At 51.4% G+C, this 110,571-nt stretch overlaps 5 protein-coding genes and 1 long non-coding RNA gene across 24 annotated transcripts; 5 read left to right on the plus strand and 1 right to left on the minus strand.

Moving 5' to 3' along the window:
- Positions 1 to 5,418: 5,418 nt before the first annotated feature.
- NDUFB11 (NADH:ubiquinone oxidoreductase subunit B11) lies at positions 5,419 to 7,888 on the minus strand. The gene is made up of 3 exons (XM_032329878.1): positions 7,460 to 7,888; positions 5,811 to 5,941; positions 5,419 to 5,646 (listed from the first exon to the last, which is right to left on the minus strand). Exons 1-3 carry the CDS (start codon positions 7,664 to 7,666, stop codon positions 5,520 to 5,522), a joined length of 465 nt encoding a protein of 154 aa, XP_032185769.1. The 5' UTR covers positions 7,667 to 7,888; the 3' UTR covers positions 5,419 to 5,519.
- A 210-nt stretch (positions 7,889 to 8,098) lies between these two features.
- On the plus strand, positions 8,099 to 37,457 carry RBM10 (RNA binding motif protein 10). 6 transcript variants are annotated; one of them, XM_032329871.1, is made up of 24 exons: positions 8,099 to 8,489; positions 10,475 to 10,616; positions 22,462 to 22,645; positions 24,092 to 24,322; positions 26,168 to 26,237; positions 28,059 to 28,132; positions 29,524 to 29,610; positions 31,727 to 31,787; positions 31,906 to 32,082; positions 32,461 to 32,621; positions 32,801 to 32,898; positions 32,984 to 33,071; positions 33,767 to 33,881; positions 33,996 to 34,138; positions 34,239 to 34,356; positions 34,462 to 34,553; positions 34,641 to 34,805; positions 35,710 to 35,859; positions 35,965 to 36,030; positions 36,124 to 36,312; positions 36,413 to 36,487; positions 36,709 to 36,815; positions 36,892 to 37,021; positions 37,115 to 37,457. In XM_032329871.1, the coding sequence occupies exons 1-24, from the start codon at positions 8,225 to 8,227 to the stop codon at positions 37,238 to 37,240; spliced, it is 3,114 nt and encodes a 1,037-aa protein (XP_032185762.1). In that variant the 5' UTR covers positions 8,099 to 8,224; the 3' UTR covers positions 37,241 to 37,457. The 6 variants fall into 6 exon arrangements, with proteins under 6 accessions (XP_032185762.1, XP_032185760.1, XP_032185761.1 ...); XM_032329869.1 differs by having other exon boundaries at positions 8,100 to 8,489; positions 33,695 to 33,881; XM_032329870.1 differs by having other exon boundaries at positions 8,100 to 8,489; positions 32,461 to 32,618; positions 33,695 to 33,881.
- A 5,857-nt stretch (positions 37,458 to 43,314) lies between these two features.
- UBA1 (ubiquitin like modifier activating enzyme 1) lies at positions 43,315 to 65,355 on the plus strand. 5 transcript variants are annotated; one of them, XM_032331563.1, is made up of 27 exons: positions 46,575 to 46,802; positions 50,990 to 51,112; positions 51,268 to 51,384; positions 51,517 to 51,575; positions 51,675 to 51,843; positions 51,932 to 52,066; positions 53,011 to 53,117; positions 53,374 to 53,464; positions 53,575 to 53,707; positions 54,231 to 54,328; positions 54,402 to 54,548; positions 54,697 to 54,873; positions 54,998 to 55,102; positions 55,188 to 55,268; positions 55,588 to 55,743; positions 57,376 to 57,541; positions 57,694 to 57,890; positions 59,727 to 59,791; positions 60,037 to 60,232; positions 60,948 to 61,022; positions 61,142 to 61,331; positions 62,829 to 62,917; positions 63,210 to 63,302; positions 63,457 to 63,648; positions 64,587 to 64,688; positions 64,798 to 64,898; positions 65,028 to 65,163. In XM_032331563.1, the coding sequence occupies exons 3-27, from the start codon at positions 51,268 to 51,270 to the stop codon at positions 65,161 to 65,163; spliced, it is 3,177 nt and encodes a 1,058-aa protein (XP_032187454.1). In that variant the 5' UTR covers positions 46,575 to 46,802; positions 50,990 to 51,112. The 5 variants fall into 5 exon arrangements, with proteins under 5 accessions (XP_032187455.1, XP_032187456.1, XP_032187454.1 ...); XM_032331564.1 differs by lacking the exons at positions 46,575 to 46,802; positions 50,990 to 51,112 and adding an exon at positions 43,315 to 43,429; XM_032331565.1 differs by lacking the exons at positions 46,575 to 46,802; positions 50,990 to 51,112 and adding an exon at positions 44,156 to 44,277.
- Positions 65,356 to 68,364: 3,009 nt separating this feature from the next.
- CDK16 (cyclin dependent kinase 16) lies at positions 68,365 to 81,003 on the plus strand. Of its 10 annotated transcripts, none has more exons than XM_032331574.1 (17): positions 68,365 to 68,785; positions 72,336 to 72,419; positions 73,620 to 73,827; positions 74,374 to 74,507; positions 74,603 to 74,728; positions 74,829 to 74,885; positions 74,983 to 75,097; positions 75,796 to 75,890; positions 75,980 to 76,042; positions 76,295 to 76,418; positions 76,612 to 76,732; positions 76,841 to 76,938; positions 77,019 to 77,124; positions 77,189 to 77,252; positions 77,421 to 77,511; positions 79,545 to 79,622; positions 79,683 to 81,003. In XM_032331574.1, the coding sequence occupies exons 2-17, from the start codon at positions 72,414 to 72,416 to the stop codon at positions 79,748 to 79,750; spliced, it is 1,554 nt and encodes a 517-aa protein (XP_032187465.1). In that variant the 5' UTR covers positions 68,365 to 68,785; positions 72,336 to 72,413; the 3' UTR covers positions 79,751 to 81,003. The 10 variants fall into 10 exon arrangements, with proteins under 10 accessions (XP_032187465.1, XP_032187463.1, XP_032187466.1 ...); XM_032331573.1 differs by lacking the exon at positions 68,365 to 68,785 and adding an exon at positions 69,157 to 69,227; XM_032331572.1 differs by lacking the exon at positions 72,336 to 72,419.
- A 2,706-nt stretch (positions 81,004 to 83,709) lies between these two features.
- Positions 83,710 to 99,726, plus strand: USP11 (ubiquitin specific peptidase 11). Its single transcript, XM_032331567.1, is given in 22 exon segments — positions 83,710 to 83,841; positions 83,843 to 83,997; positions 91,253 to 91,362; positions 91,526 to 91,656; positions 91,917 to 92,034; positions 92,409 to 92,554; positions 92,673 to 92,734; positions 92,860 to 92,959; positions 93,321 to 93,494; positions 93,607 to 93,765; positions 94,089 to 94,313; positions 94,450 to 94,533; positions 94,621 to 94,715; positions 95,702 to 95,908; positions 96,593 to 96,645; positions 96,817 to 97,059; positions 97,148 to 97,218; positions 97,427 to 97,539; positions 98,483 to 98,632; positions 98,722 to 98,837; positions 99,011 to 99,099; positions 99,186 to 99,726. Coding segments are annotated over 22 exon segments (2,856 nt in total). The 5' UTR covers positions 83,710 to 83,724; the 3' UTR covers positions 99,324 to 99,726.
- Positions 84,004 to 89,805, plus strand: LOC116583500. The gene is made up of 4 exons (XR_004282752.1): positions 84,004 to 84,695; positions 85,316 to 85,404; positions 88,813 to 89,607; positions 89,647 to 89,805. It is a non-coding gene; the product is annotated as an uncharacterized LOC116583500 (long non-coding RNA).
- Positions 99,727 to 110,571: the final 10,845 nt, after the last annotated feature.

Genomic DNA, 110,571 nt, shown 5'->3' on the forward strand with positions numbered 1-110,571 from the left:
TGAGCGGGGAAAGAGGCAGAGGGAGAGGGAGGGAGAGAATCTCAAGCAGACTCCATGCTGAGCCCAGAGCCCAATGTGGGGCTCGATCCCCTGACCCTGAGATCATGACCTGAGCCCAAATCAGGTGACTACCCTATTTAAATACAGGCTTCTGTCTCTACACTCCTGATCCCCCTTGCATTTATTTGTTTGTTTGTTTGTTTATTTTTAAGTAATCTCCACACTCGATGTGCAGCTCAAACTCACAACCTGGAGATCAGGAGTCAGATGCTCCATGGACCAAGCCAGCCTGGCATCCCCTGGTCACCCTGAAATTTAATGCATACTTACCATCTCCCAATATACAGATAATGTCATTGGTTGCCTTGTTTATTTTCTGTCTCCCTCTGCTGGAACATAAGCCCTAGGGAGGCAGGAAGTTTTGAATCTTTTGTTCCCCGCTATCTCCCCACTGCTTGTAACAGTGCCCGGTATCCAGTAGGCACTCAATAAATATTCGTTGGATGAATAGCTCCTGTCATGTGAGCTTTTCTTTGTTTGTGGCCAGTTTTCACTGAGTCTAATATTTCAGGATCAAAATGTACAGGTTCTCGTTTTTTGGAGAACGTTGGATCCTTCCACCAGTTTTAAAGCTCAGAGCTTTGCCTGCCGTCAGTTTACTCCATGGTGCTTATGTCTATCAGTAACAGTCGTGAATCAGGTTAAGATATTTTGGTTTTTATTTCCTAGGTAATCCATGACAAAAACTGTAAGCAGTGCCCCTTATGCAGTCCAGAATCATCTGAGACGAGCTTTGCTAAAGCTTCTGGTTAACTTTGTGTAGGGTATAAAGTCAAAACTTCCAACCATCACTCCTGGGACCTTGTGGATCTCATCTGTAGCCACTCTTTTCCTGGAAGAGCCCAGGGTTTCCAGCGAGCACAATATTCCAGGCACACTGGCCTTCTGGTGGAACTTATCTGTGGATTTCTGTGTCTTTTAACTCCGGTCTTACCCACTACCTTGAGGGAAACTCCTTGAGGACCCAGACTGTTCTGGTGGGGGTGCCTCCAGAAGCCAACCCTGACCCAGGAATCAAAGTCAAGTCGTTTATTTGGGGGTAGGGGAGTGGGCCAGCAAGACAAAGAAGAGATAAGGCAGCCGATGGAGACTTTTAGTAAGCAACTTAGCATTGGGGGTTAACCTGAGCGTGTTCCCACTGAGGGGGTCTGGGGACCAGCAGAGAACATACACCTTAGAGATGTCCCATCTGAGGGCCGAGGGGGCAAGGGTACTTACCTACGGGCTCTCATCTGTCATTGGTTAAGGGCTGCTGCCAAGGCGTGTTCATTTCCTGGCCCTTCCAGCCTGCTAAGTCCACAAACGGAACAGAGCAGCCTTCTGCAGCTCGAGAGGAAGCCCTCCAGTGAAGACATACAGACACTGGTGGTTGGCAGTTGGCCAGCACACACTGGAGCTGCAGGGACACGAGTATACAGGCTGGGAACTAACAGTGTCTGTTACACGGCCTGTGACTATCTTGTTCGCAGGCCCTTGCTCATAATGAATGCCCTGTGAGACTGAAGGCTGAAGGAGGATGGTATCCGTTATGTTGCTAGAGCAGAGCTGGGTCCAACAGATCAAGGTTCAAACATCCCTGGAGTCAAATGGTAGGGTGAAAGCCCTCTCTGTGTTTAGGCCCTCTGGTCACTCACGCTGGCCTCCGCCAACACCCCCATCCTGGGAAATTCTCAGGGCAGGCATCCTGGTATGTGTCTGGGACACTGTCAGGACTTGACCCAGGGTAGGCAACAAACTTCCACCTCTTCATCTCAGTGTGGTCCTTAAAAGCGCAGTGGCTTGCCGGAATGGCTACAGTGAGAATGATGGAGGGTGCCGAGCAATGGTGGGGATGTGGCGCTCACCACCATGGGATGTGGAGATTGGAAACCTGGCGTCATTTACTAAAGCTCATCCCATTTTGCCTGTGACTTAGGCCCTAGGTTTATGCCCAAGAGAAATGAGTGCATCTATCCATCAAAAGATGTATACAATAAGGGATGCCTGGGTGGCTCATTCGGTTAAGCATCTGCCTTCAGCTCAGGTCATGATCCCAGGGTCCTGGATCAAGTCCCACATAAGGAATCTCTGCTCAGTGGGGACCCTGCTTCTCCCTCTGCCCCTCCCCCTGCTTATGTGCTCTCCCTCTGATGAATAGATAAATAAAATCTTTTTTAAAATGTATATAACAACAAAAAAATGTGCATAATAATGTTCAGAGAATTGGGGCACCTAGGTGGCTCAGTCATTTAAGCATCTGCCTTCAGCTCAGGTCATGATTCCGGGGTCCTGGGATTGAGCCCTACATCAGGCTCCCTGCTCTGTGGGGAGTCTGCTTCTCCCTCTCTCTGTGCCCACCACTCCCCCTGCTTGTGTGTGCTGTCAAATAAATAAATAAAATTTTTTAAAAATTTCACAGAGCGCCTGGGTGGCTCCGTAGGTTAAGCCTCTGCCTTCGGCTCAGGTCATGGTCTCAGGGTCCTGGGATCAAGCCCTGCATCGGGCTCTCTGCTCAGCAGGGAGCCTGCTTCCCCCCCCCACCCCGCCTGCCTCTCTGCCTACTTGTGATCTCTGTCTGTCAAATAAATCTTTTTAAAAAATGTTCATAGAATCACTTTTTTTAAAAAAGATTTTATTTATTTATTTACTTGTCAGAAGAGAGAGTATGCACAAGCAGGCAGACTGTCAGGCAGAGGCAGAGAGAGAAGCAGATTCCCTGCTGAGCAAGGAGCCTGATGAGGGACTCCATCCCAGGATCTCGGGATCATCATGACCTGAGCCAAAGGCAGCGGCTTAACCTTCTGAGCCACCCAGGCGTCCTGACAGAATCATTCTTAATAGCCCCAACAGAAAACTCCCCAAAGGCCCATCAACACTGGAACCAATGAGTGTGATCTAGTCACACAATGGAAGGGATTACAGCAATGAGAACAGACAAACTACCGGTTATATAACGTGGTTCCATCTCACAAACCTCACACTGAATGAAGGAAGCTGGACGGGAAAACGTATGATTGCATTTATATGGACGTCCCAAGGCAGGGGGTCAGGGGTTGGACCTGAAGGGAGCTTTTTTTTTTTTTAGTGTTTTAAACATTTACCCATTTGACAGACAAGTAGGCAGAGAGGCACACAGAGACAGAGAGAGAGGAGGAAGCAGGCTCCCCACCGAGCAGAGAGCCCAACGCGGGGCTCGATCCCAGGACCCCGGGACCACGACCGGAGCCGAAGGCAGAGGCTTTAACCCACTGAGCCACCCAGGTGCCCCCTGAAGGGAGCTTTTAGTGTTCATTCATGTTCTCTTTCTCGACCTGGGTCCTGGTTACATGGGAGTGTCTGGTTTGTAAAAAGTAAATGACCTTTGAAGCCTGTATGTACATTTTGTTTATTTTTTAAAGATTTTATTTATTTATTTGGGGGAGAGAGAGCATGAGTGGTGGGGGCAGGGGGAGAGGGAGAGGCACACTCCCCACTGAGCAGGGAGCCTGACTTGGGGCTCAATCCTAGGACCCCAGGATCGTGACCTGAGTTGAAGGCAGACACTTAACCCATTGAGCCGCCCAGGGGCCCCTGCCTGTACATTTTAATTCAGTGTTCAGTACAATGAAGTTTTGAGGTGGCTGGTGTGGCTGGGAGGGAAGGAAGGTGGTATTGTTGCCATCGGGAAGAGAGCAAAAGCGGGGATTTTTAGGATTTAGTCTAAGTGCCAGCTCTTGTTTGGCCAGAACGGAGGTTTCTTGAGATCCTGGGAGCTTGAGAAGGAGGCATATCTGGGGGGGATTGGAAGCGTGCAGCCTCAGAGGCCATAAGCCTGAAGGCCACTAATGGTAGGCCATGGCGCCTACACCACAGGCAGCAAAAGTATCACGTTTCTCAAGCACATACTGAACCAGTCCCTGCTCTGAGCGCACAGGCGTGCCCGAACGCCTGCGCTCGTGCAGCTTACCTCCCGAATGCGGTCAGTGGGGGTAGAGATTCTCGGGTAGATGGTAGGGTATGGTGGCGAGAAGCTGAGGTTTATTATAGGGAATATACTCAGGTACTTGGTGGCCGGGCTAGCACATCCCCTTCACTTCCCGTCCCGGTACCTACGGGCTGGAAGGTGGAGTGCTCTCTTCACACACTGGGATTCTCTGCTTTGGGGCCTAGCCTCAGGCTGGGAGACAGGCCCCACAGGGAAGCACTCCGGAAGTGAAATCACTCACTTCCAGAAAGGCTCTCGCATGGACGTTGCTCCCACCTTAGCCATGCACCGGTGGGCTGGGGCTCTTTCTGAGACTGAGCAGCTGGGGGTAGAGACATCACCTCTAGCGGTGGGTCCATCGGGACACATTTTCTTCTGGTAGCCAGGGACTGGGGGCTCCTGCACTCTCCAAAGTCCCAAGCAGGGACACACAGAGAGATGGCAGCAATGAGCATGGGATCTCGAGTTGTGAAGTATGAGCTTTAGAACAGGGCCACTGTGCAGAGGGCAGAGATGCCAGGGACATGAAGGGGCGCCCACATGTCCAGAATTAACAGGAATTTAGGGGAGATTCCCTGGAAAGATAAAGAGAGCCGGAACAAGTCTCCTGAGCTCCATCTTCCAGAATACAGAGAGACAGAGACAAAGACAGAGGAAGGCTGAAAGAATGAGCCCGATGTGGGCAGACAGCCTATTCCCAGAGAAAGAACATGCAGGGGGAGAATTCCTGCAAGTGAGCGGGCGGGGAGAGAAGGGGAACAGGCAGAGACATGCATGCATACACAGAGATGTGTGTCTTGAGTGCAAGACCACCCAGACTGGGACAGAAGGGGAGAGAGAGGCATCCAGACTCACCAAGACACAAGACGGGCAGAAACATCAAAACGTAGCAAGAAACAGAGAAGGTGGTGAGGGAGACAAAGGCTTGTGCTTAGCAACAGAAAAGCCCTGTTCGGACACACCACCCTCAATTCCCAGTCGTCCTGGCCCTTCTTCTATGATTGGTTGCCACTGATTTCTTCCCATATGCCACACCCCATGCAGAGGAGCCCTGAGCCACCCTTAAGGAGCCCAGACTATTCTGCCAGAGAGAGATGCCACACGGAAGAAGACTGAAATGCCAGATATGCGAGTGAAGAAGCTACCTGGGACATCTGTCCCAGTTAAAGGTGCCTTCAGCCCGCCGCCACCATCTGACTGCAACCACCTGAGGCCCCAAGAGGAGCCACCTAGCTAAGCCCAGTCCACCACAGGACCATGAAAGAGAATGCTAAATGGTCATCTCAAGCCACTAAGTCTTACGGTGTTTGTTATCCAGCAACAGATAACCAGAACAGGCTGCAGTGGCCTTTTAGAATCTGACACGCCCATTTCTGCACCCCACTCCCACACAACACAAAACCGACACCAGCCAGTCAAACTTTTAGTCCCTTTAATTAGGTGCTCTGAAGAAAGGGGAGAATGACAGGCAGGCGGAGGAGAAGGTGATGGTTCTTGAGCCCCACTTGGCAACAGGTCAGTCCTCATCCTCTGGTAGCTGGATCTTGCTGGGGTCAAAGCAGTTGGATTCCATGATGGGGAGGCCATTGGCCTCTCGGTATTTAACAAGCCTCTCAGCTTCTCGGCGGGCCCACTCCTGCATTCTGGAGGCAGCAGCATGGGGGTGGATGTGAGGGAGCCTCACTGGACACCAATCCCCATTTTAGCTCCCCAATCCCCACTGGCACAAAGAACAGGAGTCTTGGCTCAGCCCCCTTCAATCTCCACCCCCCCCCCCCATTTTACTCTCTCCGACACACCCATGCACCTGTAATCAGGCAGATAAGCTATAAAGGTGCTGCCAAGGACCAAGACGATGGAGAAGCCAAAGAAAAAGACGACCCGCATGTTCCAGAGGTCCACAACAGGGTCCTTGTCATAACCGTGGGAGTCTGGGTTCTGTGGCAAGAAGAGGAAAAGGTCAGTGAGGGCTTCCTGTGGCTCCACAAAACCTTATGCTGGCTCTGCATAAGGTGGTCTCCAATTTCACCTCAGACCCATCTCCCCTCTCTCCTTTAATTCCTCTTTCTAGTCTTAGGAGTTATCAAACTCCTTTCTACCACAGGGCCTTTGCACTTACTGTTCCCTCTGCCTGGAAAGTCTTTCCCCCTGATAGCATCATGGCTAGGTCTGTCTCCTGGCTCAAAATATTGGCTTCATAATCACTTCCCTTAGGAGGCAGTCCCTAGTCACCTTATCCATTACTTGTCTTAAACTATAGGAAATTGCCACTTTTATAGGTTAAAGATGGTTGCATATTGCTAATTTCCTATGGTTTCACCTAAAATTACCCCCTACTCCCCAAGTCACTCCCCATCCACTTATCTAGCTTAACTTTCTTTCTAGCAGTTACCAGTTTACCAAGGTAGCAGCATCTCCCCAGATCCTATCACATTATCTTATTACATACTCAATAGCACTGTTTCCGAATATTTTACATGACTATCGTCTGTGCTCTCCATTACCATACAAGCTCTAGGAGGGCAAGGGCTTTGTCTGATTTCCACACTGCTGAACTCCTAAGGGTCCTGAACCACACCTGGCATACAGCAGGCCCTGGGTCCTTATTTACAGAACGAATGAATAAATGAGTAAGATCCTATATATCCAAGCCAGAGGATAGTACTGATGAAGAACCTACAGTGTGCCATACACAAACTTCACAATGTATCAGGGAGGCAGAAAGTAGCAATAATGATTAACACTTTCTAATGCTGAATACTAGGTTGCAGCTGCTCTTCTGAACATTTTGACTCATTTAATTACATGAGGCAGACGTAGCATTTTACTTTCTATAAGGCGTACTCATACTTTCCCCATTTTACAAAGAGGCACCAAGGAGTTAAGCTACTTGACCAAGGTCACAAAGATGAACAACTATCAGTGCTTGTATTCCAACCCTGGCATTCTGGTTTCAGAGTCTCTGCTATCCCCACAGCAGAGCGGACCCGGTTCCCCCACACGTTCATCTCGGCGAGTTTGGGCAAGTCACCTAACATCTTTATGCTTCAGCGTCCTCATCGGTAGACTAGATATGCTCAGAGTACCAACTTCGAAATGGGGTTGTTTTGAGGATTAGATAACGTACCTAAAATGTTTAGAGCTCTGGCACCGAGCAAGCCCCATAGGGGTGTTTAGTATTACTGTCGTTATGTTATACTGCTTCTAACGTGTTTTGAGCATCGCCCACTTCAGGTTTGATACCCGTCTTCAAAACAAAGCCAATCTTGCTCCCGGCCCTGAACTGAAGATTAGCAGGGGACAAAGAAGGAAATCAAGCTAAGCAAAGTTCCCAAGTCTTCGAGGATCTCACCAGCAGCGCAATTCTCAGCCGCTTAAGAACGTCCTCTACGGCGTCCCGTCCGCCGGTCCCTCCCTGACTGACCCTTCTTGTGTCCCGTTTCCCCTCCCTCTCACCTTCTCGTAGAGGTTTTCGTCCTCCGGATCTGGGTCCTCCTGCCAGCGTACGGTCGGTTCCGGCGTCCGCTTTCCAGCCACAGCCGACGGGGCGATCACGGCCCTGGCCGAGCTGGACTCCCAGCGAACGCGGGCGGCTGGGAGCCCTCGCGTCGCCGCTACTGCCAAAACGCGGCGAGCGCTCCAACCCAACAGTCCGGCCGCCATGACAGGTTGTGCTGCAGGCTCTCAGGGGCGGGGACGGAAATGCCACTGTGCGCAGCTGCAGTTGGCCTGGGCGCGACAATTGTCGCTCCGCCCCCGCCGCACTAAATAGGTCCCGAGCCCGGATTTGGTTTTCAAGTGAGGTGAGGCGCTGAGTAGCCCCTTTTTCCTTCCCTCTGTCATGGCCTCACGGGGGCGACCATTTTCCCAACCTCAGTCAGGCCAAGGAATTTCTGGCTGATAGGTCGGCCCAGTCCCTTGATAAGAAAGCGTTGACATTTGGACGGCCGCAGGTCCCAGCCAATGGCACGGAGATTTCCCTCGTCCTCTGGGGAAAGGGGCGGAGCTTCCGTTTGTCTTTCATCTTCGAAGGAAGCCAAGCTTCTAAAAAGCGGGCCTCGCCGGATTGGCCAATAGCTACTCCTTTTCGCGACTTGCGAGCGTTCGCAGGGAGAGTGGGGAGGTGGCATACGCTTGCCAATCAGAGCCGGCCAGGGCTGGCCGTCGGCGGCCGGCGACCAATAGACGAGGCCGGCCAGAGCGCGCTCCCTTAGTAGGTGGATGGTGGTCGAAGCGCCGGCTCCCTTCTCGTCGTCGCCATTTTGTGCTGGTGACTGCGGCCGGCCGGGAGTAGGCGGCAGTGGGTTTCCTGGGGAGGGTAGCGCGCTTGGCGCTTCTCCCCTCCCCGCTCCTCCGCCCTTCTGCCTCCGGCCTCGGACTGGGCGGTGGTGCGGGCCGGCTCCGGCTGAGCTGGGAGAGTTGGAGGAGGTGGCGGCGCGCCGAGGTGATGTCCGGGAGCCCTCCCTTGACAGCCCGGGCCGAGAAGGTGAGCGTCGTCGCTGGTCGTGGGGGCGGAGGTAAGGGACCGGGGGCGGGCGGGTGCGGAGAGGAGGCGCGAGGGCGAACTATGGGACGTGGGCCTGGGCTACGCGCGGAACCGAGGCGTGCGTGCATGGCCTGAGCCTGGGAGGGGGGTGTCTCCCCCCCCACACACACACACACTGCTTTTGAGAGCCGAGGCGCGTGCGCGATTGGGGCACAGAATGGGTGCACGCGGGTTGGGGGAAGGGAGGGACCGATGGGAGTGGGTTTCCGTGGTATCTGCGACACCGAACTTTATCTGTGGAGGGGCCGAGGTCTTTATCCATAGGGGAGGGGGTGTGCTGTCTGTTCCGTGTGACTTGGGTACTTACCGGTCCGTGGGGAAGCATTCTGTGGCTCCGGTCCTTATTCTTGGGTGGGGGAGGAGGGAAAAAAGTCTATGACTCTGGTCTTTATCCTTGCAGTCTGTGCTGTAACTCAGGTCCTTATCCATGGGGAGGGGTCCTTATCCTTGGGGAGTTCTTCTTGGGACTGGCCCTAATCAACCCACTTGCTAGGCGGGGAGGGAGCGCAAGGAATGTGTGCATGACTTACTGCCCCTTCTTTGGGGAGGAGTTCGAATCCGTGACTCTGGCGCTCATCCTTTGATGGGCCTCAGTGTGTGATTATGGCCTGTATTTATTGTGGGTTCCTGTCTTGTGATTTGGGCCCATAGTTATTCGGGGCGCGTGTCTGTGACTTTGGTCCCTATCTGTTGTGGATACCGGTGTGTGACTCCGACCTCTTTGCCAGAGTCTGCTGAGGGTTTTGTATCTGGCTCTCATCCACTGGGGCCCCTGGTTGTGATTCTAACTCTTATCCATCTGGGAGCAGGCAGCCCTGGTTCCCTGTGGCTTAAGGAGGAAGAGAAAATTGGTTGTGTGTATACATGGGCAAAAGGTGTGGTGGCTAGCTACTGTTGGGCAGGTGTTGTTGCTGCCTAGCTTTGCCCGATTCCTGCTGAGAGGGTGGGCCTGAAGATTCTGGGTTACTTCTTGGTGACCCCTGGCCAGGTCACGTGGCTCTGGGGACTCACTTAGTTCTCATGGCAGCCCTGAAGGCTGGATGAAGTGACTAACCCTTCCATCCCAGCAGAACAGCACAGTGGTTGGGAACAGCCTCAAAAGGGCTCGTTTTGCCTTTGAATGAGTTGGACCCAGAGCCCTGGGGAGAGAACCACCTTGGGACCTGGCTGTGCAGAAGAGAGAGGGCTCGAGGCTGAGCCAGTTGCGGAGTGAGGGCCAAAGCTGTGTTGGCCCGGAGCCCAGGGAGGCGTCAACTGTCTCACTGCCAAGTTAGCCCCTTTACCCTCTAGGCCTTTTGTGGTCTCCTGCTGTCTTGTAGGGGGCAGCCAGTGTCTTTGTTACAAGGATGAAATGGCACCTGGGGCCCTGTGGAAGGAGCCTGGTGGATGCCTACAACTCCTGTTGTGAAGTCTTACCTCGGTGCCTAATGTGCCTGATCTTGACAAATCGTCCAACGCCGAGAGCCCTCTGGGCAGGTAGCTCCAGGCTCAGACTTGTCTACCAGTCTCAGGTGGCAGAGCCCTGATCACAGAGTAGGTGGCACCACCAGGGCTCTCTGCAGGATGCTCCCTCTCTGCTAAAGGCCTTGCTGTTTCTGTTTTATTTAAGTGAGCTCTGCGCCCAGTGTGGGGCTTGAACCTATGACCTGAGATCCAGAGTTGCACGTTCTACTGACTGAGCCATCCAGGTGCCCCTGGCCTTGCTATTTTAGGGCTGTGGGCTATAGCCTCATGTTTGGGGGGAAAGGAAGGAGCAGACCAGGTAGGGGCTGCTTTCCCACTCTGGTCCACAGGAGTACCAGGAAGTTGGGAAATAATGTCCCAACTGTCTGCTGGGCTAAGCGACAGCAGAGAGCCTTGACAACAAGGGTTTCTCAAGGAGGCCCCAACTGCCTTGACCCCTTTCTTCCTTCTACTCTCCCCAGAGTCCCTGCAGGAGGCATCACCCAGGCTGGCAGATCATGGTGGCAGCAGCGGGGGTGGCTGGGAAGTGAAACGGAGCCAGCGGCTGAGGAGGGGCCCCAGCAGCCCCCGCAGGCCCTATCAGGACATGGAGTATGAAAGACGGTGAGTTACCCACTCCCACCCCTGTCAAGCATCCTTGGCTTATCCCCGTGTAAGAGTTGGTCCAGGAAGGTGCTAGGAGGGGACTTCCGGGCTGGGGAAACAGTGCAGCAGATGACTGGTTTCTTTTCAGACATTTATTTGGCACCTGTTGTGAGCCAGGACCTGTGCTAGGCTCTGGCAGTGCAGTGGCGAGTGAGACAGATAAGACTGCAGCCTTCTTCCTCAGGGTCTCACAAGGGAGACCACACAGTTTACAGGTGATTAAGAAACAGCTTGATAGGTGCCATGGTGGATTGTGGAGTTGGGAAAGGATCAAGAGAAAGGGAGGAATAGAAGCCGAGGCCCAGGTTCCCAGTTGGGGTGACTAAGATATTCGCCAAGGTGTGGACAGCCACTGTGGGAGGAGAGGCAGAGGTGGGTGGCGGGTGGGTGGTGGGTTGTAAGTGCCTGTGGATTCTCAGGGGAGAGGTGTGGGCTGTAGCTTTGGGTTGGAGGGATGGATGGGAGTGGTGCCTTAAGAGTCAGGCATTTGTGCAGACAAATATGGGGCAAGCCAGGTCAGATAATGGGAGACTTCAGGGACAGGGTGGGCTGAAGCTGGCGGGATACTCGTCTTGGAATGGGATACTCTCATATGGTTATTTTTATTTTATTTTTTTTCCCGTGTGGTTATTTTTAAACTGGTACGAACAGGAAACAGTCGGGACACTTGGTAAAATACAGAGATCCTGGGCCAATCCTCAGCATGCTGGTGGATCACTCCAGTTGATTTCTCATGCAGATCATCTATTCCTGACATATTAAGAGTACATAGGAAAGTAGACCTAATCCTCCCAGAAAGCCTCTCTTAAGAGTCAGTAGATTTATAAAAAGTCATAGAGGAAATACTTTTTTAAAAAATGTCTTTAAAAGGGTTTCTTCTTCCACCACCGCCTTTAAAAATTTTTTCTGAAAAGCGAGCCCAAGTTTTGAGATGTGGTCATCATCTAGTGTTATTCAGTCTTCTTATTAAAAAAAAAAGTCTTTTGAAAGCATTCAGGTTTTGGGTGGTATTCTCTGGAAATGCTTCATGGCAGTTTCTGAGTTTGAGTAGGTGACATACTTCTTTCAGACTTTATAACCAAATAAAGCCACGGTCTTTCTTTTGGCTTTCAAGTGCAGAGGTTGGAGTTAAATCCATACCTTTTCACTTCAGAGTGGGTTTCTATCATAGGTCACTACAGGGCCTTCTCTTGCCATATTTGTTTTTTTCCTTCTCATTTCCAATTCTAGTAGCTGTAGGCAGCTGCTCTGTCCTGTTTGAAATGTAGCCTTCTAAAATATGTAGCATTGTTTTGAGTGTCTGTGTTCTTAGTTTATACAATTGGCAGAGTGCTACAGTTTACTTTTTCTTTCCTGAACTTTGTGTGACTCAGCACTGCATTTTTAAGATCTGTACCCCTTTGCCAGGTGTATATTAACGCTTTGCTTCTAATTGGTCCCAAGGATGCTATGGTATGTGCCTGTTGCCTTTTCCTTAATGATTCCCTCAAGGATGGGTACCTGTAAAATTCATCACTTTTTTGTCTGGTAGTCTCTCCTTTCAGAAACTTCTCTGCTCCTGCATCTGGATCACAAAAGTTGTTTTCACTCCATAGTTTTCCCTTTCATATTCAGATCTTTAATAACATCTAACAGTTTTTTTGAATATGGTATAAGGTAGGTTTTTCGTATATGGTATAAGGTAGGTTCTGGTTTTGTGTTCCTCCATATAGTGGGCAGTTTTCCCAGTACATTTTAAATAGTCCATTCTTTCTTTATTGATTGTAGTACGTCATCTCATTTCAAGTTCCTTCATGTATGAGGATCTGTCTTGAGTAATCTGATTTGTTTCATTGGTCTGTTTGCTTAATTCTTATGCCAGAACCTTACTGGGTTTGTTATTATGGCTTTATAGAATTCTTAGCTCCCACTTTACTCTCTTATTAATCAAAGTTGATTTTAGCCGTTTGTGGGACTTATATAAAAAAATGTATCAAGTTGGGACACCTGGGTGGCTCAGTTGGTAAAGCCACTGCTTTCAGCTCAGGTCATGATCCCAGAGTCCTGGGATCAAGTCTGGCATCGGGCTCCTTGCTCGGCAGGAGCCTGCTTGCTTCTCTCTCCGCCTCTGCCTGCCGCTCTGCCTGTTTGTGCACGTGTGCGCGTGCGCGCGCTCTCTCTCTCTCTCTCTCTCTGAAAAATAAATAAATAAAATCTTTTTTTTTTAAAGATTTTATTTATTTATTTGACAGAGAGAAATCACAAGTAGACGGAGAGGCAGGCAGAGAGAGAGAGAGGGAAGCAGGCTCCCTGCTGAGCAGAGAGCCCGATGCGGGACTCGATCCCAGGACCCTGAGATCATGACCTGAGCCGAAGGCAGCGGCTTAACCCACTGAGCCACCCAGGCGCCCTAAATAAAATCTTTTTTAAAAATGTATCAAGTCCCTCAAAAACATTCAAGAATTTTGATTAAGATTGCATCAAATTTATATACTAATTTGGGGAGAATTGTTATCTTTGTTAAGTAGTGATCTCATCCAGGACCTGTATAGAGAATATTTTAAAATTCGTTTAAAGGACATACAAGGGGTGCCTGGGTGGCTCAGTCAGTTAAGCATCTGCCTTCGGCTCAGGTAATGATCTTGGGGTCCTGGGATCAAGCCCCACGTCAGGCTCCCTGCTCACCGGGGAGTCTGCTTTTCCCTCTCCCTCTGCCTCTCCCTGCCCAGGCTCATGCTTTCTCTCAGTCTCTCAGATAGATAAATAATCTTTTAAAAAATTAATTAATTAATTAAAATAAGGAACCTACAAATCTATGGGGCATCTGGGCAGCTCAGTCAGTTAAGTGTCTGACTCTTTTTTTTTTTTTAATTTATTTAACAGACAGAGATCACAAGTAGGCGGAGAGGCAGGCAGAGAGAGAGGGGGAAGCAGGCTCCCTGCTCAGCAGAGAGCCTGATGCGGGGCTCGATCCCAGGACTCTGGGACCATGACCCGAGCCGAAGGCAGAGGCTCAACCCACTGAGCTACCCAGGCGCCCCAGTGTCTGACTCTTGATCTCAGCTCACATCTTGATCTCTGGGTGGTAAGTTCAAAGCCCCACATTAGGCTCAGCGCTGGGCATGGAGCTTACTTAAAAATGAGTGAATGACATTCAGATCTGAATAAATGAAAATACAAGTCTTGTGTAATTCCTAGGTGCTTCAATAGTTTTCATTGACATCTTTGTATCTTTTATATTTTCCAAGCTTATGTTTCCTGGGGTAGAGGAAAGCTATTGATTTTTTTTTCTAAGTTATCTTACCCCTGCTGTACTCTCTTATTATTTCTGATTATTCATTGTTGATTCTGATGGTCTTTCTGAGTAATTGGTCATGCTAGGTGCAAATCAGTTCTGTCACTTACTTCTTTTTCCTCGCTTAAAATGTTGTCTAGGACTTTAGTACCATATAGTGTCAGTGATGCCGAGTGCACAAAATAAGACTCATTTTGGCAGGTTGTAACAGAAAATCTGAAGAATAATGGCTTAAACAGTGTATTTTATTTTTTTTTCTCATAAAGGACATCTGCAGATAGATGAGACATTTCTGTCTCATAAAAGGCACCTGCAAGACATCAACAGTCAGTCCCAGCCTGATAGGCAGCCCCATCTGCTTAGCCATCAAATTGGATGTGTGCTGTTAGGCTGTTAGAATGTAGCCTTTCATAAACCAAGAAAATTCTCTCATCTTAAGTTTGTCAAGATTGATCAGAAATGAGAATCGGGGCACCTAGGTGGCTCAGTCAGTTAAGCATCTGACTCTTGATTTTGGCTGAGGTCATGATCTCAGGGTCCTGGGATCAAGTCCCACTGCACTGAGTGTAGAGTCTGATTGAGATTCTCTCTCTCCCTCTCCCCCCTTATGCTCTTTCGATCTCTCAAATAAATAAATTAATAAATCTTTAAAAACATAATTAGGGGTGCCTGGGTGGCTCAGTCAGTTAAACATCTGCCTTCGGCTCAGGTCATGATCCCAGAGTCCTGGGATCGAGCCTTGCATTGGGCTCCCTGCTCAGCAGAGAGGCTGGTTCTCCCTCCCCCTTTGCCTGCGACTCCCCCTGCTTATGCTCACTCTCTGTCTGTCACATAAATAAGTAAAATCTTAAAAAAAGTAATCAGTGTTGGGTTTGAAGAACATTAAAAAAAAGAAATGAGACTCAAACTTCATAATTACATGCTTTTTTTCTCCTTTTGTCCATCAGTTTCACAAATCACATTAAATCATATCCTTGCCTTCCTTGATCATGGTATGTATGTGTATGTTTATAACTTCTTATTTTGAAAAACATTTCCAGTTTTCAAAAAAGTTGCAAGTGTGTAAACTCCTGTGTATCTTCTCTCCAGAACCACTAATTGTAAACATTTTGCCACATTTATTTTACCTACCTACATGCCTCAGCATCCCCTCCCTCCCATTCTCTCTCTTTCTCTGTAAAGATACAGGTGTATATATCTATGCATCTATATATAGGCAAGTTTTTTTCTTCTGTATCATTTAAGCTAGTGACTGGCATGACCCTTAAGCATGACAGAATGTATGTCCTAAGAACAAGGACTTTCTCTTTTGTAACCACAGTACAGTTTTGACTATCAGGAAGTTGAACATTGTTACAGTACTTTTATCTTCTAAAAAGTCTGTTCGGATGTCATCCCTTGTCGTTTATGGCACTGGTTCCCTAATCTAGGATTCTGTCCAAGATCACACACTACACTGCATGGAGCTACTTTGTATTCTTGGTTCCATTTACTCAGGAACAGTTACTAAATCTTTCTTTTTCTTCCATGGCCTTGATATATTTTAAGAGCACAGGTCCTTGGCTTTGTAGATGCTTCTGAATTTGAGCTTTTCTGACATTTATTCATGAATTGTTGGCAGAAAAATTATTTAGTATGTACGTTTTTAAGCTACTGTTAGGTTTGATTAGGTACTGTATTATTTAGGATATTTGCGTCTGTGTCTATCAGTAAAGTGGTCTTAACGGTTTTCCTCTTCTAGTATCCATCTGACACTGAGTCACCATAGCCTCATAGAATGATTTGGGCAGCTTTTGCCATTCCTCTCTTTATCGGAGAAACTTGAATAAAAATTATCTGTCCCTTGAAAGCTTGTTAAAACTGAGCTTTAAAGGGCCCTGGGTTTTTAATGATCATTTTGTGTAGTTCTGCCAATTTTGGCAATTTATGTTTTCCAGAAATACATTATTTTGCGGAGGCCCTCACATATTAGGATTCAGCCCAGCTTTGTGGAAATGTATTATGAACAGGGTCTGTCTTTGGAAGGTGTTTTGTCAAAGTGCTCTGTGGCCAATGAAAAGTATCCTTTACTGTCCAAATCTGTTCTCTTCCCAAGTTTAGATAGCAAGAGTTCAGTATGCAGATTTACTTGGTTTAGGGGCACCTGGGCGGCTTGGTTATGTGGCCAACTCTTGGTTTCTGCTCAGGTCATGATCTTAGGGTCCTGGGATTGAGCTCTTCCTCAGGCTCCATGCCCAGTGGGAAGTCTGCTTGAGGATTCTCTCTCTCCCTCTCCCTCTGCTCCTTCCCCCTGCTCACATGTGCGCTTGCTCACTCGCTCTATCCCTCTAAAGTAAATAAATCTTAAAAAGTTACTTGGTTTAGATGGTGAGTATCAGAGTTCAGGGTTTCATCTGAACATTTATTCAACTCTATTTGGTTCTTAAATTCTGGGGACTAGAGTTCAACTATTGAGGAGTAACTGTGGTAAGCAAACACACATTTCTCATATCAGAAACCTTAAGGGGTGCCTGAGTGGCTCAGTCGGTTAAGCATCTGACTATTTCAGCTCAGATTGTGATCTCAGGATCGTGAGATCGAGGTCTATGTCAGGTTCTGCATCACTCATGGAGCCCACTTGAGTTTCTTTCTCTTCCTCCCCACTCCACACCTCCCCTTCTCTAACAAACAAACAAACAAACAAAACCCTTAAAATACATCACTCATACCAGCCTCTTCTTGTCTAGGCATTTATCATAAAGAAATAATTTGGATTCCAAGCTAAGCTCACAAGGACAGGGACCTCATTTTATTGATAGCAGTATCCCCAGCACCTAGAATAGTGCTTGATACATGGCAAATGTTACATTAATATTTGTTGAGTGAAAGAAATAAGTGAACAATTATGAAAATTTGGAAACCAACCAGATGCCTGGGAACATTTTATTTTCCCCATTTGTTAATTATCTTGGAGCTTTATAGTGTTTTTCCAATATTTTATTATGAAATTTCAAACATACAGCAAAGTTTAAAGAATTTTATAGTGAATACCTCTATACTCATCTGCTGGATTCTACAGTAACATTTTACCATGCTTGCGTTATGACACGTTTATTTGTTTATGGTATTTTTAACCCATTTTCAAGTTTTTACAAAGCTAGATTTATCAATTTTTTTTAATGACTTCAGAGTTCATCTTGTTTAGAAAGGCCTTTCCCCATTCTTGGGGTGATTCATTTTTTTTTCTTGTTTTCTTTCTATTGTCTTTATGGTTTCTATTCAGGGATTTAAATTTTTGATTCATCTAGAATTTACTTGGTATAAGAAGTGAAGTAGATAAAAAACTTCTATTTTCTTAAACTTTTTCTGTGAAGGACCAGATAGTAAATATTTTTGGCATTGCAGACCATGCCATCTCTATCACAACTACTCGGCTAAAAGCAGCCCCAAACAATATATAAATGAATGGGTATAGCTGTGTTGAAGAAAACTTCATTTAGGTAATTGGATTGGGTCCACTGGCTGTAGTTTGCTGATGTCTGGGCCAGACCATTATTGCAACTGGTGTTTATTGACTAATCCATTTTCCCCCTGTTCATTTTGAGTTGCAGCCTCTGGGTTACTCTATATTTCCATGTGTGTTACTGTGTAGCATGGACTCTGTTCAGTTTCACTGATCTGTGCATTTATGTTTCAGTTGTTCCACCTTTAACACCTTTAATATTTGGTGAAGCTCTTCTCCCCCTTCTTAGTGTTTTTTTTTTAAACAGAATTTTCCTGACTCTTCTAAATTGTTTCTTATCATTTGCTATTATAAACAGTGCTGTTGAATGATGTTTTTGTATGTGTGCAAGTATATTAAGTTTCCAGGGAAATTGGGGGTCAGGGTAGATATTTAATTTTACTGGCTATTGCCAAATTCCCCTCCACAAGAGACTGTTCCAATTTCCTACCAAGAGTACGAGAGTGCCTGTTTCCTATACGGCCTTACCAACAGTGTCTTGTGAAACATTTGGACTTTTATGGATCTGTTGCATTAGAAATGTTCTATCACAAATCTTCCCTACAGAAGAATTCTAAATAATATATGTAGATACTCCACATTATAGGAGGTTAGAGCTTAATTCTCCTCTTGAGTATGGGCTAATCTAGTGACTTGTTTCTAAAGAACAGAGTATAGAAAGGGGGAAAGAGAAACTATAGTGGAGGAACGTGGCAGACCCCACCACAACCACAAGGTCAAGTCAGCATTGGCAGTGATAACTCACATTGATATCATGGTCCCCCTTATATGATGCAATCAGTAGGTCAGGTCACCTCTCTTGTATCCCCCCCCCCAAAAAAACCCCATAACCTCTGTAACCTCAAGTCTAATCACAAAAACACAATGGACAAACCCAAGTTGAGGTAAGTTCTGCAGAATGGCTGACCAATACTCTTGAAAACTGTGAAAGTCATTAAAAAAAAAAAAGAAAGACAAGACTAAGAAATCTTCACTGGCCAGAGGAGACTAAGGGTGCATGATGACTAAAAGCAATGTGGCATCCTGAGTTCAGTCCTGGAACAGAAAATGTTGGTTGTTAGTAGTACTGGGAAGACAGGTGAAATCTTAATAAAGTCTAGTTTTGACAAATGTACCATGGTTACATTTGTCCCCTGTTAACATTAGGGGAATCTGGGTGAAGGATATACAAGGATTATGTTATCCTTGAACTTTTCTATAAATCTAAAATTATTTCAAGGGACACCTGGGTGGCTCAGTGGTTAAACCTCTGCCTTGGGCTCAGGTCATGATCCCAGGGTCCTGGGATTGAGCCCCACATCAGGTTCTCTGCTGAACAGAGAGCCTGCTTCCCCCTTTCTCTCTCTCTGCCTACTTGTGACCACTTTATTTATTTAATAAATACATTAAATTTAAAAAAATAAAAATAAAATTATTTCAAAACAAGTTTGACTTCATCAAGATTAGGAACTTAAGTCCATCAAAGGACATGGTCCAAGAGAGTGAAAAGACAACCCACAGAATGGGAAAAGATATTTGCATATCCTGTATCTAATAAGGGATTAACACCAGAATGGAAAAAGAACTATAGCCCCACAGGAGAACCCAATTCAGAAATGGGCAAAAGGAGGTGCCTGGATGGCTCAGTGGGTTAAGCCTCTGCCTTTGGCTCTGGTCATGATCTCAGGGTCCTGGGATCGAGCCCCACATTGGGATCTCTGCTCAGTGGGGAGCCTGCTTCCCCCCTCTCTCTCCCTGCCTCCCTGCCTACTTGTGATCTTTCTCTCTCTCTCTCTGTCAAATAAATAAATCAAATTTAATTTTAAAATCTTAAAAAAAAGAGAAAGAAATGGGCAAAAGGCTTGAATAGACATTCCTCCGGAAAAGACACACAAGTGGCCAGTAAGCCCAGGAAGAGATGCGGGATGACGGGTGTCGGTGAGGATGTGGGGACACTGGAACCTTGGCGCATTGCCAGGGGATGTAAGTGGTACAGCTGCTGTGGGACACCGGCCAGAGACTGCAAAATGTTATGTCTACACCTGCCATGGGGTCCAGCAGTTTCATTCCTGGGTACCTACCCGAAGGAACTGAAAGCAGCGAGTCAAACACATATTTGTACACCAGTGTTCACAGCAGCATTAGTCCCAGCCCCTGAAACAACCAGCAAGTGGAAGCAGCGCAAGTGTCCATCAGCAGGCACGTGGCCAAACAGCGTGGTGTGTGCGTGGTGTGTGCCATACCTACATATGTGTGCGGCCACAGAACAGGATGTTCTGATGCACACTGCAATGAGGAGGGACCTTGACAACGTGATGCTAAGTGAAAGAAGCCAGACACAAAGGAACAAACATGTAATTCCCCTTAAACGAGGTACCTAGAACAGGCATCTTCATAGGGTCTGAAAGTAGAGTGGGTGGGGTGGGTAGGAAGTTAATGTTCAGCGGGTAGAGAGCTTGTCTTTGGGGTGATAAACGTTTCCGGAAATAGACGGTGATGGTTGCTCAACATCGTGAGTATATTTTGTGGTAAATTTTGTGAGGTCTGTATTTTACCACAATGAAAATGACTAAAAATACACAAAAAATAAATTTTAGACTTTTATTTTAAAATGGCCTGTCCAGGGTAGTTTTAATTTTCATCCTTCATTATGAAACAGCATCTTCTTAAATATAAACCGTTTGTATGTCTTTGGTGTGACTTCTCTTCCTCTTCCCATACTTTTTCCTATTTAGTTTGTCCTGATGGGGCTCATGATGGTTTTCTATTTTCCAGGCAGAAGTGTTTTATTTTTATATAGTTAACTTCAATAATCTCTCCTTCTCTAGCTCCTGGATTTGGGTCACAGTTTTTCCCTATTGCAAGATTATCAAGAAATCATCTTGTGTTTTCTTTGGCTTCTGTGGTTTCATTTCTTCTATTGAAACCTTTGGCCCTTTTTATTTTTATTATTATTTTTTACTATCGGACCACGCATTTTATTATTGTTTTATTAATTTTTTATAGAGTTATTTATTTACAGAGAGAGAGCACACACCAGTGGGGGGAGGGGCAGAGGGAGAGAATCTCAGACAGCCTCCCTGCTGAGTGTGGAACCTATGGTGGCTCTATCCCAGGACCCTGAGATCATGGCGAGCTAAAATCCAGACTTGGCCACTTGAGCTGCTGAGCCACCCAGGTGCCCCTATTGTTGTATTTTTAAAAATTCTTCTTTAAAAATTTTTTTCCATCATGAGAAGTGTACTGTTCAAACCCCACCCCTTATTCCTCCCACCCTCCCCACCCACCTCCCCTCTGGTGACCATCAGTTTGTTCTCTGTAGGTAAGAGTCTGTCTTGTTTTGCCTCCCTCTCCTTTTTTTTTTTTTTTTCGTTCCCCTTTGCTCATTTGTTCTGTTTCTTAAATTCCGCAAGGAGTGAAATCGTCTGGTATTTTGTCTTTCCCTGACTGATATATTTCGCTTAGCATCATACTGTCTAGCTCCATCCCTGTTGTCTTAAATCTTTGACCCATTTTGAACGAATCCTGGTTTATATGTGTAAAGTATAGTCATAAGATCTTGGCACTTGTCTAGTGGTTCAGTTATACTTGGGATCTTCCCATTTCTAAACGATGCCTCTCCGAATTGAGGCAACATCCTTATTTCTGCATGTTACTTTTGTCCCTAGCATCCTTCCTGATTTATTGGTTGTAATCATTTTTCATTTGATTCTCTTGGGCTTTGTAGGCATATCTTCATGTCCTTTCAGACAATGGTAATTTCATCTTCTCCTTGCCAGCTCTTAACCTCTTATCTTCATTCCCTTGGTTCAGCTAGTGGCTTAGAACAACATTCATAGTGGTGTTGATACTAGACATTCTGTCCTTCCTGACCAGGATTGGGACCCTGCTAGCCATAGTCTACTATGGTGTCTGTTTTTTCTTGTTTTAAGTAAACATGTGTTGGTTGCTTTTAGATTACTTTTTAAGTCATTATTTCATCAAACAAAAATTACTGGGCACCTACCAAGTACCAGATACTAAGCTAAGTTTTGGAGAGTAGGGCAGTAGGCCCTCTGGTTGTGGTGCCCTCTTTCCCAAAACTCATAGGTTAGTGCTTTCTTAAATCATCAAAGAGATGGATGTGAGGGGCGCCTGGATGTCAGAGGAGCACGCAGTCCTTGATCTCAGGGTTATAATTTCAGGCCCTACATTGGGTATAAAGGTAACTTAAAAATAAAATCTTTAAAAAAAAAGAAACAGGGGTGCCTGGGTGGCTCAGTGGGTTAAAGCCTCTGCCTTTGGCTCAGGTTGTGATCGTGGAGTCCCGAGATCGAGCCCCGCATCGGGTTCTCTGCTCAGCAGGGAGCCTGCTTCCCCACCTCTCTCTGCCTGCCTCTTTGCCTACTTGTGATCTCTGTCTGTCAAATAAATAAATAAAATCCTTTAAAAAAAGAAAAACATACATGAAATCAACTGTGTGATCATTATTTTACAGTAATTGCAATGGGAGAGATTTTAACAAAACAGCCGCCAGGGCTGGCAGGGTGACAGTGAAGGAGAAGGGCAGGGTAGCACAGGGCACAGTGAGGCGGAGGGAGGGAGGAGGGCCGTGGGGACCTCACCCCACGTCCCCCACATACCCCGCCGACTTGGCAGGACCGTGGTGAGCATTTTGGTGCTTTATCTTGAGAATAAGAGGTAGCCATTGGAGGGAGTGCAATGGTTGGGCTTGGTTAGCTTTGCATTATAGAACACTCACTCACATTCGGGGCATAGAGAATGAGCTGGGACAGGTCTGGTGGAGGTGAGATGGGCCTTGACACCACCCATGAAGGCCCTGTGAAGGAAGACAGGCATGGACCGGGGAGGTGGCAGAGGGAAGGAGAAGTGGATTGGATTTTTGAGCGATGGGGACCGGCTCACCTCATGGAGTCAGGATTTAGGGACCCCCCATCAAGAGCCGGATCTAGTGTCTAGAGGGCATAAGTGGGTGGGAACCCCCCCCTTGCCACTTGCACCTTCCAGAAAGAACTGCCTCTGATCCTTCCCCATTCTTCTTCCCTCAGAGGTGGCCGTGGGGACAGGACTGGCCGCTATGGAGCCACTGACCGTTCGCAAGATGATGGCGGGGAGAACCGCAGCCGAGACCATGACTACCGGGACATGGACTACCGCTCGTATCCCCGCGAGTACGGTAGCCAGGAGGGCAAGCATGACTACGACGACTCGTCCGAGGAGCAGAGTGCAGAGGTGAGGGCCGAGGAGGACAGAGTCCTTCAGGGCCTCAGCTTGTAGCGCCATGTGCGGGTAGCTCTCGGTTCCCATGCCTTCAGACTGTGCTCGGTGGCTTTGCCTCACCCGGAGGGTCTGTCCCTGCTTCCCTCTGTGAGGGCTCCTCTCCCAAGCTGGGTCTCCCTGACTTCCACATGCTTGGCTCTATACTTCTGAGGGCCCTGGCCATCACCTTTCTCCCTCCTTCCCTGATTTTTAATTGGGGTCTGCGGTTCACTGCAAGCCCTTCACCGCCTGCTCCCAGCCAGTTTGGGGCCCTTGAAGAGCCTCTTGCCTGGGACCCGGCATGTGGGGTTGAGAGGGCGGTGGGGGATCTGGATGCCACCCAGCAGAGTAGCCCTGGGAAGCCCGCCCCGTGAGTATTCGCAGGGGTGACATGGCCCCTCCACAGAGGGGACGGACTCCCTAGGGCCTCTCCTTTGAGCTCAGGGTAGCCAGTTCCACACTGGGTAGCTCGCCCGAGCCTGAGGAGGGGCAGCATGATGTTCACTGTCTGAGGAGAAGCAGACTTGCCTTAAGGGAACCCCAGTTTGAGAGGATAGTCAGGGCCCAGGGCCAAGTAAGCAGGCAGGTCTGCTGTCCAGCAGGGTGGGAAGGGGACTTTTGCAACCCAACCCCCTGCGAACAGAGTGTGGGCGTTCAGGCTTCCCCATTGGCCATTGTGATCTGTGCCTGGATGTCTCTGGGGCACCAGGGGGTGCTGGGTGGACCTGTTGGAAAGAGTGGGAGTGGAGCACTGAGTTATCTGGTCCCCCTGAGGGCAGAAGGGGTGTGGACCCTGGCCTGGCCTGCTCAGTCCTGGCAGGATGGCTTGGGCAGCCTCCAAGAACTCAGCCACCACGCCCTGTTAGGAGGGAGCCTAGTGGTGATAGAGGACTGGCCAGGCGGAGGAGGATTGGAGCCCGGGGGGCAGCGCTGTGGCCCTCACACCTTTGCAGGTCCCTGCTGACGGGCTCTGGATGAGATATTAAGCTATTCCTAGAACCTGGCCCTAGCTGGAAATCATAAGGCGTAGGGAAGAGTTTTGCACATACTAGCTGAGCTGGTAAGGGAGGAGGAGGGAGCAGCGGAGGGCAGGACTTCATGAGCTCACCCCAGACCTGAGGAGGTGTAGTCAGCATCCAGTCACCTGTCTATGCGAGATCCTCCCCCACAGTAATTCTGCCACCGGCCTCATCCCGCTCCCACCAGGGCAGCCCCCAGAAGGCATCCCGGGGACAGTCTCCCACTCCAAAAGGGTTGCAGTCCAGGCCTGACCCGTTTTGCCTGCCCTGAGCCTTTAGCCGGAGCCCGCCCACTCCTGGCTTTCAGAGCCTGCCTGCCTCAGAGAGCCAGCGGCCAGCCCCTAGGCCCACCCCAGACTGACTGCCCGTCTGGTGTCTCTCGTCTCATTCTGTCGGCCAGGATTCCTACGAGGCCTCCCCGGGCTCCGAGACTCAGCGTAGGCGGCGGCGGCGGCACAGGCACAGCCCCACCGGCCCGCCAGGCTTCCCCCGAGACGGCGACTATCGGGACCAGGACTATCGGACCGAGCAAGGGGAGGAGGAGGAGGAGGATGAGGAGGAGGAGGAGGAGGAGAAGGCCAGTAACATCGTCATGCTGAGGATGCTGCCACAGGCAGCCACTGAGGATGACGTACGTGCCCCCCTCGTGGCCCTGGGCAGGCGGCAGAGCAGGAGGCCAGGCTGGGTCTCCCCCAGGGCCCTCAGCTTCTCCCTCACCCCGACCTCAGCACCTTTTATCCCTTCTCTCCCCCAACACCGATCCATCCTCTGGGCAGGCCCTTGTGCTCTCCTGGTCTGAAAGGGAGGAGTGTCTGATAGGCTGGCTTGGCCAAGGGGCTGTGGTGGGAGGGAACAGAGCATTCCTCCAGAACATTCTGCTGGTCATCCATCCATTCTGCTTATGTTGATTGAGGGCCAGATGCTTACCAGCCCCAGAGCCGGCTATGCCTGGTGGCAGAGATGGTGCAGGGCCTGGCAGCCTGGGGTGGGGGTGGGGGTGGGAAATAGGGAGGGTCCCCATGGGATTTTCTGAGGTTTTATTCACATTCTCTCCCCATACGCTCACCCCCGCCCTCTTTTGTCAGCAGTGTCAAACCTCAGTGGCCTGGCCACAGAGTCCTGCATTCTTTCTTTGACTTTGTTCACTGCTGCTGACAGGCTTCCCACCCCATGCTCTGTGACATTTCCTTCCACATTCCTCCCTTTTCTTCTGTTTCCTTCTCACAGAGGCTTCCCCTGATGAGCCCTAGTAACACCCCAGAGGGCCACTAGAACAGCATCCTCCCTAGCCTCCCTCAGTCTCCTCTCTGTCCCCTCCCCAGAATTCTCTGCCCAGCTCTTCACTGAAACCTACCGGCTGCCCATTTTGTCGCAGAGAAAACCCCACCTATGTATTTGAGAATTTCTCAAGTCTGGCCCAGCTGCCATGTTCAGGGTCAGATGGTAGCTCTGTGCTGACATGTGTTAAGGATTGATCACAGGGTGGGCCGCAGGCCAGGTTGCATTTAATCCTCACAGCCACCCTGTGGGGAAGTACTCTGTGTGTTTCCATCCTACGGATGAGGAAGCCAGGCCCCCAGCAATGAAGCAACTTGCCCCAGGTCCCACAGCCAGTGTGTGGCAGGCCAGTGAGTGGCAGAATGGAGCTGGGGTCTGGCCCCGGGCGTCTGGATTCCAGAGCCCACATTCTTGCTGTTTCCTGAGCCCTCCCTGAGTATTGTCAGGCCTAACGAGCTCCTCTGTGTTTCAGTTCACCCTCGTGTGCACGTGTGTGTGTGTTTGTGTGTATGAGAGAGAGAGAGATCTTTTCTTTTTCACCTAATGAGGAAACTGAGGCCCAGAGGCAGTGAGATTGCCCGAGAATGCCCAGCACAAGCTCCCAGGCTTCTGCAAGAAACACCACTGGCCCAGAGACTCTGCCTCACCTGGTCCAAACCCCACACTGCCTCTGCAGCTTCCCCCTGGTTTCACCCAGGAAGCTTTCCAAATCCTATGACCACATCTCTTGGTCTCCACCCCAGGATACTACCCCTCGCACAGCCTGAGGCACACAGCTGGCCTCTGCTCAGACTCCGCACCTTCCCATTTTGGTATTTGCGTCACAGGTCTCCTGGGGCAAGCCCCAGCTCTCCTCACCAAGGCTGCACCAAGCCTATCATCAGAACCCCCTCCTACCCCACTGCAGGCCCTTCTTGAGCTGCTGGCTTGGCTCGCTCTCCTGCCTCTGAGGGTCACCATGCTGCCACGCACCCCCCCCCCCCCCCGGGCACCACGGCCCTTTCATTTCACTCACTCTCTGCCTGTCTGGGGCCGAGTGCAGAGGCCCGGTGCTGGTGTGGGCCCAGGGCCATGGCCGCTCCCAAGAGAGCGAGAGGAGGCAGTGCATGCACATCACTGGCAGCCCCTCGGGGTCCTGGAGGCCTCTGGAGGCCCCACTGTGTGCTGAGCCTGCCTCCATCCGTATCTCCCCGTACAGATCCGGGGCCAGCTGCAGTCCCATGGAGTGCAAGCACGAGAGGTCCGGCTGATGCGGAACAAATCCTCAGGTGAGCTTTTGTTCCCAGTGCCTCCCCTTCTGGCCAGCCTCAGCCTCCAGTCTCCCTCCTGCTTCTGCCTTCTCCCTCACCCTCCCTGCCCTGCCTTCCTGCCACAGCTGGGAATGGGCAGCTTGGGGTGCCCTCTCTTCTTCTCTTCCCCTCAGCCCGTCCTCCTCGCAGCTCTGGGGCTGTCGGGGAGGGGGTGCAACACTGAGCTGAGTGCTCCCCGGGGGCAGGGCCAGGGCCAGGCTCCGGGGAACCTCCTCTTTGGGACTCTGAGTATCTGAGGTGGTAATCCCCTCCCCATATACTCCCTTCCCTCTCCGTTCTTCTCCTCCTCCTGCCCCTCGGTCTCCCCCACGTTTTTCCAGTAACAGCCTGTGACCAGAAAGTCGGTCTGACACGGTCCCACCCACGTGTCCCAAGAGGGGAGGCAGGGGATGGCTCTTACTCAAGGGTGCATCCCGAGGAGCAGCCAGGATTTCTGGCCTTGCTTGTTCCCTCCCTCCCTCTTGCAGGCTGCCTGGAGCTGGCCTGAGGTTAGCAGGGCGGTGGGGGGAGTTGTCTCTGCAGGACCTCTGGCCCAGGCTCCCCAAGGCAGGCACAGTGGGGCTTCACTGCCTGGGCTTCTCTCTCCATCTCTCAGTCTCTCTCCTCCCCTCACCTCCATATTTCTCTCTCTCTCTTTCTCTTGCTCTCTCCCCCTCCTCCTTTCCCTCTCCCTTTCCTTCTCTGCTCCCTTCCTCCTCTCTCTCTCTCTTCTTTCCTCCCTCTGTCCCCGCCCCCACCCCAGATCATACCATTTCATCCTCCTGTGCATCCTAACGGTTATTCTTACGGAGAGCAAGCATGCTCCCCCCCCGCCCAGCCCTGCTATGCCTGAGCCCTCCCTGTGTGTGTCCCTCCAGAAGAGGAGCTGCTTTCCTGCAGCCCTTTCCCAGCCCTGGCCAGGCCTGGAATCTCTCTTGGTAGCATGTAGGTCTTGCTCTGCTTCACCCCAGGCAAACCACAGGCTGACAGGGTTCTGGTCTCTCTCCATAAAGTGGTGTCCTAGGTGTGGCGTGGCCCCTTTTGGCACTTCTCTCAGGCACCCACTGATTCTTTAAGGTCTACCTGTCCAGCCCTGGCCCCAATTCTCCTACTGTATAGGAGGACTTGCCCTGTGGGTTGCTATAAGCTTCCTAGCTTGGCCCTGAGGCGGCTCCCTGGGAAGGCCCATCTTCCCTGCACTGCGCTAAGGCTGAAGTGACCTTGTGTCCCTGCCTCCCCCTGCTTCCTGATGGGCCTGGAGCCTTCCCGGCCTCACCAAGCAGCCTGGCCCAAGTTCTCTTTTGCTTCTTGGGTAAAACATGTCATGGAGCCCCTCCTGGGCACCAGCCTCGTGCTGGGCCCCACCCTTCAGTTACTGACTCTGGCCCATGTGGGGTCAGCAGCCTGCCCATCTGCCCTCCTTCCTTCTCTGAGACACGTCTCTGCTTGTACCCTTTCCCTCCTAGCTCCTTCTCTCCGTCTCTGTCACCACAGGCAGGTCTGCCTGAGCCCCTCTCTCTGTCTTTCTTCCCAGCTGGCGTGTGTTCCCCCCCGCACCTCTCCTGCTCAGTTATCCTCCTTCCCCTCCCTCTTTCCTGCCCTTCCCCACCATCTACCTTGCCCTCCCACCCCCTGGTCTTTATCTCTCTGATTACTTCTCTCTCTCCCTTTCTTCTTTTCTCCTCTCCCCCCTTCCCTCTCTGCCCCCGGTCCTCTCCCCTCGGGTCCCACCCCCGGGAACGCCGTGTGTCCAAAGCTGTTGACTAACCCACTGCGTCTGTATCTGAATGCTGTCTCCAGGTCAGAGCCGGGGCTTCGCCTTCGTCGAGTTTAGTCACTTGCAGGACGCTACACGATGGATGGAAGCCAATCAGGTTGCTTTGCCGCACTTGAACCCCCCCCCAAACAAATACTACTTTGTAATCGAGCGCTCCCCATCGCCTGATTCTTATGGACACAGTTCCCTGCCCTGTGGCCCTGTGTCCTATCCCCCCCGCCCCCCTCTCTCTCCCCCTTCCTGACCCTCACTATCTCCTCTTCCCATCTCTTGCTACCCACTGGGCTTCCCATCAAGAACCCACACTTACCACCGGCCCCTTCCCACCACCAGGCACTAGCTCTGCCCCCCCCGCCCCCGCACCTCCCAGCTGAGCTTTTGGAGAAAGGGCTGCCGGGGGGAGGTTTTCTTCCATGGAGGCTCTCACTCCTCGGGGACTGCCCTGCTCCAGGGTCAGGCAGAGCCGGGCTTTTGTTCCACACTCAGGCATCACTGGAAGTCTAGTCACTGGGGAGCTTAGCTGTTGGCACACTAACTAGCCAGTCCCGTTTGGTCAGCTCTCTCCCTGCATGGGAGTTCGGCCTTTTGATTTCCGTGGAAGAGGCCGGCACCGCTCTGTTGATCTCAAGTACTGGTCAGATGCACTAGAACTCACTTCAGATGCCCCAGCCCTCCCCCTGCACTTACCCCCCACAGGAGTGTCTGCTTGCCCACTCCACTGGGGCAGGCCTGCCTTCTCAGCAAGGTGTCGTGCTATAAGGAAGGGAAGGGAGCCAGCTCCCCTGCCTCCCACGGTCCCCACCCAGCAGCTTTGGGACCTCCAGAGACCCCAAGACCTGCTCTGCTCACCTGCCCAGAGCCTGGCTCACTGGTGTGGGGCATGGAAGGAAAGCCTCAGGGAAGGAAGGGTCAGATGTGGTGGAAGCGGGGCTCAGCAGGGCGGCTCTGGGGCCATCTCTGCCCTAATGCCGCGGGCCCAGGACCCAGCCAGCCCCAGGAAGACAGCCTCACAGCAGGAACTGCCATCTTTTAAATTCTGGCTCTTTCTTTTTCCCCTTCTCCAGCACTAGCGCGCGTGCGCTCTCTCTCTCTTTCTTTTCCCTCCTCTCCCTCCCCTCCCTGTCCCCCTCCTCCCAAGTGTAGCCTGTGTAGTGCTGGCCCTGGATGTGGCCTGGCAGTGTCAGGGCCTAGTGGGGGGTTCACCCCACTGTCCGGCAGGTGTCAGTCAGCCGAGCACTGTGTGCCTGGTGGCGTGTGTTCACGTGTGCGTGCGCGGGCCCGGAAAGGCAGCAAACAGCTGCGCCCAAGGGCTCTGGCGCTTTCCCTCCCTCCTTCCCTTCCTTCTTCCCTCGTCCGTTCTCCGACCTCCCTCCGTTCCCTGTCCCTCATCCATCCAGCTGAAGGGCTCGCTCACTCTCTTCTCCTGTGCTGAAACGGTGCGTGGGGCACTGCTGCCTGGGCCTCACTGCGCTCTGCTTTTTCCCGCAGCACTCCCTCAACATCCTGGGCCAGAAGGTGTCCATGCACTACAGCGACCCCAAGCCCAAGATCAATGAGGACTGGCTGTGTAATAAGGTACAGGGGCGGTGGGCAGCGGTAGCCATGGATAGAGACGGCGGCGGCGGCGGCGGCCTCTGTCCCCCTGGGGCCTCTGAGGTGGCATAGGTGTTGAGGACCGGCTCAGCTCAAGTAGCCACCGTCCCTGCCCACCTGCCCACCTGCCCACGTGCACTGAGCTTTCACTCGGCGCCAGGCTCTGCCCTCAGGAGGTGCAGTCCTGCCTGAAGTCCCAGTAGGCTTTCCCCAAGTACTTACGTAAGCGACTGGCTAGTGACCGTGGAGGCGTGCTGTGCTGTGGACTTCTGAGCCAGGCTGGCTGGAGTTAGAGCCTCCCGCATCTTCCCCGGTCTCCACCTCACTTTCCTCAGCTCCACAGTATAAATAGCAATGACCCCTCCCCCCAAGGTGGTTGGGAGGATTCCAGTGTGGCACTGAGAGGGTAACTGTTGGAACAACATCGGCCCACGGTTAACTCCCTTTAATGTCCACCTCTCCTCCCAGCGGAAAGCACTGGCTGCTCTGGAGACCTGCGTCAGGTGGCCCCATTGAGGCTGAGGCTGCAAGCTATAGGGTCTTGCAGTCGTATTCCCTATGAGGAAGCTGGGGCTCAAAGGAGTGCCCCCATGGGTCAGCATTGAGCCATGACTTGCTCCCAATCACAGGGGCCATGGCTGGTACCCAGGGTTCAGGTCTCCCCTGGGGCTATTCCCCCCAACAGCCTGGAGGCAGCCTTGCAACTCCACAGCCATGCCTCCCGCAGCCAGCTGGTGGTCCTGAGACCTAAGAGGAGGACTGAGGGCAGGCCGAGCCCCCAACCCTGCCCCCAGGAACAGTTGTGCCTACTAAGGGGAGTGGCATCTGTTTGTTTTAAAAGAGAAAGTGTTCTCAGAAGGCGGGTGTCCAGTGTCTCTGCAGGGGCAGGGACGAAGTGACAGTGGCTCTCTGTCCCTCCTGTGTTCTTGGATACTCATCAAAACCAGGGAATTCTCTCCTTTCTCCTCCTTTAATTCCCCCGCATCCTGTTGGTCACCAGGTCCTGTTGCTTCCATCACAAAAATGCTCTCCCTTGTGATTCCCACTTCCCAGACAGCCATCCCCCTCTCCCTCAGTCGCCGTGGACCTCTCTTCTGCTGTGCTGGCGCCTTGCCTCTTTGTCTCGCCCTCTCACCTGTAACATTCCTTGAAACCATCTCTAACCACATCCCGCCTTCTCTGCTTAGAACCCACCCCTGCAGCGCTGAGCTTGAGCGTGACCACCCTCCATAATCTAGTGTCACCTGCCCTCTCCAGCTTCCACTTTGCAGACTCTTTCCTCACCCCCCTACACCAGCTGCAGAAAATCTCTTGTTCCCTTCGCTCGCAGTAGCTTCCCAGCAAAACCAGAGCAAAACTTCTGGGCCTCCCAGATCAAATATCCCACCAGCCGTCCTGCGCTGAGTGAGCCATGCCCCTCTTGGACCGTCCCCCTCCCCGAGTCCCCACAGACAAACCTGCCCCTCCCCGTGCTACATCTGCTCCCTGCTGTTAGGCTGTGAGGGTGGCCAAGACCACATCTGGGCATGCAGAGCAGAGCCTGGCCCAGGAGCAGTGCGCAGTGCCCGACCGTGGAACAGAGATAGAAGTGTAGAACCTCCAGAGATAGAAAAGCGGGGGGTTCCTGGAGGCTGCCGTGGCCAAGGCTGGTTCTCAAGAGCACCAACCCAGTCCTCAAGACAAAGGAGGTGTGGGAGTCTGGCCAGAGAGGGGCTACCGGCTTTTAGAGGTGAAAACATTGAAGGTTCCTTAAGAGGGAAGCAGGTTTTAGGAAGAGGACTTGTCCTACTAAAGGGACAAGAAGGGGGCCAGTCCTGGCAGTTGGTACCTCAGAGGAGGTGGCCTTTGTAGCAGGGGTTGGGGAGGGGTTGTTGATTCCTGAGTTGAGGAGGAGGCACTAAGGACAAACTTGAGACCATGTGAAGGGAAGAGTCACAGACTGGGAATGACAGCCAGAGCTCTCTGCCATCCCTGACCCTGGGACCTTCCTTCCTGGGGCATGGCAGGGTTCCCTTGGTGGGGGGGGTCTTGGGATCCAGGTTTAGAGGGCGCAGTGGAAAGCCCCACCCCCTCTGACAGCCTGGCCTGTGCCTCGCAGTGTGGTGTTCAGAACTTCAAACGCCGTGAGAAGTGCTTCAAATGTGGTGTGCCTAAGTCAGGTGAGGTCCTCCTACCTCCCCATCTCCCTGGGACATTGGTGGAAGTGGGGAGGAGGGTGACCAGCCAGGGAGCCGCCTCCCCCTTTGACACTGGCCTGTCATCTGCTGCCCCTGACAGAGGCAGAGCAGAAGCTGCCCCTGGGCGCAAGGCTGGATCAGCAGACGCTGCCACTGGGTGGACGGGAGCTAAGCCAGGGCCTGCTCCCCCTGCCACAGCCCTACCAAGCCCAGGGAGTGCTGGCCTCCCAAGCCTTGGCACAGGGCTCGGAGCCAAGCTCAGAGAACGCCAATGACAGTGAGTCAGTTGTTCCTTCCTTTCTCCCTGGCCTAGGGTGTCTAGGCTGGGCTCTCCTGAGGTCAGAGAGCTGGCGGTGACTAGGACTTAGTCCTCCCAGCGTCTCTGCCTAGTGGGGGGACAGACATGATGTAGCGAGAGCAGGGGAGGAGCATTGCCCAGCTTGACTTTGGGGGTGTGTTGGGAAAGTTCTCAGCAGGTGAGCAACTGAGCTGGGACTTGGACTGACAAGCAAAGTTTATCCAGGAGGAACAGGTGAGAGGAAGCAGCAGGTGCACAAGACACGGAGGCCAAAGGACAGGGGTAGTAGAGAGCCACCAGAGGGTAGGGCTGGAGAAGAGCATCGGGTGCCCCCTAACACTGGGCCCCTTCCTGCAGCCATCATTTTGCGCAACCTGAACCCACACAGCACCATGGACTCCATCCTGGGGGCCCTGGCACCCTACGCGGTGCTCTCCTCCTCCAACGTTCGTGTCATCAAGGACAAGCAGACCCAACTGAACCGTGGCTTCGCCTTCATCCAGCTCTCCACCATCGTGGTGAGGGCGGCACAGGGGGGGGCCGGGCAGCCAGGGTCCCGGCCCCCGGGGCGGGGAGGAGGGTCCCTGAGCCCATCGCCCCCACCGCGGCTCCAAGCCTGGCAACGGGGCAATGGAGCCGGGGGCCTCCCCGGGCCTGACCCTTCTGCCCCCACTTCCCCTCCTCCCCCATCCCCCAGGAGGCAGCCCAGCTGCTGCAGATCCTGCAGGCCCTGCACCCGCCACTCACCATCGACGGCAAGACCATCAACGTTGAGTTTGCCAAGGGTTCTAAGAGGTCAGGACCCCACCTGTGTCCCTTCCCAGCTGGCCCCCCAGCCTGGGGCTTCCATCTGACTCCTAGTCTCTGACATCCTCCCCAGGGACATGGCCTCCAACGAAGGCAGTCGCATCAATGCTGCCTCTGTGGCCAGCACTGCTATTGCCGCGGCCCAGTGGGCCATCTCACAGGTACTCAAAGACTCCCCTCTGCCCCAGCATCCCCACACCGGGGCCGCAGTCTCGACCCTCCCGCGCCCTCTCTGCAACCAGGAGGGCTGGCTTGCTGTCTGGCTTTCTGTGGACCCCAAACCCTCACAGTGGCTGCCGTGGGCTTTGGGGGCCTCGCCGCAGCTCCCTTCCCAGTCACCTCCTCCCAGGCTTTCAACTTCAACACCATCGTGGCTGCTTTTCGCTTCTGTTTGGTGGTTATTTTATCGTCCTGAATTGTCACAACTTCTTTAATAAAACGGAATTTATAAGTGGCTGAAAGAAAATTGGGAGATGGAAATAAAGAAGGGGAGGACGGTGTCTTCCTTGACCTGACACCCAGCGCTTGAACTACGCCACACACGTACCAGTGTCAGCCCTGGGAGCATATGGGCACAACTCTACTTCAGCCGATCCTTGTTTTTGCTGCTGCCCTGCCCTGCCCTGCTGCTGCTGGGCGGCCCTCACACTTCACTTGTCTGAGGCCTGCATGCTTTCTGTCAGCAGACAGACACTAGCCTCACCTGTGGGCAGATGCTTCTTAGCAGGTTCCCCTCCCCCTGCGCCCCTTCCTCTGCTAATAAGCCCCTCCCACTGCCCCTCAGGCCTCCCAGGGTGGGGAGGGTGCCTGGGCCACCCCCGAGGAGCCAGCGGTCGACTACAGCTACTACCAACAGGATGAGGGCTATGGCGGCAGCCAGGGCACAGAGTCTTCCCTCTATGCCCATGGCTACCTCAAGGGCACCAAGGGCCCCAGCATCACTGGAACCAAGGGGGACCCATCTGGAGCAGGTGAGCCCCAGCACCTCTCCCTGAGCCCATGGTGGTGGGGGGGGGTAGCAGGCATGGGTTCCTGGGCCCCATCATTCACAGGCCTTCTCCTTCCCTCCCTGTCCCTCATTACAGGTGCAGAGGCCTCTCTGGATCCTGGGGCCGACCCTGTGTCACTGCAGGCTTTCTCCCGTGCCCAGCCTGGTGCTGCCCCTGGCATCTACCAGCAGTCAGCAGCCGAAGCGAGCGGCAGCCAAGGCGCCGCTGCCAACAGCCAGGTGAGGGAGCTCTGGGGCGTCCTGGGGGCGGGGCGTGCGGGGGTGGGTAGGGGGCATCGGCAGACACTGAGCCCTGTTCCCCGTCTGGCCCTACGACCAGCCATACACCATCATGTCACCCGCTGTGCTCAAATCCGAGCTCCAGAGCCCCACCCATCCCAGCTCTGCCCTGCCACCGGCCACCAGCCCCACTGCCCAGGAGTCCTACAGCCAGTACCGTGAGTAGCCATGGCCTGCGGGGGGCGAGGGAGGAGAGGGAGACACGACAGGGAGTTCTTTAACAAAGCACAGAGGAAGAGTGTGACCTCCCCCATCCCCCACAGCTGTTCCTGACGTCTCCACCTACCAGTACGATGAGACATCTGGCTACTACTATGACCCCCAGACTGGCCTCTACTATGACCCCAACTCCCAGGTAATGGGGGGCCCAGGGAACGGGTGGGGCCTACAGTTCCCCTTCTGGAGGTCTCCCCTCACGCCCCCCTCCTTTGCCCCCTCCCAGTATTACTACAACGCTCAGAGCCAGCAGTACCTGTACTGGGACGGGGAAAGGCGGACCTACGTCCCTGCCCTGGAACAGTCGGCCGACGGGCATAAGGAGACCGGGGCCCCTTCGAAGGAGGGTAAAGAGAAGAAGGAGAAGCACAAGACCAAGACAGCCCAACAGGTGAGCAGTGGGGCTCACTGGCTGGCTCTTTGGCGTCTTCCAATGAGTGCATTTCTTTCTTCTTGAAGTCTCCGCTGTGGGGGTTGGGCGGGGTGGGGAGGCAGATGTGTGTATGGCAAGTGACTGTGCTCAGGAGACCAGGCTTCCAGCCCAGCTCCACTCTTTGATGCGTGACGTTGAGCCAGGGCAGTCTCCTCAGTACGTGTTCGGGCAGCCTACCTCCCTGAGTGGCCAGTGCCACCTGTCCCAAGTGAACCCAGCCAGCTTTCCTGTCCCCCAGTGGGAATCCTCCCATTGTTTGAGTGCCTGAAGCTGGGCTAGCCCTGCCTGTGGAAACGAATGGGCACGCAGAGCTCCTGTGGGCCAGCCCTGCTCATGGGGATGTATCCAGGTCTATCTACCCCAGAGAACTTCTTATGGGCCCATCAGGGTGTGGAAAATGGCCCTTGCAGTCTGGTAGGAGCAGGTAGTTGGCACTTCAGTGTCTCTCTGCGGAGAAAGAGTATCACAGTCTGGGTGCAGCACTTGGAAGCAAGAACTAAGTGTTTCCTTGACAACCTGGTAAATTCTAAAAGTGGTGGTGTGCCTGGGAGGGTGGACAGAATATGGAATGTGGCATAGTATTGCGTGTAGAAGTCAGACGGAGCCACTGTCTGCACCATAAAACAATAAGACAAAAGCATACAGAGAGCAGAGTCCCGTGGGTGCCTGTGAGGAGGACAAAGCACAGCCCAAGAGGGCTTGGCGAGGGGCACTGATGGCAGAATGACAAGAAATGGGGACTTTCATCACCACATCTTTACCCACTGCTTGAGGCTGCAGGGCAGCAAGGGGCAGTGGATGGAGTTGGCAGTCCCAGCCACTGGAGGGTCCCTGAGAGCCTCACCCACACCCTTACCCCTAGATTGCCAAGGACATGGAACGCTGGGCCCGCAGCCTCAACAAGCAAAAAGAAAACTTCAAAAACAGCTTCCAGCCCATCAGCTCCCTGCGAGACGACGAGAGGCGGGAGTCAGCCACCGCAGATGCCGGCTACGCCATCCTTGAGAAGAAGGTGTGTTGGGGTCACCTCTCCATACCTACTCCCTCATCTTGTCATCTCAGCATCCCCTCTGTGGAGTCCCTGAATTTGTGTGTCCATCCTCCCCCCCGCCCCCAGGGAGCACTAGCCGAGAGACAACACACCAGCATGGACCTCCCGAAACTGGCCAGCGACGACCGCCCAGTGAGTGGCCGGAGCAGGAGGAGCAGCGGAGGGGGGGGGGGCGCTCCAATCTAGCCAGGCCTGACCTCGCTTTCCTACCCTCACATTCTCTAGAGCCCACCTCGGGGCCTGGTGGCAGCCTATAGCGGGGAGAGCGACAGTGAGGAGGAGCAGGAGCGCGGGGGTCCCGAACGAGAGGAGAAGCTCACTGACTGGCAGAAGCTGGCCTGTCTGCTCTGCCGGCGCCAGTTCCCCAGCAAGGAGGCGCTCATCCGCCACCAGCAGCTCTCCGGGCTCCACAAGGTGACTCTCCGAGGGAGGACTGGCGGGGACCCTTGGCTCAGCCCAGCCCAGCATGGCCTAGCCGGCCGCTTCACCCCTCGTCTTGTCTGTCCCCTTGTAGCAAAACCTTGAGATTCACCGGCGAGCCCACCTGTCAGAAAACGAGCTTGAAGCACTGGAGAAGAACGACATGGAGGTGAGGTGTGACCCATTCCTGGACTCCATCCCCTCTGTCCCCAGCCCAGTGCCTGTCCCCTCAGGCAGCCGGTGCTCAAGTCCCTCGGCTGGGTGTAGCTTGGCTGCTCGCACCCATAGTATCCGGCTCACAGGACCTCACACCTGTTAGCCAGATCCAGCTCCCCCAGTGCCACACACACACACACACACACACACACACACACACACACGTGTTTTCAGCAAATGAAGTACCGGGACCGTGCGGCTGAACGCAGAGAGAAGTACGGCATCCCTGAGCCCCCAGAGCCCAAGAGGAGGAAGTACGGTGGCATGTCTGCAGCTTCTGTGTAAGTGCGCGGGGCCAAGGGGAGGGGCCAGAGGCCAGCTGGCTGGTCACTCACCCTACCCCACCGGCCCCTGCAGGGACTTCGAGCAGCCCACGCGGGATGGGCTGGGCAGTGACAACATTGGCAGTCGCATGCTCCAGGCCATGGGCTGGAAAGAGGGTAGTGGCCTGGGCCGCAAGAAGCAGGGCATTGTGACGCCCATCGAGGTGAGTCTCCTGCAGTCCCATCCCCGGCCTCCAGCATTCTGTCTGCCGCACCCCCATCCTGCAGCCGACCTGATAGCCTGCCTCTCTCAATAGGCCCAGACACGGGTGCGGGGTTCCGGCTTGGGTGCCCGAGGCAGCTCCTATGGGGTCACTTCAACCGAGTCCTACAAGGAGACACTGCACAAGACAATGGTGACCCGCTTCAACGAGGCCCAGTGAGCAGCTGCAAGAGCTGCTTCTACATATGTCGGGTCCAGCCCGGGGGACAGGGAGGGTGAAGTGGTGGGTGGTCTGAGTGGGGCCCTGCACCTGTCTACCAGCCCACTCCCCAACCAGAGAGGCCCTGACCAAGTCAGACTTTGAGTTGGTGACTTTTGTTGGAAAACTGGGCTGGGATCATGCTCTTCTTTTTGTAATAAAAGCCGAAAAGTCCATACCTTGCATGTCTCTTTCTCACACACCAGCACAATCTATGCCCACACACAGGGACATAAACACAGGTGGACAAGGGGCCTCATCAGGCCAAGGAGGGTGGCAGCATTCATGGCATCTGGTGCATGGGGGCTCCCAGCTTGGGATGAAGGTGGGGGGTACAACAGGAAGTTCTGGCCTGTGCCCCAACCCACAATATCTGGGTCACAGCCCCCTCACCATTGTCAAGTCCAGTAGGTCTCCGTACACCAGGAAGTCCCACATCAGCAGGGCACCATCGGGCTTGAAGTCCCCCCTCGGGTGAGAGTCAGCACTGGGAACCTCCCACCCCCTGGCCTTGGCACCCAGCAGCTGCAACTGCTGTCCAATCGCAGGGCTAAACCTGAATCACACTTGGCCCTCGCTGGAGCTGGGGACTGCCCAAGGGCATCTCCAGGTGGACAACAGTGGGCACTCTGGCACCAGTCACCCCTGTGCCCTCAATGGGCAGATGACCCCAGAGGGATGGAGCTAGAGAAGCTCAGCCTGCCAGCTCCAGGTTGGAGATGCCTCATCAGGACTGGTTGGGCCCACTTACTCCCGTCCTCTCTGCGACTGCCAGCACAGGACCCATCCCTCTCCTCACTGCCAGCACAGGACCCACCCCTCTCGTCGCTGCGGACCAGTCTGCACCCCGTGAGTCCCAAGTATGTGTGTGCTCTCAGCACAGGTCTGGGTGCAGTGGAACATGAAGCTGAGGCTGCCCTCTCCCGGCCTGGCCTTGAAGGGCTGGGCGGGAAATGGGGCCAAGAACCACCCTGCCCCCAAACATGCTTGTGAGGTGAGAAGGGGAAGGGGAGGTGCTAAGGGAAAAGGGATCGGTGCAGAGCCCCTCCCCCACTAACTGGCCTGCTTTGTGACATCTCCCTGCACCAGCTAAAGGAGGCAAGTTAGAAAGAAGGGGCCCCCTAGAGGTGATAGGGTGGTGATTTGGGGTGGGTGTTGCCCAGGGACAGAGGAAGGGGGCTGTAGGAGAGGGGAGGGAGACAGGAAATAGGAATAGAACAACGTGAATAAATCTCATAAACGAGTGAAAAAAGACACAGAAGAGCACACACTATATAATTCTGTTTATGTAAAGTTCTTAATCAAAACGTGCTGTTGGGGTACCTGGCTGGCTCAGTCAGTAGAGCATCTGACTCTTGTATATACAAGTTTGGGCCCGAGCTGGCTGTAGAGATTACTTAAAGTCTTAAAAAAAAATTGGTGAGGGGGCACCTGGGTGGCTCAGTGGGTTAAAGCCTCTGTCTTTGGCTCAGGTCATGATCTCAGGGTCCTGGGATCTGGTTCTCTGCTGAGCGGGTAGCCTGCTTCCCTTCCTCTCTCTCTGCCTGTCTCTCTGCCTACTTGTGATCTTTGTATGAAATAAATAAATAAAATCTTTTTAAAAATTGGTGATAGAGCAGAGTGGAGGTGGGGAGGGTGTCTTTCAGTAGAGGGGGTTGCAAGGTAGCATTTTTGGGATAACGAAAAGATTCTAGATCTTGACTGGAGTACTGGCTACATGGGTGTATAATAGGTAAAAATTCAAGCTCTACAATTAAAATCTGAACATTTCATCATATGTAAGTTAGAAAAAGACTACCAGAGCAAACCTCAATAAGAAGCAAGGAAGTAAGACAAAACAGAAATAGATGAAATAGGGGAAACAAACAACAGATTAGTAAAATCAAAGGCAGAATCTTTAAAACAAAAATTAAGAGCAAAGATAGACCTGGCAAGACTGATCAATTAAAGAAACTCGAAAATGCAAACACCCCAAATACAAAATTAAAAAGGGGAACTTACTACAGATGTAACAGAACTTTTAAAAATAACGAACATATATCTGAAAATCTAGCTGAAATGAATACATTCCTAGAATAATATAAAATGCCAAAACCATGCCATGAAGAAACAGATTAGTCGAATAGAGCAAAAAGTAATAAATTGAAACAGTAGTCAAAAGCTTTCCTCTCCCCACCAAAAAAAGGGCAGGGCCTAAATGGTTTTTGTTAAGTGTGGTTTACCCAACTCCCAAGGAATAGTTAATTGCTCTCTTATAGAAGTTGTTCCAGGTACTGGAAGAAGACTAAAAGAAGTCTGTTTTATGAAGCTAGTGTAATCTCTATCCTTGAAGCAGGTGAGATAATACAAGAAAATTTCAAACCCATTTCACTTATATCTGTAGTTGTAAAAATCCTTAACAAAATCTTAGCTAAATGAATCGAGCAATATATTTAACAAACATGTTTGAATCAAACAGGGTTTATCCCAGGAGCGTAAAGTTGGGTCAACATCAGAAAAGGCTACAAATGTAGTTCACTACGTTAATAGACCCAAAGTAAGCGAAACATAATCTGAAACACAGAAAAAGCAGTTGATAAGCTCTAGACACCATGAATCCATACCTATAAATGGGTGAAAGAGTAAATAATTGGAGAAGAAGGGAAATATTTTCTTTACAGTAGAATGTTAACAAATAATACTAACAATGGTCAACAGTGATGGAGTTAGAAAATTTATGAATGCTAAAACTAGTTGTTACACTAGCAGTCAGTCACACTTTGTTGAGGAACAGGATATTCACATAGATTCAAAGTATCTCCCTATGAAATCCATGTTAGTTAATTCCAAAGGGAGGGAAAGTATCTTTACAGTAGAAAAACCTGCAGATATCAGCTTAATGAAGGGAACACAGCGAACATGATCAATATTAAAATCATGAGCCATCGGATAGAATGAAATGAGGAGTCAGCGACACTTCTGTGATAGTCCCATCCCAAATACAGAACCTGAATCTAACCACAAGGAAGCATCAGACAGGACCAAACCAAGGGACATGCTACAAAATTCCTGGCTTCTCATCTTCAAAAGCGCCAAGGTCATGAAGGTCAAGGGAAGACTGAAGAACTGTTCCAGACTGAAGGAGACAGGCCATTTGAAAGTTCAAATGTCACCTACTTAATGAGGCCTGCCCTGCCTACCCTACTTAAAATTCCAAACCCTCCCCCACCATACTCCCTATGCCCCACTCCTTGCATTTCTTTTCTCCATAACACTTCTCAGATTCTAACATCCTCTCTCTCTATTTTTCCCTTTTCTATATTTTCTTCTTCACCAGAACCAAAGCTCCATAAGGGAAGAGACTTTCGTCTTGCCTTGCTCACCACTATGTCCCTCAATGCCTAAACCAGGGCTTCGCATATACCAGTTCTTGGAAGTATAAATAAAAACACATTCCACAAAAAAAAAAGGCTAGAAAGAAAAGACAAAAACAAAACCAAAAAAGGCTAATATATAAAGAGTTCCTAAAAATCCATGAGAAGTACAGCAACCCGATAGAAATGAACAAAGGACCCAAACAGAAAATTCCCCCCAAAAACAAGAACCATAAATACCTTTAAAGCTATGAAAAGATGCCCAAGCTCACTCCCACAGAGTTCACAGGACACTCTCATCCGTGGCTGGGGGCAAAGCTAAATGGTACAATTCTCTCTCACCCCCACCTCCCCCTCCCTCTCTTTTTCCTGCTTTCTAACCTCCACGGGCTTCTGCCCAAGCTGTTCCCTCCAACTGCAATGCTCTCCTTCTCACTTAGGAAAGTCCAAATCCTGACTCAATGACTCCCTCTGATCCATTTGAGGGTAATCGATTCTTCAGAGAACTCGGCCACACCCATGGCTTCAGCTGTCCCCTCTGATGGTCCCCAAATCCATATCTCCAGCCGCAGACCTCCCTCCATCCCCTGAATTTCACACCTACTCCCCAACTCTTCACTCAACCAACACAAACCACAACCTGGATGTCCAGCGTGCATCTCAAATATAACACATCTGAAAACAAACACCTGACCTTGCCCCACACCTGGTTCCTAATGGAGTATTTCCCCTGTCCGTTGATGACAACTCCATCCTTCCAGCTGCTCAGGCTAATAACCTGGGGGTCAGCCAGAACTCCTCCTTACTTTTCATGTCCTCTATCATGACCCCTTGGCAAATCCTGGCATCTCTACCTTCAAAATCAACCAGAAATCGAATCTCTCCTTGCCTCTTCCACTTTTACCATCTCAGTCTGATCCTCTCTCGTCACTCCTGGCCTCTTGCAGTGGCCCTTCTGCTGGTTTCTTGGCTCCCATCTTTCCCCTTACAGTTTGTTCTCTCTCCACACAGAGCAGCCAGCTTGTTTACGCTAGAATGGAATTTCTATCAAGGTGGCACCTCTGCTTAAAATCCTTTCACGTCTCCCCACGGATCTTAGAACAAAACCCAAACATCTCAGCCTGGCTTATAACACCCTCCTTGACATGGCCTCAGATGTCATCACCAGTGTTCTCCCATCCTCACTCCTCTCTTGACTACACAGACTTCTGCCCTCTTCCTCAGACTGGGACTCACACTCCCAAACTCCCAAGGCTGTGCACCTGATGATGCCTCTGTTCGGAATTCCTTCCCCCATGTGATACATGGCCTGCTTCCTCACTTTTCACATGCTGCTTCCTCAGAGAGGCGGTCCCTGACTACCTCACAGGGAGTACCTGGGGAGGTCTCTCTGAGGTGAGGCAAAAGATGAGTAAGAAGGAAAAGACCTGATGGAAGAGTGTTCTTGACTATTGCAAGGGCAGTCTCCTTCATAGGTTCTCTGCTGTGTTCCCAGTGCTCTGCACTTAGTAGGCACTCAAGAAATCCTTTTCTGTTTTTCTTTTATTTATTTATTTTTTTAAAAAGATTTTATTTATTTATTTGACAGACAGAGATCACAGGGAGGCAGAGAGGCAGGCAGAGAGAGAGGAGGAAGCAGGCTCCCCGCTGAGCAGAGAGCCTGATGTGGGGCTCCATCCCAGGACCCTGGGATCATGACCTGAGCCGAAGGCAGAGGCTTTAACCCACTGAGCCACCCAGGTGCCCCAAGAAATCCTTTTCAAATGAATAAATCTGGAGGTGGTTGACAGGATATGAGGTACAGAATTTGGGATAAGGTGATAAAGATATTTTCTGTGAGACGCATTTGCTCGAACATCACCTTCTCAGCAAGGCCTTCTTTGATCAATCAAAAAATGCAATCTGACCCCACAGATTTCCCCTTACCTCGTTCTGTTTCTCTCCATAGCACTGACAATTGTTACATACATATATACTACACGTATTTACATATATCTTTAATTATATATTCACCTACGAATATAGAATACACACAATGTATTTAAGACATTTATTATATACAGATGTAAATTAGTTACATATGGATACTAGCTATCATGTTCTGTCAACTACGTATTTATATGTATATTTTATTACATATAATTTATATTATACAGTCACATGTATCTATCATAATAAGTATTTATATGCAAAACTATGATTTTTACTCATTTGCTGTATTTATGGTCTATCTCTCTCGCTGGAATGTCTGCTCCGTGAGGACAAGGAAAGAGTCCCTAGCGCGCCTGGCCCACAGCTTGAACTTCATAAATGTCAAACGAATGAACTCCTTTGGCCATCTGAGCCTCAGCCTTCCCATCTGTAGGATGGGTGTGCCTTTACATCTGGAGGTACCCCACGTTCCACTCTCTTTTCCCATCCCCCAGAGCACAGCTCCAGGAATTCCACAGCACAGGTTTACATTTTCCCATACTCTGGGCGCTGTAGCCCACCACGTGCACCAGGCACTGGCCAGACAGGACTACTACCCCCAGCATGCCTTGCGCGCTCGGGACGTACCACAACCTGTAGGGGTGTTTGGGTCTGACACGGGCGCCGACGGCGCGGCAGCAGGGGAGGGCGCCCCTCTAGCTAAGCGTCTGTGGTACATCCCCAACCGGGGGCCCTCTAAGGCCCCGCGCTTCCGAGCTCCGCGCAAACTCTGGCTCTGGTACGACGGAGGTGGTGTGCTCTTCCGTTGCCCCGTGGCTTCGGCTCATCTCCAGCAGGAAGGCGAGGCTTCCGCCCGGCGCAGGGGGTGAGCTGGAGCACGGTGCCCCCAAACCCTAGACAGCGTTTGGGGGAGGGGGCTCAATTTGGGGGATCCCCTAATGGGCACATTTGGAGCTCTGGGCCCGGGGTGGCTGCTTTTGATGGGTCCCTTAGGAAGTGGCATTTGGGGACACCGGGACGGGATTTGGAGTCTGTTTTAGGGAGTATCACTGGGAGGCAGGATTTATATACCCTTCGGAGGCAGGCTTTACACCCCTCGGAGACAGGGTTTTGGGGGGTGTTTGAGGAGACCCTTAAGGTCCGTGTATGAGTTCTCTGTCCATGAGGCAGGATTTGGGGGTACTCCCCAAAGGGAGAGGCGAAGTTTGAGGTTCCTGAAGTCAAGGTGAAATTTTGGGAGAGCTTGTTTCAGGACAGGTCCTGTGACAGTGGTAACGTTCGGGACCGACGTGGCATTGTGGACGTATCCATGGCCTTTGTGACCTCTGGTTCTATGATGCGGTCCCCCCCTCCCCGTCCTTGGGTAGTCGGGGCGAGGCGACTGGACAGGTCGGAGCCCACACGTTTTTAGGGAGAGGGGGCCCCCCACCCCCTCCAGGCCAGGCTGTGGAAGGCACGCTGGAACCCAGTGTGCTAGGCTCTTCCCGAGGGGACAGCGTGCTACCGGGCCTTCGTTGCCCGCGGCTTTTTTCATTATTCATGAGGAGGTGTGGCTGTTGAGGAAGCCCATTTTTGCCTCTTTCGCACCTGGTCCGGGGAAGTATCCGCTTGTGAATTATTCACGAGGGGGCGGGTCAGCGTGCTGGAGGGATGTGCTGAAGGGGCGTTCTGCAGTCCGCCGGGCAAACTAGATCTCATTGATTAATCGGAAAGGTGAGTAGAGCCCCGAGTTTTCTGTGGCTTTTCTAGGGGCGTAATTTGCATAATTCATGAGGGGCGTAGCTTTTACGGTTTCATCTGCATGACCTGCTGTTAGCTTTCCCCTACAGGTTCCAGGATTTAAGTAACCCTTAACTCTAGAGACGGGAGGAGGCCTTCTACACCGTTCATTCCTTATGGCCTGGTAATTCCAGGTTATCAACACAGGCTCTAGATTCAAATCCCATCGATCCTTGCCAGCTGTGTAATCTTTGGCAAATCTTTCTGTGAGCCTGAAAATGGGTATGGGCATAATGATAATCAGATGAGTTTACATTCATTTCACACTTTATTAGCCCATTTAATCCCCACAACAATCCTAGGAGGTAGGTTATTATTATCCCATTTTATAGGTGAGGAAACTGGGACACCGGGAGGCTAAGTAATTTGCCTAAAGTTAGTCACAGTCAGTGAGTGGCTGAGCCAGGATTCATACCCAGTCAATCTAGTTCCAGAGTCTGTAGTCTTAATCAAATGCCACAGTGTCTCCCTCCGCCGCCACCACTTTAATGGCATGTACTACTACTAATGTTAGTCATATAGTACTTGTGTCTGGCACTGTTCTAAGCCCTTTCTGCCCATTTACTCATTTAAACTCTGATCACAAGGTAGGTTACTATTGTTCTCATTTTATGGTTGGGGAAACAGTGGTCCCGAGAAGTGAAGTGTCTGGCCCTAGGTCACACAGCTAGTCATTGGTGGGTGGAAATGATTTTTGTGAGGGTTCAGGAACTCTCTAAGGAGGTCACCTCTGAGCTAAGACCTGAAGGCCGGGAAGGAACAGATTTTCTGCTCTGCATTCCTGAGATCAGTGGCACAATGCCTGGAAAGGACACATCACCATCATATGCGATGTGTTAATATGATCTGTTGTTATTTGAGAGAAGTGTGTTGAGTGCTTATTGTGTACCTGAGGCTTTGGCCTCAGAGATACAGTTGTATCTCTGGTGGCCTGGTCCTTTTGTCCTATCTATTCAGTGGACATTGGTGACCTTAGCATTCTGTTTTCCATTGTCCTTCTGGGCGGTTGGTTGTCTCAAGACATTGTTTTTTTCTTTCTTTTTTTTTTTTCTCTCTTTAGTGCTGTGTAAGATTTCATTGCCTGGTCAAGACATTGTTTTTTAAATAATGCCCCAAGCTGGGAGTTTCTGTAGTGACCTGAGTATACCCTCAGCCATAACTAATTTTATATTAATATAAATATATATCTACATAGTTCTTTTATATTAATATAGAATACTTAAATTTAACAGCGCCCTGTGTCAGCACTGCTAGCTCACATCACGATCCATATTCTCTGATTTTCATAATAGCACACTTTGCTTTTATGAGGTAAATGGCTTGTATTACTATCCCCATTTTACAGTTGTGGAAACTGAAGCACCTGCCAAAGGCATGTTAGTCTAAATTCAGTTGGGCCAAGGCTGCCCTGATGTTAGTCAGGGGTGGGGAGAAGGCGGCTACACTTCCCCTGGGTTTCCCCTGTGGCCCTGCAGCATCGTCTTTCATTATTCATGAACAGGAAGGCGTGGCTGTGTTCCTTGGCTGGAGTACTATAATCCCTGCTAGCTGGGCAGGGTTGTCTTGAGTGTTTCTGTCCATCCAGCTTCATACATAATTCATAAGTAACTAGGTGGGACCTTTCTTGGCCTCTCTGAGTTTCCAGGTTGAGCTGCCGCAGCATCATTATTCATTATTTATGAGCCGGGGGAGTGTGTTTTCCCTACCCTTTTTCCCTGCTTATAGGGTAATAGATGCGGCAGTAGGCGGGCCTCTACCTTTTGTTCCAGCCCACCGGGCTTCATGCATTATTCATGACAAGATGTGGCCTTGGTCTCTTTGGCTTCCGGGCTGCTGTGAGATTTATTAATTATTCATGAAAGGGGCGTGGCTCCATGTTTTAACATGGGCTTTTTGGTTGCAGGGAGTTAGTCCACCAACCACCCGGCCTCATGCATAATTCATGGTTAGGAAATGTGGGCTTTTGAGGTCCTTTCTTAGTTATCTTGACAACCTGGCTGCAACAATGTATTCATTATTCACGTTCCATGGGGCGTGGCATCTATGGTTTTTGTGTTTTGGTTTTTTTTTAACCTGTCTTCCTAGTTGCTACCCCTTTCGCCACCAGGTGGAGCTCTTCGTCTTCGAATGGGTCACAGCGGGCTGGGACCATCTATACATGATTCATGAATGGGCGCGGCCTGCCTGCATCCGGGTTCCTGGGGGGTGGGGCTCAAGGTTTTGTTCCGGCCTCGGGCTCTCCGGCCGCCATCTTGTGTCGGCGGCGGAGGTGAAGGAGGTGGCAGGGTCGAGCACTACCACTACGGCCGGGGGAGGAGAAGGCGGCCCAGGCGGCGGCGATTCTAGGCGGCCCAGGCGGCGGGGAGGAGGAGGAGGAGGAGAAGGAGGAGGGTGGCGGCCGGGCTTGGCTTCGGCTCCTAGAGGAGTTGGCGGCGGCGCGACCCGGGGAACCGGCATTGGTAACAAACGGCCTTTCTCAGCGCCTTGGCCGGGGCAGGGGTTTCGGGAAGCATTGGAGGAGCTTGGGTCGGCGCTGGGCCAGGCCGATGTCGGGATGGGCGGTGGTGACTCGGATGCTAGGGATCTGTGGGGAGGGGGACAGGTCTTGGGGCGGGGTCCACATTTCCCATCCTGGACCAGCCCTCGGGCTCGGAAATCTGACCTTGGGGTCAGACCACCCCCACGCCCCCAGGATCTGGTCTTAGAGACTCAGGCCCAGTATCCCTAGTCAGGGACCGGGACTCTGACCTGAACCTTGTATCGCAAGTCAGAATGTGTCTCAGTCGCTAACAGAGACTTAATGGGATTGACATTCCTGGGCGAAGCCCCGCACGAATGTGTGCCATGAAAGCCCTACCCCAGAATCTTCTTTCAGACCCTCCTAGTCCTTCACTATTTGCTCTCACAGCTTCCAAGAGGGGCTAGACCCCGGGGAGGGCCTTCATTTCTGTAAGTCTAATCTAGCAGCTTCCTTCAGATAGCTCTCCCTCCTCCCCCAACTCACACAGGCATTATCTGCTCTCAGAGCCTCCAAGGAAGCTAGACCCTGTGGAAAGACGATTTGGGCCTGGCTTCCATGTCAGAGACCTATTCTCTACATGTCCAACCCGAACCTGGCCCTAGTATCTTCCATGAAAAAGCCCTCTGGACCCAGCATTTCTAATCAGAGGTTCTCTTCAACATTTACCTTTAGAGACTCATTTGCTTTTAGAGGCGTTCTCTACTTTTAGGGAATGCCCTTTTTCATAGTTTCAGTATTCTCTCTGGAGACTACTGCTCATGGGCCTCAGCAGCTCCCTGGTCACACAGTCCTCACTGCAGGATGTTCCATCACAGATTCCCCTGGCCAGCACCTGCCTTTGCAGACCCCGTTGCCTTCCAGCCCCCTCCATCAGACTCTCCTCATACCCCACCCTTCACTCAGCCACTGCCTTCAAAAGCCAACCAGGGTTGCACCTTCGCTCCCAGATCCCTTAACATCACATAAATCAGGCCTCAGAATCTGCCCTCAGTCTTTCAAGGTCCCTAGCATCAGTTAGAGGATTTTAGGTTCATAGGACCCCAGCATCATTGTCAGATGTCCCTTCCCCCAACAGGCCCAGTTGTCTTCAGTCAGAGTAGAAAACCCCCTTCTCAGCATCTACTCAGAGCGTCCGTGGGATTCCATACAATTGGTCACAGAAATCCAAACCTACTTGGAGATCTGGCCAGTATCTGCTTGCTGAACTTTTTAGGACTAGAACTATCTGGGCTCAGCCTCCTGTTTCCTCTCTGTTAGAGCAGCTGCTGTATCTAGCATGTACTAGAGATCAACACCAGGCCTTTGTGCTCCATTAGAAATCCCTCCCCAGCCCTACCCTAGGACTCACCATTCACCTTATAGCCTCCTGGGACTCTGACATCAATGTCAGAGACACCTCTCTCCCTGCAAGTCCCTGTTGTTTTTGATCAAAGGTTTTTCTGTGCCAGTAGCATCCATCTGCAGAGACCCCTAAGGCCCCAGCATCCTTCTGATGGACAACACACCTCCCCCTGGATCCCAGCATCTTTCCGCAGCCTCCTTGGGTCCCAGAATCCCCCCATCTGTTCCTCGTGTAGCTTCCATGGGGCCCAGCCACTGCCCTCCTTTCTCCTTGCAGCCTCAGGGGACCTCTAGTGCAATTTCCTGGCCTTTCCCTAAAAGATCCTTTCCAAAGACTCAGGTATGAGTCTTAACAATCTGGCCTAGCCCTGCTTGGCATGCCTCCCATGACTTCTGTCCCCTTCTCCATCTCCCTCTGAGCCTCCATGGGCTCAAACAACTACCTAGTGACTCCTCTCTTTTGTGTTCCCAGGGACTTCTCAGTTAATCCCTCCCAGGAGGCTTGACAGGCCCCAGCATCCTGTGCCTTAGCTTCTCCATCTTGATAACCTGACCCTGTGCCTGCCCCCTTTCAAACCTGCTCCCAGACTCCTACCTCAAACCCTATTCTCTGGTTTGCGTGGTAGAGAATGCTCAGGCTTCAAAATCACCAGTTTGGAGACCTCAGGCAAGTTCTGAAATTCTCTAAGCCCCAGTTCAGCTTTGCTGAACAATGGATCGTATATGCGTCCTAAGTGGGGCCTGATCATATGTTGAGGGAGAAAGGGTATCGATTTTGTACTGGGGGTGGGGGAATTATTAGCTCATCTCTGGGGTTACTGCCCCAGAATCTCTTGCCTTGAGACTGGGCTGTTCCAAATCTCTGCAGTTGAAATCTTTTCTGGAACAGTCACCCAAAACCTGCTTAGACCCTTGCTGGCAGCAACAGGAATCCGGAGATAAAAGTGCAGATACTAAAGATATCTCTGGTCCTGGATCATCACTGATTTAGGAAGCAAGGGAGGTGGTGTGTCCCAGATGATCAAACCAGTGACAAGGCAAAGAAATAAAAGTAATGGAGGCCACTGCAAGTGTCCAGGGAGGAGCTTACTTACGTCTTCAAGTCTCTGAGTTTTGACCACAGAAGTAGACTTTTTTAACCTCCCTAGCAAGTCTTTGAGGATGCTTCTGTTTGTCCCTGCTTTTGGAAAAGATGGGGCTCAGTAAATGAGATCCCTTCCCCAGGTCAGAAAGCCGGTAAATGAAAAAATTATGATTTGCCTCCATACTAATTCACCAACTTTTTCTTGTTTAGGTTAGTGCTTTGCATTCCCAGTACTTAGGCTGGTTGGCTCCAGGGCCCTAGCCAACCTCCTGCCTTCTGGGTCCTCCTCCTCCCTCACACCTCATCCCTTAGCCCCATGGGCTGGGTCCTGACCTTGGTCCTGACTCTCTTCTCCCAGGAGGCATTTGGCAAACAGGCCCGCACCAGCTGCATGACTGTGGGCAAGTGATTGAGTTCCCTGAGCCTTTGTTTTCTTACTTGTGATGTGGGCATGAGGTTATCTCCTTCGGTGGGCATTGTTGGGATTAGACAAAGCTTTTTACCCTGTGATTGACAGGCAGTGAGCTCTTGGTAGATGATAGGGAGCTCCTGTTTTCTTGCCTAGCGTCAGAGGGTGACCGGTGCCGAGATAGAATCTTAGGTACACTGGGTGTGCTCAGTGTGATTGGGGAGGGGGGCAGGTCAGAAAAGGCCCAGTGTGAGAGGACAGTGGCTTAGGAGATCATTGGTGGTAAGGGGAAACGATTGTGGGTCCTCTTGTCTCTGCCATGTGGATCCAGTCACACACATACATTTTTCTCTGCCACAGCAGGCTCTATTGTTCTCTCTCTGAGACCCGGTGTGTGATGCTCGGCAGGTTAACTTGATCTCGTGAGCTCAGGTTTTCTCATTTGTCTGGCAAGGGTGCTCAGCCCTGGTTGAGGGGATAAAATGGGACTAACACAGGCGGCAGCCTAGGCTTCAGGGTCCGCAGATCCTGGTCAGGGCCTGGCCACTGTGTTTGTGGGAACCTTAGTCAAGTCACTAAGTGTCCCTGAGTGAATTTTTTTCCTCCAGTGGGAGTTGTGGGATGACACAGTAGTAGTCCAGATCTCAGGGAGACACCGTGAGGACAAAGTGAAGCAAGGCTCATAACGTGCTTGTTCTGACATCTGGACCAGGGAGGATTCCTAATCAATACTCTTCCGCCATCATCGTTAACCTGTTTCAGGGTTCCATATGCAGACAGGGCTCGGGATGTGTGTGCGTGTGTGTGTGTGTGTGTGTGTGTGTGTGTGTGGTTTCTCCCCTGACCTCTTTCACTGGCCTGAGTCTTTCCCTTCCGGCCGGAGGGAGGGGGAGGGCTGGGGTGGGCTTTGGGAAACTCTCCTCCCTGAGCCCCTTTGGGGCTGGGTCTCTGGCAAGGTGTCTTCCGCCATCATGCCACCCTGATGGAAGTCTAAGCTGCGTTTCCCTCCTGTGCCCCTGTCGCCGGGGTTAAGGGGGAGGAGAATGGCTGCTTGTGGTTGCCTGCCTGCTCTGTGCCAGGCTCTGTGGTCTGGGCTCTCTTTCATCACTTCGGCAACTCCGTGGGGTAGGTAAGTGGCCCTGTCAGCCCTGTTGCACAGGTGAGGGAACTGAGCCCACAGGTTAATGCTTAAATGAGGTCTGTCAAGGAGTGGCAGGGTCTGACCTGAGCCTACACCCTCCTCTGACTTTCCCACAAGGACATTCTTCATGTCACTCCTCTCACCCCGCAGGACTGGAGTCTCTCCCTCATGCTGGGCTGGGGAGAAAGGCGAATGGCCTAGTGGTCAGCAGCATGGATTGCAAGCCAGACCACCTGGGTTCAGATCTTAGCTCTGACAGCTGTGTGACCCTGGGCAAGTCACCTCACCTCTCTGTACCTGCTTCCTCTTCTGTAAAATGGAGATACCAGCCCTTAAGTCTTCCCTTCCCCCCGCCCCACGGTCACCACTAACCAACTGCAATACTCACATGCCCCAAACTCACCTCTGACTCTCCTTTTCCCTTCCAGATGTCCAGCTCGCCGCTGTCCAAGAAACGTCGCGTGTCCGGGCCTGATCCAAAGCCGGGTTCTAACTGTTCCCCTGCCCACTCCGTGTTGTCCGAAGTGCCCTCGGTGCCAACCAACGTAAGTGTCTTCTTCCTAGACCCTGGCAGGCCGGGTGGTGGGAGTGGTGGGTGGGAGTCTTCTGTATCACAGAGCATCTGTCCACACCCTCCTCTGTATCTCCCTAAACCTGTTCCTCTTCTCTGTGCCTAGGGAATGGCGAAGAACGGCAGTGAAGCAGACATAGATGAGGGCCTTTACTCCCGGCAGCTGTAAGTGGGGCCTTGGTTGGACCAAGCAGCGGAGGGGATACTGGGAGGACAGGGTCTGGAGGGCCAGACCTTGACCCGGAACGCCCCCCAACCTGGCAGGTACGTGTTGGGCCATGAGGCCATGAAGCGGCTCCAGACCTCCAGTGTCCTGGTGTCCGGCCTACGGGGCCTGGGCGTGGAGATTGCCAAGAACATCATCCTTGGTGGGGTCAAGGCTGTCACCCTGCATGACCAGGGCACTGCCCAGTGGGCTGACCTCTCCTCCCAGGTACTTCTTGGCAGCCCTTCTCCCTGGTGGAGGTGCCAGTCCCCCGGGCTCTGCCGCCACTCCCTTCCTCTCTGGCTCCCCTTTGCAGTTCTACCTGCGGGAGGAGGACATCGGTAAAAACCGGGCTGAGGTCTCCCAGCCCCGCCTCGCCGAACTCAACAGCTATGTGCCTGTCAGTGCCTACACCGGGCCTCTGGTCGAGGACTTCCTTAGTGGCTTTCAGGTACACTGGGGGCATACCACCCAGCCTCCTGCCCAGTTTTCTCTGAATCTGTTTTTGCTCATTAGTTCTCTGGTAAATGGGCTGGCCTCTGTGCCAGGTTTCGTGTTGGGGATGCAGGTGGGATTCAGGCTCTGGACCTGCCTTTTCTGGGGGCAGGGGTGTGGATGGGCAGACCCACAGAGCCTGGTGGTCATCAGCATGTGCTGGAGTCACACTTCCTAGTGAGTGTCTCCAGTTGAGGTCACTCGATCTCCTCTGTTTCATTTTTTTTCTTTCTTGTGGACTTGGAACCCATAGTAATACCTACTTCTTAGAGTTTTTGTGAGGGCTAAGTGCTTAGAATAGCAGCTGGCACATGATAAGGGCCATCTGGTTATTTGTTAAATAAAAATTCTGAGCTGGAAAGAGGAGTTGTGGGAGCTGAGATTCTGCCCTGGGGCATCCTGCCTCAGAACCTGAGGTAGTTGTAGGTGTTCCTCCGGGTAGGGAGGGCAGGGGAGGGAGGGCGTTCAGGCAGAAAGCAAAATCCCAAGGCACGTGTTTCAGCAGGCATTGTCTGGAGAATTGGGAGCAAGTGGGTGTGGTAGGAGTGAGCTCAGACTTTGGCTGCTGAGGGAGGGTTACTTCTGTGTCTCCCCGGTCGAGGAAGGGTTGTAGGCAGGCTGCGGTGGGCGTTGGTGCGTAAATGAGTCAGCTGTGCTCCACACTCTGCTCCTGGCTGCCTCATTACCCAGCCGGCTGCTTTGCCTGCCCTGATGGAGGGATTGGCCTTTCTCTTTCCTCTGGGTTTCACCCTGGCTGAATCTGCTACACGGTAGGTCCTTTGTGAAAGTCTCTACTGAGCCAGGGGAGATAGTTCGAGTTCCTGGCACGAACCTTCCTCCGTTATCTCTCCCCTTTGGTCCAGTGCCGGGCCCGTGCCCTGAGTCTCCACCTCTCCACAGGTGGTGGTCCTCACCAACACCCCCCTGGAGGACCAGCTGCGGGTCGGTGAGTTCTGTCACAACCGTGGCATCAAGCTGGTGGTGGCAGACACGCGGGGCCTATTTGGGTGAGTGCCCCCACCCTGGTTTCCCGACCCCTGCTGGGCCTGGGCCGAGACCCCTGAGCTCTCACGGCCCTGCCCCTCAGCCACTCGGGGTTTGGATTCCGTGTGTCCTTCTCTCCCCACGTGACATGAGCGCTGTGTGATTCCCAGCAGTGATGGGCAGAATTTGCTCAGCAAGTATTCGCTGCATCTCGAGGGACACGCGGGTCCCCGGGAGCATGGGATTCTGGGGCATCAGCCCTGTTGCCTCCCTTTACAGGCAGCTCTTTTGTGACTTTGGAGAGGAAATGATCCTCACAGATTCCAATGGGGAGCAGCCTCTCAGTGCTATGGTTTCTATGGTCACCAAGGTGAGGAGACTAGCCTCAGGGCTCCGGGCAGGTGGATGGGCAGCAGCAGGCCTTCCGTCTGCTCCTGGTACCCCGAACCTGCCTCTGAGGCTCACTTCTCCTTTAACCAGGACAACCCCGGTGTGGTCACCTGCCTGGATGAGGCCCGACATGGGTTTGAGAATGGCGACTTTGTCTCCTTTTCAGAAGTACAGGGCATGGTTGAACTCAATGGAAGTCAGCCCATGGAGATCAAAGTCTTGGGTAAGCTCGGGCTGTGGAGGAATTGGGTGAGAGGATATGACCCTGGGCTCAGAGTGGGGGGAGACAGACACATGCTGCGTGTCTGAGATGAACCAGAGACAGACCTACCCCCCTCACCCCCCGTCGAGGTCTAGCCAGAGCTGGTGAGCCTGGGGTAGAGGTGCTGTCTTGAGTTTGAGCTGTTTGTAGAATAGGTCTCTGGTGTCTGCGCTGGTAGGGAAAAGGTCTCTGGTGTTTGAACAGAGCAGATCAGAGGATCCATTCTTTTCTGAGCTGGTGTAAACAGGGAGCAGAGAATGTCTTCTAGTGTAGACTTGGATCCAAGGGCAGAGGGTCGCGTGGGTTCAGAGCCTGGGTCTTGGGCAGAGTGGAGATGGTTTCTGATGTCCGAGTAGAACCTGGCATGGGGTCTTGGCTCCTGATGACTGGGCTCCCTGAAAATCCATGGATTTTTTCCCTTATCTTGAGGATACTGTGGGCTTTAGGGAGAGTCGGTAGCCTGACCTTTTTCCTGTCTACATAGGTCCTTACACCTTTAGCATCTGTGACACCTCTAACTTCTCTGATTATATCCGTGGAGGCATTGTCAGTCAGGTCAAAGTACCTAAGAAGATCAGCTTTGTGAGTATGGTGGGTAGTAGAGGGTGGGGGTGGTTCTGGGCATTTCTAGGCTCTGATGCCCTGTCCCCCACAGAAATCCTTGCTGGCCTCACTGGCAGAGCCTGACTTTGTGATGACGGACTTTGCCAAGTATTCCCGACCTGCCCAGCTGCACATTGGCTTCCAGGCCCTACACCAGTTCTGTGCTCAGCATGGCCGGCCCCCTCGGCCCCGCAATGAGGTGGGTGAATGGGTGGGCCAACCAGGGCAGGTGACCTTGGCACCGAAGGCCCACTGTGCCTGTCTACTCTCCCTCCTCTTTGCCCCTCCCCATCCCTCTTCCCACAGTGGCCTGACAGGTGCCCTCTTGGTTTCTTCTGCCCCACCAGGAGGATGCAACAGAGCTGGTGACCTTAGCCCGGGCGGTGAATACACGAGCCCCGCGAGCGGTGCAGCAGGACAACCTGGATGAGGATCTCATCCGAAAGCTGGCCTATGTGGCTGCTGGGGATCTGGCGCCCGTAAACGCTTTCATTGGGGGCCTGGCTGCCCAGGAGGTCATGAAGGTCAGCGTGGGTGGAGAAGCTCAGGGTCGGGGGTGTGGGCCAGGCACTTCTCTGACTCCATCACTTACTGTCCATCTGCCCCAGTTAACCACTGACTGCTTCCTCTCTCCTCTGCAATCCCCAGGCCTGCTCTGGGAAGTTTATGCCCATCATGCAATGGCTGTACTTCGATGCCCTGGAGTGTCTCCCTGAGGACAAAGAGGCCCTCACAGAGGACAAGTGCCACCCGGTATGCTAGTAGGGCCCACAAGGAAGATGCCATTGGGGGCATTTCTGGCGGGTTCCTCTGACCCTCCTCCCTTTGCACTCCTCAGCGCCAGAACCGTTACGATGGGCAGGTGGCCGTGTTCGGCTCTGACCTACAGGAGAAGTTGGGCAAGCAGAAGTACTTCCTAGTGAGTGTTTCCCTTTGATTCCCTTAGATGCCCTCTACCTGTACCTCCCAGGCCTCTGGCCACCTATTCTTGAGTCTCCTGCCTCCCAAGGGAGAGTCTTTTGGTTCTGGTACCTCTGTTGTGGGCCTTTTGCCACGGCCTTCCCTCAGATAGCTCTGGGTTATTTCTTGTAGTTCTGGAACTTGAGGAAGTGGCACTAACCCCACTTCACCTCCCCTGTGGTCTTCAGGGGTGGTGGGGAGTGAGGAGTCATGCGTACCATCACACTTACCTGTGTTACCCCAGCCAGTCTCTGTCTCTCTTCTCTACTGCTTCCTAGGTGGGTGCAGGAGCCATTGGCTGTGAGCTGCTCAAGAACTTCGCCATGATTGGGCTGGGCTGTGGGGAGGGCGGAGAAATTGTCGTTACAGACATGGACACTATTGAGAAATCAAATCTGAACCGGCAGTTTCTATTCCGACCCTGGGACGTCACGGTGAGTGGGATGGGAGGGGGTGGGATTTTGTCCTCTGGCTTTCCTCCTGTCTCTTGTTTCCATATTTTCTGGAAAGGAGGGAGGCCTTTTTCTTCAACTCTTTCTCTCAGCTTCTCTGCATCACTGCATCATTCAGTAAACATTTCTTGACTATCCTTGCGTTGGATCTGCAATTTTTCATCTTTCTTTTTTTTATTCTTTTTCCTTGATCTCTTATCTGTGCTGGTTGGGACAGTGTGTTGGGGGTCCCCTAGACCACCCCCCAGGTTCGATGATTGACTAGGAGGACTCAGGACTCAGCTTTTAGCCGTATTGATGGCTATGATTTCTTCCAGCAGAAGGATACAGAGCAAAATCAGCAAAGGGGAAAGGCACCCTGGGAGAAGTCTGGGGGAGACCAGGCACAGGCTTCTGAGACTCCTAGTGGAGTCGCACAGGATGCACTTAACTCCCCTAGTAGCGAGTTGTGACATCACGTGTGAAATGTTGCCAACCAGGGACGCTCATTAGCGACTCAGTGCCCAGGGCTTATACTATGGGCTATATGTACATACCTAAATTCCAGCCTTCCAGAAGGAAATCAGTTGTTCAGCAGAAACCACACTTTACATAAGCAGTCTAGGCACAGTGAACCACCCTTATCAGGTAAGGCATGGGGAAAACCCTCCCCAAATCCAGGTTCCCAGATGCCAACCAAGAGCCAGCCTTGGCAACAGGCCTTCCTAGGAGAACACTTGTGCTAGGTTCACTCTTCCCTGCCACATGGACACTGGGCTGTACACAGCTTGAGCTGCGAAGCCTTCCATGGCAGACGGTGTCATGTGTGCCTGCCCAGGATCTGTTCTCCTTTATGTTCATAGACTTTGTCACCAGGTAGCCATTGGCCTAGGCACTGTGCTCGGCACCTGGGATACAGCAAGGAAATAAAGGTGCTAAGGGAGCGAGGGCAGATCGGAAGCAATCTACACAGTGTAAGGGTGAGGTTTGGGGTTTAACGTTGATAAGTGCCCAAGCAAAGGGAAGTCAGACACACCCGGAGGATGGGTTGGCAGGTTTGATGGTAGGGGTTAGGGAAGGGCTCTGTTCTGCAGGCCTGGAGGGTGGAAGGGTGTAGAGCACCCCCCACCCCCCAGAGCACTCCAGGCCAGGATCCTGATGGTGGGGAGAGAGATAGGAGGTGAGCTAGGGGAAATAGGGGCCAACTCCTTTTCCCCTCTGTGGAGGGGGTGGGGAGGTAGGGGGAGGGTTTTGAGCAGAGGAGGCATGTGACCTGACCTGGACTTTGGCAGGATCCTGTTTTGTTTGAGAGGATGGATTCCACCCCTGAGTTCTGTTATCTGAAAGAACAGTACATGTTGGGTAGGCATAGAAACAAGAGTGACTGGCCTCTTCCTCAGATCTGCATTTGTTCACTGCTTCCCTTTCCACTGAGCCCCTGCCACCTCTGTCACAGCTTTGGCTATGTGGTGCTGTCGGCAACTGTCTCCTAAATCAAGGAGCCTTCTGAACTTAGAGCCCTAGTTCTTTCTAAACTAAGTAGTCCATGTTTAGGAGGACAGTTGTATACAGGTTTGTTGGGTGAATACATGAATACCTGAGCCCCATGTTCCCATCCCGGCCTTGTCCCCTTAGAAGTTAAAGTCTGACACAGCTGCTGCAGCTGTGCGTCAGATGAATCCACACATCCGGGTGACAAGCCACCAGAACCGTGTGGGCCCTGACACGGAGCGCATCTATGACGATGATTTCTTCCAAAACCTGGATGGTGTGGCCAATGCCCTCGACAATGTGGATGCCCGTAAGTTTGGAGGCGGGCGAGGAGGTCGGGGCAGAGGCGGTATGCGCGTGCACGTGTGCGTGTGTATGTGTGTCCACTGTCGTTTTGCTATCCTCTATTGACTTTTTTTTGACACACACACACGGTCTCCCATCCCCCACCCCTCCTCGTAGGCATGTACATGGACCGCCGCTGTGTGTACTACCGTAAGCCGCTGCTGGAGTCTGGCACACTGGGCACCAAGGGCAACGTGCAGGTGGTGATCCCCTTCCTGACAGAGTCCTACAGCTCTAGCCAGGATCCGCCTGAGAAGTCCATCCCCATCTGCACCCTGAAGAACTTCCCCAACGCCATTGAGCACACCCTGCAGGTAATCAGCTGTGGGGGAAGAGGGGAGGGAGCAGGCTCCTTCTTGGCCGCTAGGCCCCCTCAGGTATCACCAGCCTAAGCTCAAGACGTGCTTTCTCTTGAAATCTTCCTCTCTCACTTCCCATCCAGCAGCCTGGGTCTCCAGAGTGATACATTCATTTTCTTTTATTTTGAGAAGTTGTCAACATGTAGAGATACACAGAGAGTGGTATGATGAATACTTAAATATCATTCCTCATGCAGATTTAATAGTTGAAGTTTTTGACACATTTTCTTAGATTGCTGTATTTTTCCTTTTCTACTGAAACGTATCACAGATATCACGGCACCTCAGTCCTTAATCGAATATGCTCTGCAAGGGACATGTGCTCTGCATAACAGGGTCTCTCGACCTTGGCATTATTGGCACTTGGGGCCAGATATTTCTTTGTCGGTGGTGGGTGGCGTCCTCTGCACCGGCCAGCGCTTAACAGCGTCCCTGGCTTCCACCCACAGGATGCCACTAGCATTCTCCTACAGTTGTAGCAATTGGGAATGTCTCCAGATGTTGCCAGGTAGCCCTCTCCCCTCCCCAGGGTGGGGGCAGCATCACTCCCAGGTGAGGACTGCTGCTGTCTAATCAAAACCCTGCTTTTGTGCTGAGCGAAATTAATGGTCGTTTCTTACTGCCGTCTGCAGTTACCTAGGTCTTTAATGCTCCTCTTCAGGTGTCCCCAGGTATTGCTCAGAGTGGCTTCAACAGCTAGTTTCTCAGGACAGTCTTGTTTGTGTGATGCGTGTATGCACAGCCCAGAGCTCCCGTCTTCAGGCTGACTTTTTACAAAGTGAACACACCTAGGTGTCTGGCACCAGGGCCATGAACCAGAACCTGAGGGGTACCTGAAGAGAATGTACCCCTCTGTGCTATGAGAATGACCTGGTAGTCTTTGAGAACAGATTTCCAAATGTACCCTGAGGGGTACCTGAAGAGAATGTACCCCTTGTGCTATGAGAATGACCTGGTAGTCTTTGAGAACAGATTTCCATATGTTTAGTTAGTTGGCCACTTTCCCTTCTGCCTGGAGTTTAAGAGTGGGCATGTTGATATTTGTGTCCCCGTTGTGATCTCATGGGGTCGTGTGTGACTGGACACAGACAGCTCTCCGTGCCTGACTCTGAAATGAGGCTGAGAGCAATGTCGGCCCCTTGGTGTGGAAAGCACTTAGTCTTTCCTATGTATCTGGAGCAGGTTTAGGAAACTCTCCATAACTTAGTAGTTGCTGGTTTCTCTTTTTCAACCTCGCCCAGTAGCTATTACTGTTACAGTATCTGTTTTAGAAAGGAGGGTGCAAAGGTAAGTGCTTCGTGTTTCTGAAGTCCTCAAACTAGATACTAGGTAGCAGAGCTGGGCATTGAACCCAGACTCAGGCACTAGTGAATGCATTTACTGTCCTTAGGAATTTGCATAGTGCAGAACATCTGTCTTATTTCCTGCTCAGCCCAGAGCCTGTATGGTGGCGGCTGTTTCGATTTGGGTCTGAATTTTTTTTTCGGTTATGGTAAAATCTAACTAAAAATTTTTAATTGAGATATATCTTTAGTAAGGCACACAGATCCTAAATAATAATTTTTTTCACACATACGCTAGTGTAACCATTGCCCAGATCAAGTTAATTGGTTTTTAAATTGAGGTGCGGGAGGGTGGGGGAGTGGGGAAGGTTAGGGAGCAGTGGCAGAGGGCTTCCCTGTTCTCCGAGCAGCGGTGTTCTAGTTGGATACATTCGCTGATGGTCTGTCTAATGACAAGTCCCCGGTTGTCAGCCGCCACTCCATGTCGTCCATCTGCTCTGTCTTCCAGTGGGCGCGGGATGAGTTTGAAGGCCTCTTCAAGCAGCCGGCAGAAAACGTGAATCAGTACCTCACGTAAGTATCCAAGCGCCCCTTCGGCCTGTCCCCAGCCTGCCCGCCAAGGCGTCCTGCCTGCTTTCCTCACCAGTGACGCCCGGCACCAGGCCTGCTTACTTGGCAGAAGAATTGGGGAAGGCTCGGGGTCTTGTACCTCTGGGCGTCAGGGCTAGCTTTCCGTGGAGGAAGTAGAGTGGTGCTGGAGCCCACTGCTAGGGCCGAGGTGTAATCCTGCCCCTCTGACCTCCTCCAATTCCCAATAGAGACCCCAAGTTTGTGGAGCGGACCCTGCGGCTGGCAGGCACCCAACCCCTGGAGGTGCTAGAGGCTGTACAGCGCAGTCTGGTGCTGCAGCGGCCGCAGACCTGGGCCGACTGCGTGAGCTGGGCCTGCCACCACTGGCACACCCAGTACTCCAACAACATCCGGCAGCTGCTGCATAACTTCCCTCCCGACCAGGTAATGCCCATCTGCTGGCCCCGTTGGGTGTGAGGCCTTTTCCCGACACAGGAACCTGCTGCGGGCTCTCCCCATGCTCTTCGCAGTCAGGAGGCCGGCTGCAGCAGGTGCCTCAGGTACCTCAGGGCCTAGGGCTCTCCACAGATGGATTAAGTCTGACCTGTTTTTCCCGTTGCCTTCCCTTTGAGCAAGAGACTTGTGTCCCTGTTTCCTTTGCCTGTGGCGTGCTCTGAGTCCAGCTCAACCCCCAAGGCCATACTGATTACAGAGGAGAAATTCGGTAGTCGTGGACACAGGAATGTGCATGGGTTCGCCTCCCGGCTCCATTTGCACTGGGGCAAGTCACATAGCTTCCTCTGCAGTTTGGTCTTCCACATGCAAAGTAGACAGAATAGCAGTCTACCTCACGGGTTTTTGTGAGGATTTACTGGTACTTACTGATAGGAAGTTAGTACAGTGCCTGGCAGTCCGTCAGAGTTCGTGAGGTGGCTGCATGTCTTGCACGAAGTAAGGGCCCAGGAATTGGTAGTTGTCTGCTCAGTGAGGCCCCTGGTTCAGCCTGGTGTTGGAACATCCATCTACAGGACCCTCCAGTCTGGGTCTTTCATGACTGACTCCAGGATCCTGCATGTACCCAGCTAGGAGTTCGGCTTGTTAGAGGGGCCTCTGCTCTCAAGTCCTGCCCCTCAGAAATCTCTTTGCTCTTTTCCTTCAGCTCACAAGCTCGGGAGCTCCATTCTGGTCCGGGCCCAAACGCTGTCCACACCCACTCACCTTTGATGTCAACAATGTAAGTCTCTTCCCTGGGATGTCTTTGGGTCAGGCGGAGGGTGGGTGAGAGGGAAGGAGGCCGAGACGCGTCAGGAGAGAGCCGATGTCCTCACCCTTCTGGGCCCTGCCTTCCCCCAGCCCCTGCATCTGGACTACGTGATGGCTGCCGCCAACCTGTTTGCCCAGACCTATGGGCTGACGGGCTCTCAGGACCGAGCTGCTGTGGCCACACTCCTACGGTCTGTGCAGGTCCCCGAGTTTACCCCCAAGTCTGGCGTCAAGATCCACGTCTCTGACCAGGAGCTGCAGAGCGCCAATGCCTCAGTTGGTGAGGGTGTTTGGCCAGTCGGCTGCCCAGGCCAGCTTCCCCACCAGTTCTCTGCCCCTGGCTCTGCTCTGCCACCCCAGGCCCGAGACTTCCCCACACCTTCCTTTGAGCCTCCCTTCTTCCAAAGTGTGGAGAAGTTTGGTCGGTTGGGACAAATTGTCTCCCGCACTCCTTCTCCCCCACTCTTTGGTCTTTTGTGTGTATTTGCTTTGCAAAAAGAATTTCTCTCTATTTCTTTTGTTTATGTTTCTCTGGGAGCTGTGATCTCCACCAGTGGTCTCTCTCCCTTGACATCTGGTCCCTGTATGCCTCTTCACCCTAATACTGCTCTCCATGTTATCTTTCCTTGGCATTCCTTACCCATCTCCCTCTGCACGTCTCTCCTCTTCGACTTCCCATTTCCCTCCATCTCTTTCAGCTCATGATGCATATTAGGTGAGGGCCCAAATAGTGACCCTCAGGCTTTTCAGGCCAGAGTGTCTGCGGTCAGTCACCTGTCACGGTTGAAGTACAAAAGCAGCCATATACAATGTGTAAATAAATGAACGTGTGTGGCTGTTTTCCAGAAAAATTTTATTGATAGAACAGGTGGTGGGCTGACTTTGGCTCAGGGCCGTAGTTTGCTGACCCCCAGCCTGTGGATTTGATCTGTCTTGCCCTTCCTACCTCTCCCTGTCCATGGCCTAGATACCACATCTGCAGCTCTGTGGCTCCCCCTGCCCCTTCCATGCTCCCCATTTCCTCTCCATCGATCTTCTCCCTTCTCCTGTTACCTCCCCATCTCCCTTCCCAAGTCTCTACCCCCTCATGTTCCTCTCCGTATGTTTCTTCCCGTCTTTCCTTCCACGTTTTTCTTCACTTCATCCCTTTATTTCCATTTTTCTCCTCGCATACATAGGTATATACATGCATATAGCTGCCTAACCATATGTGAGATCTGTGTAATGTACGTAAGGTATGTGTGAAACGTGTGTAAATGATATATATAAAATGTGTATGAAATACATCTATATGTCTCATGCCCCATTCTCCTCTCTTCCTTTTTCCCCTTCCCCATATCTTTCCTCTATCTCTGCGTCTGTGTGTTCCCCCCAATATCCTCTCTGTATATTTTTTTCATAACCCTGTCGCCCCCCCCCCAAAGCCATATTTTCCGTGTCTCCCCACCTCTTTCTATAACATTCTCCCCAAGATCTACAGCTCTCCCATCTGGATCTGTCCATGTCCACTTCCTCGTGACGTCTTCCTTAGTGTCTCTGGAGAGCTCGCTCTCTCCATATACCTGCCCCCATTCTGTCTCCTTCAGGTTTGTGCTCTCTTGTCCTGCTCTATCTCTCTGCCTTGCGCCTCCTCTCTCCCAGGATAGCTTTCTTTTTCAGGTCTTCTCTACCTGAACATCTTTTGCCCTCCCAGACCCCGCCCCCACCCCAGCTCCTGTCTCCATCTCAGACACTGGCCTGGGATCTAAAGGGTCAATGGTGTCCTTTCTTCCTGCAGATGACAGCCGTCTCGAGGAGCTCAAGGCCACACTGCCCAGTCCAGAAAAGCTCCCTGGATTCAAGATGTATCCCATCGACTTTGAGAAGGTGCTGGATGGGGGCCCTGGGTGGGTAGGGGGATGGCCCAGACAGAACGGGTTTGTGGGGATCTGGAGGCAGCCCCAAGCCTCTACCGGGATTGCATCATGGGCCTGCCACATGGCCCTGAACGTATGTATAGATGTTCCCAGCCTTGCCTTTGTGATCTCAGAGAACCCAGCAGGTAACTGTAGTGGAGGATACTTGTGTCCCCAGGGGCCAGGAATCCTTTTCCTCCTCCGACTCTGATCCTCTTGCCATCTCCCTGCCCTTCCCCTTCTCCCTCCCCTACTCATAAAAGGATGATGACAGCAATTTCCATATGGATTTCATTGTGGCGGCATCCAATCTCCGGGCAGAGAACTATGACATTCCCCCTGCGGACCGGCACAAGGTGAGGGGAGTCTGGACCTGATTCCACACCCCCACCCAGCCTCACGCTTTACCCCTCCCCCAGGCTTGAGTACTCCACGTTCCATTCGTTCTTTGTAGGCTCTGCGCCTCCTCTATCTTAACTATCACATGTCTTGATCCTTCCTGCCTCACAGAGCAAGCTGATTGCAGGGAAGATCATCCCAGCCATTGCCACGACCACAGCAGCTGTGGTTGGCCTTGTGTGTCTGGAGTTGTATAAAGTGGTGCACGGGCACCGACAGCTTGACTCCTACAAGAATGGTTTCCTCAACTTGGCCCTGCCCTTCTTTGCCTTCTCCGAACCCCTTGCGGCACCCCGTCACCAGGTGAGGGCCTGCATCGGGGCTGATGGGTTTGAGTGCGATGTTTCTCTGTAGAGCTGGCTTTGGTTTGCTTTCATAGCCTGTCACCATGTGAGGGTTTCTGTGAGCGTGCACCTACTCCCTTTGTGCACACATTATTCGTTTATTCATTTAACCTATTCTGTGCTAAGCACTGAATCTGCCTGTGGAAGCCCTTAGAAAAGATGGTATCTTCTAATTGTACCCTAAGAGATTATTAATAACATAATGATAGCAACTGACATTTATTGGGTGCTTATTATGATAAATACTTTCACTTGCTTCATTTGTTAATTCATTTCAAATATTTACTGAGCACCTGTGTGCCAGGTATTCTTGAAAGGGCTAGGATTGTTCATTTGTGCACTAGATTCTATAAATAACATGATAAATGATCTTAGAACCTCCAGAAAAGACCATGGTAAGGAGGACTTGAGTACCAGGTGGCAAGAGGATGGGTTGGGGCCTTATAAACGTGGGATGGTCAGGAAAGGCCCTGCTGAAAAGATGATCTATGAGCCCAGACTTGGAGAAGGGGAGGAGGCAGACCACACAGGCTCCTGGAGGGGAGAGCATTCCAGGCAGAGGGATGAGTCTTTCCAGGGATCCCAAGGTAGGAGCATGCCTGGCATGTTTAGGAAGAATAACTTGTTCGAACAGAGTGAGAGAGAGGATGGGAGATAGGAGATGAGAACAGAGCAGGCTCCCAATGACTAGGCCATGTTGGTCGTCGGTCACCAAAGGGCATCAGTGCTCAGGGTGCAACAGAAGCCGCATGTTTTTGACAAAGGAGGCTTGCGGTCTGACTAATGTTAGCCTGAGCGTTGGGGGGGTGGGGGGAGTGGGGGGACGGCGAGGACAGGACTGACGGGGCCAGACCCTGTGGTGGCCTGCAGCCCATCAGCCCAGTCCTTGTCCCGCAGTACTATAACCAGGAGTGGACGTTGTGGGATCGCTTTGAGGTCCAGGGGCTGCAGCCTAACGGTGAGGAGATGACGCTCAAACAGTTCCTGGACTACTTTAAGGTGAGGCCCCTCCCTCACCCTCATCCCACCTGCAGGCAGAGTATGCAGGCAAGGCTTGCTGGGTCGTCCCGCCCCCATGACACTGCTGTCTCCCTTCCCCCTCCTCCAGACAGAGCATAAATTGGAGATCACCATGCTGTCCCAGGGTGTGTCCATGCTCTACTCCTTCTTCATGCCAGCCGCCAAGCTCAAGGAACGGTTGGATCAGCCGTGAGTTGGGGGGGGCGGTTCCACTTTCAGCTGTTCACCCCAGTTCACTGCCCTTCCCCTCTGCCCCCGCCTCCCCACCCTTCTCCCTCGCTTTTTGCCTCCCTGACCCTCTGCTCCTCTGCCCCCCAGGATGACAGAGATAGTAAGCCGTGTGTCGAAGCGAAAGCTGGGCCGCCATGTGCGGGCGCTGGTGCTTGAGCTGTGCTGCAACGACGAGAGCGGCGAGGACGTCGAGGTCCCCTATGTACGATACACCATCCGCTGACCCCTGTCCGCGCCCGTAGGCTGGCCCCAGCTCCCCTCCCCACCCTCAGCCCAGGGCTCCCATCGGGCCTCTGGCAGTGGCCCAGCTAGCCACGCCTGGTGTTCCCTCCTCATTCCCCTCCCTGCACCCCTCATGCCGCTGCTTTCTACCTTGTTTGGAACCTGAATCCTAATAAAGAATTATTAACCCAGATGGGGCATGCCCTGCTGCTTCCAGGGAAGGAAGGGACTTCTGGAGCGGTTCTCTTCAGGTGGTAACCCACAGGGCTCAGCCCCATCCCAACTGCCAGTTGCCTGGGCAGAGAAAATGTGGGAATTACCACATTGGAAAGAGATGGAGGCATAGAGCACAGGTACCTGGGTCCGCGTGACTATATTTGAGCTGGATTCGAATTCCACCTTGTCCAGCTCTCCAGCTTCTAACTCCCTGCCATGTTGATTTTGAGAGGTAGTAGAGAGTCGTGTTTGAGTAAACCCTGTAACTTCTCTAACCTTGTTCTTTCCGTGAAGAAGAAAGTCCCCTGTGACCCATCAGCCAGGGCTTGGTCAGCATGGCTTATGTCCCTGCAGAGACAGATCCCTTCCCATCTGGCTTAAAGCCCTGAGCCCTTGGACAAGTCTTCACCATCCTGGTTCCCAGCACCAGGAATGCCTATGGAGCCCTTGTTCAGCTTCCCAGCTGCAGGGGGCCTGAACAACTCTGTTGGACTGAGGAATGTCCATGACTATGCAGACTTTGCAGTTTTTAATGAAAATATTTGGCTGAGAACATCTGTGGAGGAAAAGACCCTTTCCCACTCCACCCTTCTCCCTCCTCAGGTCTGGTCTGCTTGTCCCTAGGCCTCCTACCTTTGCGAAGAGAGCCAGCTGTGGGTTGTTGATTGGTTGGAGCAGGCTCACCACAGTGCTGCTCCCACCCCGCCCCTGCCCTCAGGACTGCAGAGCTGCCCATGCTAGTCCTTGGTCTTGACTGAGGGCTCCAGATAGTTGACAGCACCAATCAGACTGGCCACCTGGTGCCTGGGGATGCCACTCATACCTCTCCCTCACCCAGCCAGAAGCCCAACTTATTTCTCCCACTTAAAAACAGACCCCTCATTCCTTCATTCATACCTAGGGTACTGGGAATAGCACAACCTATCCCTGAACCTGGCCTGACACTCCTCACAGCTTGCCCCCACATCTGCCACCGCCCAGGCCAGCTCCAGACCCCAGGCACAGCCTATGCCCCTGTCTGCCTCCCTCATGATTATTTTTTCCCTGGCCTGCTCTGCTTAGGTAACCTCATCCTTCCATACTTCCTTTTTATTCCCCTCTAGGATGTTGGAGACTGAAGTGCTTTACCTCTGGCATCTATTAAGGTTTTCCTGCCAGAGGTACTTTCTCCATTGCCGTTTAAGAGTTACCCAAACACTCCACACCTTGATCCACTGCCGCTACCATCTGACACTTGAACACAAACTTCTGCCCCCTTTCAATACTATCCCAGCTCCTCGCCCACTATCTCCCCCCATTATAACTCGTGATTCTCCAGACACTCCTGTGCCTTTGTTCACCGCCGAACTCCTGGATCACCTTCCTCTCTCATTCGTACCTGAAACGCTTCTTGATCAAGAAAAGCTTCAGCAGGAACCCCTGAATCCTGGTTATATCTCAGTACTCCCCCATGTGCCATTTTCTGTCCTGTTTGGCTACCATTGTAACACCAACAAGATAGAAGACCAGAGTTCAGTGGGCAGGGTTTGGGTCACTTCACTGAGCCCCCTGCACCAGGCAGGCACAAAGGGAAGGGTGTTACATGGTTGTCTCTTGACCTAGAGCTATTTGCCATCGAACATTTGCCCCAACATTTGTTGAGTGCTTACTATGGGACAGGCACTATTCTAGGCATTGGAGACAACAATGGATAAAAAAAAAAATCCCTGCCTTGAAGGGTGTGCGTGGGTGTGTGTGGGGGGCGGGGGTGTCTCATGTTCTGCTAGGGTGAGACCCAGAACAAACACAAGTAAATTGTAGTAAGTTGACAAGTCATTCAGAAGGTTTGTAGGGCTAGGTCTGGGGGTCTCGAATGGGATGCAGGAAGACATTTTTAAATAGGGTATTCAGGGAAGGCTTCATGAAGGTGACATTAAAGCAAGGACTTGGAAGAAGTGAAGGGATAAGGCATGTGAGTATCTAGAAGAATATTCCTGGCAAAGGGAACAAGTCTCTGAGGCTGGATTGTGCCTGCTTTATTCAAAAACAGCTTGAAGGGAACAAATGCGTCTGGAGCGGAGTGAGAGGAAGAAGAGTAGGAAATGAAAATGAGGTCAAAGAAGTAATGGACCTGATGGTCTAGCCCACGGTGGACTTCTGTCTTTGTCAAGTATTTCCACTCCCATCGTGCTCTGATAACCCTTGCTAGTATGAACCTTACTAGAATAACTGGTGTGATCAAGGCTGCCATAAAAAGAAGCCCAGACGAGGCGGGGAAGCTGGCTTTGGACTGAGATGCAGTGTAAGGATGTCCCAGAAGGCCTGCCAAAAGCTGCCGCCATTTGAGCCAGGCTTGTTGACAGTGTAGGAGTTTTCCAGGCATAGAGGAGTGAGGGCTTAAGGTGTGCTGGCAGTGCTTGACACACAACAGGCGCTCAATAAATAAAACAGAAAACCGCAGACCTGGGGAGAGCCACGGGCGGGGTTCTGGCAGACAAGAGGTAACAGAGCTGGCAGGCAAGAAACCCAATTCAGGGTGCATACGCAAATACTCGCGTGAGGCGGAAAAGAGGTCTCCTCCCGACCCAAAGCCCCAAGCATGCGCAGTAACGCACCTTCCTCTCTTAAGGTCCGCCTTCCCTCTTTTCTCAGCCTAGGCTCCACCCCGTGCGTCTTGCTGGGGTGGGGGGGAATGGGAGGGGTTTAGAGGAGGGGCGAAAGACGATTGAACGCTCTTTTGACCAATCATCTTGCAGAATATTCGGCCTGTGGCGAGAGAGGCGCTCCGAACAAAAAGAAGTGTCCGCCCCCGGCGCTGAAAGCCAATGAAAACCTGGCGGAGGCGTGGCACGGATCAGTGAAATCACGCCTCTTCAGCTCAGCCACGCCCTTCATTCTTGCTCTGCCTCACCCCAGGGGGCAAATCCGATTGGCTGGGCGACAACCTCAAAGGGCGGGGCCGCACACGTTCACAGTGGGAAAGAGCTAGAGGAGGTAGGGGGGGGTGCTGGGCGGGGTTAGACTCTGTCCTATCTAAGGTGGTAAAGGCCAATGATTCTCCAGGCCGCCTCTCCTAGAAAAGTCATCTTCTCGCGAACCTTTGAAATTCCTGCCTTCCGAGGCACCTCAAGGGACTCAGACTGACTGCCTCATCTGTCTTTTTCCTCCTTGCCAAAGTCCCGTTTGCCACCATGGGAATGTACCAAGTGAGACCAAGTAGGGGGACCGAGTGGTGACCGGCACGCTGGTTACCGGCTGCTGCCCACCTTGGCACTAGCAAACTTCTAGCAAGATCGGAACTGAGTACTAAGCAACCTCTACACTTCCCCCTGGCGCCGTTCCAGGGCTGGCGCCACATTCCCCGGTGGGCGCGCAATGGCCGGGCCCCCTCCCGCTGCGGACGGGTCTTTTGGTACATGCAGTCCGAGGTGAGTCCCCTCCTTCCCCACTTCAGCCTTTTCAGCGCGTGCGTGCGCATGCGTGGAGCGCGGCGCGCGCGGCGGTTGGGCCGTTGGGTGTTCGGCCCTGGGATCTGCCGCGTCTCCGCAAGCAGTCGGCACTGAGCCGCGAGCCGCCGTGAGCTCTCGGGTTCGAGCGGGCGCCAGCGAGCCCGGGGGCATCGCCCGCAGCGGCCAAGCTCATGGCCGGCTGAGCGGGACGCCGCCTCCGCCTCAACCGCCGCCGCCGCCGCCGCCTCCTCCTCCTCAGCCGGCGGCGGCCCGGGCCCAGCAGCCATGGCCGAAGACTACTGGGACGGGCGCCTGCGGCGAACAGGAGGAGAAGGAGGTCGCGCGGCCTCAGCCCGGGCCGCCGCCCCAGGCGCCGCCGCGCCGGCCCCGCGGCGCTGAGGTTGCTCGCGCGCCCCCGCCGGTGAGCGCGTCCCCGAGACGTGGGGTGGGGGCTGCCCTTCTTGCAGAACCAACCCAGACCCCGGGCGGTGCCCAGGGGTCTGGGCTGCACCCCTGGCATGTGCCCCCTCCCCCAGCGAATTTCCCAGAGTGCACTGGGGCGGGGGGTCATTCGGGGCCTCCCTGACCTTGGCCCCGCCCTGGGCCCGGTCTGGGAACTGGGGATGGGCAGTCCTGTGGGTGCTAATGGGGAGCAGGGTGATCAAAGGACTAGAGGATGTGGAAGTGGGTGGTGAAAGACTCGAGCTTTGCTAATGGCCTGAGCTGTGGAGGGCTCGGAGCGTGTGATAAGTCTTAACCGCTGTGTAGGGCTTGAGGCCCAGCGTGTGCTAATGGGGGGGGGGCAGTGAAGGGCCCCGACGGTGTGTGTTGGGGGAGAGCATGTTAGGAATGCTGAGGTATGCAAACAGGGTTATAGGTGTGGAGAGACCCCCGTGTGTGTTAATGGGGGTTAAGGTGGTAGAGATAGCAGAAGGGATGCTAATAGGGCTCTGAAGTCCTGTGTGTGTTACTGAGCATCAGGATGATGTCAATACTGTGTATTCGTCCATGAGGGACTGCAGCGTGCTCGGGTCCAGAGAGTGCTCATGGAGGTCAGGGTAGTCGAAGAACTCCAGTGTTGAGTGTTGCTAATGGGGGTCATAGCTGTAAAGGGTACATGTGTGTGTTAATAAAGACTGGGTAGTATGAGGCCCAGGATATGCTAACGGGGCCAGAGTGGTGGAAGACCCGAGCCTGTGCTACTGAGTACCAGAAGTTATGGATATATGTGAGGTGGGAGGGCACAGTGGTGAGGAAAATGTCTTAGCACTGTTAAGAGGTCCAATATATTAAGGATCAAGATGGGGTGTGTGTCCCCGTGTCCATTCGTCCCCAACCATCCATGAGGACGGGATGTGAGACTCCAGGATGCGATAAGGGACAGTTACATATGAAAACCTAGTGACCAGCCTTGGAGGTGCTTAAATGTGTGCCATGGGGAAGAGTCAGAGCCGTATCAGGTCTGGAAAATGCTAGTGAGCGTCAGAACGTTGTGAAGACAGTGTGCTTTTGTCCATGGGGGGCTGGGGTGTGTTGAGGTTCCAGGGGGTGCAGTAAGGAGAATCGGGATTGTGAAGGGGTTCAGGTGTGAACCAACAGGCATTATAGGTGTGAAAGATTTGAAGCAAAGAGAAATAAAGGACAGGAATATGTGAAGGTCTAGGTGTGATAAAGTGGATTCAGAACCATGGAGGGCTGAAGTGTGTGCTAATGGTGCTCCAGGCAGAGTGAAGACCTGGGTGCGCTAATGAGGGCCAGGCCATTATAGAACACTGTGTTGGTATGTCCCTGGGGAATGGGGCTGAGTGAAGGGTTCAGGGTGTGCTAATGGGGAGGCACTGTGTGAGGCCCAGTGTGTGCTAATAGAGGTCAGGGTGAAGTGAAGGTCCAGCTTGTGCTGATGGGGGGTGGTGGGGACAGGGTAGTGAGAGGACCAGAACATGGGTTTACTGATAGTTTTGCCTGAGTGGGCAAAACAGGTCAGGGACTGGCAAGTTTCACCTCATGTTAATGAGATTCAGGGCAGTGTGAAGGTCCAGTGAGTGCTAATTTGGGTCAGCTGTAGAGGGTCCCAAGTGCATGTTAATAGGGGTCAGAATCATGCACAGGGAACAGCGTGTTAATGGGGGTAAGTGCTTTGGAGAAGCTAACTGGCAACTTGGCCTAGGAGGCACCCAAGAATGTGGCGGTGAGAGTTAACTTAGAGGGGCCCGAGCCTATGCAAACAGTGCTCTGCTCTGTTGGGGCTTCCTGTGCTGATGGGGGTTAGAAATAAATGGGGAAATTGCAGGTGCTGTTAAAATGCAGGGAGGCCTTTTTGAGGGGCCAGTTTATGCTTATAGGGGTCTGGACAGGATGAGGATGTTGTGTTTTCAGTGCGAGTTGTGTGGTGACCGTGATGACTAGAGTACGATGACTATGTCTTCAGTGGACAGTGTGGTGTGAGGTGATGAGTGCCTTTGAGGGTGAGAGTATTCTGAGGATGGTTGTGTGTCCTCGGAGGGTCAGGAAGGACATATGCCCTTTTTTTGAGTGGAGTTGTGTATCCAGTTTCTTGTTCCTTCCTTTACTATTCTGAACTCTTAAAAATCTCAGAAAATGGAAATAATAATATTTAAAAGTTTTGTTGTATATTAATGTTCAAGTGTCTCTGTTCACAAAGGTCTGCCCAGGGCACCCCTGCTGGGAATGTTACGTGATACACAGATTTTGTATCCTGTCTTCCTAAAATCCCCCCAAAACTGAACTCTGGAACATGTTCAGCTCTTGGAGTTTCCAGTTAAAGGTCATGGACCCTGTCTCCTTCTGGCTCCCTCCTCATCTTCCATCCAGCCCTACTTAACGTCCCCACAGATGCCCCATTCCCTGCCACTACAGGCAAAGCCGACTGAGTATTTGTACCATGGATGCAAGACTGCCTTTGGGGCTGGCCATGCTTCTCCTTCTTCAGCTTCAGGTCCAGTGTTCGGCCTACTGGATCAGGATTTTTGTGGTTCTCCTGGGTTCTCTGAATGGACCTCATCCTCTTTGCTGGGGTCTCTCTGCTAGGCTGGCACCTCTGCTCCTCCTGGGGGTGGTGAGGCCAGGCAGGCAGAAGCAGGGTATAGGGACCAGTGGGGTAAGCGCCTGATTTCAAGGTAACAGATGACCCACTTCTCTCCTCGAATCCAGCCCCACCTCATCCTCCCACCTCCTCTCTAGCTCTACTTCCCTTGGGCCCAGGGCCATCTTAGGCCCGCTGTGAGTCCAGATGGTTCCTAGGCCAGGTCTTTCCCCCACCTTGCTGGCCTGGAGCCCAGGAGGAAGCAGAAGAAGGCCAGCCTAAGCCTTTTGGTGGCCCTGTTCCCTCCAGCGGCCCCATCTAGGTCATCTTCCCGCGATGCCAATGTCCTTGGGCCACATTTTCTGGAGTTGTTCACAAGTAGCAGACCTACCCTGCCCATCCGGGTGGGGATTGGTCTTAGGCCCTCAGCCCTCTGATTCATTAATTTCTGCCATAAGCACTTTTTGAGCGTCTACTCTGTGTCAGTCACTGTTCCAGGTCCTCAGGATATAGCCGTGACCTAAACAGACAGAAATCTACCCTGGCGGAGCTGATCTTCTAGTTATGGCGGTGAGGAGACAGACAGTTAAGAATATAGAAACCAATAAGTAGGTGGTATCATTTCTGAGGAGGTGATAAGTGCTGGGGGGATAATTTGGCAAAGTAAGGGGGAGCTCAGTATGGTTGAGATTTTAAGTAGGGTTATTTGTGGAGGATTATCCATGGAAAAGGTGGTATTTGAGCAAGGGTCTGAAGAGGGTGAGGGAGTGAGCTATTTTGAAATCTGGGGGAAGGGTATTCCACGCACCAGGAGCAGCCAGTGCAAAGGGCCTGAGGTGGGACGGCTGGTTGTGGTTGCAGAACAGCAACTGGCAGTAGTTGTGGGGGGAGGTGAGGCCAGGAAGCTAATGGGGTGAATAGGCTAAGACCTTGTGGGCCACCCTTGAGGACTGGGACATTTATTTGGGGTGGTAAGGGAGATGTGCACTCTCAAGTAGAAAAAATTTTTATAAGGCCTGCCTTATAAAAATCTTGAGTGGGACCCATAGGGTCCCAACCTGGTTGAAACTTTCCAGGAGCCCTCAGGACAGCTGGTATCCGTTGAGATTCAGCACTCCCCACAACCTACCCAGTGGTTGGGTCTGGGCAGGACTCCCCTCTCCGTACACCCCTCACTTGAGTAGACCAGTGGGGTAGTCCACTTAGTCACCGTGACAATGGTTGCTGGGGAAGGCGGGCGGGTCCTTATGGTTGTGGGGAACATTCTGCCTTGGCAGTTGGGGGGTGATGTGGGGCTGGTGCCGGCGGAACATGCCATTCTATGGGCGAGTCCAGGGCCGTATTGGTGGCCCCTCAGTCCTGGGAGAGCGCCTCGCCCCACCCACAGCTGGGCCCATCACCGCCACTGCACCTGAGAATGCCTGCTGTGGGGGCCTTTGTTCCCACAGTGAGGCTGCCCCCATAGAGGCCAACAGTCCACCAGTTGGGCCCTTGCCCTCAGCCAGCCACCCAGGCCTCAACACCCAGGTGTGCTACTCAGGAGTGCGGTCCCCAGGGGCTGGCTGTAGGTGGGTGGGCACTGACAAGGGTCCCCATCTGTGCCAGGTTTCTGGGAATCCCAAGTGTTTCAAGGCCTCCACAGTGGTTGGGTGGGCACTGACACAGGTTCGTGTCCGTGTACCTCACTAAGTTGTCTTGGGCTTTAGGGAGCCCGTGCTGGTCAGGCAAGTGCTAACGTGGGACCCATTCCCATCTATCCCTCCTGCTCAGGTCGCCATGGATCGGATGAAGAAGATCAAGCGGCAGCTGTCGATGACACTCCGAGGGGGCCGAGGTGTGGACAAGACCAATGGTGCCCCTGAACAGATAGGCCTGGATGAGAGTGGGGGTGGCGGTGGCAGTGACCTTGGAGAGGTACCCACTCGTGCCGCTCCTGGGGAACCTCGCTCCGGACGGGGCCCACTCAGCTCTGCACCAGGTAGGTCCACTGATCACTCCTGCCCCCAGCACTGGTCCCCAGGAGCTGCCTCCCAGCCTAGTTCCCCTTAGACTTGTATTATTTCCGTTTTCCTTTCTCTATTCTCTTCCCCTCCCTGCCATCCTCTCAGCACCCTCTATCTGTCCATCTGTGTCCCTCTCCTTGGCTTTGTGCCCAGGCCTCAGGGGGAGGAAGCGTGCCCTGCCTGCTGCAGCTGCCCCAGCCTTCCCTTTGCCCTTCCCCTGCACTCCGCTATGGCCCCCTCAGGCCTACGGGTGCCTGCCTGCCCTGGGCCAGCACCAGTCTCAGCTCACCCCTGGAATGGGGGGTGCTCCACTAGGTGACTATTGCCCCTCCACCCCTACTCAGCCCACCGCGACCTGTCTGAACCTTCCTGGGCTTTGCCACCCTCGCCTGAGGGACTCTAGGCGGCGTGGGGGGCTTGTGTGTATGTGTGTGATGAAGCAGTGTGTTCCGCAGGGGAGGGGGTTCCTGGGGCTCTGGACCTCAACTGGTCTGCCCTCCTCCCCCTGTCCTCACTACCAGAGATTGTACATGAGGACTTGAAGATGGGGTCTGATGGGGAGAGTGACCAGGCTTCAGCCACGTCCTCGGATGAGGTGCAGTCGCCAGTGAGGGTGCGCATGCGCAACCATCCCCCACGCAAGATCTCCACCGAGGTGCTTAACCCTGTCTGGCTGGTGGTGGGACGAGAGAAGAGGGTGGAACCCGGGAAGGTGGCACTCATGGTCTTCCCACCTGTCTTGCCTTCTAGGACATCAACAAGCGCCTGTCACTCCCAGCCGACATCCGGCTGCCTGAGGGCTACCTTGAGAAGTTGACCCTCAACAGCCCCATCTTCGACAAGCCCCTCAGCCGCCGCCTCCGCCGTGTCAGCCTGGTGAGCGTCTCCTGCTTCTGGCCTCGCCTCACCTCTGCCCACTTCTCTCTTCCCCGGCCCCTCCCGTGAGCCTGCTTCAATCTGCCCCTTTACCCCACAGTCTGAGATTGGCTTTGGGAAACTGGAGACGTACATCAAGCTGGACAAGCTGGGTGAGGTGAGAGACAATCGGGAGGCCTGTGGTGGGGGTAGGGGGCCGCGAGAGCTTCCTGCAGCCTCCAGCTCCTTTGCTGTCACTCTTCCTCACACTCCAGGGTACCTATGCCACCGTCTACAAAGGCAAAAGCAAGCTCACAGACAACCTTGTGGCACTCAAGGAGATCAGACTGGAACATGAAGAAGGGGCTCCCTGCACCGCCATCCGGGAAGGTACAGACACCCAGGAAGGCCGTCCCAGGCTTCCCGGGCTCTCCCCATGGCTCATCCGTACACACCCCACGGTGAGCACAGAGACTGGGGGTTTTGGGACTTCGCTTCTGACACTCTGGCCTTCAGTAGAAAGTGCCCATCGTGCAGATATCTAGGTCATAATCGAGGTAACTGGGGATCTGTTCCTGTTCGGAGAAGAGACCAAGGAATTAGAAAGCCAGGTGCTTGCTTTGTCTGCTTCTGAGAGCACCCATGGAAGTGCTAACGTTTCCTTGACATGACAGTTTCTAGTCTGACTGTCCCACGGAATGAGCTTGAATTGTGTAGAGGTTACATGTGCAAACTCCATTTCATAGAAGCTGAGAGCCTTTGTACTGAGGGTTGAAGCAAAAACCCCTTTGCAGAAAGCAAAGACAGGTTGTGAATATCTAATGTCACATAAGCCTGGGACTGTAAGCCCAGGTTCTTGCTTCTTGCTGCAAACTTCTTCTCTGAGCCTTAGTTTCCACATCTGGAACATAGAAAAACCCCTCCCTAGCACTGGGTGGGATAGAGCCAGTGGCTATGAGCCACCACCCCAGAGTGCACGGGGGAAAGAAAGGAACCTTGGGCTCATCTCTGTCTGGTCCTCATCCTCGCCTCTATCCTGAGGGTGGGGTCCTAACTCTTCCCCCATCTCATTCCCATGCTTCCTGCAGTGTCCCTGCTCAAGGACCTCAAACATGCCAATATTGTCACGCTACATGACATTATCCACACGGAGAAGTCCCTCACCCTTGTCTTTGAGTACCTGGTAAGGTTGAGTGGTGGTTGGTCCTGGAGGGAGGTGGGGAGATGGCCACTGTCCCCTCTTTTCTCCTGTATCTCCTCTCCTCTCCTCAGGACAAGGACCTGAAGCAGTACCTGGATGACTGTGGGAACGTCATCAACATGCACAACGTGAAAGTGGGTGTGGGGCAGGAAGCGGGGGCACACCGGGGCCCCCACTCACCCACTCCACCCCACAAATCTCCCAGAAACAGACTTTTCCCGATTGGCTTTTTTGCTGGGAGCCCTTGGAGGGCATTGGGACCCTGTCCTCTTCCGTGAGATAAGGCTCTGGGCTCAGTGTCTGTGTTTGGGAGGGGGAGCAGTGTCTGCTGGGGGTCGGGCTGCTGGATATACTTTGACCTCCACCTGCCTTTCCTGGGTCCCTAGCTGTTCCTGTTCCAGCTGCTTCGTGGCCTGGCCTACTGCCACCGGCAGAAGGTGCTACACCGAGACCTCAAGCCCCAAAACCTGCTCATCAACGAGAGAGGAGAACTGAAGCTGGCAGATTTTGGTACCCTGCCCCCCCGCTTCCCCGTGACACCCCAGCCTTATCCTCTCAGACCTTCCTTCTTCATGACTGCCTAATCTCAGTCCCCTTCAGCTTCTCCAGGCTTTGCTTAAGATGCTCTCCATCCCAGCTGTCCTCTCCCCCAGACTGCCCAGGACCTCCTCAATTCCAGCTGTCCCTTCTCTCAACCTCCCAGGCCTGGCCCGAGCTAAGTCGATTCCAACGAAGACCTACTCCAATGAGGTGGTGACACTGTGGTACCGACCCCCTGACATTCTGCTTGGGTCCACGGACTACTCTACCCAGATTGACATGTGGTGAGGACAGGTGGAAGTGTGGCAGGAGCTGTGTAGTGAAGGCGGTGGCTTGGTCACAATGGCCAGTCAGCCGCCTGCCTCCCTTTTCACTGTGCCCTCCCTGCCTAGGGGTGTGGGCTGCATCTTCTATGAGATGGCCACAGGCCGGCCCCTCTTCCCAGGCTCCACCGTGGAGGAACAGCTGCACTTCATCTTCCGCATCTTGGGTGAGGAGGAATGGGCCCTAGGAGCTGTGGGGACATTTAGTGATGCCCTGTGGATGCTTAGGGTAATTCTTCCCCACCAGGAACCCCAACTGAGGAGACGTGGCCAGGCATTCTATCCAACGAAGAGTTCAAGACATACAACTACCCCAAGTATCGAGCCGAGGCCCTTTTGAGCCATGCACCCCGGTGAGACTGGTGGGTGGGTGGGCAAGTGTTAGGGGCCAGAGTGCCCAAACTCAATTTAAAGCAGGTCCCCTTGTCCTTGCTGTAGACTTGACAGCGATGGGGCTGACCTCCTCAACAAGCTGCTGCAGGTGAGTCCACCTTCCTGGGCCAGCCTTGGGGGTTAGGGGATTCTAGGGGTGGGGAAACGGGGGAGCTCCAGGGGTGGGGAGGAAGAGAGTCCTGCTTGTTGAAGGTGTTCAGTACACGGCCGCCGCCCTCACTGCCCCTTGCCCTCCCCACGCCTGTCCCCCACTCAGTTTGAAGGTCGCAATCGGATCTCCGCAGAGGACGCCATGAAACATCCATTCTTCCTCAGTCTGGGGGAGCGGATCCACAAACTTCCTGACAGTGAGTGAAGCTGGTGGGGGGCTGGGGGGGACAAGAGGCTGGGCAGGTTGTGCAGGGCTCGGGCTGTGTCACCTTTGGGGTAGCACATCCTTGTTCAGACACGTGATGCATTTATCACAAAAATTAACTTGGTTTTCAGTTCCCTTTTACCTTTCCTGGGAATTTTCAAACATACATAAAGATAGATGCAACATCACTTTCCCTTATTCTAGTAAACATTTTCTTATAAAATATATATGAAATGCACAGATCATAAGTATACATCACAATGAATTTTCACAAACTAACACACCTGTGTAACTGGCATACGGGCCAAAAAATAGGATATGAGGGACGCCTGGATGGCTTAGTTTGTTAGGCGTCTGCCTTTGTCTCAGGTCATGATCCCAGGGTCCTGGGATCAAGTCCTGCATCAGGCTCCCTGCTCAGCAGGGAGTCTACTTCTCCCACTCCCTCTGCCTGCCGCTCCCCCTGCTTGTGCTTGTGCGCGTGCGCGCGCGCTCTCTCTCTCTCTCTCTCTCTTTCTAACCTTAAAAAAAAGAAAGAAGAAATAAGATATGAGGAGCTTCCCTGAAGGTGCCCTCTTATTTCGTTTAGTTATCCCTAACCCCTTCCCAAGGATTACCACTAGTTGGACTTCTAACATTGGTTTTCCCCATTCTTGGAACTATGCAGAAATGTAATCACACAGGGTGTTCTCTTATTTTTAAGATTGATTTATTTCCAATAGAAAGTGTGAGTGAGGGGCTCAGAGGGGTAGGAAGAGAAGTCCTCAAGCAGATTCCCAGCAGAGCATGGACCCCGACACGGGTTTCAATCCCAGGACCCTGAGATCATGACCTGAGCCAAAACCAAGAGTTGGACACCTAACTGACTGAGCCATCCAGGCACCGCAAAGATTTATTTGTTTTGGAGGGAGTGTGTGGTGGGGAGGAGTTAAAGGAAAGGGAGAGAGAGTAGAGTTAAAGCAGCAGAGCCCGATACGGGACTCAGTTTCAGGACCCTGAGATGACCTGAGCCAAAACCAGGAGTCCCGACGCTCAACTGACTGCACCACTCAGGCGCCCCTTTATATATTTGGGGGCACCAGCCTAGTTCAGTTAGTGGAGATATGACTCTTGATCTTAGGGTTGTGAGTTTGAGTCCAACATTAGGTATAGAGGTCACTTTAAAAAAAAAATAGGGGCACCTAGGTGGCTCTGTTGGTTAAGCATTTGACTCTTGGTTTTGGCTCAGGTCATGATCTCAGGGTAGTGAGTTCAAGCCCCACATTGGGCTCTGTGGAGTCTGCTTGTCCCTCTCCCTCCCCTCTGTCCCTCCCCATACTCCTCTTTCTATCTCCCTCTCTTTTTCAAATAAGATTTTTAAAGATTTTATTTGACACAGAAAGCGACCACAAGCAGGGGGAGCGGCAGGCAGAAGGAGAGAGGGAGAAGCAGGCTCCCAGCTGAGCAGAGAGCCCGACATGAGGCTCAATCCCAGGAGCCTGCCCCAATAAGATCTTTTTAAGAAAAAAAATAAGTAGAATTATATATATTTATCTATTAGACCAAATAATATGAGTCCCCAAGTATTCGCAACAGGTCATCAACTTGTGGCCAATATGATTTTATCTGTATTCCCTCTGATTATTTTGAATCAGATCCCAGATATGTCATTCATCTATAAATTACAGCATGTGTCTCTAAAATATTTTTCATAACAATATTATATACCTTAAAAAATGGCCCACTTCCTGCATCTCCCCACTAGATTAAACTAAAATCCCAAGCACCATCATCTAGACTCAGCAGGTGGTAATTGCAGTACTGTTTATCACACTTGACAGAATTACTGATTTTCTGGCATTATGTAATAGTCCATATTCCATATTCCCGAGCTGTAGCTGGTTTGTGTGTAAGGATTGTTTGATAGGCGAAAGTCAAGCCTCTCAAAGAAAAGGCAGCTTTTTTTAATTCCCCCAAGGGGGCCATGTGGGAGGTGATCCTGGATGGCCCTGTGGGTCATTTCCCAGTGTCTCTCTTCATCCACAGCTACTTCCATATTTGCACTAAAGGAGATCCAGCTACAAAAGGAGGCCAGCCTTCGGTCTTCATCAATGCCTGACTCCGGTAGGTGTGGCCCTCGCCCTCTTCCCTGCCCCAGCCACCTTCCTGCTTACCCACCAACAGCCATCCGCTCTGCTTCCCCCTCCAGGCAGGCCAGCTTTCCGCGTGGTGGACACCGAGTTCTAAGCTGAGTTCTAAGCCACAGACCGAGGCCCCAGCAGGCAGCAGCTGGAGGGATGCCACTCCCCTCACAGGGCAGCCCCCAGCCGCATCCTCCTCGCTTGCTGCCTGCCTACCTGCCTGACTCATGCTCGCCTGCCCACATGTTCCCGCTGCCTGTCCGAACACCCGACCATTGGCCTGTCAGCCCACCCATTGGCCTGTCTGCTGGGTGCTAACAAAGCTCTCATCGCTCCTTCGCCTGGTTTGTCTGTCTTGTCTGTCTGTCTGTCTCTCTCTGTCTCGGTAGTTGCCGGTGGACAGCATGGCCCTGCCAGCCTCCCACGCTGAGGCCAGGCCTTTCCCCCCCTCCCCATCATACCTTCCCCCAGGACCACTACCCCACGGTCAGCCAGGGGTCCGGAGCTAGCCTGGGCTGGGGGATCTCGACTCAGGATGTGGCAATGCCTTGGGTCTGAGGCTTCCTCTGCCTGCTTTCTTGCCTGCCCCACCTGCCTCATGTTGTGTGGGCCTTTTTTTATTTGTTTCATTCATTGTTGTTTTTAATTATTTTAAATGAGGTTTTCATTTTTTAAATGCAATATCTCTGTATACAGACTGGCTGGGCCCCACCCCCTGCGTGTGGCCCTCCCACAGTATTTTGTGCAATGAAGCCCCGCTCCCAGCCTTTCCAAGGCAGGGACACAGCCCCTATTTGGAACCCTGACCATCACCAGACCCTGGGGTCGGCTAAGGGAAAGCATGCCTTGACCATTCGCCTTCCTACCCCCCCGGCCCGCCATCCTCGGCCACAGGGGGACCTGTGGACTACCGGAGACTCTCTGGGAGGTGGACGAGGTGGGGGGCCCCCACTCTTTCCCTCCTGCTGTCCCATAGCTGGGGCCTCCTTCCTTCTCAGGGTCTCCTTAACCCAACCCTCCCGCCCCCATCCCACTCGGTGCTGTTGAGTAGGGCCCTGCCAGGAACTGACCAACTCTTCAAGGAGCCATAGTGTGTATATGTGCACAAGCAGGGGCAGAGGGGTGCATGGGGTCCGGGCCCAGGTGTTATCCCTGAACCCCTGGGGAGGGTGAGGCAGGGCAGGGACAGTGTCTGGGGTCAGTCCCAGATGGGTGGTTACTTCCCCGTCCTCCACTCTAAACCTGGGGCCCTCAAATGGGGTGGGAGGGCTGGGGTGGGGGCCCTCCTAGTGGGGTTTGGGGGGTTGGGTTCCTGAATGCACCATAATCGCTGTATGAAATATTAAAAAGTCTAAAGTGAAAAACCTGATTGCAAGTCCCTGCAGGGGTGGGGGTGGGCTCAATCCATGGTGAGTTCTGGGACCTTGGAGAATTTGTAACTGGTCTCCATCATCTAGGAGAGCAGTGAGGTGGGCCAGGGACATGGCATGACTATGTCCACGCAACAGTGGAACATTGTGTTGAAGCAGGTGGGGCAGGCTGAATAGAGGATGAACTACTAAAAATCAAGCAGAGAGAAAAGAGATTCACCCAAGTGTATGAGGAAGCTAGATGGTGGAGACCGGTGTATGTAGAGGGGCTGTTTGTTTGCAAGACACTTGGGAAGGCCCAATAAAACCAGGAGGTAGGGAGGAGAGGCCCAGTATGACCACATGTCGGAACCGGACACCATGAGGCAGGCCAGTTGGAGAGGGAGGTGGGAGAGGAGGGTAAGTTTTGGACCACTGAGTAGGTAGGGGAATCCTTTAAATGGGTTAAATTCAGAGATGGGGCTACCAATGGATGGAACTAGAAGTTTCAATTATTGGTGTCCAGGAGGTAACAGAAACCATGGGCATGGGTGAGATAACCCTGAGAAGGACGTGATGCCTACTCCAGGTAATAAGCTAAGGCTGCTTACTGTAGTCGAGTGGTGGAGGCCCGAGGACCACTAACCGTTCCACTGTGCCCCGGTAAGCATTTTGGCGATATCTCCGCCTATAGCCTTCTGGTTCCATGATGGCTGCCATGTTCCCAGAGATGGGAAAGCAAGTGAGGAAAATAGGACATCTGTCCTGTCTTATTACCTTGTAACAGGGCTGAACCGTCCACAAGCTCAACAGACTTCCGGTGCCGTTCTGTGGCTAGAATAAGATATGGCCACCTCTGGCAGCAAGGGAGGCTGGGAAGATGAGGACCTTGTAAAGGGAGGCAGGATTGCCAGGCCAGACTTAAAAGGACTAGAATTCACACAACTGCTCTGGGAAGTGGTAGGTTAATTGGTGTGTGCAGAGGTGGGCCTTTGGAAGGTGAGGAAACCAAACAGTCTAGGCCTGGGGATGGGAGACCTTGCTGAACTGTAGGAAGGACAGGCTACCCAGTAAGTGGGGAGGAGAAGTCTGCAGAGGGGCAATGAGGCAATTCAGAGAATCAGAAGATTCAGCTGGGCATGCAGACCAGCTACTTGCCATGTGCCAGACTCTGTGCCATTATAGAGACCCCAGGGTGAAAGGGCTAGTCTCATCTCCCTCAGAGTTTACACAACTGAGCTGTAACCCCTCAACTGTGTCAGGTCTGGGTTAGGGGCTGGAATCACAGTAGTAGAGACATAACCCCTGCTCTATAGAGGTTAATTGAAAATTGAGGTAAACTACGATATCCAGTGGATGGGTGGGGCTTGAAATTGTGCAGGGAGAGAGGGTGTTCTGGACATTCCAGGTGCACAGGTGTGGGAAGGCAACCGGTGGTCTTGCTTGTGGAGATGGGTGGTGATAAGGAAGTCACTGAACCAGAGCCACAATCATCAGCCTGTCTTAGGGAGTATATAGGACAATCAGGTGGGGGCAGCCAATAGGCAGGTAGATACTGGAAGCCAGTGCATGAAATATTCAAATTACCAACAAGAGGAAGGGCTGGAAGCCCCAGCAGATGAGGATGGCAGAGCCTAGTGCAGTGGTTCTCAACCAGTGATCTCCATACCCAATGAACACTGGCAATGTCTGGAGACACTTTGGGGAATCAAACAGGGGACGATAACTTGCTATTCAGTGGGGAAAGGGCAGGGATGCCGCTAAATATCCTACAGTGCTTCCCACAACAGAGAAATGTCAATGGCGCCTAGGTTGAGAACCCCTGGCCTGGTGCAATGGTTCAAAACTTTTTGGTCACAATCCCCTTATAGTGTTAAAAATTGAGGACATCTAAATAACTTTTGCGTATGTAGCCTCAGAATATTACACCACACATGCCAAGAAAGAATGACAATGAAAAAAAGTATTGTGAAGATAGTTTTGACTTTGTGAACCCTCCTGAGAAGGTCTCCTGAACCAATAAGAAGACCGGAACCACAGTTTGAGATCTATGGCCTGGTGCTTAAGGTCACAGCTCTGAGTTCGAACCACAGCTCAGCCATTTACTAGCTGGGACAAAATGAATTAACGTTTCTGGTCTTCACCTTGCCCCATTTAAGTCCAAAGGTGACAGGGATATTTATCTGCTGCCTAAGGCTACTATTTACATGCAATAAAGCACTTAAACAGGGCCAACTATTACAAGTTATCATTGCTATAATGCCAAAAAATACACTGGGCTCGAGGCCGACTTGCCTTCAACACGTTTGTCAAGAAAATAAATCTAATTCAGGCAGGGAAAGCCCGCAGGCCTGGGTGGTGATCTTTCTTGTACCAGGTTTTGATGGATGAGAAGAGCAGTGCAATAAAGGCAGGGCGTTCTGGTCAGCTTAACAAAAACTCTCAGGGCAGCGGCCCCTGTTCCCCAGCAAAGCACTGGACCGAGAAAGCCCGGAACCTTTGTGTCCCTGAGCATTCTCCAAAATGTCTTCGTCCATATCGGGGACCTCCGCCTGTACCTTTCCACACAACCTTTTACCCAGACTCAACATGGCGTTAAAATCCTACAAGGCACCTTTGTCTTTCTTGGTTCCCAACTGGAGGTTTTACCCCGCCCATTAGCCGCAGAGATCACCGCCCACAGTCCGATGCCTGCCTAGCCCCTCCACGCGTCCGACCGTGGGGTCCCTTTCCAAGATGGCAGTAGACCCCTGGCCATTTGGGGGGCTCTGTTTCCGTTTCCGGGATCAGAATCCGGAAGTGGCCGTTGAGGGGCCTCTTCCCATCTCCAGATGCGGTAGCTGCAAGAGGAGGGCGAACGGTGATGGCGGCGGTCGCAGCGAATGTGGCGGCTGCGGCCGAGGACCAAGAGCCGCAGCGCGAAGCTGTGCCGAGCCTCGAGAGCCAGCGGCTCCAGATCGAAAACGGCGAGAGTGGACGAGGGCGTCCACTGCGGGCCGGCGAAAGCTGGTGAGGCAGGGCTGCGAGCGGATCCTCGGCAGAGGGGGACAAGCGGGGGCGTAGGCAGCTGCGGGGGACGTGGCGGCCGAGGTCCGCAGAACTACCGCTGGGGTGGGGGAGTGGCCTGTGGGACTGCGGGCGGGAAGGGCGGGGAAGTGCCTGCGAGTGGATCGCCTTGTCTGGGAAAGGGGCGGGGACTGTATGGTGGCGCCCGAGGCCTGAGAACAGGAGAGGGTTTGTTTGGGCGAGGCGGCGGGGGCGGGGCCGGGGAAAAAACGGTTACGGGGGTGGGGCCGGGCCTGCGTGGTGGAACTCGGAACCTGGGAAAGGGCGGGCTCGGCGGCCGAGGCCGGGGGGCGTGGTCTGCGCGGCGTTTAAGTAGCATCTGGCGGCTGGGGCGGCTTGCGGTTGCCTGGCGCCTGAGAGCTAGGGAAAGCGGATGACGTCAGGCAGAAAAGTGGAATCCGAGCCTTAGGGCTGTGGGCGGGCGGGAGGGAACCGGAGCCTGCGTGGTGGAGGGAGCTGGCGCCTGGGAACGAGGCTTGTGACGTGGGCCGAGGGGCGTGTCCTGAGGCCGAGGAAAGACTGCAGAGGGGAGGTGGTGCCTGTGAAGCAGAAAATGGCGCCTGCGAATGAGCAAAGTTTGTGACGCGGCGAGGTTTTTGCCTCTGGCCGAGGCCTTCTTCCCAGGACGGGAGAAAGTGCAGGTGATTGGCACGGGAGGGGCCTTCGATGTTACGTCTATTTTCTGTTTTAGTACTGTTTTGTTTTTGTAATCAGGAGAAATAGCTATTTAAAAAAAAATGTCAATGCGTATCTTGATAAATCCGCTTGTTTTACTGATTTCTTGGCTAACCAGTGCTTGAAATGTACTGTTTCTGGGTTTATTTTATTTCTCGCCGAGTTGCATCTCATTTTTAAAATTGTGATATACGTAAGACCTAACAAGATCGCATAAAACGTTTACATAGCCCAGGTTGATGGACATTCTGTAAAAAATACACGGCCTGTGCTCTTCAAAAATTTCAAGGTCGTGAAAGACAAAGGATGAAGAACTGTTCCAGATTAAAGGAATTAATGGAATTTAAAGAGTCATAACTAAAATGCAATGTGTGGTCCTGGATTGGATCCTGGAGCAGAGAAAAATAAATTATTTTTAAAAATCAGGTTTTTTCTCATAAAATTAATTTTCTCTTTTTTTTTTACTGTTAAAGATGTTAATGGGGAAATTGGTGAAATTTGAGACTTGTAGATTAGATATCAGCAGTGATAATTTCTTGATTTAGTTAATTGTGCTGCAATTATGAAAGAGTATCTTTTTTTTAAGGGAATACATACCGAGATTTTTACGGATAAAGAACCGTCTTGTAAGCCGCTTACTCGCAAATGGTTGGAAAAAATAGCGTACATAAAAATGTATGTAAAAAAACAATGATGGGGCGAATGGATAAATGTTAAATTTGGGGAATCTGGATGAAGGGTATACGGGAATTCTTTATATTACTTTTGCAATATTTTTCAGTCTATATCAAAGTAAAAAAAATCAAAGAATAATAAAACAAATTTGTGAATTCACCATTCAGCTTGAAATTCAGACCGTTAGCTTAAGAAATCCTGTGCCTCTCTTGGGTGAAAATCCCTCTCCCCGCGCCACTGTTAGCCTGAATTTTTCAATTTGTTAACGTTTTTCCATTTCTGTATGCATCCATAAGTAGTATTTGTGGTCTAAGCTTTCATTTTATGGAGGATACATGTGAAATCATACTAGGTGCGTACCGTGTGCCCTCCGCATCATATCAGGCGGTACATGGTATCCACATGACGTCATTGGTGACGTTAGCCTTGATCATTTGGTGAAGGTGGTATCTCTGCCCTGTTTCTCCACTATAAAGGTACTCTTTTTTTTTCTTTCCTTACACGGTAATTCTTTTAAAAACATATTTCTGTCCATCCATTCCTCAAAACGTTTAACAGCTTCCCATCTTGTGTAGTGTAAATGCTATGATTCTTACAATGACTGGCAAGGCTGGTCCCAGGCTCCGATTGCTTCTCTGATCTCGCCTTTGATTTCGAGCGCACACACACACACACACACCCACACACACCCCGCCCCCCCCCCCCCAAGCTCTCTCCATCCCGCCATATTAGACCCTTGCTGTTCCTGTAACACTGTGGGCATGCACTCACCTGAGGGCTTTTCTGAGTGAGGTTTGCTCATTTTAGAGTTCTCTAGTGACAGTGCTAGTGAGATATATGTGTCCCTGTTATTGGGGACTAGGCCAAGCTGAGGTTGTCCAAATAGGGAATACGAAATCTTTTTTTTTTTTTTTTTTTTTCCGAGTGTTGCGCTGTAGCTGTTCAGCAAGGAAAAGCCTCATTTCCATCCTGAGAACTCATCCTGAGAATAAACAACAATTACTGGAACGTTTTTTATAGTTCATTTGGATGTGTTCAGGGGGTTGGGGGCTCCCGTTCCTGCCGCATCCTGCCTTTACAGCCGCCTGGTGACAATACCCTTTAAAATTACCTCATGGGTATGGGTTTCCTTTCGGGGTGTTGAAAATGTTTTGGAACTAGATAGAGGTCGCGGTTGCACAACACTGTGAATGTACTAAATGCCACTGAACTGTTCATTTGAAAATGGTTAATTTTATGTGAATTTTTAAAAGTATGTTTTGTCAATAAAAAAAAAAAATTACCCCACCAATGTTGGTTCAGTATTGAAGCCAGTTCATCTCTGCAGTTGTGGCTGATAGATAACATGAAGCCTTTTTCCTTAACTCTATTTTAAAAATGCTTATCTACTTAGGTGATAGCAAAGCATCTCAAGGTTCTTTAATTTGCTTTTCATTTTATAGGAGTTTGCTGCAGTGGTCAGGAAATTTGTGTTTACAAAGCATTTCGAAGTCACCAGTATTAATATTTTGCACCTTCTTTTGTCAGCTGGCAGATCTGGGCAAGGACAAGTAATCTGGTCATCTGAACTGATTTAATTTCTAGGAAAAACTTGTATTTTAAGAGTAAATTGAAATCTATGATAGTAAAACTTCCTTGGCAAATACCAGTTTTGCTTTTTAAGAATGAACTATCTACAAACATAATTAAATCAGGGAGAGTGGAGGGAGTTTCTAGAAGGTTTGTGCAGGGTATTTGTAGTTTCCTAACAGGTAAGCAGGCAAGGAGTTCTTTGTTCAGGTAAAGGAAGGAGTGTGGCAGAGTGGATAGTGATGTGTGAAGGGAAAGTGACAGTGTTCCATTCGAGGTTAAGGGCTACCCTAGAAAGGCTGAGGGTTTTCTGTCAGTGGAGAAGTCTGCACAGCACCAGGGACCATAGAGTGTAATGAAGACCCTAGAACTCAACCAGCAATTTTCACCATTTGCTTGGTGACTTCTGTAGTAGCTCTTAAACAAGGTGGATATGCCTTGACTTTTGGAACTAATGAAAAGACTGAAATAAACAATAAGCCTCTGGTAATTCCCTTGTCATTGGTTCGGTCCCCCTAGTGCTTGTTCAGAGTTTTCATGAAGGGGGGGTAGGTTTGGGTGTTTAGAGTCCTGGACTGGGGCATCTTTTGGTAGATCGTAATTGCACCAGTCTTTGTTGCTTGAACACGAGTGTGCTTTTTAGCTTGAAAATACACAATTATTGAAAGATACTTGCAATTCTAATTATGATTAATATAATTAAGGTAGGAAGATAAACTTGCTTTTTGATTTGTCATTTTTCAAAAATACCAAGTGTACACTTACCGCCATGAGCACTGGGTAATATATAGAATTGTTGAGTCACTATATTACACACCTGAAACTGTGTTGACTTTACTGGAATTAAAATTAAAAACCCAATAAAATTTAAAGAAAATGTTAAGTTTGGAACATGGACGAGCTTTTATAAAAATTTTAAGTTCTTTGAAATTTGGAGAATTTTAATTAAACCTAGTTATGCCTATTGCCATTCTTTCCTTTTATAGGGGAACAGAGCAAATCTTTGTGTTATCTCCCAGAGGTGGTTTCGCCATAAAAGAACATTTTAATAGTATTATTCTGGATTGGGGAAAGACAAATCAAAAATAGTTGTTGGGGGAAAAAAAGATATACATTGAAGTAAGGACAAAAAATACTTACAGTCAACTTTGTAAAAATGCAGTGATAAATAACAAAGATGATTAGAAGCGTAACTTTTTTGATGTCAGAAAACACCTAGAGTTAATAATTTGGTGTTAAAAAAGGACCTTATAATCTGGGCATAGAATAATGACGTTTTACAGAAAAGGCCCAAATTCTAATTTTCCTCCTTTGGTGCGTTACAGATGTAGCAATTTACAGTAAAGGATTCATTTACATGCCTCTGTGTACATCTGTTTAGGCCTAAAGGGATATATAAGTGATAAACTTAGAACAACATAGTACTATGTTTACTGTCTGAATAGGCTGACAAAGCTTTTAATAAACAAATAGGAAACCCTACCTCTTCTTTAAAATTCGTATTTCTGTTTTTCTCTGATTTTTGTATCTAGTATAGTTGACCTGTTATGTATATTGTTACCTTAACCAATATAACCAATTTTTTCAGACATGAGAGAAAACCAGAGGACAAAGAACTTTGTTGAGTGGGTTTTTTTCCCCCATAAGCACATATTTCGTAAGCACTTCAGGGAATTTGAGGAAATAGAAACATAAGGGACTTTAGCATGATCTGTTTTATTTCTATATACTAGCAGGAAGAAATTGAAAAATGAAAATTTAAAAGATACCATTTATGATTGCTTCCTCTCGATCAGATACCTAGAGGTAAATCTAACAATGTGTGTGCTTCCCTATCAGACGATGGCAGTTCTGTCATGACTGCCATCTGGGCTGACGGATCATGAGACCTCCCAATTTCAGAGATGTTAAACATTTTTAAAGTGTCCTTGAACCCGAAGAAATCTGGTAGTCTTATTCTGTGAAAATTGGTATAAACGTCAGGCTCCTGTGAAGACTAGAAATTCAGGTAGGAGGGATTTTGCTCACCTCTGCAGTGTGATTTTTTTTTTAATTGCTGTATAGTTGATACACAATGTTACATTAGTTCCAGGTGTATGCTACAGAGTGGTTTTAATGTTAATTTTCCTTAAAAATCTGCTCTTCATTCAAGGATGAGCAGTGCCTCCCCTTGCAAGGAAAAGCTTTAGGGAAGATGTTAAGGTCATAGACCTGCCAGCGGAGGCATTGAAAGCCACAGCAGGGAGGGGTGGGGGGTCAGTGATGGGGTGTTCCAGAAGAGTGATGGGAGGTTTGTGGCATGCGCCACTGGGGCAGGGAGGGCGTGTGTTCCTGGTATGAGTGATGTGCAGGGGGTTCAGTGCAGCAAAAACAAACAACAGAACCTCACCAAAATGTGTGCCTGTGTGGGTGACGCATGACTGTTGCAAGGTTTTCTAGCTCTCCATCCCTCCACCTCCCTCATCCTTTTATGAACACAGGAAAAGTTAACATTTTAAAGAATCCCACTGAAAGGGTTAAATTGCTAGAACACTAATCACTACAGCGTGAGAGTAATATTTTTAAAAATTGTTTATTTGAGGCGGTTAACTTTGGGACAGCCTCTTATATGTCACAAATCCCATAGCAGAGCAGGTGTGTGACTGAGTGTGGACAAATCCCATAGCAGAGCAGGTGTGTGACTGAGTGTGGACAGGGGTTGTGTGTCTGCGAGCTTTGAGGTCCAAGCCCTGGGACTGAATCAGTAACGGCTAACATTCATTTAGCATTTTTTTTAAAGATTTTATTTATTTATATGACAGATAGAGATCACAAGTAGGCTGAGAGGCAGGCAGAGGAGGGAAACAGGCTCCCTGCGGAGCAGAGAGCCTGATGTGGGGCTCGATCCCAGGACCCTGGGATCATGACCAGAGCTGAAGGCAGAGGTTTAACCCACTGAGCCACCCTGGTGCCCCCATTTAGCATTTTTTACTCTATGTCAGGTCTTTCTGGTCTTGAGAATTGCCCTTGACATTTTACAGAGGCAGCGTTCAGCGGTCCTAAATGTTCATCCTAGGTGTCGTGCATATCAGAGTTCCTCTTTTAAAAGAGAGCTGGTCAAGCTGTACACTTTAAAATGGTTCAGATGGTAAATTTTACAGTATGTGCTGCTTTTTGCCACAATTAAAAAAAGAGAGAGAGAGAGGGACGCCTGGGTGACCCAGTCGGTTATGTGTCTGCCTTCTGCTCAGGTCATGATCCTGGGGTCCTGGGATCGAGCCCCGGGTCAGACACCCCACTCAGTGGAGAACCTGCTCTTCCTCGCTCTGCTCCCCGCTCCTGCTCTCTCTTATTATCTCTGTCTCTCTCTCAAATAAAATCTTAAAAAAAAAAAAAGAACGAGCTAGTCACCATAAGCTCGGAGATGTATTATAAAGCCGAAATAAATCCTCAACACAAAAGTGACCAAAAAGGGTGGGATACAGTCTTTGAAGGAGTTCTTTTAGCATCTTAAAATCTTCTCAGTTTCTGAACACGTTTTTAGAATTTAATAATTGATTTCTTATTCTCCCTTTATATATCCTTTATAAACATTGCACACTTAATGAGTAGCTAAAAGCTCTACAACATTAGCTGTAAATAACGGGTAATTTTCAGCTTAATTTTCTGTTCTATAATAAAACCTCATATTTCCTGGCACTCTGGATGTGGGTTTGTGGTTTGTTTTGTCTTGTTTTGTTTGGGGTTTTGCCATTTTCTGTTTTTATTTGTTTTTATTTTTATTTTTTTAAAGATTTTATTTACTTATTTGACACAGAGATCACAAGTAGGCAGAGAGGCAGGCCGAGAAAGAGAGGAGGAAGCAGCCTCCCTGCTAAGTAGAGAGCCCGATGCGGGGCTCGATCCCAGGACACTGGGGTCATGACCTGAGCCGAAGGCAGAGGCTTTAAACCACTGAGCCACCCAGGAGCCCCCATTTTCTATTTTTAATCAAATCTCTTTTTTAGTGTCCTCAGAAATTAGGTAATCTGTTTAAACCTGAGTTTCGCTGAATGCATTTTGCTTCTGATTATTTTTATATGATTGTGAAGCTTTTTTTAAATTTTCATGTTAAGTTCTGGGAGAGATTTCCCTTTTTTATTGAGCTATAATTGACACATATCCTGGTATTATTTTAGGTGTATGTGAAATTTGTCATGTCGAATGGCAGTGTGTTGATCTTTTTAGTCTACTAACCATAGGAAGTGGTACCACTAATTCCAGGTGACCATGTGCCACCCTTGTTCCCCGTCTGGTCCAGGTTCCTCGTGGTGCGGCACTGGTACAAACAGTGGGAAGCGTATGTACAGGGAGGAGACAAGGACTCTGGCACCTTCCCAGGCTGCATCAATAATGCTGACCTCTTTGAAGGTACCAGACCTCTCCCTCCCCACCTCAGTCAAGCCCTAGAGCTCTTGTCCCCTCTGTCCTTAGAGCCAACGATCATAAGCGTCTTCACTGACCTATGTCATCGGGGAGATGGCCAGAGTGACTTACCACTTTCCCTCCCTGATTCTTCCTCTACCCCCGGCAGACCAGGTAAACTGGCACCTCAGGAAGGGTCTAGTGGAAGGTGAGGATTATGTGCTGCTCCCAGCAGCGGCTTGGCATTACCTGGTCGACTGGTACGGTCTAGAGCATGGCCAGCCACCCATTGAGCGCAAGGTACAGTGGATGAGGCGGGTGCTTGGGGCAGGAGAAAGGCCTTGGAGGCCCGGGATGGGTCTAGACTCGTGTACGTGGGTCCCCGCATACGCTGTGTAGCGACATCCTGTCTGCACTCCTCTCCCCTCAAGTATCTTGGTGTGTGTACGTCTGTGTGCATGCTCCTCTGACCTCAGAAGTTGTCGTGCCTGTGCCTGTGTCTGAGTGTCTGTGTGTCTGTTGTGTGGGTACACCCGTTTGCGTGCCCCTCCTCCTCCCAGGTTGTGGAGCTGCCCAGCTTCCAAAAGGTCGAAGTGTATCCAGTAGAGCTGCTGCTGGCCCGGCACAGTGATATGGACACAACCCACACTGCTCAATTCAGCCGTACGGATTCTGTTGGTAAGTCGGAGGGCCACAGAGAGAGTCGGCCTTCCTGCTGCTCGGTGACCCAAGACAGCTGGGGCCTTGTCTGTGGAAAGCAGCAGTCGGGCTTTGGAGGACCAGGAAGGTATTGGTTTAGTTGGGCAGAGGCCCTGAGGGCATGCCCTAGAGTCCTCAGGGGGTGAGAGCTGCTCTCCCGTGGCTAAGATGGTACGCCAGAGGGTCCTTGCTGGGGGTGGTCTCGGGTCCCCAGCCAGCATCTGTCACTCGGAGATGGCTTGGGCACACAAGGTATTGACCAGGCGTGCAAAGTCTGAGGATGGGTCAGGGGCTGATGCCGAGATGGGTCGATCATTCAGGGTCTCAGGAGGATCCTCTGCCACCTTCCACAGACCTCGTTCTGCGCACCGCCCGAGAGCAGTTTCTGGTGAGCCCCCAGGAAGAGACACGGCTGTGGATCAAGAACGCCGAGGGCTCTTTTGAGAGATTGTGTAACACACGAGTCACAGTGCTCGACGCTGCCCTCAAGACTGGGCAGGTGAGGGTGGGGAGGGCCCTCCTGTTCACCACCAGTGCTCTCAGGTTGGGGGAAGGGAGAGTGAGGTGCCCATAGGCCCTCCATGAGCGCCTGCTTTTCTTTCTCTTCCTCAACCCAGGTGGTCATCATGGAGACCCGAAACAAGGATGGCACTTGGCCTAGTGCCCAGCCACAGGCCGTGTAAGCCCCTAGAGTGTCTGGGTCAGAGCGGGGTACCCCTAGTAGGCAGGATGACTGAGTTCATGAGCCTATTTCTTGTGCACACCGTTGACCTTCAGCTGATAAGCATTTTCCCTCCGCCCTAGGAACACTGCATTGGAGGAGGATGAGAACTTCCAGGGCCAGCCAGGCATCTGTGGTCTCACCAACCTGGGCAACACATGCTTCATGAACTCGGCCCTGCAGGTTGGGCGAGTAGAGTTGTGTCTGGCACAGCGACGGGGGTGGGCCTCAAGTGAGGAGGATTGAGTTGGGGGACTGTAGGGCAAGGGGTTAGGTGGGAAGCTGGGGTTCCACAGGTCGGACCTGATGTGCCTGCGGTCCTCCCTGAAACATCAGTATCTTCTCCCTCTGCTCCCCTCTGTTTTGGGTTCTTTTCTCCTTTGTCACCACGTTCTTCCTTTTCTCGAGATGCTGCTGCCTTCTCTCCCCTGCCTCATTCCCCCCCTTCTGTCCCCTTCCTCTTTGCTTCTTCCTTTCTGTCTCCTCCTTGGTCACCCCTCTCTCCTCTCCTCTGCCTCGTTTTCCTGGGCCCTGCCTTCCGCAGTGCCTCAGCAATGTGCCACAGCTCACCGAGTACTTCCTCAAAAACCGCTACCTGGAGGAGCTCAACTTCTGCAACCCGCTGGGCATGAAGGGTGAGATCGCGGAGGCCTATGCAGACCTGGTGAAGCAGGCCTGGTCCGGCCACCACCGGTCCATCGTGCCTCATGTGTTCAAGGTATGACTCCGGCTTGGGCTGCCCCTGCCCGTGCACCCCCCCCCCACACACACACACTGCCCCCGCCCCTGCTCCTGCCCTCTCACCCTGATCACCCTGCCTGTCTTCTCAGACCAAGGTTGGCCACTTTGCATCCCAGTTTCTGGGCTACCAGCAGCATGACTCGCAGGAGCTGCTGTCGTTCCTCCTGGATGGGCTGCATGAGGACCTCAATCGCGTCAAGAAGAAGGAATATGTGGAGTTGTGCGATGCTGCTGGGCGACCAGATCAGGTGGGCATTCCTCAGAGACTCCTGTGCTGAGAGCTCCATTAAAATCACCAGGGCCTCAGCTTCGGGGATCCTCTGGGCTCCTTGGGGCCTCCCACACCCCCTACCTGACCTCCCAGCCCAGAGTTACCCCTCACCCAGTATCCTGCCCAAATACACCCCAGCCTGACTGAACACCACCTCCAGAGAGCCCTGGCTATAACTCCGTCCCTGCACTTTGCCATGACCCTCACCTTGACTTCAGCTCCATCCATGCACACCCACCCCAAGCTGCAGTTTCCCCTTCCCTGGGCAAACCTTGTCACCCACCATGACATTGTCAACAGGAGGTCGCTCAGGAGGCCTGGCAGAACCACAAACGGCGGAATGATTCTGTGATTGTGGACACTTTCCACGGTCTCTTCAAGTCCACGCTGGTCTGCCCTGACTGTGGCAACGTGTCAGTGACCTTCGACCCCTTCTGCTACCTCAGTGTCCCGCTGCCTGTCAGCCACAAGAGGGTCATGGAGGTCTTCTTCGTCTCCATGGATCCTCGCCGCAAGCCAGAGCAGGTATGGGGTCATGGAGATGTGGGAACGTGATGAGGGCTGTAGTCTGAGTTTGAGGGCTCTGCTGTACCTTGATGTGGCCCACACCGGCTGACCACATGCCCTTCTGCTCTTGTGTGGATACTGTTTTCCCCTACAGCACCGGCTCGTGGTCCCCAAGAAGGGCAAAATCTCGGATCTGTGTGTGGCTCTTGCCAAACACACTGGCATGTCGCCAGAGAGGGTGAGGCTCTGCAGGTACAGGGAGGGTGGGATTGAGGGGCAGGGAGGCAGAGGGCCCAGACGAGCCCCCACTGCATTCCATTCCCAGATGATGGTGGCCGATGTGTTCAGTCACCGCTTCTATAAGATCTACCAGCTGGAGGAGTCTCTGAGCAGCATCTTGGACCGAGATGATATTTTCATGTGAGTGAGGGCCCCGGGGATTTAAGGGTACCTCAGGAATCTCCTCCTCTTAGCCAGCTTCCCTGCCCACCTTTGGCTGGACTCACAGGCCACCCGCCTTGTGCAGGGTTTGGATCATGGGCCTTAGTAGGGCAGAAGCCTTGGGGCTGTCAGGAAGGTGGGCGAGACATCCTTACACAGGGGGTTCCTGGGTGTTTTTTCCTCGTACGTGGTGGAGGCTCTTGTTTCTTCATTTTAGTCAGCACACACTGAGTATCTCCCGTGTACTGGGTACTCGATTCTCCTTCCTTACTCCTGTTGGAGTCCTCAGAAAACCAAAAGGGATTTTTGAAATAGGGAACACTAAGATATTTTCCAAACATCAGAGTATTCAGAACAAATTTGAAGTTAAAATAGAAAGTGCAGGGATGCCTGGGTAGCTCAGTTGGTTAAGCATCCGGCCTGTGATTCAGGCTCCGGTCACAAACTCGGGGTTAGGGGATCAAGCCCTGCATCGGGCTTTGTTCTGAGCAGGGAGTCTGCTGGAGAGTCTTTTCGCACTGCCGCTTACCCCACTTGCACTTGAGTGCGTGTGCTTTCTCTTTTCTCCCGCTCACGCTCTCAAATAAATCTTTAAAAAAATAGAAAATAAAAATAAAACAGTAAGTGCTACATCTTGAGTAGAGAAGATCTTTTTAAACCAAGGAGGGTTTTCCAAAAACAAAATGGTTTTAGATCCCTTCATCGCTAAAAATTTGTGTCACTTTCCTCAATGCTTTTTTACCACCAGAGCGCTCTGTGAAATGTCAGGCAGAGTGTTGGGCCATCTCTACCAGTCTGTAAAGCGCAAACCATGGGGTGGCTCTTCAGACCCTTTAAAAAACTATTTTCAGGCCATGAGGGGTGAGTGAGTAGAAGAGCTGGGGCAGAGTCCCCAAGTCCCTCTGGCGTGTCCTGATCAGGTGTGACGCGATATTAACGCCCTACCCCACCCCACCCCCCCACAGATACGAGGTGTCAGGCAGGTCTGCTATTGGCGAGAACACCAGGGAGGATGTCGTGCTTCCCATCTACCTGCGGGAGCGCACTCCAGCCCGGGACTACAACAACTCCTACTATGGGCTGATGCTCTTCGGGCACCCTCTCCTGGTGTCGGTGCCCCGCGACCGGCTCTCCTGGGATGCCCTCTATCATATCCTGCTCTACCGCCTGTCGTGAGTCTGCCTTTTGGGGTGCAAAGGGGGGAAGGTGGAGTCCGAATTCAGACCTGGGTGTTGAGCTGCTTGTTGCCAACCCTCTTCCGCTTCCAAAGCAAAGCTTAACGTGGCCGGAGAGGAACTTGGAGGGTTTTTTGCTCGGTCTACACCTCTGGCTTTGCCGCTGCCTCTCCTGGGTGTTGGGGATAACCGGGGTCAACAAAATGGACAAAAAACACATACCTTTGTCCTGTGCATCTCGATTACCCTCTCCTTGGTGAGACAGGGTTATTTGGATTTTTATGAAGAGATTTCCACTGTGCCCTAAAATCCGGAGGCTTTAGCGAGGCAAACAGCGGTGGGCTCTCTGCCTTAATTGCTCGTTTGTGCTGCACTAACAAGTCCATTGCTCAGAGGCCTGCCCTGATTAAAGTTGACAGTTTATGGGGTGTTTATTTGAAGTGGCTCACCATGCTTAAGGTCCATACTCCTTAGCTGTGGCTCATGAGACCCTACCTGGTCGAGCGATCTCTCCCTGCACTTCTGTGTCATCTCCGGAGACCTTCCAGGCTCAGCATGAACAGCTGCTTGTGGGGGCCTTTGCCAGTGGTTTCCCATTAGAAGCCAAGTGGAGTCAGTCCGGGGCCCTGACCTCCTGGCCCCCGTGGCCCTCCTCAGGAGTCTGCTCTGCTCTCTTGGCAGGCGCTATGTGACCAGACCCAGCTCAGATGATGAAGACGACGGAGATGAGAAAGGTGAGGAGGGGTGAGGAGAGAGAACTGACAAGGATGACGGTCTGTACGAGCCGGTCTAGGGCCCGAAGGAGGGCTGGAGGTCTGGGGGAGGTCTGCCCACATTCACATGGCCGCTCAGCCACCTGGGGGCTCACCCAGACGCGCGTCTGCCACCCTCCCCTGTCCTCGCAGACATGGAGGATAAGGACAACATCCCCAAGCCTGGACACGTGGCTGGGGGCAGCTCCCAGGATTCTGGGCCAGAGCAGGCCGGGCCCAGCTCCGGAGTCGCAGGCGGGAGCCGGGCCCCTGTGGACAGCTCCCCTGGACCATCTCACTGGCCCCAGAGGGCGCGGCGCAAGCACCTGTTCACCCTGCAGACCGTGAACTCCAATGGGACCAGCGACCGCTCGACCTTCAACGAGGATACCCATGGTGTCTCCTTCAGCTGTGAGCCAGGGTTGGGAGGCGGGTGGGGGGGTTCCTTGGCAGCAGGGCCCATGACCACCTCCCTCGCCCCCAGCCCAGCCGTATATTGCCATTGACTGGGAGCCGGAGATGAAGAAGCGTTACTATGACGAGGTGGAGGCTGAGGTAAACGAGCCCCCACCTCCCCACCTGCCACCCTTCACACCCCCGCCCCCCCACCTCCTCCAAGCCGTGACCACAGAGCTCCCAGGGACTCAGATTCCCAGCTTCAGAGGCCATGACCTTCACTGCGGGGCACAGGTCTCCTGCCCCTACTCCCTTTCACGTGCCATCCTCACTCCTGGCCATTTCCCACCCCCCGCCCCCGGCCTAGGGCTACGTGAAACATGACTGTGTCGGGTATGTGCTGAAGAAGGCTCCCGTGCGGCTGCAGGAGTGCATTGAGCTCTTCACCACTGTGGAGACTCTGGAGAAGGAAAATCCCTGGTGAGGGACTGGAATGGGGTCTCTTGGGGGGATAACTGGGTGGGACGACCTGGCCAGATCCCTCTTACCTGTAAATGTCCCTCCTTTGCCCCTCACTCGGACCCTTCCTGCCACTCTGGCCACCAGTACCCAGGCTCGGCCCCACCTGAGAGCCTTGGCCTTTCTCGTCCTTTTTCCAGTCCAGTTATCTGGAGGACTGGACGCGCCATTTTGCTCAGGTCTCTGACCCAACGTCAGCTTACCAGAGCTCTCTCTTTCTACCCTGTTAGAAGCCACTCCCCCCACACCATCTCTCCTTCTGTTCCCTTCCCAGGCTCACTCTGTCTAGCCCAGCATTCCTTTCCTCCTGGCTCAGTAATACCACTTGTTGGCATGTCCTGGATCCCCTTTGCATCATTCTTTGCTTTTTCCATCAGAGGAAACTCTTGAGGGTGAAGACTTCTAAGTTTCTGCTGTGATCTCTTCTCACTGATGATAATGGCAGGTGGGGAGGGCAGGGACAGGAGGCGCTCAGTAGCTCCTTGCAGGATAAACAAGATATAAAGAGACAACCAAAAAGTTGAAACCAGTCACGAAAATTGGAGTGGCTTCTCCATGGAGCAGGGGTGGCCACAGGACTGGGCAGTAAGTGGTCAGTAAGTACTTGACAAGTGAGTGAGTGGATAAAATGGAGAAGTAGAGGGACAGAGGCAGGCACTAAACAAGATGAGTGTCTCATGGACCCGAACCCAAAGCAAACCACGTGCTAGTACGTGACAGCACCTGATGAAGGACAGGGTTTTAACACGGGAGGAGAGCCCAACCGGAGTAACAGGCGGTCTGGAAGGAAGAGCAGCATCTCTGCGACCCCAGACGGGGCCTGTGGGGGCCCCCCCCCCGGAACACAGAGAGGGGCAGTAGGTGCTCAGCGAGTGCCTGTGCTGACCCGGGCTCGTGTTCGCAGGTACTGCCCCACCTGCAAGCAGCACCAGCTGGCCACCAAGAAGCTGGACCTGTGGATGCTCCCTGAGACACTCATCATCCACCTGAAGCGCTTTTCCTACACCAAATTCTCCCGGGAGAAGCTCGACACCCTTGTGGAGTTTCCTATCCGGTCTGGGCAGGGCCCAGAGCAGGGTGGTTGGGGGAGGTGCAGGGAGCGGGGAAGGGGTGCGCTGGGAGTGACCCTGGCCTCCCCCACAGGGACCTGGACTTCTCCGAGTTTGTCATCAAGCCACAGAACGAGTCGGCGCCAGAGCTGTACAAATACGATCTCATCGCGGTTTCCAACCATTACGGGGGCCTGCGTGACGGACACTGTATGTGCCGGGCTGTGGCAGGGCTGGCCTGGGTCGGGGGTTAGGATATCCCGTGTGTGATTAAGATAAGTGAGCGGGTGGCGAGGTTGTCCTGGTGCGCAGAGTGGGGAGGGAACATGGGAAGCTCTCGGGGGGTCAGGGGAGCCAGTGTGGACAGCCCCCTTCTCTTGTAGACACGACATTTGCCTGCAACAAGGACAGTGGCCAGTGGCACTACTTCGATGACAACAGCGTCTCCCCTGTAACTGAGAACCAGATCGAGGTGGGATCTCCCTCCCTCCTCCCCTTCTCCCGACCCCCCACCCGGCAGCGCGCAGCTCCGCGCTGACTCCTGTCCCCTCCCTGCAGTCCAAGGCGGCCTACGTCCTCTTCTACCAACGCCAGGATGTGGCGCGTCGTCTGCAACCCCAGCCCGGCTCATCTGACCCCCCAGCGTCCCCTGCCTGCGGTTCCCCGCCCAACTCTGAGTTCATGGATGTAAACTGAGGAGCTCCCTCCGACCCGGCCCTGCCTCAGGGAAGGAAGCCATCTCTGCTCTCTTCCTTCCTGTACCGGCCCCCTTCCCCCCTCCCCGCCCCCTTACCCGTGTTAGGCTCCCCGTGCCAGGCATCACAGGCTTAGTCGTGGCTACTGTTCTCTCGTGCCGCTCTATTGCTCTCTCCCGGGGAAGAAGAGGTCGTGTCTCCTCCCGGCAGTGTGTTCCCCGCCTGTGTTTGCCCCTTAGAGCATTACCCTCCCCTTCTCTTCTCTATTTATGGTTGTCCCCTCCCCTCTGTCCTCATCCTGGGGTGTTCTGTGGGGGTGGTGGTGGGGTGCACCTGAACACAGAGTGTATTTTCTTATCGAGACCCTGTACCTGCTGTGTATATATAAAGTGCCAGTGTGTTCCTTGGCGGTGTGGTTTCTTCCCCACGCCGTCCCTGTGTGTGAGGGGTGCTGCGCCGGGTGCTTGCCAAGGGCTTGCTGAGTGCCGTGTGCGGGGTGGGGGGCGTGGTTTCTGCATCCCTGGACGCCAGACATGGTTCTCAGCACTAACCACGTGCCCAAGGTTTTCCAGAGAATTTTACATGCCGACTTAAAATCCTCACCATGGTCTCATGTGGGAGTTGTCATCTCCAGTTCAAGATGGGTAAACTGAGGTACAGAGATGAATTAATTGCTCAGATTCTGTCAGGAGATCACATCTCGTTCGTTACCCTGGTATTGGTTCCCGGAGGGGGTGTGTTTGACCTCTCTGGACCCAAGACAGCAATCTTTCTGGGGACATGGCCAGCCCCCTATAGCAGATATGGGAAACAGATATGGGACCCCTGGAACAGACAGGCATCCCTGTGGACAAATGTGTGGTTTCTGGACACATGCAAAGATACTAGCCAGACCACCTTGCAGACTCCTAGCAGTGTCCTCCCAGGAGAACTGGGGAGGTGGTACCTGACCCAAACCAGCCAGCCCTATAGGACAAGGGTGCTGTGTCTTTGTCATTCCTGTACTTAGCCCTGGTGCTCCCCCACCAGGTAGGGTCCCTCCAACCTCATCCCAGAGAAGAGGGAGCTGGAACACCTACCACGGAACAGGAACAGCATAGCATGTATGGGTATAGGACACCATTTAAACACCGAGCATCTCACACCTGACCCCTCCTATAGGCATCAACCGCTTTGTTAAAGAACCAGCTCCCATGGGACCCACTGTGGGATGGAGCGATGTGGACAGATGTACAGTACGTGGGTGTAAACAAGCCCCCAGCCCCTCACTCTGAGGAAGGGAATCTTTTTTTTTTTTTTAAAGATTTTTTTTTTATTTCTTTATCAGAGAGAGAGAGGGGGAGAGAGCGAGCACAGGCAGACAGAATGGCAGGCAGAGGCAGAGGGAGAAGCAGGCTCCCTGCTGAGCAAGGAGCCCGATGAGGGACTCGATCCAAGGACGCTGGGATCATGACCTGAGCCGAAGGCAGCTGCTTAACCAACTGAACCACCCAGGTGTCCCTGAGGAAGGGAATCTTGTGCCGTGGGGGTTAATGGACATTCCCACAGGAAGGGCCTCCACGTCCCCCTGGCAAGCCCCTCTCAGGGTCACTCAGCCCAGCGTTACCACCTGCAAACGGCCCCAGTCACACGGCTGACCCCGGCAAGAAGGGAGGTAGTTGACGCGAGGAGCCCAGCTCAAACTGACGTAGGTAGGGCTAGATCCAGGAACTCAAAAAAGCAGTCATTTAATCCTCACAAGGACCATATGATTTGAACACTGTTACCCCATTCTGCAGATGAGGCCCGCCCAAAGAACTGGCTCAGAATGGGCTTTAAATGCAGAAAGACCTCATTTCATTACCTGTGCATCAGTCAGTCCTGAACAAAGACCTCCTGAAGTGAACCCATTTAAGATAACTTCCCTGATTTAACCAAAAATGTCTGGAAATGACAACATGCGGGGCGCCTGGGTGGCTCAGTGGGTTAAGCGTCTGCTTGTGGCTCAGGTCATGATCTCTGGGTCCTGGGATCAAGCCCCGCATCGGGCTCCCTGCTCAGTGAGAAGTCTGCTTCTCCCTCTCATTCTCTGTCTCTCTCCCTCTGCCCCTCCCCAACACCCATTCTCCATGTCTCTCTCTCCAAGTCTTTTTTTAAAAAATGACAACATGCATAAGAATCAGAATCATAAGAATCAGACTCACAGAGGTGCCTCACATTAGAATTCTTAGACAACAATGTAAAAAAGCTGTGCTGACTCTGGTGCTGGAACTAAAGGTGACAGGAAGTGAAAAAGAAGTATAAAACTTAAAAAGATGAAAATGAGCTGAAAAAGAGCCAAGTAGAAAAGATAGGCCGAGATAGGTAATAACAAAATTTAAGAAACCAATGGATGAGGGGCGCCTGGGTGGCTCAGATGGTTAAGAGTCTGCCTTTGGCTCAGGTCATGATCCCCAGGGTCCTGGGATCCAGGCCCAAGTCCAGCTCCCTGCTCAGCAGAGAGTCAGCTTCTCCCTCTCCCACTGCCTCTCCCTTGCTTATACTGGCACTTCCACTCTCTCTGTCAAACAAATAATCTTAGGGGAAAAAGAAAACAACAAACAGTTGAGTTGAACAACACATTACCTGTAGCCAAGGAGCAAGGGGGTGAATTGGCTAAAGGTTAAAGCATAGGCACCTGGCTGGCTCAGTCGGTAGAGTACATGACTCTTGATCTCGGGGTTCTGAGTTCAAGCCCCACATTGGTCACAGACTTACTTAAAATAAGTAAGTAAAGAGGTGGGTTCAGAGAGGGTGGTGGGGTTATGGACATTGGGGAGGGTATATGCTATGGTGAGTGCTGTGAAGTGTGTAAACCTGGTGATTCACAGACCTGTACCCCTGGGGCAAATAATACATTATATGTTTATTTAAAAATTTTAAAAATTAAAAAAAATAAGTAAGTAAAATATATTATGGGTGGGGGCGCCTGGGTGGCTCAGTGGGTTAAGGCTCTGCCTTCAGCTCGGGTCATGATCCCAGGGTCCTGGGATCAAGTCCCGCATTGGGATCCCTGCTCAGCGGGGAGCCTGCTTCCCCCCACCCTCTGCCTGCCTCTCTGCCTACTTGTGATCTGTCTGTCAAAGAAATAAAATCCATATATATATATATATATATATATATATATATATATATATATATATATATAAAATGGGTATTTGAAGGAATGCATCTTCTAGATTTTAAGTTAGACTAATATTATATTTTGGTATACTAGGGGTAGCCAGCTGACTAAAGAATAGGAAAGGTACATTTCTATCAAGTGGAAGGAAATTTGATGATGAATAATCAATCCAGAAGGGAACATAGACCAAGGTGGATGGATAGAGAGCACATACAAGAGCTTGACATACAAGGTTGACTCTGTCCCTTCAGTTCAAGGGAGGGAACTGGGAACTGGGCTGCCACTTCAAGATCATGGCTGCCACTGAGCCAGGGAGGAGGGGGTGGGCGAGGGTGGGTGAGGATGTCCAAAACTTTCCCACAACTTTGAAGATGGCCTTCTCTTGGATGGGCGCTTGCTCTGTTGCTGTAAAACTGTTTTCTAGGGCTCTGCCATGGCTTGTTCTGATAATGCTGTCTGGTGTATGTGTGTTGGTTTCTGTTGGGGAGTGAGAGCTTGGAGCTTCCTAGTCTGCCATTTTGCTGTTGCCACTCCCCTTGTGTATTAAGTTCTACTTGTTTCTTAACACACTTAGGTAACATGTAGTTGGATCTTTGATCTGACATTATCTGTGTTGTAATTGGGGAGTTTGGGTCTTTCAGTTAACGTGATTATTGACATATTTAACTGTAAGTTGAGTCTCGTTTGGCTGTTGGTTTTCTATTTATCGTATTCCTCCTTCTCCTTTTCCCTCTTTTTCTATTTATTTTGGGTTAAGTATTTTTTTTTTTTTTATGATTCCACTTTAGCTATTTTGTTGACTTCTTAGCTGTAACTCTTGGTTTTGTTTACTGATTGCTTTGGAGTTTATAGTATACATCTTTAACTTTGAGTGAGACATACAACTTCGCATGTAGTATAGGAAATTCCTGATTGCGTGCTTCCATTTCTACCCGCTCAGCCATTAAGTTGTTGTCGTCATCATGCATTTTACTTTTATGTAAAGTTATAAACCCCAAGATACATTTTTTTTTCTTTAAACAGTCAATTGCTCTAAAGAGTTTTAAATTATAAGGAAAGGAATCACATATATCTCCCATGCCATACCATGGTTACCATTTCCAGTGTTCTTTCCTTGGTGTAGGTCCTGATTACCATGTGGTGTCACTTGCCTTCTGCCCGAAGGGTATCCTTTAACATCTCTTACAGTGTAGGTCTGCTGGTGATAAATTCTCGCAGTTTTGGAATGTCTGAAAATGTCTTTGTTTCACCTTATTTTTTTAAAGCTACTTTGGTGGGTATAGAATTCTAGTTACACAGTTTCTGGTTCTTTCAGTACTTTGAAGATGTTACTCCAGGGACACATGGGTGGCTCAGTCAGTTAATCGCCTGCTTTCGGCTGGGGTCATGATCCCAGGATCCTGGGATCGAGTCCTGCATCAGGCTCCCCACTCCACAGAAAGCCTGCTTCTCCCTCTCCCTGCTGCTCTGCCTAGGTGTGCTATCTTTCTGTCAGATAAATAAATAAATAAAATCTTAAAAAAAAAAAAAAGGACATGCTAGGTACACAAACACAAGAATAAGGATGACAGCAGATTTCTCACTGGAAAACAATGCAAGCAAGAAGACAGTGGAGTAACATCTTAATTTTTTAAATTGTTTCATTTATTTTTAAAAAATTTAAAAGATTTTATCTATTCATTTGTCAGATAGAGAGAGAGAGAGAGAGAGTGCACAAGCAGGAGGAGCAGCACACGAAGGGAGAGGGAGAAGCAGGGCTTCCTCCTGAGCAGGGAGCCCTATGCAGGGCTCGATCCCAGGACTCAGGGATCACCACCCTAGCAAAGGCAGACACTTACTGACTGAGCCACCCAGGTATGCTTTTTAATTGTTTTAAAGATTTTATTTATTTGAGAGAGAGAGAGAGAGCATGAATGGGGAGGTAGGAGGCAGAGGGTGAGGAAGAAGCACCCAGGTGCCCTAGCATGTTCTTTTTGGCCTCTGGCTGCTTCGAATATTTTCTCTTTAGCACTGGTGTTGAGCAATTTGATTATGATATCCCTCGGTGTAGTTTCTTCATGTTTCTTGTGTTCGGCTTTCTTTGAGATTCTCGGATCTCTGGATCTCTAGTGTTTGTCAGATTTGGAAACATTTTGGCCAGTATTTCTTCAAAATTTTTTTTTTCTGAAGCTCCCCTCTTCTCCTTCATGGACCCCAGTTACTCATATATTAGACTGCTCAAAGTTGTCCCATAGCTCACTGATGCACTTTCTTTTTATTCTTTTTACTCTATGTGTTTCATTTCCTTTTCTTTTCTATAGAGTATTTTATTTATTTATTTATTTATTTACTTACTTACTTACTTACTTATTTACTTACTTACATAATCTCTCCACCCAATGTAACGTGGGGCTCGAAGTCATGATCCCGGGATCAAGAGTTGCATGCCCCATTTTGTTTCATTTTCCAGTAGTTTCTATTGCTGTGCCTTCAAGTTGACTAATATTTTCTTCTGCAATGCCTCATGTGCTGTTAATCACACTAGTTGTATTTTTCAGCTAGGTCATTGTAGCTGCCTGGTGAGGGTCCTTTTTATATCTTCAGTGTCTCCACTTAACTTTTTGAACATACAGAATGAAGTCATGCTAATAACCATTAATGACCTCTGATAATTTATCAGGGTCAGTTCTAAGTCAGTCTTGATTAATTGATGGTTCTCCTTATTATGGGTCACATTTCCCTGCAAGGACATTTCTGATAATCTTTGGTTGGATCCTAGACATTGTGTATTTTATCTTACTGGTTGCCAGATATTTTTATTTTCCTATGAATCTCCTGGATCCTTGTTCTGTGATGCATCTAATTTTCTTAGAAACAGTTTGATCCTTTCAGGTCTTGGTTTTATGACTTGTTTGGCAGTTCCAAGGAAGTGTTTGTTCTGAGTCTAATTATCCCCCACTACTGAGTCCTCTAGCCCATGACCTGTGAATTATGAGGGTTTCCAGTCTTGCTGGTTAGATTAGCCTCTATTCCCCACCCTGTGTGAATGCTAGGCATTGTTCCCTATAACCCTTTCAGATGGCTCTTTCCCTGGTCTCCAGCAGTTTTCTCACACGCATGCTCTGATTGATACTCCGCTGACTGTTCAAGGAGGACCCTCTGCCTGTTTTTCCAGGGTCCTCTGGGCATCAGTCTCCTCTCTACCACTCTGTCCTATGGGCTCCAGCCATCTTGGTTTCCAAGGACTCTCTGCTCTGTCTCTTTGAACTGAGGGACCTGCTGGACTCTGCCTTCATTCCCCTCCCTACACTGTGGCCTGGACTAATCCCTCTAGGCATGAAACTGAGGAAATCCCAAGGCTCATCTCAATTGTTTCCTATCTCTCAGGGATCACTGTCTTTGATTTCCTGATGACCCTTATTTTGAAAATGATTGTTTCATGTGTTTTGTCTGGTTCTGTTGTTTCAGGCAGGAAGGTAAGTCTTGTCCCCTGCTGTACCACTGAGCCTGGAAGCAGAAGTACTTTTCTTCAACGTTGTTAAATTGACTTAGCTGTTCTTTTTCTCACTCCTTGAGGTGGAGGCTTAGCCCATTAATTATTCCAACTTTTTGTCTTGATATATGTGTACTCTTAGGTAGTAAAAGACAGAAATATGGATCATAAAAACCTTACATACATTGATTTGTTACTTTTAACACTGTTGGATTCTTTAAATTCATTGAATTAAAAAAAAGGGGGGGGATACATGGGGCGCCTGGGTGGCTCAGTGGGTTAAAGCCTCTGCCTTCGGCTCAGGTCATGGTTCCAGGGTCCTGGGATCGAGCCCTGCATCAGGCTTTCTGCTCAGCGGGGAGACTGCTTCCTCTTATCTCTCTCTCTCTCTCTGCCTGCCTCTCTGCCTACTTGTGATCTCTGTCTGTCAAATAAATAAATAAAATCTTTTTTTTTAAAAAAAGAAAAAAGTTTCCTTAACAACTGGACAAAAAGGGATATAAACATGAGTATCTATATTTTATTTTTTAATACAGTTTTTTAAAGTTTTTGTTTATTTATTTGAGAAAGAGAGAGCACGAGCAAGAGGAGGGGCAGAGGGAGAAGCCAGCTCTCCACTGAGCATGGAGCCTGACCCGGGACTCGATCCCAGGACCCTGAGATCAGGATCTGAGCTGAAGGCAGATGTTTAACCAACTGAGTAACCCAGGTGCCCCAAGTATCTATACTTTCAGAACATGGCTCAGTCGGTTAAGTGTCTGCCTTCAGTTCAGGTCATGATCCCAGGGTCCTGGTATCAAGCACCATGTGGGGCTCCCAGCTCAGCAGGAGGCCTGCTTCTCCCTTTCCCTCTGCCTGTGGCTTCCCCTGCTTGTGCTCTCCTCATCTCTCAAATAAATAAATAAAATCTTTAAAAGCATTTTCTTATACTGCCTTCTAAAAATTGTACATTCTTTCAGTGCAGTAAGGAGCTAGGAGAGAAAGCAATTTGGAAGTTAAAAAGAAATATGGAAGGCAGAAGAAAGCAAGAAAGGGGAACAGAAAAGTAGGACAAGTGAACAGTGCGTGGATGAGGTTTACAGCTTTAGTTTCCAGAGAATGTGACACACAGCTGGTCACAGTCCACATGCATTTGCCAGCCTCCCACGGACCAGGTTGCTGCCTACGTTAGCTACTCTATGAAATGGTGAAAGCACCATAGAAGAAAACGTAATTGTGAATATAGGTTTTTGGTGTTAGAAATGAACAATGTCTGAAAACAGGGTTTCAAGGAACCATCCTTCCCCCAACCCCGCCATTGCCATGGAAGGATCCATGTCCCAGTCCCTGAGCAGCTCAAGGAATCTTGATTCTTTCCATTCTAGATCCTAACAAAATTTCGGTTTGGGTTTGCTCCAGCTGTTATACTCACGGTGGGGGGGGGGGTGCCTCTTCCCTCCCTCACTCCCTCAATCAACAGGCTTTTCTGTGCCCAGCTGGAAATGGGGGAGGGGTAGAAAGGATCTTTTCCTACTTCCAGAAGGAGACTGTGCTGAAAGCAGTGGATTTTGTAGCCTTTTGGAAACATTCCTGCCTCTTCCCAAGCTCCTGCCCTTGGCTTTCAGCCAGCCCTTTCTTTTTGGGATGTATGAATAGGGCTATGACTTTGAGCGAAGGTAAAATACGTGTTTCAAAATAAAATCTGTTTTTGAACCTATCCCAGAAGCAAAAATACTCTAATAATTATTAAAAACTGTCCTGCTCTGTCACAAATACAATAATGCATATGGGACTTTGAGAATTCCAGATATATTCTCATTTGCCCTCGTGATAACACTATGGAATGCGGTGCTATTGTTGCCATGTCAACAGATGGTGGAGCGTCTGCTGAGGTTCGGCATTCTGCCCTTGCCCAAGGTCATGTAGCAAACAAGTGGCATCTTTTAGCCAGGTCTTGTCTGAAGCCCCACTCTTTCTCCTGCTCTTTTCCTTCTAACGTGTTAAAGAGGAATTTTATTTTTTTTTAAGATTTTATTTATTTGACAGCGAAAGACACAGTGAGAGCGGGAACACAAGCAGGGGGAGTGGGAGAGGGAGAAGCAGGCTTCCCGCTGAGCAGGGAGCCTGAAGCGGTGATCGATACCAGGACCCTGAGATCATCACCTGAGCCGAAGGCAGAGGCTTTAACCCACACTGAGCCACCCAGACGCCCCAGATTGCTACTCTCTTAAGGGTTCTGGCATGAGGTTTGAAAATCAGCAGTTTAACAAACCTAGCCTTCTCTAGGGATTCCACCCCACCGACCCCATCCAAATTTCAGCTATCTGTGTAGCTCTTTCTTTTAACCCAGGATCAAAAGAGGAGGTGGTTATTTTATCATCCCTACAGAGACAACATCACCTGCGGGGACTGCTAGATGGCATTTGTCCAAGTCTCCATCCCTATCTTGGGTGTGTTTTGTGAACTACCCTAATGGAAAAGCACAAGCCTGCTTCTCTGTTTTTACAGGACATAGAAATGCTGGAAGCTTCAGACTGGGTTGTTGTAGTCAGCTGAAGTGATCTTTTTTTTTTTTAAGATTTTATTTATTTATTTGAGAGAGAGATCACAAGTAGGTAGAGCATCAGGCAGAGAGAGAGAGAGGGAGAAGCAGGCTTCCTGCTGAGCAGAGAGCTCGATGCAGGGCTCGAGCCCAGGACTCTGGGATCATGACCTGAGCCAAAGGCAGAGGCTCAACCCACTGAGCCACCCAGGCGCCCCCTTAAGTGATCTTTTTAAAAAATTATTTATTTATTTAAGTCACCTCTACACCCAGCGTGCAGCTCGAGCTCACCACCCCAAGATCAAGAGTCGTGCGCTCTACAGACTGAGCCCACCAGTCACCCCTCAGCCGAAGTAATCGTATTTCCAAGACAACAAGTTAAAGAAGAGGGGTTCCTGGGTGACTCAGTGGGTTAAAGCCTCTGCCTTTGGCTCAGGTCATGATCTCAGGGTCCTGGGATCAAGCCCCGCATTGGGCTCTCTGTTCAGCAGGGAGCCTGCTTCTTCCTCTCTGCCTGCCTCTCTGCCTACTTGTAATCTCTGCCTGTCAAATAAATAAAATCTTTAAAAAAAAAAAAAGGTAAAGAAGATTACTTTGTGGTTTTGGAAAATGAAGAGTTTATAATACAATCACAGCCAAAAGTTTACATCTTTTCTGATGTTAGAACTCAGTGGGAGGAGCACCTGGCTGGCTCAGTCAGTAGAGCATGTGACTCCTGATCTTGGAGTTGTGAGTTTGAGCCCCATGTTGGGTGTAGAGATTACTTAAAATAAACAAACAAAACAAAACAAAACAAAAACAAAAACAAAACGAACTCAGGGCACCTCGGTGGCTCAGTGGGTTAAAGCCTCTGCCTTGGGCTCAGGTCATGATCCAGGGGTCATGGGATCGAGCCCCGAATGGGGCTCCTTGCTCGGGGTCGGGAGTCTGCTTCTCCCTCTCCCTCTTCCTCCCCTGACCACTCATTCTCTCTCTCTCAAATAAATATATAAAATCTTAAAAAAAACTCAACAGAAAACCACCCCATGGAGTCAGACACACCAAGTAGGTGACTTTTATCGGGTTTACTGAATTAAATCAATGACGAGGAAAGGTATTAGGTGCATGTACTACTTGTAAGTCTGCAGGGAAAGTGAATGCTGAACCCACAGCAGGTGTGTGCTCTCCCCAAATCTTTATGTTTTTTAGGGTTTTTTTTGTTTTGTTTTTCCTGGTTTTATTGAGATGTAATTGATGTATTAACATTGTATTAGCTTTCAGTTTCTGACATGATAATGTGGTTTATGTACACTATGAAATGATCACCACAATACATTTAGTGAACACCCATCACCTCACAGACCAAGATATTTTTTTTTTAATTTTTTTTAGGATTTTATTTATTTATTTGACAGAAAGAAATCACAAGTAGACAAAGAGGCAGGCAGAGAGAGAGGAGGAAGCAGGCTCCCTGCTGAGCAGAGAGCCCAATTCGGGGCTCGATCCCAGGACCCTGGGATCACGACCCGAGCTGAAGGCAGAGGCTTTAACCCACTCCTCCTTATCCCCTCACCTGCATTTCTCCCAACAGTTCCCTGAAGTAGAGTTTGTGGGAAAGCTGTATTTTTTTAAAGTTGGAATTTTTTTTAAAAAGATTTCATTTATTTATTTGAGAGAGAAAGGCAGAATGCCTGAGCAGGGGGAGCAGCAGAGGGAGAAGGAGAAGCAGACTGCCTGCTGAGCACTGAGCCCAGTGCTGTGGGGCTCCATCCCAGAACCCTGAGATCATGACCTGAGCACAAGACAGATGCTTAACTGAGTCACCCAGACTCCCCTAAAGTTGGAGTTTTAGGAAGCCAGCCCCTTCTGTGATAAGTATTCCCAAGAAATCAGGAGAGATGATGTGTCTATTTTGGAAGTACGATTTTTAAAACTGCACCAGCCACTTAATAATTTCACTGAAAGCATAGCATCAACAAGTGATATTTGTACTTAAAAAAAAAAAAGGTTTTACTTATTTATTTGAGACAGAGAGAGAATGAGAGAGACAACATGAGCAGGGGAGAAGGGCAGAGGGAGAAGCAGGCTCCTCATTGAGCAAGGAGCCTGATGTGGGGGGCTCGATCCCAGGACCC

This window comes from Mustela erminea, chromosome X (genome assembly GCF_009829155.1).
Source record: "Mustela erminea isolate mMusErm1 chromosome X, mMusErm1.Pri, whole genome shotgun sequence".
Taxonomy (NCBI): Eukaryota; Metazoa; Chordata; class Mammalia; order Carnivora; family Mustelidae; genus Mustela; species Mustela erminea.

What these genes read in the sequence shown, in the direction of transcription:
- NDUFB11 (XM_032329878.1), bottom strand. Translation starts at nt 7,666, where the DNA reads ATGGCGGCCGGACTGTTGGGTTGGAGCGCTCGCCGCGTTTTGGCAGTA. An exon ending in ACGAAAACCTCTACGAGAAG is followed by an intron (nt 5,942 to 7,459) that starts GTGAGAGGGAGG and finishes TTCTTGCCACAG; the next exon opens with AACCCAGACTCCCACGGTTA. An exon ending in GCTTATCTGCCTGATTACAG is followed by an intron (nt 5,647 to 5,810) that starts GTGCATGGGTGT and finishes TGCTGCCTCCAG; the next exon opens with AATGCAGGAGTGGGCCCGCC.
- UBA1 (XM_032331564.1), top strand. Translation starts at nt 51,268, where the DNA reads ATGTCCAGCTCGCCGCTGTCCAAGAAACGTCGCGTGTCCGGGCCTGAT. An exon ending in TCCGACCCTGGGACGTCACG is followed by an intron (nt 55,744 to 57,375) that starts GTGAGTGGGATG and finishes TTGTCCCCTTAG; the next exon opens with AAGTTAAAGTCTGACACAGC. An exon ending in AGTTCCTGGACTACTTTAAG is followed by an intron (nt 64,689 to 64,797) that starts GTGAGGCCCCTC and finishes CCCCTCCTCCAG; the next exon opens with ACAGAGCATAAATTGGAGAT.
- CDK16 (XM_032331568.1), top strand. Translation starts at nt 73,137, where the DNA reads ATGTGGGGCTGGTGCCGGCGGAACATGCCATTCTATGGGCGAGTCCAG. An exon ending in CTTTTGAGCCATGCACCCCG is followed by an intron (nt 77,125 to 77,188) that starts GTGAGACTGGTG and finishes AATTTAAAGCAG; the next exon opens with GTCCCCTTGTCCTTGCTGTA. An exon ending in TTCATCAATGCCTGACTCCG is followed by an intron (nt 79,623 to 79,682) that starts GTAGGTGTGGCC and finishes ACCCACCAACAG; the next exon opens with CCATCCGCTCTGCTTCCCCC.
- RBM10 (XM_032329869.1), top strand. Translation starts at nt 8,225, where the DNA reads ATGGTGGTCGAAGCGCCGGCTCCCTTCTCGTCGTCGCCATTTTGTGCT. An exon ending in CCCAGTGGGCCATCTCACAG is followed by an intron (nt 33,072 to 33,694) that starts GTACTCAAAGAC and finishes ACTGCCCCTCAG; the next exon opens with GCCTCCCAGGGTGGGGAGGG. An exon ending in GCATTGTGACGCCCATCGAG is followed by an intron (nt 37,022 to 37,114) that starts GTGAGTCTCCTG and finishes CTCTCTCAATAG; the next exon opens with GCCCAGACACGGGTGCGGGG.